The 143,725-nt window shown below is 40.0% G+C and overlaps 4 protein-coding genes across 9 annotated transcripts; 2 read left to right on the top strand and 2 right to left on the bottom strand.

Annotated features, from left to right (window-relative positions):
- The first annotated feature begins 43,763 nt into the window (after nt 1–43,763).
- PDC (phosducin) lies at nt 43,764–63,992 on the top strand. Its single transcript, XM_063344301.1, has 4 exons — nt 43,764–43,836; nt 60,758–60,841; nt 62,608–62,768; nt 63,465–63,992. Exons 2-4 carry the CDS (start codon nt 60,781–60,783, stop codon nt 63,990–63,992), a joined length of 750 nt encoding a protein of 249 aa, XP_063200371.1. The 5' UTR covers nt 43,764–43,836; nt 60,758–60,780.
- Nucleotides 63,993–67,954: 3,962 nt separating this feature from the next.
- ODR4 (odr-4 GPCR localization factor homolog) lies at nt 67,955–85,860 on the bottom strand. Of its 4 annotated transcripts, none has more exons than XM_063344300.1 (14): nt 85,816–85,860; nt 84,455–84,575; nt 83,891–84,019; nt 83,529–83,624; nt 82,286–82,392; nt 81,550–81,586; nt 81,288–81,428; nt 80,568–80,663; nt 80,000–80,065; nt 78,558–78,686; nt 77,852–77,942; nt 76,053–76,238; nt 70,827–70,919; nt 67,955–69,627 (listed from the first exon to the last, which is right to left on the bottom strand). In XM_063344300.1, the coding sequence occupies exons 2-14, from the start codon at nt 84,551–84,553 to the stop codon at nt 69,560–69,562; spliced, it is 1,338 nt and encodes a 445-aa protein (XP_063200370.1). In that variant the 5' UTR covers nt 84,554–84,575; nt 85,816–85,860; the 3' UTR covers nt 67,955–69,559. The 4 variants fall into 4 exon arrangements, with proteins under 4 accessions (XP_063200370.1, XP_063200368.1, XP_063200369.1 ...); XM_063344298.1 differs by lacking the exon at nt 85,816–85,860 and adding an exon at nt 85,460–85,803; XM_063344299.1 differs by lacking the exon at nt 85,816–85,860 and adding an exon at nt 85,165–85,282.
- A 129-nt stretch (nt 85,861–85,989) lies between these two features.
- On the top strand, nt 85,990–126,809 carry TPR (translocated promoter region, nuclear basket protein). Of its 2 annotated transcripts, none has more exons than XM_063342918.1 (51): nt 85,990–86,201; nt 88,110–88,214; nt 88,693–88,766; nt 90,113–90,209; nt 90,580–90,683; nt 91,357–91,521; nt 92,242–92,334; nt 92,460–92,540; nt 94,001–94,088; nt 94,602–94,742; nt 95,727–95,818; nt 96,657–96,854; nt 97,313–97,420; nt 97,963–98,189; nt 99,045–99,208; nt 99,544–99,683; nt 99,769–99,917; nt 100,223–100,385; nt 100,819–100,953; nt 101,706–101,846; nt 102,016–102,184; nt 102,678–102,844; nt 103,163–103,315; nt 104,015–104,131; nt 105,200–105,403; nt 105,491–105,675; nt 106,135–106,282; nt 106,676–106,813; nt 107,525–107,656; nt 107,915–108,045; nt 108,405–108,615; nt 108,987–109,133; nt 109,523–109,721; nt 110,390–110,595; nt 111,709–111,770; nt 112,690–112,898; nt 113,202–113,474; nt 114,289–114,437; nt 115,008–115,091; nt 116,355–116,555; nt 117,828–117,959; nt 118,498–118,588; nt 119,049–119,233; nt 120,068–120,136; nt 121,270–121,361; nt 121,983–122,089; nt 122,863–122,958; nt 123,161–123,317; nt 124,886–125,004; nt 125,530–125,628; nt 126,595–126,809. In XM_063342918.1, exons 1-51 carry the CDS (start codon nt 86,051–86,053, stop codon nt 126,648–126,650), a joined length of 7,104 nt encoding a protein of 2,367 aa, XP_063198988.1. In that variant the 5' UTR covers nt 85,990–86,050; the 3' UTR covers nt 126,651–126,809. The 2 variants fall into 2 exon arrangements, with proteins under 2 accessions (XP_063198988.1, XP_063198987.1); XM_063342917.1 differs by having other exon boundaries at nt 85,991–86,201; nt 121,267–121,361.
- A 5-nt stretch (nt 126,810–126,814) lies between these two features.
- Nucleotides 126,815–143,039, bottom strand: PRG4 (proteoglycan 4). 2 transcript variants are annotated; one of them, XM_063342920.1, is made up of 12 exons: nt 143,004–143,039; nt 142,318–142,416; nt 139,941–140,063; nt 138,837–138,956; nt 136,902–137,021; nt 131,699–135,334; nt 130,551–130,628; nt 130,270–130,409; nt 129,298–129,454; nt 128,324–128,503; nt 127,986–128,111; nt 126,815–126,952 (listed from the first exon to the last, which is right to left on the bottom strand). In XM_063342920.1, exons 2-12 carry the CDS (start codon nt 142,412–142,414, stop codon nt 126,849–126,851), a joined length of 4,881 nt encoding a protein of 1,626 aa, XP_063198990.1. In that variant the 5' UTR covers nt 142,415–142,416; nt 143,004–143,039; the 3' UTR covers nt 126,815–126,848. The 2 variants fall into 2 exon arrangements, with proteins under 2 accessions (XP_063198990.1, XP_063198991.1); XM_063342921.1 differs by lacking the exon at nt 139,941–140,063.
- Between the last annotated feature and the right edge of the window lie 686 nt (nt 143,040–143,725).

Here is a 143,725-nt window from a genome sequence, read left to right as displayed (position 1 = left end):
CCAAGACTGATAAAAAATACAATCACTATACAAATACAAGCTGTAACAACCGTAATATTCACATTTACAAAAGAGGGCTAACTAGATCACTTTATTTCTCAACTACCAGAAAACACGTGATTTGCAGATTCACTCAAGACACACCATGCATCACTGTTAGCTAGTGAGGTTCAAGATGGACCCTCCCACGACACCCTCATTCCCACAGCCCCACTAAAAATAATGTAGCTGAGACTTCATTTTTTTCCCTATAAAGACTCACCACATTTTTATTCCCAGCCCATGGCTGCAGACTCCATCTACAATGCAATCAGTGGGAGGTGGACACACCAGAGGAGGTGATGCCATGTGCCAAGCACACAGTGCCACAGGATGGGACGGAGCTGGTGGCACAAGCTGCATCTAGGACTTCCCAAGCTCCCTACAGAGCTCCACAGGAGCAGCATCCCAAACTGATGGAGGGCTACTCTCCACCAGCCACCGGGCTGCGTGTGGCAGGAGAGGGCAGAAAAGATGCTGTCAGAGCAGCAGGAGATAATTAGACGTGAGCTTCATCATACATCGAAGGTCTGACCGCTCACTGAGTCCGTGTCTCCAGTGTCAGCCTCAGGCCTCCTGGCCCTAAGTAGGAAGGGAAGGGATTTGGCTTTCGGCAAACGGTGTGGGGCCAGGCTGGAGGAGGAAGGTGGCTGAACAAGGACCCTTTGTCTTAGTTCTATAAAGATTTAGTTAAGCTATATTTACTGTGTCACTATACTCAGGTGCATGTGGTACGTCCCATTTAATGTGTACGACACAAAAGCAAGCTTTTTAAAGGTTAGCAGTATCTCTGATATTTTATCTGCACTAGAAACTAATATACACATAGCAACTTTGGTTTGTTCTTTGCCTCAAACGGTATTTTTTTTCTGAGAGAAAGTTCATTAAAAAAGCAATTTAAATGGTAGAGAATGAAGGCAGCTAATATAACACAGCACAAAGTCAGCATTCGACCCACAAAAGAGGAAGAGCTCCAACAGCCAGATGTTAAGCTTTACCATGCCTGACCCCAGTGTTTCAGCCCACATGTAAAATGAGAAAAGTTCATGTCTCGGTTTCCCAGAAGCGTGGTCAGCATCTCCCTGGATGACAGATATTCAGTGTGCACTTTTCCTACTGTCCCTCTCTCCTTTCTTCCCCAGTTTCAAACAGAAACATGGAATATAACCATAGAATCATAGAATGTTTCAGGCTGGAAGGGACCTTAAAGATCACCTAGTTCCAACCCCCCTGCCATGGGCAGGGACACCTCCCACTAGAATTCCTACTTCTCAAATCATCTGCTTTCCCAGATGTCTCCTGGCCAGAGAGGCAAAAAGCACACGCTTTCCACCAGTCTTGCCTTAAAAGCATCGAGCTTCTTGCCAGAAGGAGCCCCGCAGACAGCGAGACGGATTTCTGCATGGAAAAGGATGTGAAGTTCAAGCCCCTGGGGCAAAACAGACGTTTTTGTTCCAGTGAAACAAGTTTTAGTTATTACAGGCTCCCTTAAATTGTAAGAAAAGTGCAGCTGTGCAACCACAGTTTGAAGAGGGTCTCTTTGCAAAGAACTCAAAGCAGCTCTCTGGCAAGCAGAAGTGGCTGCAGCGCTCAGTGCGCACCAGAAGACACCCAAACCCATAGAAGAAATGCACTGTTAGTAAACACGTTGGGTGGGATTCAGATCACCTAACTTTATCAGGGCAAAAGTTAAACAGTTTGGTCATCCAGGCTCCATTTATGGTCAACAGATAAGAGATGGATATGTTCGGAGGATGAGTCAACTCACTCAGAGACAGATGTTCAAGATGTGTGGCACAAGCCTCGTTTAGACAAGACTTTCTTTCAGATGGCTAAATTTAGACTAAATTAATTCTCAACCATTATCTCACCCTAAACCTGTTAAGTCTTGCCCTTCTTACATTAAGACCGCAGATTTGCTCATATTCAGATGTTAGCATTTCATCATCACTGAATAATCTGTTCACAATCCAGTCTCAATTCCATTCATGCCACATGCTGTTTACCATTAGTGAATTAGTCATCCTGAAGATTTCTAAGGCAAATACCAAATTCCCCTTTTCTACACCAGCATGTACCAAACTGAACTTGATTTCCAGGAATATTGACTATTGTAATTTAGGAAGCATATAATTTGTTCAATTCTGCAATTAGCACAAATTCTAAAAAACACTAATAACCACTAGCTGGACCACCCAGGACCCACTGTCGCTTTCCTCTGATAAAAGAAACCGCTGGAGGTGCAGGCCATTTTCAAGACAGGGTGAATATTTTCCTGTAGGTTCCTGGCCCCGTCAACAGTGGTAAGCGTTCAGCATTCCCCTCACTATCTCAGTAAACAAAATATCCTGTATTGAACCCAACTGTTTGATGAAAATGGTTCATTTCAGTGAACTGCCCTCAAAGCAAGCCCAGCGCAGGGAGCCTCACAGCTTTGAAGCTCCATGACCCAGTACAGAGCTCACCCTCTTCCAAACAAAAAAGAAGAGGAACGACTTGGGGGGGAGGAAAAAGTTTTATTGTCTTTTAGTCTGTATTTAATTAATAATAAAATCTTTTTCAAAGGGCTCAAGGTTTCCATGGAAGAGAATGGCTGTGTTTTAACCCAAAGCTCATGGACACTTTGACGTGCGAGTGGACGAAGTGCTCCAGCCTAGCCAGACACTCCTCCTGCAGCGAGCTGCTGGAGGAGATGCGAGGTTTCTTTATAAAATGGAGTTTCTTCAGTGCAATCGATTTAATATAGCACTGAGAAAACACCAGAGCTTGTTATTTATTTTAACCACTGACTACTTTACAGGAGGCCTCCCAGGAGATGAAAGCAAGTTGTCAGTGAGAAGAAGCGGCAGAGGATTTCTCTCTCTTTGTTCCTTCGGGAGTCTCTGCCAAGTTGCATGATTACAGTAAGAAATAGCACTGAGAAGAGCGGGGGCTGTTGAGCAGAGGCTCCCTGCACACTGCCACAAAAGGAGGGAGGGTGTTTTTTCCCCATTAAAAGCTGATTCTCGGCAGCGGGGGTATGTACTGCAGTGACATGTGCAGAAAACCAGAATTAAAACTCTTCCTTCACCCCCCAAGATATCCAGCAGCATTTTTGGATTTGTGGACACCTGTGCCACTAGGAAACAGCTTTTTCCTACCCAGGTAAAAGTCAGATCCAGGTCATGACAGCAAGTATCCTGAGAACCAGAGCTGCGTCTCGACTCCGTGTTGGGTCACGCTGAGCACTGAAGAGAAAGAGCACGGCTGCTCCCGCTCATCCCCAAGGTGTGGTGAGGGCAAACGCATGATACCATGTGAAGATCAGGTCTGTTTCAGTAGGTTATCGCCCCTGGTTAATGTATCAGCCTTCACAAGGTCTGCTTACCCTGGCGCCCAGTACGCGCAAGCCAGAATCTGGCTGGTGGTGGTGACTGTGATTTCTCATCCGAGCACGCAGACGGATCTGTCTGGTAGCTGGGAAGCTGCTTCAGTGAGCAAACAGCAAAATCTTCTTTTAATTTTGCTCACAGCAATTAAGGAAATGGGTTAATTGTATAAATTTAATTACGAGTGCTTGAATCACTAAAATCGATGTTAGGAGCATCAATATGGCTATGAGATATATTTTATTTCACATCTTTTTATTGCTTCCCTCTCTGGGGGAAAAAAGAGGAAAATTAAGTACGACACAAACAGCCAAAAAAAAGAGAAACTACCTAGTGCCAGAAAAACTTAGTTCTGGAACTGTTTTTGAGGGAAATCATCTGAGGAAAACTCATCTCAGGTCAGATTTGACAATAAGAGTAAGCAGTAACTGGAGGGTGCTGTGCTGCTGAACCTCAGGGTTACAGCGACTTTCCCAGCTCTGCTCTTTGTTTGCTCCAATTACAACCCTGGCAAAACCAAAGCACACTCACACCTCTTCATTTTTTTTTCCTTCTCCTTTTCTCTCCACCTTTCCACAGCCCCAAGCTCCAAGCAACGTGCTGTTTATTCTGCCTTTCCCCCACCCCCTTTCCTTTTCATTTTTTTTCCCCCCCTTAAAAGAATGTGTGCAGGCTGAGAAACAGACTTTCTGGGATGAGTTTAGAGTTCAGCCTCCTGATGCTGCCAGTTGAAGAGGAATTTCCTCCTAGTCATTTCCCCATCAGCTGGTCTGTGAGTAACTTGATGACCGAAACACCCACTGCCAGAGGAATCAAGGGGAGAGCTCCTGTTTTATCATCTCGCTCGTTAAAATGAACAAACAAACAAACAAACCCATGCAGCGGTGAGCTGTGTGTTAGAGCTGCTTGGACACGGGTTGCTTCCCCCGTGAGGCCGATGCTGTCACACTCATAGGGTTTCTGCGCGGACAGCTGCGCACGTACGACATGCCCGGCTGCTCTGCCTCCCCACAGCTACGTCGTGCCCTCTCTCTGGGCGGGGGGGCTCTCACGTTGCCCGTACAAGCCATGAATCAAGGAAACCCCAAGCTTCCCATGTGGCACATGTTGCTGCACACTAAGGAGTGGGTGTTCCACAGCATCTGCCACATTCCTGGGATCAAATAAACATACCCCATACTCTCGAAATTCACGTGCCATGCCAGAGCTTCCCAGGGGTCTCTGGGCATCTTGCAGTTTAAGTGCTAAAAATTTACACTCAGGTGACCACAGCAATAAAAGATGGGGAAAAAAAGGCAAAGGGATGACAACTTTCTCTCAGGTCCCCTTAAGGAAACAGTTTTCTGCTAAGCTAAAAGTGCTCAGATGTATAAAGCTCACAGGACCATCTGAATATTTGCTAATTCCCCCAGCAGAGACACTGAGCCCGGGCTGGGGGCTCTGAAGTTCAGGCTGCTTCTGGTCTCACAAAGACTCCTTACACCAGACCTAAGGGGCAGGGAAGGGAGGTTTTTCTTCATGTCAAAGCACAATAGCTTATTTGTTTGTTTGATTGCCTTAGCGTGAATTTACTTGTACCACACACTTTGTGGGAAGGACAGGCTTCTTGGGGAAGTGGTGAACTGAGTAGGTGAATACTCATGGGTGACCACCCCTCGCAGTAAGGGCACTCGTCCTGTTCTCTTGCAGTGAATGTAAAAGCAAGCACCCATTTTTCAGCAGTTAACATAGAAACGCATCCAGCAGAAGCAGCCATTCATTTCACCGTAAGCAAAAAGCAGACTATGCATCAATATATGCTTAGTTTGAAGCCCCAAATGAGCAGGCTCAGCAGAACCTGCCTGATGAATTGGAGGCTGAAAAATACCTCTTTGGACACGTGAGAAATCTGGTGGATCTCATCCAGAGAGATTTAGGAAGAACTGGCGAATGGTAAGCTCTTCTCTTCTTCTGGATGTATCCCCCAAGTTACCAAAATTGCCAGCATCATCAGTCCCAAGTCTACAAATGGCTTAATTACTGTAGTAGTATTAATGCCTGCAGTTGATTATGGTCTACCAATTGGCGATAACTTCACACTGCAGCCTCTTACAGGCTTCAAACATATCAATTATGAATGCTCCTGGCAAAGAAACATACCCCCTCCTTTCGGACAAATGTGTAGACATGAAGAACTCCTGTGATTTGGTTCAAGTCTTAAAAATAGTCATTGTACATGTTGAAGTGAAAAAATGGGAACGACATTTAGAAGACAGGGTTTTTATTCTATTGCAACTATAATTGTAGGGAGATTTCCTATCATAGGTCCTGCGGTTGCTAATAAACTAGTTTCTGATGAGGAGCAAGCATAGATGAAATAAAAAAAAAGAGCACAGAACCCAAACCAGATAGACTCTGTGAAAATTTTATGCATGGAGGAGAGCAAGGAGCTGGCAAGTGCTGCCCTTGTTGGAAGTGAAGAACCAGATGCATAGGGAAAGGGAATGGTGCTTATTTCCAAAGAGGCGCTCAGGTCCAAGGCAGCTAGACACGGTCCCTCCCGCTGCCCCAAGCTATGATCAATTTGACCCAAATAATTTAACAGATGTTGGTCCAACCTATTCTTAAAAACCTCAGCAGTGGAGATACCACACCCCTAGACCCATGCTTTGCTTTCATCAGAGAAAGGCAGTGGTGTTTCCTACTGGAAATTAAACCCTCAACATCTTGCTCTGTTGCCTGTGGCCAGGAAGAAACAGCTCATTCCCTTAAGCCCTGCAGGAGACTTTTTCAGACTAGAGGACGTCCTTCTTTCCTCCAGACTCCAGAAACCTGTCCTCCATAGAACACAACTTAAAACTAAGTCTACAGAACAAAGCCCATAAAATATACCTTAGAAAAGCAGGACTATGGTTACAGGATGCAGGAACCTTCATATCCGTTGAAAAAATTCCTGGTTCAAAAAAACTTTCAAAGCAGGCTGTAAACTAATCCACTTTTCCATTTTTCTTTGTGATTGACGTTCTCCAGACATTGCTCGTCCTTGCTAACATCCTCTCCACTTTAACTGAGTCAGACCTTCTTAGGATCACTCAGCCAAAACATCCTGAGAACCCCAAACACAGAGGCCACCAGCCAACACCTAAGGCAGCACCAGCAGTCAGCCAAGAAGCCACTTTGGGAGACAACTCGGGAAATCGACCAGCAGTGCTATGGAAGGGGTCCGACAGTGCCACCAGAGCCAAGGACATACCCCTCCACAACAGGGCTTCATAATCTTTTTGTCTTCTCCAATCCTTACCCCCAGAAACACAGGAATTTCAGATCTCAACTAATTGGTACCCCTAGGATCACACTCAAACCAGGACTGAAGCTCCAGGGCTGAGCTTAAATGGAGGGGCCATAGACGGGGGTACAGGAGGCCTCCACCAAGGCCACCCAGCACCCTGACACACGTTACATGTGAACATATTTTTCAGGTGTCACATTCAGCTTTTACAGGTACTTCCACCCTTCTTGGTATCTGGGTTTTATTAACTTAAATATCCCATCTGTGTTACTTATTATAGCACCCTGTAAAATCTTTCTTTTCCTGAAAGCATTTCCTGCACCCACAAACATACTTTTAATTTCATTTGGCATGTCTATTAAAATTCAATGATGTTAACACTTAAATAATAAAATAACAGTCATACATGAAGAGCTGCTGCACTTAAGCTGAAACAAAGCTTTCAGGAAACAAAGTGCTTCCATTTAAGAAATGTTTAAAAAAAAGAGCACCTGGAACAGCAAACTTAATAATATGCTCTGCTGCATTATTATTTACTGTGCTTTAGTCTCACCGTCAGTTTTACTGGCTGACTTGTCTTCAAAGTCTGAGCTAGTCTGAAGTCACCCCACGCTTCTAGTGGGCTCATAAAACTTCAAGCCAGGAGGTTAATATTCCATAAAAACCAAACTGCCTTTGAAGAAGTGTAGGAGCGTGCCTTCTTTATCATTCACCTGCTTGTGTCCCAGGCTGGCAGCATCCATCCTGATCATCCTGTGTCAACGGGTACTTAAAAAACTCCTTTTGATAAATTGATGTCTGCAGGTCTAGCGAGAACCACAACAAATGACGTGCATGTGGTGGCTTTCCTTGGAGGAAATACTCCAAAGCAGTGGTGAGGGCCATTCTCCACAACTATTTAGACATTTAGTGACACCAATGGAAATGTCGAGGCTGGTGGTCTGGGGGAGACCCTTAAGGAGGTGGAGACCTTGGTGGGCCCCAGTGGGACGTTTCTGAACACAGCCTCAAAGCTAAGCCAGGTTGCTGTGAGCCTTCCCAGTCAAACTTTTAACATCTCCATGGGTGGAGGTTGCACAGTCTCCACTGATAAACTATTTTCTCTGGGACAAGCTTTTCCCTTATGCCCAGCTTTCCCCTGTTGCCTTTTGCCATCCCACTCTACAGCCCCAAGGACAGCGAGGAGTTTCTCCATACGCCCTCTTCGACATGGCCCTCTGCAGCCCCTGCGAGTGGCTGGCGAACCCAATCTGAGATGCCTTCTGCTCCCTGATGGATGAGGGCTCCAGCCACAGCAAAGATCTGGGAGTGACATGAATGGGACAAGAGGAATGTGCTGAGCTGTGCTGGAAAAGACACTGGCAGCTATTACCATGCCAAGACAAAGAAGGAATATTTTCCAAATTTTTTCTCTGTGTGTCCTATTTCTGTCCCAGACAGCCAGGACATTTTCCAACTCTTCTGCACCACCTGCGAGGTTGATGTCTCTAGTCGTGCTATGCCACATGGCTGACTCTGGCCATGTTCCCCTCTGCATTTTTTTGCCTTTCCTGGGCTATCTCTGGCCTTCACCCAGGAAATCTCTCTCGAGCATCAAGAACCTTCCTAAAAATTGCAGGTCCACAAATTTGGCATTGCTATAAGGCACAACCACACGAGGGAGGCTCCAGCCTTACCTAAGAAGTCTGTCTCCCATCCGAATACAGCTTTTGGCTTATACTGCTGTCAACAAGTTTTTAATGTACCTTATTTTATGTACCCTGCAGAGTGAACATGTCTGGGTAGACTGAATTTGAAGTAAAGGAAAGTCCAGACCAGTTATCTACATCCAACTGGACACCAGCAACAAGAATAGTATTGGTACAGAGTCTAGATACAGTCTTAAAACCTATATTTTTGTTAGAAATCACCTGGTGTTGTAAAGGCAGGTTTAAAGACTGCTTTAAAAGAAGTTTTACTGAAATATGAAATGGTCTTTAGCAGAAGGTGGCTGCCTCCTGTACATGAAAACAAGCAGTGGGTCAGCTAATACTTCCCATGAGTACTGGGACACCCTTGGTACAGCTCAAAATCCTCTTGCGACTATTTGTAACTCTTGACGTTGTCCATCCAATGTGTATGTTTTATTCAGATCTGTGTATATGAGGCTGAATGTGTGTGTCTGACTCTGAATCATTTGATTAATACTGCATTTATGGAGGTAGTCTTACACAAGCTAAACAGTGCCACAGGTGTGAGAGGGATTTTCTGGAAACTGATGATTCAGCTGCAGCTCACGTGTACCTATGGAAATGAAGCTTGTGGCCAGTTTCTCAACTTCTATTAACAAAGCTCAAACAGGCACAAGATAAAATGATGCTTCCAAAGACTCTGCTAAAAAATACGTTGCCCGTTGGCTGCTCAGTGCAGTACCTGCCCAACAGTCTTAGGGCTTCAATCTACTGAACGGCTATGCTTGTCTTCTTTAAAGATCCATTTCAAGCAAAAAAAGACATCAACAGGAAAATAAAATCTCTTTTGAGCACATAAAACAAATAAATATTTGGCCCATTCTTTCACTATTGCAGCAGCTATTATTTTCCTTCTCATTCTTAAAATCAAATGCAATAAACCTCTTGAAACTTGTGTTTTGTTTAGCTTAATAATGAAAATAAATTATTCATTAAAGCTGCAAGGCTTGCTTTCCTGGCCTTAGCCCTGCTCTGTGCTGTAAATCCCCCCAAATCACTTCCTCTTCATTCCTCAGCTTCCAAATTGTAATACGGAGTGACACTGGACTTCTTGTGAACCTATGGGGACCTACACACTGGTGGTACCCGAGTGCCACCACGTAAAGCTGGCTGGCTGGCTGGATAGGAATAGCTCTGGCATTTTCTGTAGCTCATGATGGCATTACACCATTCAGAAGATTTTAGTGTGGAGATAAAACTCAAAAGATCAGTTTTCCGCACAAAAACTCCTTTGGTGTTGTTTGCTGTTGTTTGCTTTGTGTTGTGGGCTGTTCAAAATGTCAGGGGCGGACAGGTTAAACGAAGGGGAACCCAACATGTGCTCCACAGTCAGCTGTTTGGGAAGAGCTTAATTCATTTTTATGCTTTTCCCTCAAAAACCTCCATCAGAAGCGCAGCTGATCTGTAACAGCTTTTTTCTGCTTTGTCAGTCCCTTCTCCCAGAGGGAACAGTGCAGGATATTGCTCTGATTAAATCCATTCCATTTGGTATGAGACTCTGGAAGTTATAACTGAAAATATAACTTCCAGTTGTACTTTCAGCCTTCTGGCTAGTTATTTAACAGATTTACTTAACTTAAATCTGTTTTTAACCATGGCTCTACCTGACCTTGCTGGCGATGTTTCCACATCACGGTGACACCAGGGGTTTGCACTGAGACACCCCCTTGATGTGAGAATTGTGAAAGCAACAGTCCGGAGGCCAAAGAGTGGTGTTTAATTTATATAATGCAAGGAATGCAAGCGCTGGAACCCTCCTGTATTGCTCGCACTTAGCAGAGATACTGGGACCAGCTCTGAGGCGAGGTAAATTTTTCGTGTTCCCAGGCGTCACCTCCAAGTTACGACGCTGCCCGAACTCTCCCTCGCTCTCCAGCACTACACCTTGCGCCGTTTGAGGAACACACCTTATACACAAGGGATTTTTCACTAGCCTAATTAAAACTCTGAAAGTCAAATTGCAGAGTTGCTGTCCATGCTGTTACTGCGATCCTAACAATTAGGGTGTCTCTCGTCCCACGCCGGCTCTCCTCTGTTGGGGTCACCAAATAACTCCTTGCTGTTACCAGCTGCCGGCTAAGAAATATGTCTGTGTGACACCAGACTGCATTGCGAAGCTGAGCAAACCGTACAACAAAGCAAACTACTCACCCGGCCTGTAGAAAACTGCGTTTGTAAGAGGGCAAGCTGAAAACAAGGCCTGGGCGGGCCACGGCAGGCCCAGCTGAGGCCGAGAGGTCAGTCGGTGCTCGGCACAAAGCCGGTTACGAGCGGAGGCGACCGCACGTTTAACTGGGCTACAAGAGCTCCCAGCAGCAGAAAGGCCCTTGCAGGAAATTTCCAATTAAAAATACTCTTGCTGACTCATTACTCAATGCCGTATTTAAAGGCCAGAGGGGAAAGGGTCTGGGGCTGCTCCTGTCAGGCTTCATCTGCACCCAACGGAGGCCCCAAGAATTTCTGCTTCAGAGAAAACACATTGTTTTGCTCTTTCCAATTCAGAATAACAGAGAGACCCATTAAATACGGGCATTATGTGGTTTGCTGTGTTTTAGTGTTTTATAATTATTTTCATCTTAATGATGCACGTTGAGTAGTATGTGATGTAACAGATCAGCCAGAGACGCAAAGAGAAACTCTTCAGATAGCAAAGATGCTCCAGTCTGCACTATTGGCTGCCTTCCTCTGTAAAACCCAAATAGACCAAAAAGGAGAGTATTAAAACACATGATCATAATAATGAGAAAAATGAAATGTCATTGCTGCCACCGACACACCATACGGAAAATAAAAAACATGAATGTGAAGAATGAATAAGTTGAACTCCACATTTTCAGTTGTACATGAGAGTTGCCTAAAAATTTTTTTTTTCTTCTGCAAATGTTTTCCCCAGAGGAAAAATGCAAAACATAAGAAATTTCATGGGGAAAAAAATTAAAAAATTAATCAAGACAGCTTTTAACAAACCAATTATTTCAGTACTAACTCCTTGGCTGGGTTTCAAGGTGGGACTGTCAGCAGCCCAAGTGTTGCCCTGCCAGCATGCGCACCCTGATGCTTTGCCATGGCTGCCTGTCCCCATAACGCTCCACCCCATGGACAGCACACGCCAGCCCCGGCTTGTCAGCCTCGCCGGGAGGAGGCAAGCTCCGGGCCACCCCCATCCCAGGCGTCTTCTTTCTTCCATGTCCTCTCTCCCCCCCCCGACCACGTCCCAGCCTGGGATGCAAGCCCTGCCAGAAAGCTGCGGGAGGGCAGGGTTCCCATCAGAGGCTGTAATTAAACTTCAGAGCTGCGTGACACCACTCTGTAAGCATGTCCGACAAGAATGCCGCTGTGGGCCCTCCAGCGCGGAGTGGCTGTAGACGGGTATTTCCCACAGCGCCTTGGAGCGGGACAAGGTTGCGTGGCAGAGACATATGTGGCCCTTCGGCAAACCCCTGTCATTATGGTCTGCCGAGACTCTGAAGTCAGTGCAATGCCGCAGGGGGGTTATTTTATTTATTTATCCTATTATTTTACCTTTTTTTTTTTTCCCTGCAAACGGAGAGTGTGAGTCTATCAGGGAACAAGGGATATGGTTTGCAAGCACGGAGCAAGGGAGGACAGGCAACCCAATTTAGCCCAGGACATGCCTCAAAATGTTTTGCAGAGATGTGTGAGGCCACTCACACTTGTAATTATGGTTTTTTTTGCACTTACGTTTAGATTCCTTGTTCCTCTCTGTTTTTTTTAAGTGTCTTGGACCAGCCGGGCAGGTGGATGCAGCTCTTTCTGTGCACAGCGCAAGGAAAATGCCAGACTTCGAGGGACATAAATAAACGTCAGAGATGGGTTTTGGTCTTTCTGATGCTCGCCTGAAATACTAGGAGGGGAAAAAAGGCATCTGTCATCCTGTTTCGTTCATAAATGGCTCTTTTCTGGAGAGGGATGGCAGAGGAGTGAAACAGGTTCGTGAAACACATGGATCAGTTTCTTCGTTTTCTTCCACATATCAAAGAAATTTTATGCATTGCCCTATTTTGACCCACTTCTAGTGCTTCTCCGAGCCTACACAGTTCTTCCTGGTCAACCTGAATCAACCAGGAAATCTGCTGAAAAATACCCATCTCTTGGTAGGTCTCAGAGTCTCCAGTGTTATGCTAGACAAATGCCATCCAACGCCAGCACTTCTCACTCCATCCGCCTTCACAGCCCCACCAACAAGAAGACTGTGAAAATGCAAATCGGGCCATCAGGAACAACAGTTTGTTTTCAGATCATGTTTTGGGTGAAGTTTGCAGTTTAAATCTATCCAATTTCTTCCTCTTGTACCTGCTGAAATTTGGAAATTATAGTGTGCAATCATTTTAAGGAAGAAAAAAATCATGTGTAAAGAAGGTAATTTTAGTAACGTAAGTGAAACAGAGGCAGGAAAGGGAGAGATGTCCACAAGAAAAAAATAATCCATCTCAGTAGTTACTTTCTAAATTGAGATGGTCTAAATACCAGCCTGAGTACCTGGTGGCCTCAGGGGGTAGAGGTAAGTGGGCAATTCAACACAAGAAATAAAGACTCCACTGCAAACGCTGTGCCTGTCCATACCGTGCAGTCTGCAACCACTTGTATACACACCCTGCAGTCAGCACATCACCATCCCACCATGAAGGTACTTTTCCCCGTATCCCTGTGGCCACACCACGCTATTTGGAAGGGCAGGGATCGGAGTAACAGCCGGGCACGCCTCCGCGTCTCTGGGCTGGAGGCACATGGGCTTCTCTGCAAGGGGTGATGGCACTTCCCTCAAACCACAGGCTGGAGTCCGAGGGGACGATTGTGAAAATGTTTTGTCATCTTCAGCTCTGCCCTAGGCTGGGAATAGCCCGCATTACAGAATTCAAAGTGGGTGATGAAAAAAAAATTATCAATAACATTCTATCATTCTTAGGAGGGAGACTATATTTTCAAAACAGCCTACTGCCCCCAGCCATTGAGGCTCAGACTGAATAATTCCCATGACGGTTTTTCTCATCCCACCCGTCTGGTTTTTGCCGGTCAGGTTGCCTGCAAGACACTGGCATCCTGGAGGACCAAGGCAAGTACTCAAACTAGCAGCTGCCATGCTCTAAACAGTCTAGAGACCAGCTGATAAAGGTTGATAATGAGGTGAGAAGTTTTCTACTTTTTTTTTTTTTTTTTTTGCTAACTTCTCTGGAGGACCATTCACACTCTACCAAGTAGCACAAGCTGATCAGAGAAGACAGAAACTTCAGGATGCCAAAAAACCAGCTTCCTAGAAATCAGGTGAATGAGTGTTTCCCTTTCTATATCATTGCCACAGTTGTCTGGACAACATTTTAGGGAAAGAAATGCCTCAGACTACGCAAGCCTCACAAGGTTTTGGATAGAGACTGTGTGACAGAGGCAGCACCACAGTCCTTGGGAAGATGTGTTTTTCTGCAGACAACAGCAACTCTGGCTGTGATGTTCCACCTGCCCCCTCTTCTCCCTTCTCTTCCTTACTTCAGCAACCATCGATTCTGCCTTCGTTGCTGCCCTTTCTCTCAGTTGGGATACACCAGCTCTTGCACCTCTCATCTCCTGATACCTTCCCCCAGCGTAGCCTGCATAGGCATCCATTAAATTAAGAAAACTAGCCCTGAAGCAGACGAGGAAGTTTCAGAAATCCCAGTTTCTAGATGATTAGTCAAGAATCTGTATCAAGAGAGTGAAATTATTGCTATTGTGACCAAATTCTGCGTTTACTCCTCCTGTGCCTATGTAACATGGTACGAATGGATTTCCAGGACCAGCTCCCGGTAGATGCTGGAGGGCTGCCTGGGTGAGGAACACGGTTTAAAGAAGATCCATGTGTCTCACAGACATATGTAGAAGGTATACATGTCTCAGATTCCAGCTTACTCCTCCCTCCACCACTGCTTATATTCCCAAATAAACAGGAAAGCCTATACGAGTGCTGCCTATTTGGAGACCCAGTAAGTTAGGGGAGTTGTTTCTCTGCTTTCCCTCCTTGCTCAAAAAAGGCTCTTCGCTTCTTTCCCACCTTTCTTCCCTATTTCTTTACACTTTATGTCGCTCTGGACAATGAGGGGGGTGAGAGCTCTTTGATTTCACTGTTCCTGAAAAACTAAGAATGGAGTATTCCTGCCCCCAACATGAGCAAGAGCCTGTTAAATCACATACATTTGAGTATTACGGTTGCAGAATCTGGTATCCATTTCCGAGGAACGCAGGAAGCCTTTTTCTTAAAGCCTTCCAACATTTTATCTGTTAAACACAAGAATGCCGCTCTCGAATCACGCTGGAGCTGAGGCAAAATAAACAATCTCTTACATAAAGTAAGAAAGTCCAGAGGGAAAGCTAGCGTGCTAGCGTAAGTAGAAAGTAAACTTCCTTGTTATGCAACTCATCTTGCCTAACTTTTTAAAGAAAACCTTAAGAACTGAAGCTAAAGTGGCAGATGCAGAATGATCTTATTTCCTGTTGAGGATTTACTCTCTCCAGCCACACAAGAGCTGTGTGTGGCTGATCCTGGACACAGGCTGCTCCAGCTTGCACAGCAGCTCTAAGGAATGGCTGTGGCTGGTTCCCATCATGAAGGGAAGTACTTTATGTGTGCAGAGCACTCGATAGCATACAGCCGTGTCAACACTGATTTAATTGTGTCACCATTTTAACACCCTTTTCTTCTCTCCCCCCAGAAAAAAATGAGTAATTTCTTTTTTTTTTTTTTTGTCCTTAAGTGGGGTACATTGCTTGCTCACATTCAAGCAAATCCGCTTACAAAGACAGCATCACTGCATCAAGCGTGAGGAGTGGAAGTCTCTTTTCGATGCTGTTCAGTACAGGTCTGTGCACTGGGTTTCCCGTGGGCACTGCTCACTGACTACCAGAGTGAAGCCAGCACTCCCAGTACAGACTGCCAAAACCAGACTGCAAGCCCATTTTGAGTGCCGCATGGCAGAGCTGGGTTAAAGTCAGGAGCAGCATGGTTTTCCTCTCAACACAGGGTCTGTGAGAAGCAGGAACGGGCTGCCCAGGGAAGTGGTTGAGTCACCATCTCTGGTTTGGTGATGGTTTTTGTCAGAGTTAGGTTGATGGTTGGACTCGATGATCTGAAAGATCCCATCCAACCTAGGCGTTTCTATGTTTCTATGATACTGTCCCAGTCCAAAGCAAGGTGCTGCCCATGAAGTGCCTGGAAGCATCTTACCTGTTCAGATGGAGCATCTCCCTGTCTCCGCTGAGTTTCCAGCAGCACACTTAGCCTCTAATTTGAGAAAGGAAAAATACGGACTGGCACGCCGCCCTTGAAATACAGCCCACCCATCTATTATGCCAAAGCTAGTATTTATAGTTTCCCTCAAAAAAGGTCACCGAGTACTCTGCAGCATTACACTGTGTATCCACATGGGATGTCAGAAAACTCACTAAAATGCGATCTTAGTTCTATGCATAAGAACCGTATTTCTGTAACTCACAAAACCTTCCTCAAAGCTATGGATTTCCTCATTCTCACATCAAGCGATGATATAAGAAGTACTCTAGATCTTCCCTGATGTCGTCTACAACCCAACCACCCTACTGAAGCCTGCAACTCATAACAAAGTCAAATGAAGTCCTTGTGATGTAATGACTTTAAAAAGCTACACGAAGAGCAAATTTTCTAACACCATGTGAAGAGGAAAACAGCCTTCCTTGGTATTTTAATACGTATACAACCGCAGCTAGAAAACACACGAACTGCAGGTTATGCGCATGGCCTCACAAGCTAGCTCAAAAAATTTGATGTTTAGTATTAAAAAGCTTTAAACTTTGAATTCAAAGGGGTGAAAATGGCAACAGTAATTTGCTAGAACGGTTCCAAATTTCAATTGGGAAAATGCAATTTGCCTTTGACTGTGACTAAAAAAATAAATTTGGATATACTTCTCCACAAGACTTTCATCACTGCGCAAAACGTTCATCATAATCATCTTCGCTTTTCTCCTGTAACAAGTTAAGACATGGAGTCCCCCTGGGTGGCTAGCCCAGAAAGTGCTTTCCCATTAAAAGCTCTGGTCCAAGCCATTAAAATGCATGAAAGTGAAGATCTACCTTAGACCGTGGTTTATTGTCCAGAAAACTGGCCTTGGCTAGACAACAGAAATGGTGATAAGACCCCACCACAATCCCTCTAACATCTGTGTCTTCTTGGGATCATAATGGAGTGCAGCCTCATCTTCCCAAGCTCTTCAGGGCACAGAAATGGCATGGTCTGTCTACATTGAGGTTTCCCAAATATTCCCCAAGCCCTGCAGACCTTTGCCCTGGGCCTTGCGGCCAGTCCCCAGGAAGAAATGTCATTTCCCATTTCGTCTTGCTTAGAGAGTCCCTTTCCAACTAAATGTCAGGGTTTTTTTCAGTCACGAGCATCGATCAGGCCCTTTTACTTGGAGAAATGAGGTCAGGAGAATAGAAGGGCTCCCAGCCACAACTCACCCTTTCAGACCATAGTTGACTGCTTTGTGGGTTCTTCGGTTCCTCTGGCAGAAAGTTACCGTAATTAAGTGTTAGGAGTTTGATGAGGAAACCTTTCCTTGCACCAGAGGCAGGAGTCTTCACTGGCCTCCTTCTCCCAATTTTTGACAATGCACCAAAGTCACAACATAAAAAGTGTTGGAATTTTCCAACATTCCTTTAAAGGCAAGAAAAAAACTTTTTAGAAAAAAAAATTACTTTAGTCCCCCGACATTCAAAATGCAGCTGGAGGAACAATTTTTACCAGTTTCCTTCTAGCAAGCAGCTTGTGTCAAGGGCGTTTCTAGAGGAAAAAGGAGCACATATGATTAAATAGATACTAACTGAGATTAAATAGGTATTAGCTGTGGGAAACCCAACCTTAACTTGCTGCCTCTTGTCTGGCTGACTTATCACAACTATTTAGGCAATTATACTGGAAAAAGTGGCTGAGGGAGGGGGCTTGCTTTCTGCTTTCTTTGGTGGGTTGTTGGTTTTTTTGTGGTTTGTTTTGTTGTTTTTTTTTTTCAAATGTTCTCGCTTTGGAGGCATTTCCAGAACTTTTTCTCAGCAACTGGGAATGAGTTCCCAAACCTTTGGAAGAGAAAAGGTGGGTGAGGGCCTGCCTAATTCATGGATGCCAGCAGTAACAGTTTTCCACACATGGTGGCATCTGTAGACCACTGTCCACCTGAAGAAACCCAACTTGTCATAACCCCCTTTTCATTTCACAGCACCCACAACAGAGCAGTGTGATGAGCTGGGCTGTCGCCAGCTCCTCAGCAACAACGAGAAGACCTCTTGTGAAATTTTTTAACAGCTCTTAGAATACATCCCCTCTCTGGTTTCTCTTCTGCCTTTTGACTTTCCTTTCCTCGGTCTGAAAATTCAAGTTCACGTCAACTTCACTTTTTATGTCAACATATTGACCTCAAGCCAGGAAGTGTGGCAGGGAGGATGGACAATGATATAGCACCACAACACTTTTAAATTTTCCAGATTTGGTTCAAAAGTGTAAAGAAGAGAAGCCTGCTTACAGTCTCTGACACCCTTGCTATCATACATAACTTAATCTTCAACAGTAATCTTCATTTAAATTTGAAAAAAAGGTCCAACAAAAATTCACAAGTATGAACACATAAATTATTGGAACATGTTTAAAATTTCACAGCAGTTCCAACAGAAAAGCAACTTATCAAAAGCAGTCCTTTCACCAAAATGTGTGAATCTTGGGGGGGAAAAAAAACAGTTTGAAGTTAGCATTTATGGTCAAAATAGCTTCCCTGCCAGGGTTGTTGCTCCTGGCAACAGCCAGCTCTGAGGTCTTCTCCTGTCAGTCTATCCCAAGCTTTCTGTAGGAGCTGTTCCAAAATGTTTCACTGATTAAGCACTCTATGAAGGAAGAATTTATACCTTTTATACCATGAAGTTATACTTTCAGTATTCCATGTGAGGACTGTAGCCAATGGACTGTGCACTCACTCAGCTTTTCTTTAATCCACCCACTTTACCACAGACAGAGCCACATTAGAAGTAGAAATGACCGAAAAGCTAGAGCACGTGGTTAGGATACAGAGATTTGACATTCAAGTCCATGCCTACATAACACAGGAAAATTCCAAAAATGCTAGTTGCATCCCTAGATGGAGGATGAAATTTTTCAAAAGCAAAAATTTGCAAGAGATGGGAAAATGGACGCCTCTCCGCTGAATCTTTATGACCAGACACAGACAACTATAAAGATTGAGTCGTATCCTCCATATGAAACACAACACACGCAAACGACAAGCCTGAGAGAACAAAAGCTTCTTGTTTCCACCCTCAGGTCATAGCTCAATTTGTTAACAACGTGTTTGCATCCAGGGACTCTCTCCCACACTGCAGCCTTTCCTGTCTGATTCATTATCCTATATGATTGACAGTTTCTTTATGGTCCTTATTTTACCATGAAATATCTTTTACTGTTAATCATGTATTGGCACAGAGCGTATGCTACTGATTAGAAATAGGCCTGTATTTAATAGGCATGCAAATATTTGGTTTTGGTGAAATGCAATGAGCTTCCAGCCCCATCTATTGGTGTAAGAGATGTTATTTAAGTGAAATTTAAGAGCCGTCATAAATGCCAAGAAGGGAAGAACTCATAGTGAAGGAATAGAAGATGATCTTTAAGGTCCCTTCCAACCCAAATCATTCTGTGATTCTATGACCTGAGGTATTTATAAGAAGCTGAACAGAACACTGAGTTAGCTTCAAGTGTTGCTTGTTTGCTTGGATTTTTTTTTCACAAACTTTAGTAAATCTATGAAAAATAAACTTTTGGGAAAGGTGCGCCCCAACACCTTTAACGACTGAAAATTCAAAGTTTCTCATTAGCCAATATTTTACTCCTATTTTATAAAGGTGGAAAACAGGAAACAGAAGCATAAGAGGTATTTTAAGATTTACCAAAAGTCCAAAAGTGACAAAACAAAATAGTTAAGACAACTAGGTAGAAATTGTAAAACTCCAGTGCTACCATACTGATGGCACATTCAATGGTCCGAGCACTTCAACAGTCCATTCTGTTCAGTGACCACAACGTACTTCTATTAAGCTTTGGAAAACTTCTGAGAAATAAACATCTTTATCCCTAAGATATTTTTCAAAGATATCAAGTGGTTCACCAAAGGATGGAGCAGCGGATGTGAACAAAACCAAGCTCTGCAGAAAACCAGCAGGTCATTTCCCTGGGCTTTCCTTGGAAAACAGCAGGACGATTGGTCTCAGGGTAGCAAGAGAGACATACAGACCAACATAGGCACAGACTAGTTACATCAGGCTGTTTTAAAAAGAACTATTCCACTAAGATTCCACTTCCATTGGAGAAAAGAAGGCTCCGGGGAGACCTCAGCCTTCCAGTACTTAGAGGGGGCCTACAAAAAAGCTGGGGAGGGACTCTTGACCAGGGTATGTAGCAATAGGACAAGGCGTAACGATTTTAAACTGAAAGAGGGGAGATTTAGATTAGATATCAGGAAGAAATTCTTTACTGTGAGGGTGGTGAAACACTGGAACAGGCTGCACAGAGAAGCTGTAGATGCCTCATCCCTGGCAACATTTCAGGCCAGGTTGGATGGGACTCTGAGCAACCTGGTCTAGTTGAAGATGTCTCTACTCATTGCAGGGGGGTTGGACTAGATAACCTTTAATGGTCCCTTCCAAACCAAGGCATTCTATGATTCTATGGATTTTTAAAATCTTTTTCTAGAATACGCATTTCCACACGTGACACTTGTATCTTGCTCCTGAGGTGTAGGAGAGCGCACCAGACTTTTGGCTGCTTTGTGGTCACAGTGACCTGTTATCCTGAAGGACAGCAGAGGCCGCACCACGGAGAGAATATCAAAGCTGACATGCATACATGTCCTGAGACAATTAACTAGCTCTTTCTCCCCGCAGAGACTTCAGGAGTACCAGCTCCTATTGCCATTCAAATAAATTTGTCCTCTGAAAGGTCTTGCGTTGTATTTATCCTCCAAATACCCACCTGGAAACAGTGCTCTGCTCTTGACTTACCAGCTTAATTTCATCACTATCAAACAACTTCTGTTTTGCATTTTCAAAGCAGAATTTCATTCCAATGGAACTTAAAAGTTCTTCAGGGGAAACTACTGAAAGTAACTTCTCCTTTGCAAAACGACCTGCCCAAGATCTAATCTTCCTCTATTGCAATTACTTCTGTTTCATGAGAAAAAAAACTCATAAAATTGTTACAATTGACGCTAGTTCAAACCACACATTAATTAAGAAATGAAGGAATATTTCTATTAATACTGCTTTTGTAATGCAAGGTCTGCCTCTTGAAATGAATTGCAAGCAACTAAAAATAGCAAAATAAAAAACCTTTGGGGCAAGTTTTGCCTCTGAAGTATAAACGTCTTCAGATTTTTATTCGGCACTTAAAATTCCTCTACTCTAACCCCCTTCTGTTTATAGGCAAGGAGCCAATAGGAAATAGATTTGTAATTAAAATCCTTGGAATTCATGCAGTCAAGCTATTTATTACTATCATCATTTTTAGATGTTGAGTTAGCACAAGGATACCACTGTTCAAACTTTATCACCGTATCTTTTAATTCTTCTGTTTGCATTTAACTCTTCCAACCATTTCCAAATTTATAAGATAATGAGAATTGTTTTATTAGTGGAGAATTAAGGTGCCCACACAAATATTTTGTCTTAAAAGTCTATTTTTTTCATATTTTGTCATACTTCTGAAGAGCTTCTTTTTTTCCTAATCCATTTCTTTTATGTGTGGGAATTACACAATTGCTTATTCAGCTTGTTATTTTATTTCTCTTGGAATTCTTCTAAAAATTACAGCCTTTTCCAATAAAGACTTTATTTTTCTTTTCCTTTTTATTAAGAGATTTCCAACCAATTTGGAATCAACATACTGATACATTGTTAACAAAGCAGAACCTGTTTCCAGCTGCAAATCCTAGCTAGAAATGCATAACAGAAATTCAACTCTGCACAACTGAGAAGAGAAAGTCATAAAATATAAAGCTCTTCACATCAGATAAAAATTATGCTGAAATGGAGTTAAGGCTGATATTCCAAAAGCATAACTTTGTGTGAAAGTTGCTACCCCAAAAGTAGGCAAAATAAAATAAGTAAACTTAAGCTAAATACATAAAATAAATACATAAATGAAATAAATTTCTTCATTATAAATAAATAACTTTCAAGTCCATTTTAACACAAAATTCACACATGGTAAAGTATAAAAAAAGAATCTGTCTCCTCAGCAATTTTACTTACGGCTGTGTTTGAGGCACAAAACCTCAGCCCAAATGTCATAGACATATACGAAGTATTTTCCACATTTTTCCCTCTCACAGCTTTGGGCTGTTTTGGTGTACAGACTTCACCCTTCCTGCGAACAAGACATGAAGAAGAAAACTTCTTGGAGAATTTTACAGACCACAGAAAAGTGATTTTGGTTTATGAAAAATTATGGCTAGAAAATTGTAATTTTAAAAATGTTTTAAAACTTAAATTAGGCAAAGGACTGCCATAAATTGAACAGGAAATTTGAACAGCATCTTCATGACACCACCAAAAAAAACCTGGCCTGATACCAGGGCTGAATTTCACAAAGGACTTTGTTTTTAATAAGTTTGAACAAGAAAAATGGGCTTTGTTATCAATATATGGAAAACTGAATTTCATCTGAAAGACAAAATGCTGTAATTTTGGTCACAATATACTATCTCACTGAAAGAAAAGGAGGTTTTCTCATCCCTGTTTCCCACAAAAAATTGCCTTAACTATGGAGCAGAACCAGTAAGACCACAGCACAGTGCTCCAGCAGCACTCGGTCAGGAATAACCTCCTCTGATGAGTATGGTCAGAGTGAGTCCGTACAAAATTGGTTAAGAAACAAAAAGCAAAATATAAAATCAAAATTGAGAGAAAATGTTTGTTTCTGCTGACTGTTGAGTATAATTCCTACTCAGTGCGTGAATTCACACGTACTCAGCCCAGTATTACCGTGGATAACTTGCCAGAAGGTTGATTCAAGAGAAAATATTTTAACTTAGGAGAGTTAAGAAAAAAAAAAATCATTCATATCAAGCAATGAAATGAAGGACTTATTTCAGCAGATTGTGTTAGGAAATGCCATATTGAATCATATCAATAGTCCTTTAGACAACTTTAGAATGATTATTGGTAAAGGAAGTTGATTCTTCATTTCTCCTGTTAAAGACTTCCAATCTCACCCTTAGCCGTGCAGTCACTACTAACTATCCAGCCTTCAAGGAAGTACTTCCAACAAATTTCCATCAGTTTCAATGAAGCAGATAAGAAAAGTGCTACCAAAGAAGAAAATTTGAAAATTTTACTTCATACATGCTCAAGATGTTATTGATACTCCATATAGACATTGTATAGCAATAGCAAAAACAGAACAATAGCAAAAATAAATTTACTGTTAAAAATGTTCTATAATTTAAGACAACCACAACTAGATTAGCAACAGGTGAATCAAAATTTTATCCCAGTTCTCTACGCTGTACAAATGTGAACGACATTTGGCATTGAAGAATTCACACTGAAACCAAAGGAGGAATAAAGGCAGCTGTAGTGAAACTTCTGCTCTCAGTGATGCCCAGGGAAAGCCCTGCGTCAGAGTTTTAGGAAGAAAATCATCTCCTCATTTCTCTCTAGACTTCCTTCAACATCTATTTCTGCGTGTCTGTAGGGAACACATTAATAATCTCCCTCTGAAATTTTATCAGGAAATTATCAAAACAAATAGGAACACTTTTCAGTGTTGTTTTCTCCATGGTGTTTCTAGACAAAGTAAACATGCTCGAGCTGGCCTCGTTAGCTGTTGCTTCCAAGCTGTGAGATCTTTACCATATATACACACGGGCCATAAGGAAGGGAGTCACGGAGCAATGCCTGATTAAATACAGAGCAGCGAGATTCATTTCAAGTTACATTCCCAGGAAACTGAGACAAGGTTAAATATATATGGGTTATGACAGGAGGAGGCTTCTGCTCAGGTGAGCTGGCATCTACACATTGCCACATCTTCAGGACATGGCAGATTTGCTGACTTGACACAGGCAACCCTCCAAGTGCAGGTGTCCCAGATACCTACAAATAAAATACCTACCGCAAACAGCAGCAGCCAGAGGAACTTTGATTGCGGGCAGCAGCTCTCTAACACCTGAAAAAGGATTCATGATTACGGTGTTAAATATCTATAGTAAGACAGACATCAAAATAAATATCTGGGGAAATAGGTTTACAGCCAGAGTAGCATAAATGCACTTTGCACCCTTTCCTCACTGCAAAATATAACTGGAGCCATTTGGTGTCATACTAAAGTGGTATTTGCTGTATTTCAGGGAAGGGATGAGAGTACAAATTCTTCTAATTTACACAGGAAGATGAGCATTGAATTCATCACACTGCTTTATTCATATCTTCTCCCACATTCACGCTCTTCCTAGTTCTTCTAATTTGAGTTTCAGGTTCACATAGCCGTGATTATGGAACAATTCATTCACAGGATGAGGAAAAGAAAAAGAAACCCCACTAGACTGCGGTTTGGCAGGACATGATCTGTCTTTAAACAAGGATTAAAATGAGAAGGATTGTTAAAAATCAAGTGAACTTATGCAAGCAATTAGTGCAAGCTCCTATAATTTTAGATTATTTCTCTTTGTTACTGTTCAACTGCAACTGGCTAGTCAGAGCAGGAAGTTTCCTTTTTATGGATGTTGTTCAAGGCATCCGTACAGACACCTAGAAAACTCACTCATCACAGTTACCAAAGCTGCATTACGATTTTAAGAACAATAAAACTAGATTTGTTAAACTAGCTGAAGTTTAGACTGAGAACCAATCTTAAAACCAGCAAAAAGGCTATTTTACTAGTTCTCTTGTGCAAAGTCAAGTGGAGATTAGAAGAATTTCAAGCAATGAAATCTGATGCAGACTGAAATTATTAGGAAGAAACAGATTTATCTTCATCTTATTTTCATAATAGCAAACAGCAATCTGGCTGACATTTCAGAACCTGTAGTCTCAAATTCCTTAGAACTTGAGACATACTTTGGGAAACAAAGAGTGATTAAGTGCAGGTTCCCTGGGTGAGTAGGATCCATTCACTCAGGACTGCAGTGCAGGGATTTCCAGGCATGGGCCACTGAGTTCAGAAATGCTGTCCACCGGCTTACTCGCCTTGGGTAAAATGTCAAGGGGCCAATATGATCTGGAAAGCTGATGCAGTGCTTTATACCTAAAGAAGACCCCTAAAGATGCCACCATGTTATCTGTTTCCCTTGCCCTGCAGGCAGGAAGAGGCAGCAGAACACCCACATGACGTTCACCGATGTACCGACACCAAGACAAATCGACAGTGTAATTTGGGGATCTTTCAGCCTCAGAACTGAGAGCTGGAAGCTAGAAGAGGGTTACAGCTACATCTGCGTAATGTTTTCTAAATCAGGTACAGACAGCCCAGCAGCAAGGAAGGATTACCATTTTGTTTGGTTTCAGACATATTATCATGGCCTTTGATAAAGGGTAATCAAAGGTTAGTCTTGGCAATTAATTATTTGTTTAGAAGTATTCTATTAAATCAGTGTGAATTGTTTCAAATAGGTTACACTCATAATGCCTAAAATACATTAATACAGAACAGGGAGTGAGTAATAAAAGGGAACCCGGCACCTTGAGCTGAAGATTTTGTTTGCTGGAGGTGTTACTGTGACTGAGGCCAGGTTTCAGATTAGGAACATGGGGTCGTAAAAAAGAACAGAAGCACCTGCATTATGTCTGTAATCCTCCTGACGATGGGGGATGGACCTTGTTGAGCCTGCCTTGACTACAAACAAACACCCACCCCCCAAAACAGGAGAGAGGTCTGAAATCAAAAGGAATAAATAACTTAAATTTTATTAATATCTTAAGTTTTGTTAAGGTGTAGCTCACCTAGCTATCCTTAAAGGTAAGGCAAAAGTTAGACCCGGAAATCCCACGGGACCTCTATTAGCCATTAAAGCTTACATTGCAAAAGCTGGGAAGTGACTGGGCCACAGGAGACACAACTAGGAAGCATCGGAGGTTGTCCAGTCACATCCCTGTGGGACTAACAAGACTAGGACTTGGAACTGTGAAACATCTCTCCTGCAGTCAGAAATCTCATCATGAAAATGTTAAGGCACACGTGGATTAATACTAGTTGCATCAAACATTTCATAAGAGATTTTCCCCTTCCTCTCCATCAGTTACCCTTCTGCTATCACATATTTAGAAATTATTTTATTTGGTAATAACACCACTTGGCAGGTAATTTATAAAGCAAAATGAGCAACAGTAAACCATTTACTAGAACTCTTGCTGAACAGGGAACAAATTATCTGCGGTGCCAGGGTAAGACAAACAAGTTGGAGTGAGTGGTCCGTACATAAACACTAACCATCACAATTAACTCAATTTTATTAATCATTACTACAGTAAAGTCCACAAGCTTGTTGTGTCCTTTTCTGCCTCTGGATATATTTTCCTCTGAAATTAATGAGTTCAAAGCTATCGTTTTAAAACCTGTTAATGGTCACCACCTGGCTTGTTCACACTAGACCCTTTTGAAAATTTGGAGAGATACTTTACATATCACCCCGTTAATTCCAAGAATTCAAGTAAGTCCCCGTTCTCTGAAAATGAGTCATCAGTTTTTGGTGCACCATCATTGTTTCCAGTCAAAACATTTGAGAAAGGAAATTACAGCAACCAAGATAATCAAGCATTGAGTTCTTTGGGGTGGATATTTTGCCACCTTAAATTTTACCATGGAAATTTGTTCTGCTTGAATGAATCAGTAACCTGGAAAAAACCCAAAATGAGTAAAAACAATACTACAATAAGTTGTGATTCATTTTTTCACCGTTAAGTGGCTACGCGCATTCATACCATACTAAAGGACACATTGTGAAGAAGAGCACCGCAGCTAGCAAGGAGAAGAAACCCAAACGAGCATCTAGATCAGCAAATGAGTGTGACACATCCACCAGGTTTCAGAGCTCCAGCACTGAAGAAATGCTTTAACACCATAATGATGAGTCTGGTAGGAAAATAAGGGGACAAAGGAAGAAATCACAGCTGAAGAAGTCATCTTTTCAAGGCAGGAATCTCCTCCTAGACATTAGGCAACATGGTTTACTCAGGATGATGTTAAATAGTAAACATAGTGAATAACAGGGTCAAGAGTTTTTTCAAGCCCCATTTGGCATTTAAAATGGTAAATCCTTTCATTTCAAGCCTGGAACAGAGTACAGGTACACATTGACTAATCACCATGCAAAAACTCTGTGCTGGCCAGCAAGATGCAGGGAAGTGAAGAGGCATCGTATTGGTAGGGACGGCATAGCTAACTAATGGCCCCTACATCTGAAGAGGAAGGATTTACCATTTTCTGTATTAATACCAATGGTTTTGTAGTAGGGAAAGAGAATTTAGAGAATTGCTTTTCTCAGAAACACGCGATCACTCCAAACGTGCTTTGCTTATACCATCTTGAACTCATGTATTTTAAAGTGCCAACTTGTACAACAGAGGCTGGTTGTTTTGTATCATGACACGAAAATACAGATCACACCTTTACCGCATGATGTAATAAAAGAACAGTTGGCAGCCAGCTCTTGCAAACATCCATCTTGCCAAAACATGCAAGGTAATCGCATCAATCACTGGCTCCATATAAAAAAGTTCATAATTGGTGGTAGCATGGTCTGATGACCACCGTGAATTAATTTACTTGTGAGACGGTGTCTCTTAGTCTACAAACTACAGTCATATCTCCTGCAAATCCACATAATTTCATTAATTCATTCATCCTCATCGAAATTCCATCTATTTTGGGCTGAATGGGACCTGCAAGTCAGGCTCCTGCAGCGCAGGGGGATGTGACTCTCTCAGTTCAACCACCAGCCATCCAGAAGTTCTGGGCACCCAACATGCACGTCTGCGCCTCCCTCCTGCCTCCCAGTGCCTCCTGGGGACAGCGGCCAGCAGCTCTCCTCAGAGATGGTCAGACCTCAAATGTCAGGCAGAATGAAAAGAAAGTCAATACAGAACAGGGTTGGGCCAAAAAAACATCCATAGAGTGCACGCACTGCAACGTGAATGCCACCCTCCTCAGCTTCCCCTGGAGAAACAAAATAGAAGATAACTTTGGGTTGAGGCGAGGATTTAAAAATGCCCAGAATTTTGGGTCTGTTGATTATTTTCACTTGGTGGGGTAAAGGAGTTAGAAAGTTCAGAGCCATTTGGGCATTTTTAATTGAAAAGTTTCACTTCAAACACAGAAAAATCTTTAAGAATTTTTAAAAAATTGGTTAAAATTAAAAGATTATCCAAAGGCATCTGTGATTTCAAAATTAAATAAGACATCTTCGTGTGGCACCGAGTTAAGCCAAAATCACTTTTTAATGTTTTCATTTCAACAAAAAGCATTGAAGATGTTATTTTGACTCAAAAAAGCGCTCTTTTTTCAAGGTTCAGTTGCCCTCCTGAGCTATGTCTCTCTTCTGCCCAACTCTATGCAAACAGGACCTGTAAAGTCCACACAGAATATAGATTGGAGCAACTAACATAGCAAGTGTAGATTGGATCAGGGGTTTTCCAGCAAGAAAAAAAAAGCAGCATTGCTTCAGCTTCGGAAGTTCACAAATAGAACAGGAGAAAAAAAGAGAATTATATGTCCTTGTTTTAAAAAATCGTACGTTCATAATGTTTCTTCAGGAATCCCTCTGGCATGCAAGACTGGATTCATAGCTAAGATGGTTGCATTGAATTTTCTGAAGATACTCCATTTTACATTCACACAGCTAATTTAGGAGATTAAAGTACTATTTCTTCCAAAAAAAACCAAAACAAAAGATGTTTTCCGAGCACAAGTGTTTTTTTTTTATTTCAGAGACTGAAGCCATAGCAGGTCAGTAGGCAGGGAAACAAAAATAGAAATCGCTTTTTTCCTTTGCACTGGATTCCTAAACCATGTGCCGAGGCTTCACAAGCAAGCAAAAGGCAAAGTTTCTTTCCTGGTGTACTCCTCGGCTGTAAGTATGAAATTACATCAACGCCCTTCATTGATCATTGGCAATATCTGCTCCAACATCGCTGCGCAAGAATTACGGGAGTAACTGTTTCTAATTTTCTATCTGGAAAATCTCTCTTCCCCACTGAGTTTTTAATAGTTTGGGTGATTTTCAATCCCTCAGCAGTCTCGACCGGGAGAGACGCCGTGGGGAGATGCTGCAGATGTCCCCTTCCTCGTCCCCACCCTCTGCAGCCTGATGCATGATGGCCGGGCAGACAAGCCACGCAGGCATGACTGTGCCGTGATGCGCTCTAAGGTACTCACACTTTCACACAGACGCATGCGTGTGGCACAGAAAGGCGAGGAAAAAACCATCCTGGCGTTTGACATTTTGAGGAGCGGGGAGGGAAGACTGCGGTTTTGTGGGTTTCCTCCCACCCCTTCTCCAACACCCCCCCCCCCCCACGGTCTGACACCAAGCCTGTTTTCCTACCGTCTGGATATCAGGACAGCAGACGCAAGTGCCAGACTGGTTTATGATTTTGCCTAGCAATTATCTTCTATCTTTCGATAACACGCTGTACCGTCCTCCTTCGCAGTCAAGAGCTTTCCTGACACAGATGTTCTCTGAAGCAGCTCTGAAAACTGCTATCCTCTCCAGTTTGGGGTTTCCATCCTTTTTCTTTAAATATTTATATTGGAACAACCTGTTGAAATATGTAAGCGTATACAGAAAATGCCTTGAAACTGGAGAAGACAGCCAGTTCTACTTCCTTCATCTACTTGTTTTCTTGCTGCAGTAGAGAGAAGCCAAAATACAGGGCTGGAATGAGTTCAGACCTAAACCACTGGAACATGGTAATGAGTTTTTTCCATTACTAGATAGAGTTTTATCTATCAGTTTGGAAAAGATCCTCAAACTCCACCAGTGAGGTTAGGAGAAGGTCAGTAAAAATGAGAGAAAGCCTACTTCCAGCAAGCCCCTGCTTCGACTATTTCATTGTATGAAACCCCACAACGAACTCCAAAGACAGAAAAAATACAGGAAAAGATAATGACCGCAATCTTCAGTAACAGCTGCGCGAGGTATTTAACTTGGAGAGAGGTAAGGTAGGAGAAGGTTTAAGCCATTTCCACGGTCCCCTAGGCCCAGGCCAGATAAGCCTGTTCAGTCGTGTAACATAACTCACAGCATCCCGCTATAATTTAAGCCCGTTACAGATGACCCCAGGGGCTGGAGATCATTGCAAGCAGCAGGTGTTCCCTTGCAGCGTCTCTCTCTCTCTCTACAGATTGCCAAGATGGAAAGAGAATGGAGGAAGAAGATGATGTCTTTTTAAAGCATTTAATCTATTTTGAATTGCTTGTAAAACTGTGATTCTTTATTACATCTGTAGAGTAAGATACGTTCATTTCACTTTAAGCCTTCATTTCCCTTTCATCCTCCTTTGAAGGACTTGCATCATCTGCACAGTATTTCCTCCTTAGCTCCTTTCACTTGTTGCTTAGAAGTCCCATCACTTGAAAGGACTACATTTCTGCAACATCATTTCATCGACACTTGTCTTGAGATAAAAATGATCACTGTTTCACATAAACCAAAAGTTTACACAGTTTTCTGTCTCCATGTAGTTCTTTCCGTAAATCATTTGCAGGCTACCAGCGCACCCAATCCAAGGTGATGACGATGCCTCCTGTTCAGCTGACATGCTCTCCAGAAGCCTGTTGATCATAACTGTGAATGGAGCTGAAATCTGACTTGACACTTTCCTCTTGCTCCTGGTAGAGGTGCGATAAGGGGACAGCGCGACAATAAAACCCCACCCCCCTGGATTTCTCCATTCACAGCATCCCAGCGTGGCTGTATGATGTTTTACATAGTCAGCTTCTTCTTCACAAACAAAAATACAGTGCATATCCTGGTGAGATTTCTCTGAATGCATTTAGTTTACTTGGGATACTCTGGAGGTCAGCTGTACCTCAGGAACCACTATTTATTATAAGAGATCGATGGCATGAGGCTTAATGCATGTTCCTCTCTCATCTAACAGTTGATGATGGTGAACTTTTAATTGATCCAATCAATTACACAGACTGGGATTTCTCAAAGGAGGCTAAGGGAGTTAGGTGGCAAGATCAGTGAATTTCCACGGGCACTCAGCACTGATATTACACACGCATCTTATATTCTGTGGTATCTCCTAACCAGACTGCCATCTTACAAGCGAATTCCTGTGGCTTATGTCATAGGCTTCAGGTTCTTGTCTTAAAAATAACACATGCAGCAACACAGATCATACGCAGCACAGAAATTTAAAAGGGCAACTCCTCTTAATATCTACATCTTGAGATGGGCAGGGGTCCAACTTTTCCTGAGCAAGCCAGTGTCAGGTGAAAGGTTGCCAAAATAGACATTGCCATCACACTTGGGGATCCTACTCCAAACTAAACGAGAGTCTTGACCATGTATGTCCTTCTATCCTGTCATTTTGTATTTTAAGTTCTTTGGGCAAAAGATACGGAGATCTGATCCAACCTGGCAAGTTCAAAGACACAAAAATATAAGAAAGAAGAATTCTTGCAGTTTACACCCTGGATTTTTCTCTCAGTTTTAAAAGCATTTTATTTTGCTGGAGGACCTTACTGGTGAATCAGGAAACTATTGTGCTAGGTACATATGAAGAGTAAAGCCCTCCAGACCCTTTCCCTCCTAATGGATGGTAAGTATCTTTTTTTTTTTGTGGAAGAGAAACTGAGATTGAAATACTCAGGGTGATTAGCCAAGCAATCATTATTGACAAAAAGATAATGACCGCAACAGTATTTCTCCACGTTTCCATGGATGCATTATAACGCAATTGATAACAGAAGAAGTAGTGCCAAGACTGATTCCAATATGCATTTCTAAAACCTCTTCAGGAAGTCATGTTAGAAGGACCCCTGTCAGATATTGACAGGTCCACTTATAAAACTCTATAAAACATTCTTGATGTGCATGACTTTAGATTTTTTTAAGGAAGTTAAGTAACCGAGGATATGTTTGGAAACTTACTCCAAATAGTTCTCTTTCTTTGGATCCAGCATTTAACTGTTAATGTAAATAAAATGTCTTGACATATTCTGCAGCTGAACACAGCCTGCCGCAATGGCACAGGGGAGGATTTCTGAGCAGAAAAACATGCCACTCCCACCGTTCCCACTATTCAGGAAATAAAACTTTGTGAGAGACATTCACAAACACTAATTCTCACATAGAAAAGCCACCGGCTGCAAGCGTCCTCCACAGACAGTGAAAATAAAGTAGCTGGTTTTGCATTATTTTACATCAACGTTTTTAGAACTGCAATATCGTAAGACATAATTTTGATTAGGCTACAGGGCTGGTAGAGCAAAGATCCAAACCAAACCCTTACGGGTTTATGGAAAAAGGAAAGAGCCTTCAGCACAGACATGTTAACATCACATAAATCAGGCAAGAATCAGAGCCAACACAAGTATGATTTAAGAAATGCATTAGTTCAAATAACAGAGAAAGTGAAAGCCCCAGGACACAGAGAAAGCAATGTCTTTCCCTTAAAATTTTGATTCTGCCAGATTATAGCGCTGTTGGGCTCAGTGCCATTTACACCATGCCAGACTGGGCAAGAATCCTCCTCCTCGGGCAATGATTGGCAGGTTCAACAAAGGAACTCTTTCAAAAGTCAAATGAGGTAACATAAACACCCAAAGAAATCAGAGAAGGCCAGGGGACTATTTATAGTCCGTTCATACCTGTTTGAGCTTATGAATCCGACATACCAGTGAATCAAAAGAAGACAATTAGACCATCACTTTAGCAGTACCTGAGCAAAGCCAAAGACTATGCTGAGATTTCTTGGACTGATCAAAATCTTTGTGCTACCTCTTGATGAATTATTGTGCTCTCTACAAGAACCACACACTTTGAATTCCCAAAGCAAAACTTAATTATATCTTGCTTCCTTTGCTCTTAGGTTAAAACCAATACATTTACCCAAGATAACATCCAGCACATCTGATTGTTGTGCCAACTTCTCATTCTAACTGAAATACCTTATTGTGCTCCAACACTTCATGAATAAATTCCCAAAATTGTCTTTAACACAAATTTTGCGCTATAGTTTTTGCTATTACACAAAAAGAAATGTTGCATGTCCATGGAAAGGGGTCAGTAAAAGAAACATTCAAGATCCTTGAAAAGTGATTTGTGAGTCCCACTCACAGTATGGCTGAAAGGTACAGGCAGATGCAAATTCCTTTCTTTCACTATATGATATACAGGATTTGAGCATAACCTTGTGCCCTCGTTAATCTGAGCAGGTCCAAACTTACCTGTTCTGAGCAAATTCAGAGACGTTACTGTCTGTGTAGGTACACCTTCATTTTCTTCTCTCCAGTTGGTAAGGACAGCATCCAACTGCTGCTTTTTAAAACCCTCTAAATAGAAAAATGAGCCCTAGAGGCCAAGAGGCAATAATAGATTTTGCGGATTAAAGTGTTGATTATAATCTAATGCCATTTCACAAAACGTCCAAGAAATGCTGTAAATCCACCAGACAGCCATCACTAGCCCAAAAGCACCATGAAATGTTACTATCGTTGCTAAGAAAGTTTAAGTGACACAATCAAATTCAAAAGCATTTTGAGGAAATCCCTGTCTATTCATGAGTGTTAAAAAACAAAAGTGTGTTAAAAAGACCTTTTTTTATTACCTTTCTTAAGTTGTTTTGCTTTTAAGTTCTCCTCTGATGACACAATGAAAAATTAATTTATAAACCAATGCACTTAGCTTGCATTTTCAAGGTCTTTATGCTCTAAGGCTCTGTTTTGACCATAATGTAGGGAAAAACCACTTCGAACTCTTGCTTCTGTTGAATGTAATAGATCAATTGATCAGTATTATCTTGAAACATCATTTGGAAAGTATGATTCAGGGCCAGTATTTATCTTTAACATTTACTCAATCTGCACTAATTTCATAATCCAGAAGCAGAGAACCTAAGCGCACAGAAAATTGCCTGGTATTTGCTGTTAACAGATTTAAAAATCCAGAACAGAAGAGGGATATGGTTATTTGAACCAAGAAAACCTATTCTGCCTGTCCTTCACAGCAGAGCCTCATGGAGCACATGCAGTTGGAAAGCCTTGTGTGTCTTTTTTCTGTTTCTTTGCATAGAAACAGAGCTGTACCAGCATCACGCTGCTGGGCACAGGTGATGCCGCACTACGCTGCCGGTTGCCAGAAGTTTGTTGGCATCAGCCAGTGAACGATGTGCCTTGTGCTGTGTCTCCCCAACAGGGAAGTTACATTCACCCAATCAAAGAAGAAACCAGATTTGCTTACTCAGTCACAAAAAAGAAATTTGAATCTCAAATACCCAAAGCAAACTGTGCACAAAGGACGTAAAAGCACGAAAAATCTTTGCAAAATTTTAGGATCGCACATGAGTAAGGCACAGTCTGTTCAGATAATTCACTGCACCAAAAGGGCAAATATTTACTGGAAAAGTAATTTTCAATGAATTACACATTTATTGTAATTTTTCAGTTCCTCTAAGGAATCAGAAACAACTCAAGAACTCACACTCTGCTATGTCTAATACATGTGTGAAACATGAACATACACAGGTGATATATATATATATACATGTGTAGATATATGACAACATAAACCAGCATATGCATCTGAGCCACATATTCTTTAGTAAAAAGCTAAGACAGAAAAAGCATACCCCAGCCATAATTCCAACTCCCAGAGGACATTTTCCAGGACTCCTGTTCAGGAAACAAAATTACAAGTTTACTTAGCCACTGAAAATACTTAGATGGAAGTTACTGAGAAGCAGTAACCACGGAGCCCAAATTATGCCATTTTTTACTGTCATTTTTTTTTTTCCAGAGTTTAACAACATTACACTGCAGTGCTTTTTTTTCTAAGACATGGACAGTGCAGTAAGCTGCCAAGAAACATCTTTGCTGGATATAATGACTAGTTGGCCTCTATGTGAGGAGGAGCGGCTCAGTGTAATTAAACTCTTCCATGACGCAGGGGACTGGACCTGGTGACCAACAAAGGGTTCCTTCCAAATGTTTTTCTGTGATTATATGCTGATTAAATACCTGTGTGTATCACCAGCTTATTTCCCCATTTTGCTCAAAATTCATCGGGCAGGCTTGGATCTGCATCACTTTATGATGTCCAGTATTGTATCAGGACCTATGAATAACTGCCTGCCTCCTTTCTGTGTCTGCCCCAGTCACTTCTGGTTTGTGGTTTTTTTTTTTTCCTTCCCCCTGGTTTTATAATAATTTATTTTTTCCATGTTGTAACCATAGCCCTTGCACACAGACCACCCACCCAGCCCCTGCATGCAGAGAGCCAGCACAAGCAGTGTGACATTCCCGTGGTGCATTCTCCGAAGATCTGCCAAAAAGATGCCCTTGATAAACTGCAAAAAACCCACAACATTATCACAGGCAATTAAAGTTTCACTGCTGCCTATGGCATTCAACTTTAAATAAACTTTGGAGGAGCAGCTGGCCACTGGAGAGAAATCTGAGAAGGAGCTTAAGGAGACCAGCAAGCACTGCACTTCTCTTGCTGTTAGAAACAGTTTGTTTGGGTTTTCTTCAAAACAGGTAAATAGGAGAGAGGTCCGAAAGACCTTTTCTGGGGTCTCAGTGACATTGCTCAGTGGGGGACTTACTGTACAGCCAGCGTGGCTCTCTACCACAAGACCTGTGCGTACTCTGGTTCTTGGCGACACCATCCAAAGCAAGGGGCAGCACATAGCCTTTCACCAGGAAACAGCTGTTTCAGTTGCAAACTCTTTGGACCAGGAACTGTGACATCCTGTATTCAAACATCTACTTACTTACTGCCTGCAGCTAGCTGTCATCTTAACTATTGTCTACACGGTAAATCAATAGCTACATGAGATTACCTGTGTTGCCTGGACTCTGTTAGGGGAAAACTTCCTATTTGCTTTTAAAGCTTTCACTGAACCATGCATGGAGCTCTGGTTAATCCCTGGGAAGGAAAACGAACACATGCAAGCTGTCTGCATTTGACTGCTGAAAGCTTTTGAATAATGGGGTGACCGACGGGTCAGTTTACTCGATTCAGTTTTGAATCTGACCCATTTCTCTGTCCAAATATTTTAATCGTGCTACACATGTTTGCAACAGATTTCTGGAATGCATCTGTTACACCTAGTCCATAGTGAATTAATTGGGACTACCAAGTTGCTAATGTCCTTGATGATACCATATTGATCAGGTTCAAGACCATTTGAGGAACCTGAACATACATCAGTTTATGGGACCTGATGAGATGCGTCCCAGGGTCCTGAGGAAACTGGCAGATGTAGTCCCTAAGTCGCTCTCCATCGTATTTAAAAAGTGATGGCAGTCAGACGAAGTCCCCAGTGACTAGAAAAAGAGACGCATCACACCCTCATGAAGTTCAACAGGCCAAGTGCAAGGTCCCCAATGTCAGGGCAGCTAGGGCAATCCCCAACATCAGTACAGACTGGGGGATGAATGAATTGAGAGCAGCCCTGCAGAGAAGGACTTGGGGATACTGGTGGGGTGGCAAATTGGACATCAGCTGGCAATGTGTCCTTGCAGCCTAGAAAGCCAACCATATCCTGGGCTGCATCAAAAGAAGCATGGCCAGCAGGTGTCGAGGGAGGGGATTCTGCCCCTCTGCTCTGCTTTCATGAGATCCCACCTGGAGTCTGCGTCCAGCTCTGGGGTCCCCAGCACAAGAAGGACTTGGACCTGTTACAGCCAGTCCAGAGGTGACCACGAAAACAATCAGAGGACTGGAACACCTCCCCCATAACGAAAGGCTGGGAGAGTTGAGGTTGTTTAGCCTGGAGAAGAAAAGGATCTGGAGAGACCTTATTGCAACACTTCAACAATTAAAGGGGGCTTCAAAGAAAGATGGAGAGAGATTTTTACCAAGGCCTTGTCCTTACAGGACAAGGGGTGATGATTTTAAGCTGAAAGAGGATAGATTTAGATTAGATATTAAAAAGAAATTCTTAACTGTGAGGGTAGTGAGACACTGGAACAGGTCGTCCAGAGAAGCTGTAGATGTCCGCTCCCTGGAAGCGTTCAAGGTCAGGTTGGACAGGGCTTTGAGCAGCCTGATCTAGTGAAAGATGTCTCTGCCCATATCAGGAAGGCTGGAACTAGATGATCTTTAAAGTCCTTTCCAACCCAAACCACTCTATGATCATATTGAGGAGTGGCAATGTGAGCGACATATATCACTGTTTTGGAAAAGCGTATGTGGCAAATCCCTACAAGAAGACAATAGGAGAATTGCTTTGTCTGATTCCGGATTGTCACTCAATTTTAGCAAGCAAAGGCTACCGCTGGTAATGGAAGAGAGACAAAAGTCTTATTACGTGGCAACAAATTAGTATAGAGACTGCAAGTGCGTCGTTGAACAGTTCCCAGCCTCACCCTTTACCCATTGTTCTGGTGAAAGAATTTGCTGCCTGCACGCACCCAGCCAGTGGAAACTAAGGGGTGAGGGGAACATTACCATGCCTTAGGTAAGAGTGCTCCCTTCTGGCTACAGGTCTGAAAGAAGAAAATCAGAAGTGATCTTCGTTTGTCCAGACATAAATTGAGAAAGTCATGTATCATATTGTCCTGTGCGCTTCATTTAAAAAAAAATAAAATGTTAGAACTCACACACTTGGGTGCGAACAGAGTATTTCAACACTATGAGAACCCCTCACCCCATTGCCAAGACACTTAAGGAGGGAAAACACTTTTTAAGGTGGGAAAAAGAATATCAGAACAAATGTATAATTTCCACTTTTCCACTAATACATTTCCAAAAGCACTAGTTGCACCACGCTTTCTGCAAACATTTCATTAATAATCTATCATTCATATAAACTTCACAATGAATGGAATACTATCAAATTGAATTGCTTTGATTTTTGTAGAAAAATGGTCACTCTTCAAAGATGGATTAGGCCAACCTAATTAATGGAACACACAGAACTATTAATGGTAGTTTTTTCTTTTATCAAACAGGTGTGAAATACAAGAATTCGGACTATTTTGCAGCAAGGCATACTGCTCAAAACCATTTCCAACCATCACACACGATGAAGCTAAAGAATGCTTATGGTATTAAACAAAGTTTCTGTGTCTTGATATGATAATCTAGGATCTTTATCCAGCCTGTAAATTCATTTAACAATTCTGCTTAAAATGCATTTAGATGGTTCAGTAAACTGCAATGCACACAACCTAGGGGTAGTTTACAAATACAGTTGAGGAGATAACTAAGGGTGGTGCAATCCACACGATTCTTACCTCAATTTCCATGTGAAAGCATATGGAAACTAATTCAAAGTGACATTTTTTAAAGTTGTTTAGGTAACACTAGCAACGGCTCGTTTAAAGAACATTTGAGAAGACAGTCTTTACAAAATACAGGCATGGTATTTTGGGTGACTGCTTTTATACTTTCCTCACCCAGCACTCACTCAAAACTACTCTACAGACTTTAGTTCCCAAAGTGTCTTCCATAATCTCAGGCAACTAGTTCGTGTAACTACTCTCATACAGCCGCAAATGTTGCTACCATTGACAAATAATAGTAGACAGGTCCCATGATAAAGAGGGAGGGTTTCGTTCTACAAGCCAGTAAATGACTGCATAAAATATATGTAAGATGCTAACTACAGATACGGTTCTCACTCTGAATGGCCCTCTGTATTCCTCTTTTCGATATGCAAATATTTTATGAATGTCAAGTTGTCGGGTTTTTTTGAAATACAATGTTTGATCTTCTAAAATACGTTAAAGATAGCAAAACCTAATGATGTACCAAAAAACATACTAACATTTTCCTTTTCAGTCACATCTTTAGAACCTCAAAAGGGATCAGTGTAACATTATTAACCCAGGGAAATGTGTAGAAGCAGATATGAAAGCCAGCTGCGTGTTAAGTGACAGGTATTACAGTGCTTCAGGAATACGGCTCTCCTTTCTGAAGGCAAACACCGACCTCTATGGGCAACACCTAATGGTGCAAAATAGATTTACTAAAGAAAGGCCAAACTGTTTGCAAAAATATTTCAAAAAGCTTTGTGCACCTTTCTGTAAGACAAAGTATTACACTGAAGAAGGATAAGGATAAGGATATCCTTTACTTATAAGGAAAGGATAAGAAAGGATATCCTTTCTCTGGATGCAATGATGAACTTCAGAAGCAGTTACATCCCTCATCAAAATAGCTTTCATCAGTTTTGTATCATCCTTCAGTGGAACAGATTTTTGCCTGTAAACATACTTAATTCAACATACAAAGCACTATTAATACCAAGGGAATGACTCACAAAAGACACCTCCCCCAATGCTTGAACCGCTCCAGATTGCAGGCATCTCATCTGCATACCAAGATTCGAGATCTTCCTTGCTAAGGCTGTGAGGGTGGTCCAGCCCCAGCCCCAGGGTCACACAAAAGATGTAAGGATGGGCAAACAGGATGAAGGAGAAGATGTCATGGTGCCAGAAGATGGACCACTGGGAATATGGCTTCTCCTTGTCCCTCTTCAAAGACAGGGCACTGCCAGCAGGTACAGAACCATCTCTCTCTGTGTGACAGAGACTTGGTCCGCACCAGGAGAAAAACCAAGACACAAACTATGACACAAAATGCAAAAATATGAAACGGCAGTGCATCGCAGCAGGAAGATGGGACGAGTCTTATCCCACCAGTGTGAGGACAGAGAGGTCTGGGCTGTCCCCCAGCACCTTCGTACTGATTGCAGGAGGCAATTGTTCTAAACTCTTCAATGAAAAAAATAATTAAATAGGCCAAAATTTTAAGGTTTGCTATGCCTCAGAGCTACAACAGGGCAAGACACTGCAGCTCCGTGATGAACAGGACACGGGAAACACATTGCCCCTCTTCCTGCTCTTTATTTTAATCTTCCTTAAGTTAATGACAGAGATGCAAACAAATGGAGTTTTCCTAATTGGTTTAGGATCAGTTTCCACGTCAAGATTTAATCCACGTTTTTGCAACAAAGGGCTTTTTAAGCCAATGATGAACAACTGCAATTTCATAAATATTCTCGCAAGTACAAATTCTTCACCATTAGATATAAAACTATCACAAAATAACACTAGCAATCAATTTTTTAAATAGATATTTTTCTGGAATCATGGCATATACACTACAGCATGGTAGCAGAAAAAAAAAAAGGTAATTTTAAATTAAAGATATTAAGGTCATGTTTTAACCTAAAACTGTAGAAGCGATATCTCATCAAAAGCGGGGGGGGGGGGGGGGGGGGGGCGAGGAGGGGAGAAGGAAAAAATAAAAATAAGAAACCTAAAAATGTATGAAAACTTACATGCTGCACAACACTGTAAATTGTTTCAAATGGCATTTTTAGGCCTCATGAAGCTTTTTGGACACACTAATTTAAGATGTTACCTGCACAAGGCATACTGCGAATTTTTAAATTTTTTTTTTTTCCTGTCACTTGCAGTAGGGAAAAGCTAGAGGGTGATGATGCAGTTAAGACATACGGAGGCCTAATGCTGTCACAGAGAAGGAAATTAATGCCCAGAGTCTGAAGTTATAAAAATAAATGAAACAGATAAACATAGAAGGTTAAACATTTACAAGCAATGACATTAACTATCATACTCAAATACAAAGCAGTCTCAAATCTAATGCGACCCTCTCTCTTCAAAGAGATGGACATTGACAAGTTTATATTTAAAATCCCCTGCTTGCCCTCTTTCCTATCCATATGTCCTCCTCTTGTTGCGCCTTGGAAAAGCCCCATCAGCTGCTAAATGGAATTCTGCCTGTGTGCCGCTAACTGAAAACAGTGATATTACCTGTTTCCATAGGGTATGAAATTTCTTGCTTTTGCCCTTTGGAACAGAGCTAAGTGAGCTTCCCAATTTAACGGGATCTTCCATTAAAATTAGCAATTATCTCATAAAAGACAGGTAAATATTGCATAAGGAAGTGAAATGAAGTACCTGAAATCTCTGACAGCTAGTGTGTGTCAGGTATGAAATAGCTGAGGACCGGCTTAACAAATAGAGACATAGTCAAGCAGGTAATAAAAACAGGCAACCAAAGAAAGAACAAATGTAAACAAACTCCTATATAAATGCTAGAAGTTGGGGGGAAACATCACTGAAGTGGATTGTCTAATTTTAAAAGGAAATTTTATCATTTCAGCTTCTCAAAATTGTGATTATTTTTTTTGAATTCGGACACAATGCTTGGAGAGCTGTGACCCTTACTCCTGGTGCTGCTGTTACCTCGATAATACTCCATCAAGCCTAGGCTAGGAGTCCCAGCATGAGGGCATTTCCTCCTGGGCAGCATTCCTGCATTCTCCACTTGGCAGCTACACCAAATACACAGCCACTGTTTCAGCTGTCTGCAACTTAAATTTTGAGTTACAGAAAAAAATACAATAATGCAGAGCTTTTTTCTTTCATTGCAATAATCTCAGTGAAGAATTTTGTCAGGTCCCCAACACATTTACAATGTTCTTTCTGAGGATAAACCAACCTTTAATATGAAATTGAGTTTATCGATACGGGGGAAAACTGATTTCTCTTATCGTTCTCTACAATCTTATTTCTAAGGAAACAGCCACCCCATTTTTCAATAATTTGCAACTGATCCTTAAATAACTCTTACAGTGTTAACAACTTAAAAATTTAAAGACTAGCCAAGGTCGGAGGCACCTCTGGAGATCGTCCAAGCAGGGTCAGCTAGAGCAGGGTACCCAGGACTGGTCAGATGAGTTCTGAGTATCTCCAAGGAGATACTCATAATCTGTCCCTTGCCAGTGTTCAACCACCTTCACGGTAAAAAAGCATTCTTTTATGTTCATAGGAATTTCCTGTGTTTCAGTTTGTGTCCGTTGCCTCTTCTCCTGTCACTGGGCACTACTGCCCAGAGTCAGTCACCCTTCTTTATAACCACCCATCAGATATTCATAAACATTGATGAGATCCCCCTGAGCCTCCTCCTCTCCAAGCTGAGCACTCCCAGCTCTTTTGGCCTCTCTTCATATGACAGATGTTCCAATGCCTTAATCATCTTTGTGGCCCTTCACTGGGCTCGCTCCAGTAAGCCCACATCTCTCCTGTACTGGGGAACCCATGACTGGACACAGCGTTCCAGATGTGCCTCTCCAGTGCTAAGCAGCAGTGGCCTCAAAATCGTGGGTACACCCCATGGCCCATCGACTTTATTACATCCAATTTGTTTAAATGTTCCTTAACCTGATCCTCCTCCACCGCAAGAAGGAGGAGTCTTCCTTGTGCCAGACTTTCTGCACTCAGGAGGATGAGGATTAATGAAGGCTGGTCTTAATGAGGACTCAGACCTCTGGTGAGCTGTCAGTTTTATCAAGGGTCAGTGCTGGGTGGATGAAAACAGGACTGGCAGTTGACTGAAAGCTGGTCATTACTTTATCGCTAACACTAGTCACAAATGACACACAAGCTCAGTTAACCTAAGCTACCAGACGGCCACTCCAGCAACTCCTTCAGAGCCAGGTTTCCAAAAGCTTTTGGTACCCTGCAAGTCTCGCTTACCATATGCACAGGGCAATAAACCTCACATTGCACCTACGTAGCGTGTTCTCCCCTCTATATATGTTTTTTTTAACTGGATAAAATTTCCTGATTTTGGTGCAACAATAAACTATCTCCATTACTGCTGCATAAGCACTTTGAATGAGCTGACAGCTAACAATGGACTAAAGCTGTGAGCCCATGCCAGGAAAGCAGTTGACGCTAATTTTTTGGATTAGCTTTATCCCAGCAGATGTTATGAAACTTGCAGTGGGATAAACCCACCAGCTAATTCAGTAGAGAGGAAGAACTCTAAAAGAAACGTGCCATGAGACAGAGCAAACCTCTTTGAGCACAGCAGTTCCCGGCACCCCACAGGGCATCAGCGGCAGCATTTCCCACTTTTCCTCGACCGCACAACCAAAATGAGAAACAAGTTCAAGGGGAGGAGGACTCTCGGTTCAGGTACCTCGCTGCACCCTGGTCATTTCCACACTGCCCCACCAGGACACGTATGGGCACGGACACCGAAGCCAGGGTCCCCTCCCTTCCCCACCTCTGTTCATTACTTGTTAGTGTTTCCACAGGGCCACTCTCCATAAGCTCATCTGAGCAACAGTGTGGGCGAGAGATGGGACCTTCGTGGTTGCAAAGCATCCAACTATGTGTGAGAGCCACAGCTGCAGGTGTTTAAATTCAAGTCTTCCATTTGAAGCTGCTCTGAATTTAATAGAATCAGAATCGCCTAGACTGGAAGGGACCTTTCAGATCACCTAGTCCTAACTGCAGATCATCAACCTAAGTCTGACAAAAACCATCACTAAACCATGTCCCTCAGCACCACGTCTACCCGCCTTTTAAATACGTCCAGGGATGTGGCCTCAACCACTTCCCTGGGCAGCCTGTTGCAATGCTTGATAACCCTTTCAGTGTAAAAATTTTTCCTAATATCCGTCCTAAACCTCCCCTGGCGCAACTTGAGTCCATTTCCTCTTGTCCCATCGCCTGTTACTTGAGAAGAGACCGACCCACCCTGGCTACACCCTCCTTTCAGGGAGTTGTAGACAGTGATGTTTGTTAATGCCACATACGATACTTATCATTTTCCATAGAATAAAATTTTCTCTCCCTCTTTTTTCATTTGCACTCTGTAAGTACTTAATTTTTTAAATTAATGACTAGCTAGGTATGACTGGGTGACTTATCTAAGTATTAGCATCATTTCCATGAATAGTTTTATCCTTTTTATAAACACACATTCACAATTCAGAAATATTTAAAAGGCCACCAGGGCTGTAAGGGTAGCTTTGCTGCGTACAGTAATGGGTTCTTATACCATGCTTATAATCCATCTGTGTATCTTTAGCATTTTTAATACACCTTGCTCTGCAATACTAAGGTGCCATCTGTATCTCTTCTTCAGGCTCGGTTGTTTTTCTCCCTTCCCAATTATATCTATGCACTAAATCCTTTAAACCTCTATCCAGTCTGCAACTTCATTGGCTCAAACTAATAAACAGAATTTTCTAATTCCCTTTTGGTAATCCTATTACCTGTCCCAAGCTATTTCTGCAAGGGTCATCACTACACAGAGATGTAAATCTGAGACCAGGTCTACCCGTGGTCAGTTGTAATCCAGCTCCTCTCCTGGAAACCACCAAGGACATTTGTCAGCACTCGGAAAAAGCAGAGCTGAGCAACTGCGCCTCGCAGGTAGTGATTTGTATGTTGATTGCCTTTCAACTTTTATTTTAGTACAGGAATAAAATACGGTGTTTCAAAGATGGCCACAGCTGCTAAAAATTATTAGTGCCATATTAAGCATTCTAATAGGTAAACTTAACTGATGCGGTCTCTCAGAAGAGCTTTACCTTTGGCCTCAGGCTGAAATGTAGGTGTTGAGATAAAAACTAATGCCAGATTTCCAGTTATTAATTTGGCAGGCTGTTTTGATTAAACTGAGAATAACAAGCTACAAGAGTTGTCGTTATGCATGCTTTAAATAAATACTTGCTCTAGCATGGACAGTAAGTGGTGCTTCACGCCAGATGGAGTAATTTTGGAGAAGAGGAAATATATTAGAAATCTGACCCCTGAGCACTGACGGTGCTGAATATTGGAAGCGACACCTATGTCTAATTTAACAGGACTTTTATATTCCTTGCATGGAATCCCATCTCTCTTTATTTGATCTTGTCACTGATTTAATTCAAAATGGGATTTCTGCTTTTTTGTAACCTGTCTTTGAGTAGTAACCTGTATATAAGAATCTGCAAGAGAATATAAACACGGCATTTCTTCTGCCTGTACTGCGATGAAGTTGTGTGCTCTGGGGAAGGGTGAGTGAAGGGTTCAAATGTCTGGGATAATCCCCAGAAAATTTTCATGCGTAGGTCCATCGTTTTCAGAGCCTCCAAGAAACTCTAAATCCTAACTTTAGAATAAATCCTTCTTACCTGGGTATCTAATTTCAGGCTCAGAATTGTTTTTTTGCAAAAGAATGTTTTGCTAAGTATAAATATTGGTGTGAAAGAATAATAAGCCAAATGTATTGGACAAGAAATTTCACTATGCAGCTGGTGTGACAGCGTTAATTTTAGGCAGGTTGCGAGTACGTAACTAAAGGTATAAATGATGTGTTACATGAAAAGATGAAGAAAATGTGCCTGTCTAGCTGGTGAGCCTACCTAATTTGAGGGCAATCTGCCATCAACAGCAATGGAAAAAATCATCGGGTCCACAGTTCAGTGGAGATGCACGGACTGCTTGACTTACCTCCCAGTATTTTGCTGTTCTCAGTGGCACTTCTTTGTCATTTGTACTCAGATTTGGATTTGTCAGTGGATATAAGAACAGCAATATTTATTTATAATTATATATATATATGTGTCAATCCTTAGAAAATAACCATAACATGAGCAAACAAAAAAACTTAGTATATATAACAGCCCACTAACCCCCCATTTTTGATACTGAGAGATTGCTTTCTACAGCTGAGATCCCCCAGATGATGAGCATGTTGTGAACTGTACAGGTCTAAGTAGTCTAGAAACCTTGGGGAAAAATTGCATTTTGGATTCTTGCTTCCACCCTGCTTACACGAACAATGTGATCTTCGCAATCAACAGCTTCACAAGTTTTTTGAAACTTCTTTGACAGGAGGGGACAGCTTGAACATGAAGTCACTCTTCTGCAGCTGATAAATACCAGATTGCTAGAATTATACGTGAATACTTTATCCTATTTCAGAATAGGATTTTAAGCTGATCTCTGTTATAAATATTAATGTCTAATCCTAGCAATTCTAATTACAGCACAGCTAAAATAACGGAGAAATGCATTAGGGAATGAAAGATAGTAATCAAAATAATACAACTTGGGAGCAAATTGCATAGCTGAAGATAAATGCTATATGCCAGTATATGCAACTACTCGTATCCGGTGATAAAGGGAACTTATCATGAGCAGCAGTGGATCTTGAGACCATCACAGGGCTCCCTTATTTCTAATTTACAAAATGCAAAAACCCTACAGGTATCCTACAACTTCAGAATGCTCATGATACCATCTGTCCGTATCCTCATCTCAACTGCAAAGTTTTTTCCTGAGTCAATTACATTATTAAAGGACATCCCTGCCCCCTTCCAGGCCTCCAAAACAAAAGAGCAAAGAGAGCACCAATTCAGAAAAAAGGGCCTGATACAATCAGTAGCTGTGCCTCAGTTAGGAAATAACTTTCAATAAATATTGAATATTCAATATTAATTCAATATGAATATTGAATAGACTGGATTACAGGGATTAGGCAGATCAGTTGTGCAACTAACTGCCGTTAGAGGCAGCTGAGATTCTCACTATATGCAGAGACTGTGCAATTTCAGAATAGTCTTAAATGCAGAAGACACAAGATTTACAAAAAAACTACATCACCCTTAAATTTCCACCCTTTCTCTCAGACCTATTGTATTTTTAGACCACTTTCAGATAGCTAGTGGCACAAAACCAGAATAACAAACCCGTATTCCACAAGCCAGCTCTGGACAGAAACCCCTCCACAGACCATACAGCACCCTGCTTAGACACCAGTAAGCAATGAGAGGAAAGAAAAATCGGATTGCCTCCATGATTTGGTACGTTTAACATGGCAAAAGCATGCAGCGAACTCAGCTGGAGAGTCTGGTAACTAGCTTTCAGTGCTATCCCATCTTAAACTACATAACAGGCTTCATTTTAAGTCATGTGGCTAAGCACAGTTAAACTGAATTATAACCTTAATTCTGAATTCATTGAATGAGCACAAAGATTTAGCCTGAGTCCCAATACAGTGAAATGTTACTCACTGATTTAAATGTAAGCTGGAACATGCTATAAATCAACACAGAGAACTGTTATATTGCGACAAGCACACACCAATTTTTGCCTCTGATGTTCAGTGCTACAGAGTTCAAATGAAACCTGTAGAGCAATTTTCGCAATCAGCATCCAAGTAGAGAGCAATTCTTATTCTGCTGCTTACTGGAAGGAAGATATCAAAGAACTCTGAGTAGAAGAACATAAAACAAATGAGAGAAATGGGGTCTACCCAATACCAGGTATGAGCAGAGTTGGCCAAAATTAGGGGAATAGCCCTTTCTGTGTAAAAGAACAAAAATCAAAACGAAACAAAAAAGTCCCTTTGAACTATTTCAAGTGAAAGACTTTTTGAATTAATGATGCGTCTTGTATTAATTCTTTTTTTAAAGTTGAAATTAAACATTTCCATTTTTATTAGCATTTTAATTTCAGACAAACATGCAAGATAAGGGCAACAACAAGTAGAGGAAGTATGATAAACCTGAAAAATAGCCCCGTATATTTGCCTGCCCAAACAAGAAAGTGGTTTTGATGACCCAGGACCCTTTCAACTCTTAACAGCCACAGAAAATAGAAGAGAAAGAAGGAACATGCATTAAATCATAGTGAGAAAATGCTGTATAGTTTTTCTTATCGCATTCAATCAGAGGAAGGGATGGCGATGTTGCGGGAACGGTGATTCCCGTGGAGAGAGCTAAGCTAAGCTTTAATGAGCCACCTCAGCTGCTTCGAGCAAAGTCCCTGCTGCCTCGCAAAAATCCACATGATCAAAAACCCCTCGAGAAATTTCCGAATTACCACTCTTGTTACCTAAACCAGCCATCTGAGTAAGGCTCTGTGAACTGGAACAGCAGCAGTAGCTTCAGCCTAAGCTCCTCCACGCCCGCCGGCAGGTTCAGTTCTTGGTCTTTCTCAGCCTCATAGAAAACTGATGGCTGACAGGTCTTGCAGAGAGCCAGGTGAAAGTGTGTTATCAAAGCTCTTCTTAACAAAAATCTATTTCACTGATTTATTTTTTTTAATTGTTTCAGTGTTGATAAGAACTTCCACAAAAGCAGCATCTTTGCTTTTCAAACATTAAAGTAATAAATCCAAATGTCAGCTTGAAATTAAATTTGTTTCTATTTGCATATCCTTGCTATTTCAGTAGTATAAGTCATTCATAATATGACATCATAATTAAAATATTCTTAAATTATTCCATTTATGCAATATCTTAAGGAAAGTTGCTTTGCATAGAATTAAATATTTCATCTTAATTGAGATGAAAGCATGTTATAATAAAGTCTTGTCATTTTCATACAAAGTATCAAATAAAACAATTGTGGTTCTGTGTTCCTTCATAATTGCTGGAACCCTGTTAAAATAGCTGCCTCCAGCAGTTCCCAAAGATAAGCGCACATTCCCATTCCTCCTTATAGCAGGGATGCTGTCTATGATTAAATCAGTAAAGACACTAGCTATTCCTTTTCTCAGAAATCCCTTCAGGAAGGTCTTCAAGTTTTTAAATAAATCAAACTGAGACTGTTTTGAAAGAAATTATGAGATAAAGCCTTGGATCTCGCCTCTTTGAAAGCTCACAATGATGAAATGCCGTCACTGAAAATTTTAAGTTAAATCCAAGCAAATCAATGCTGTTGACCATCAAGTTTAGTGAGTGGTGTTGTCCTTTGAACCTGTGACATGCAAAACTGGTCATGGGGAGACCTCGTTTCTTTCCTGAGAAGAGATCCCAGAAGGTAGCATTTGGGAGCTGCTCACCTTCGTTCTTCTGTACTAGGGATGCTCTCCAGGTTTATTTTGTTCCATATCACATTTGGTTGCAGGAAAGAGGCACATTTGAAAATACAGCCCCGCTAAAAATAAGCTTGCTAAGACTCAAGCCAAACAGGATAAAGTAAGCCCTCAGAAAGAGTTAGCAGGAGTCAGGCTATACCAGATGAGGAAACATGCCAGCCGCTGACCATCTGAGGTCTAAATGCAGTGCCTGTAGACCCTGGGGACTTCCTCAGTGCCCATGCTACAGCCACCTCCAGGCACTCCTTGCTTTTCAGTAGACTGCCTCTCGCAATGAATGCAAATTTTTCTTCCCATTACCCATGCCTCCCTCCTCTCAAGATTAGTTAAATCCTGTAGTCCATCCAAAAAGGGTTTCCGGCCACCGAACCAAGTTGTCAGTAAACCACAGCCTACGGTAAACAAAACAAGTAGAACGCACGTATCCAGATCTTTCTTAGATGACTTAATAAATCATTTTAGAAAGTGGCTATTTCTTTAAAATACAGTACCAGTCATTTTAGGACTTTATAATTTTATGATTCTCTTCTGTTTACTATGAATATCGATGCATCATCCAAGACTCTCCTAAAATATTTAAAATACAGGAATTGATATAGATTTGCTCTCATATAGACCAAACTAGTGTTTATCGACCGTTAAATAGTTAAATGAGTTATAATTTGATTTTCTTTAGGGAGCTTGTTAGAACACATCAATAAATGAGGCTCTTACAAACTGATTCACATTTGAACTGTTCTATTGGGACAGTTAATGCTGTAACAGTCATTTATCATGTAAATCAAATAACTGACATCATGCTAATCTGAAATAGCATGGTTTTTTCCTCTGATTTATGATGCTCTCTGGTTTTGTATCTGAGTCTAATTCTCCCAAGGGGAGAGCGAGCGCCCTCGCATGCATTAACATCTTAGTCTTTAACACCGGACAATCCACAAATACAGCCCCTTCAAGCGATGAAGCCACAGCAAAAATCTTTTAGACACCAAAATCATTTCAGAAAAAAAAAAATCATTTGAAAAAAACACAATCACAACACCTTCAGTATCTCTTGTTCTGACTTCTCTTAATCCTATGGCCAGCTGCTGCAAACAGAAGAGGTCAGGACCTGGCTTCTCTTATTGCGTCAGCCGTACAAATTCTGTGATTCTGTAATGATAGCAATGAGACGTGGCGACTGACACTTTGCAGAAAGTACCTAAATCCTGCAGTAACTTTCTACAATATAAGGAACACTGTGTTCAGCCACTTACCACTCATTTCCTATTTTATTCACTAGAAACCTGTGCTGTTGAGTATATTTTCCATTTACCCTTAAGACTAGCACTGAGGAACCAAAGGAATTGAGGTATCCTTGCCCATACCTAGGACCACAGTATCTGTCACACTGTTATTTCTTGGGTTTTGCATAAGCATGTTCACATCACGCAGGTGATAGTAATGCTTCACCTGGGCTTTGCTCCAAATTCTGTCCCTAGGAGGTAAACTGGCATTCAAGGGCTGGATTGGTGTGCAGGTCCTGTTCGTGTGCACATATGAAGCGGATGAAATGAATCAGAGGCATTTACAGTAAGATGTTCTCCGATAAGATCATTTTGTTCCCTTCATTTTCCTTTTTCCCTTTCCCTGCTTTTCCCACCACTCTCCCACAAGGAAACCAGGTTCCTGGTACCTCCTGCTGCTTGTAACGACAAGACCTTCTCTCCTGAGGCGCTCTTCTTGTGCTCAGATGAATGTCACAAGCCTTCTGGAAAAGATCACTGTTAGATGGCTGCAGCCAGGCTGGCTTCTTAGGAGGTGGTACAACTGTAGCCTGGCCATAGGGAAGGGTAAAATATATGGAATTGATTTGAGGATAGAGCCATGGTAGCCCCTGTGAAGGAGGCTTAGAAACAGCTAACTGTACTCAGAAAAACTGGCCCAGAATTTGTGCTCCAGTCACTACATAAATAAAAGCAAAGTAAAAGGATTTACTATGCTGTTTATCTGAGATGTGTTTTGGAGCGGGATAGGGAAAAGCATGTGTTTTAAGCCATTGGCTTTTTCTCCAAATTGTAACATTTATTTACACATCCAGAAAAACTTCTGTAAATGCCTTAGTTGCTGCATAACTGCACCCCCAGTTTACTTGGGTTTGGTCTGCAAAGGACGCAAAACCACAAATTCTAATTTTATGCAGTTTTACAAGCCACATGTAAAGCTGTTTACAATTTAGCTGGCGAAACTTCACCATTATAATACGGAGTCAATCGCAGGATACAAAGAAAAACATGAAGCCTCTGGAACAATGCCAATGGTTTAAAAGATCTGGGCAGGAAAGGGATAAACTGGGAAGCATGGAGCTGACGTACCCTCTGCAGGAGCTACGGCTCTCCAGGGCTCTCTGTGGCCACACGGTATTGTCTGCTTTGCCTTTCATCTTCTGAGTAATAAAGGTAGCATGAGGAATACATTCCTACTATTGCTTTTACTTCATGCAATTGTAGTTCCCACAGGGATGTCAGGATCCGTGGAGACAATGTTATTTCAGATATTGCAAGCGAGGCGGCCGGGTGAGCCTGCAGTACGCACTGAGGAGCTGCAGCTGGTTGGAACAGGACTTGGACTTCCATCATTTAATCAATTACTTCATAAACGTTTACTGCATTTTCTGGTAAATGGTCAAGTTAAAAAAAACAACAACATTCTGCTCTAACACACCCAGCTGGCAACAGCTTTACAGTTCAACAGAGGAAATTTTTTTTCCTTCTCTTTTGGATCTACTGACCTGACTCAAGATTGCCTGTGCCTCTTCACAGTGGCTTTGCTGCCTTTTGACAAATACAGATATAATCCATTTTTACATGTGCATCTTCCCATTTCAGATAAACATGGGAATTAACCCCCAAGCTAGCAAATTTCACTTTTTGCAACCAATTTTGCATCCAAGAGCTGCACATGCAGCTATTGTGTGAGTGTCAGGAGAGAGGAACAACTTTTTTTTATTCATATTTCTGCACGCTTAAGAAACATTAGTGTATGGCTGTGAGGAGAGATCACAGAACTGCAGAACCATCCCAGCTTTAGGTAGTGCCTCTTTCCATAATGATAAGAGTGGCTGAAAGCTGTTAATACAGAATGAATATCCACTTAACAGTGTAACAGCCAGCAGGATGGGAGATTCACACCAGCCTAACCCACTCACCTGCGTTACACAGAGAGTCTCTCCACCCGAAAAAGGCAATACAGACCCATTTTCTGCAAAGCCACTCCCACCCATTGACTAGATAAAGTTGAGAAAAACCAGCTTCCCATTGTCGGTGCCTTAAGCTTAACTGCCCACAACAAGATGATGTGAACAACTAACACTGTCAACTCTTCTAAAACATGGAGATGTCCTTGGTGGAGTCTCAGGACACTTTGCCAGAGGGTAAGAAAGGGAATGGAAGAACAACAACCTAGTGGGTCTAGTGGGAGGTGTCCCTGCCCAGGGCAGGGGGCTTGGAACTAGATGATCTTTAAGGTCCCTTCCAACCTGAACCACTCTATGATTCTATAACAGCAAGCACCCGTCAGCCCGTTCTGCTCGGCTCTGCCCGTCAAACAGGAACAGCTTCAAGGCAGTAGGCTGGAAGACACAAGAAATTCTTGAGAGCAAAGGCTGAAGGTCTCTCCTTCGTCAATGTCCCTTTCCTTACCGTAGCACAGTCTTACTTGGTCTGCGCTGGCTTTACTCTCGAATCATCACCATGAGACATATGTAAATCTAATTAAACTGCCAAGAAGTTAATAAATGCTCCCTTGTCAAGAACTACTGCCCTGGCTTGCCCAAAGAATTAGGTGCTGCACTCTGTCTAACCAGGGTGAGTCCAGCTGCAGAGAAATGTACTAATTCAGTATTACAGTGTCAGAATTGGAAGATAATATAACTTTTCAAATGATGGCAAAGTGGCAAACAAAATCTTCACACATCTCAGAGGATGCATGTGAATGCTCAGAGAAAGCCAGGAATGAAGAATACGTGGATTTGAAAGCTTTCCTGAACAACTATTTTTTTCAAATTGATTAATTCTCTCAAATTTGAAAGCAAGACTGTTTAAGTAGACCCTGCATCTACAGGGAGCCTGTTGCCTAGGTCAAGTGTGCCTTTTACAGGTAATGATAACAAAGTCTGGGTATAAAGAAAGCAAAAGCAAGAATTCCTACTGATTTACAGTTACAAATACACATTTGAAAAAACTTCAACCAAGCTAAGAAAAAAACAACCAATCCACACCAGAATTAAATATTATCATTTCTGAGACAAACCTATTTTACTAACTGTTTTCTGGGGGCATTTTTCTGCATATCCAGAGCCTTAGGAGGCTTTCTTGGTCAAGCCCTACCCCAGGACAGTGGATGTTCTCCTAACTTCGGAAGTTTTGATTCCTCCCAGCCCTCGCCTGCAGGGACCATTTTATTTATTTTGGTTTTTGATGGAAAGGAGCAGTAAGAGTTTCTAAAGTCCCTACAGGGTACGACCTCTTCTAGGTCTTTAATTAACCTCACAACAAATTTTAGTTTCGTCCCTTTTCCATAAAATGCCAGCCATCAACCTCTCTAAATGCCTGCCTCCAGTCACTTCTAGAGTTACAGCTCTGACATAAGTGATTTTTGACAAATTATAGGGATTATATGCACTGCCAAACATCTGTTGAGCTTGGAAAAAAATTATATAAAATCTCTCCCCTGGGCTTCTGTAATTAATCATGCTGCTGCTTATTACAGCAATAAACTCCAACCAAAGCTCTAAAGGACATGTTAATTCTAGCAGGTATACAGATGCTTACTTAGAGTTCAGAAATTAAATATGTACCTAAACATCAACTGGAAACTCTGTCCTGACTTTCAGAGTACCGGGGTGAAATGCTCAATCCATCTGATAAATTGGGCCAGGCACTGAGGTTAAACATGGACTGAGGTTCACGCCCTTAAATATCTGCATTTGAAAACGCTGGCTGTTCTGCTTTCGCTTCAAATAAACATTTTCTTAGGATCCAGCCATCCTCCTCTTCCACACCACCTGATACATCCAAGTTTATTTAAAAAGGACAGAAAGGAATAATAGGTTTCCTGACAGAATTAAAAAAAAAAAAAAGGATGAATTCCTCAAAATAGTAACAAACACTGTAACCGCTCCAACAAATATATAACACGCTCCAAAAATTCAAATCCTCAGTTTCAAGAGACATTCACCATTTAATATACAAAAATAAGCTTTTTCAAGTAAAATACTTTGATAATGATAATTGAGATTTGACATTATTAATGCCAACTAATGCTTTTTCTGAAATAATAAAACAAGTCCTGCTTTAAAATACCTGCATTCTCTCTTTCCATCCAAAACATAGTAGGTTCTGTGGTAGAAGTGAAGCGGATTGATGTGAAAGATGTTAAGCTGATTTCCCATTTCAGAGTGAAATCCAGAAATAAATGTGCAATCCATAAAAGATGAATAATTTTGGGTGCATAACTATAGGCCAAATTTTGAAAGACTTAAAAAAAAAAAAAGAGGAAGAGAAAGGGATAGTTTTTTTAATTCTATGATTTTTTTTTAACCTAACACAATGCTGAAGCCGGGGTGGTCACACAGGGAATTTCCTAATTGGCAAAGCCTTAAAGGTAAATGAAACACTGGACTGCATCTATTTAAAATGTTTCAATCTCACAAATAAAGAACGGCGTAACTCTCCTAAAGCGGATAGAAGCAATAATCCAATCCCATAACCCTCTCATCAGTCACACTGACTTGCAGCAAAGCTGACAGCTTTCTACGTCAACCCGTTCTGGTTTATATTTTCTTCCTGTCGTATGGTCTCTTCTTTAAGCAAATAAAGCCCCGTTCTGCTGTTTGGAAATTATGTTTTTTCCCCAAACACAGTGATCTAATCACTACATGATACACCATCCTCTTACTTTAGGTAAGCCTAGGAAATTTCCATTTATCCATATAATAAGCTTGTCTGTGCACATCTGAGTAACACAATGCTGGCGTGAGGGGTCAAAGCAGGAGACCGCGGCTCTGAAGGATGGCTCTTAAATCTGTATTTACCCACCCACCTCACTGTGAGGGACCCGATTGCCTCTGAAAGCAAAGGGAGCTGCAGGAACTATGTGTATCCGACCAGCAGCTACGCAGCTTGGTGCCTACGTCATGGGGAGCAGATCACCAGAAGTGCCTACAGCTTTCGGCTCCCTCCGCAATGCTCTGGCAATGGGTCTGGAATTCTGACCTCCAACCTTGACATGGATTTGGCTTACGTAATGATGCTAAAGCCTCTTGCAAATCTAAATGTATGCATGACCAAGGTTGGACAGTGCTCTAGCTTTCCGTCCCCCCCCCCCCCCCCCGCCCTGGCTCCCCCGCCTTTTTTTTTTTAAAGGAACCAGCTGAAAAGCACTTAGAATCATAGAATCATAAAATGACCTAGGTTGGAAGGGACCTTTCAATCATCTAGTCCAACCATCAACCTCAGTCTGACAAAAACCACCACTAAACCATGTCCCTCAGCACCACGTCTACCCGCCTTTTAAATACCTCCGGGGATGGTGACTCCACCACTTCCCTGGGCAGCCTGTTCCAATGCTTCACAGTCCTTTCAGTGTAAAATTTTTCCTAATATCCATCCTAAACCTCCCCTGGCGCAACTTGAGGCCATTTCCTCTTGTCCCATCACCTGTTCCTTGGGAGAAGAGCCCGACCTCCCCTGACCCCCTCCTTTCAGGGAGCTGTAGAGAGCGAGAAGGTCTCCCCTCAGCCTCCTTTTCTCCAGGCTGAACAGCCCCAGCTCCCTCAGCCGCTCCTCACAAGACTTGTGCTCCAGACCCCTCACCAGCTCTGTTGCCCTTCTCTGGGCCCACTCGAGCACCTCAATGTTTTTGTTTTATGGTGAGGGTCCCAAAACTGGACACAGCACTCGAGGTGGGGCCTCACCAGTGCCCAGTACAGGGGAACTGTCACTTCCCTAGTCCTAGTCACCCCACTGGTCCTGATACAGGCCAGGCTGCTGTTGGCCTTCTTGGCCACCTGGGCACACTGCTTGGTTCACACAATACTGGTGTGCTCCAACCCCCCACCCAGTCTCTTATTCAGAAAACATGCATTTTGACTAACAGTAAGAGCTACACAATATACAGAACACGGCATGAAAAATGACCAGTCTTGGAAACGTAGCCCTTTGTATAGTACCTACGAAAAAAGATCACAGCCGGGCCTGACGCACGCATGCCATAACCATGCAAATCCTGCAAATACACCATCAACCGCCTCCACTCAGCGCTGCAGAGCACACAAGTCACTGAAAAGGTTCTGGTGACACTGATGAGCTCTGGATTAGGGAAATGCCACCGTTGCTAGCACGGGAAGATGCCCACCCTCCCACGAGTAGGCGCAGAGTCTCACACACAGAGGACTCATTCCATTCTGCTATGCTGGGACATCTCCACTGCCTAGGCAGGGGTGAACGATGCCTTATTCCAGTTCCATGTTATTTTGCCCGATTCTCCCAAATTCCAGCAATCTGCACATTTAAATCCATAGCTGCTCCTTCTCTTGGCTCACTTGCTAAAGAAGCTGCCCATCCGCTGGGTAAGTTTGATGGCCATTTAACAAGAACAAACAGGGAAGGAATTCTGCAAATGGAAACCAGGAAAAATGGGCAGAGAAGGGAGATTCAAATTAACGCCTGGGTAGAGGGAAATGGTGTTAAAGTCCAGACACTTTTCCCAAGAGGCAAGAGCCAAGGGGATGCTCCGGGCACCCATACCGACTGACCAGCCGCCCACGCACAGCTCGAAACATGAATGTGCAATCACATCTCACTGACAAAGATCCTTTACTTTTCATCCTTCCATTTCCATGAGTCCCTCAAATTTCATACTTCCCAGTTCATAGGCAATGTCCCACCAATTACTGGGGATTAGCGGCATGCTGCTGATTTATAGCCTTACCTAAACCCAGACACAGAACAGCATTTTCAGCGGGATTTGCACACATGAAGAGCAGCAAGTTTTTGCCTAGGGCGTGTTGATATTTTCAGGAAAATGTTTCTCATGTTTACTTATTGGACTAGTAGCAAAAGCTCTTACTTTAGAAATCAAGTTTTATTTATTGGCTTTGTCCTTTACAGAATGCATCTTGCCTTTTACTGTTTGTTCAGAGGTTTATTTTTTTTATTTTCCCTCTCTCTGTAACTATAATTTACCACTAGAAGACACTATTTTTGTATTTACAGCTGCAATATATTACAGGGAATAAATAAGCCTTTGTTACAAATGCACAGGTACAGTGCTTTCTTCCTGAGCTACCTCAGAAATTCAATATGCATAAGACAAAATAGTTTAAAAAAAACTTTAAAAAATTCTAATTTGGGGTAAACAGAAAATTCTCTGTGAAGGTCAAAGGCACAAAATGTTTGTTACTAAGTAGAAAGCATTCTTTCACATTGGATAAAAAGCAACACTTTATTAAATGGTCATTTCTAGCCTGTAGTAAGGCTGGCCCATCTGGTCTAATAACAACAGAAGGACAAGCATCAGTGACAGGAATCGCTGTTCTTGGGCTACAACAGACCCAAAGCTCATAGAAATTAAATGGTAACTTCAGGCATGTACTTGGAGTTTGGCCTTTTTCCTTGCTGAAGAAGTGACTTTTGGGACACAGAAAGGTCTCAAATCTCCTCTATGAAGAAACTGTCATTTTTGCTTTCTTCACTCAGAAAGCCTGACATGAAGACAGGAAAGTAAACAAGTTATAGAATGATCAGTCTCTTAAAATATGTATGTGAAGTCACTATATGCGTTACAAAATACAGCCTAAGACATTGATGATCTGAAGACTTGATACGGAAAATTTTTTCTCCCCCTTAGTACTTTTCAAATAAAGATGTCAGGAGCCACTTTCATTTGTCAGAATCAATAACAAAAGCTAATGAAAATGCAATATATCTTTTAAATCAGCAATTTCTTCCCCCACAAAGATTGCTGTTCAACTGGCACATTGCGTGCTGTTAAAATGGTGCAAAGGGAGAACTTGAGATGAGTGGCAATGAAGCTGGTGTCCTGAAAGGTCTGTCGGTAATTCCTTAGAACTAACAGACACAAATATCTTTAGCTATGATGTTTATTATCGCCTTACCATCACTGCGCATCATCCTGTTTGACTTTACCACCCTCTCAGGATATTCTGCTCTGTGTCCTCTTACTCCGAGCAAGCATTTAGCAGGATTGTGAGACTGCACATTTATGTAAAATAAATAAATAAATCAGATTTAAAGCAGTAAGGATTCTCTAAGAGATGGTTGCAATGACCAGGGATGTACGTTCTCCAGCACACAAGTCCATCCCTATCTAATGCAGCCATCCCCACGCAGCCAAGTGCAGCCCCTGACTTCCACACTCCACGATGCTCCCAGGTGACGCAGGTTGTATTAACAGATGACCTTAACAAATTTCAAAAAAACACCACCATCTGTCAACTAATTAGCACCCACTGGCAGCTGGGAGCGCAAACATGGCCTGTCCGAGGGGTTGCAGAGTGCAGCGGCTCTTATAAGAGCTGCTGTCTGACACAGAGGATGGCTCTAGCTGTCCCAGCAGTGGGCACACCAGCTTCCAGTGCACCTGGAAAGCTGGGGAGGTGCCAACTTTAGATCTGAGACATCTTATGATGGGTCGTTACCAAGGGCTCTGTTACACTGTCTTTACTTTCTCAGCTTTGCTGTCTCAGCATTACGCACTGACATTTCCACACGGAGGCACTTGCACAACATGCTCCAGAGCTGGTAGCACCTACATTTCTCCAAATATCAGGAACTTCACGTTGGAAAATGCTGCATGCCCAGCACATAAAAGAACACCACCACCCTCCCCCCCAAAAAACAAACAAAACACTGAACTACCAGCCACAAAAAAACCCTTATCTAAATCCTTCCCAAGGATGTGGGAGAACTTCCTACCCTGGTGATTGCCCGTTTTTGCCCACGCAGAAAACACAACAGCTTACACCTTTTTCCACTGAGCTCTCTTCAAAGGAAGAGTATATGCTAGAGGAGAGGCAGCTCATCCAGCTATAACCCAGCTTCCCACAGATCTCCTTGCAGGTACATGTTCATATGCCTGTGTCCTCAGGTACCTAATTGGGAAACACCTGGCTTGGACAGCCTGATTCTCACAGTGCAAAGATAAGAATAATAAATATTTATAATTTGACTAAGCAGAAAGGAGAGCGGTTTGCGTGACTTGCTGCAGGCTCACAGCCTGACTCAGTGGCAGGGCCAGGATTAAGCTTAAGGAGTTCCCCACTTTCTGGTCCATGGTCAGCTTACCAGCCTCTGCACTGTCAGGGTTGTTGCCTCATGCCACACTGCAGAAGAATGGTGAAACACAGATTTCCACGCTGTTATGATTCACCTAATCTTTTCAGATTTATTAGGTACAGCAGATCAGTAACATAAATGTTCCAGAGAGTTTTCATTTGTTAAGCAATCGGTTCCCATCTCTTATGTTTCACCAGAAGCGTGGTCAGTTTTCTGGTTTGAGCCTGCAGCAGACTGCTTATGTTTCATATCCTCTATTTTTAGTGCCTTTCAGGGCTAAAAGCCACAAAACAGCAAAGCATACAGAGAATCAAACCCCCTCTTTTCTCATGGAACAAAGAAAATCCTCAGCACCAGCAGACAGAAAGAGCTTTTTGTAGATGTCCACATAAGTCACAGGTATGACTTCCCAGACTTTGACCCAGCATATCCACATAGCTGTGCATCCCTGACATGGCGAACATTTTTGTCTATTTGAGAAGGGATTAGTTTCATATTTCTATTTCAGAATTGACTGAATAGCAATTGATCCCATCATCTGGATCTATACGCTGACAATATATCTACAGAAAGAATTTATACTAATAAAGTATAATTCACTACTTGCTTTTCTTCCAAACGTATTTGCAATGCTTCCCACACGTTTTGATTAATTGCCACAAGTACATGTATGGAACAATTTTTTGCACGTTTACTAATCAGCTTTAGTCCCAATACACACAAGAATTGGATTCCTTGTGTCTTGCTCAGACATTATTCCACTTTATCCCTTGATGCTGGTATGTAAAAATGAAGGTGCATTTCCCCCTGTGCATCCATGCTACAACACTAATGTCACTCTAGTCTAACACGCCAGCGGCTTTTAAATATGGCATTCGTGGCATGACATTTTAGCGTTTGCTTCAAGATGGGATTAACTGTGAAATCAAATCACACTTACCTTAACATCTGAACCGCTAAAATTAGTCCAGACTAAATGGGAACCTTCATCTGTCTTACGACTCCCGTGGACAGTGACACTTTATCACATTAGAATTACAGGTTTTTTACTAAAAAGGAAACTTGTGACTGATGTGCAACATGAGAAAAAGACTCAGTGCTATGTGGTGGCAGAGTTCATGCAGAGGGCTATGTAAATGTCTATCAGCAGTGTAGTAAAAACGCATGTGAAGAATGGGTACTTTTCTCCCCCCGTATATCCTCCTGAAACAGATAACTAACCTTCTCATGAAAGCTGCAGGACTCCAAGAACATTTACTGTGATTTTTGGGAACCAGCAGAACACCGGCCTGACCTTGAGAGCTTGATGCTCTGGCCAAACCCTGCCACCCTGTCATGCTCTAGGACCACCCACAATTGGGCTCATCCCGTCGATGGGAACACACGAAGGGAAACCTCTTCCCTCAAAAAACTGCAGTTCTACTTCACCTCTCAAAAACTCCACCAGAAAAGATAAAAAGGGTGTTGCTTGAGTACTGCCATATCGCAGCGCCCTGTGATTGCTGTCTGGCTCCTTAGGTTGCCTTATTTATAGAAAGGGTGGAACAGGAAAGTGATTTTGATTTATAACCCCCATAATTCTTTCTGTTTTGTAACAAACATGGCCCAACCAGTACAAGCAGTCTAGCTCCGGGATGTTCAGAGGTCTCTTGCCCAACAGGTTCAAATACTTGGCTCCGTCTTCTGTATGAGAAGTGAGCAGTCCAGGTAACCCTTAAAAATAAATACTTAGAGCACTTGGAAAACTAATAGGTTCCCAATTCCAAGGGGGATTAAAAAAAAAAAAACCAACAACAAAAAAAAACCCAACAGAAAACTCACTACACATTCCCATTGCAGAAAGTTTTACAACCACTACTTCCTTCACACCATGTTCCCAATATTCTCTGATGGCTGAGAAGGAACAGTAAAATGAAGAAACCCTCGCCAAGGCACTTTCAGTAAAAATCTGGACAGGCATCCTTTTAAAGAGACTGACATATATCCTAATTGCTTTTTATGACATGATGAGAAACTCTACAATTATTATGTGTATTTTGATCTGCACTGATACATAACAGCTGCAGGAAATTACACACTGCACTGTACCTGCTGCCAACTTATCCCTTTTCTAGCTTGTTATTAACCGTTCTCCTTTTTTGAACTTGCAGCGTCTCCCACTCCAGCCACCAAAATGGAAGAAAACGCCAACACCAGCTTTGAAGAAGATTTTGAAGGGCAGGCAACACACACAGGCAAGGAAACTAACTGCATTTTTTTTTAAATAAGCTAAACTGTCCCTGTTCACTGGGGAAGCCCAGGATTCAAGTAGATCCAATTGGTTTGCCAAACCCCTTGGATGGAAACATAGGCTCCAAAGCCAAAGAGAATGTATTTTGGAGTAAGTGATGCCCCTCACAGAAGGGCAGGTGACACTGAACTGATCTTTTTGCCAATCTTCCTCATAACTGAAGCAAATGGCAAACGCAGGAGACAACTGAAGAAGCCACCAACAGCAATGGCCCAATGCAGCTCCTGTTGGTTTATTGCTTCAGTCATGAATAATGGCCTTTCTTCTTCGGGGGAAAAGAGAAGAAAACAGAAGAGCAACAAAAACTCTCACACACTAGAACTAGGTTGTAAGGTTTCACTATAAAGGCTGAATTATTTTTTCTTTCGTATAGAAGGAACATGCAGTGCTAAAAGCAAACCTATAAATCCTTTTGGCAAACACAGCATAGCATTTAAAAGCTTTGAAAGCATCCTTCCTCAGAATCACAATTCTTTTTAATCCAGCACTCAATCACCATGATTTTTATGAGTACTGACATTGTATTCAGCTCTAAAGACGGGTATCACTTCATCCCACCCCAACAACAGGTAACTATATGTCAATCATTCCCTCCTCTGCTCCGAGGGCTTCTTTTCCTTTGTGCTATAGTAAATGTAGCTCTTGTAATAACTCTTTCTGGGGTTCTTTCCAAGCCATTCTTGCTGCTGCTGGTTAAGATTATTATATACGTATATTTTTTTTAGGGACCCAAACGGGGGGCACTATATCCACACCTAGGCTTCAAAATAGTTTTGTAAATCAGGCTACTGGACTGTTATCACTATGCCAAGAGGTTCAGGCTAATTCCTGCTTTGGAATCTTGTTTGCAAAAGATGAGGTCACCCTCCCTTTCCACTAAGGTGTGTAGTGCCTTTCGCCACCACTTCAAGACGTTGAAATTTAATCCAAAACCGAGTCTTGGCAACTGGCAACACCACATCTCTCTTCTAAGAGGGAGAGCTGCTTACCTAGCCTTTTCTAAATTTTCCATAGAAATAAACTTCACTCTGAAAACACTAAAATATTCCTTGTTTTTGCTTTAGAATCTAAAAATGTAGATTAACATTTTTGTTTTGAAAAACACCACTGGAATTTTGAAATTTATTTTTTTTCCCCATTTCAAAATTTAACTGCTTTAATTAACCATCTCCGAAGACCAAGATTTGGTCTTTGGCATTACAAGATTTTAGCATTACAATCAGAATTATCATAGCATTTTCTTACAGGTTACTCTTCCAGTGGAACATGTATGAACTTAAAAACAACCCCAAAACCTCAAGTGTCCTGTATTCTTAGTTTTACTCTAAGTCCCTAAGCATGTTACATATTCAAATACACCGTCTATAAAGAAATGCAAATATGATTCTACGAAATACTAGTTTTGGCCAACATGTCAGTTTTAACAGGTTTCGACATTCTCATCCTTTTTAACTACTCGTGTAGTTCACCACAATCCTTTTACAGGATTCTGATAGGAACCAGACCACCAAAGCGGTCTGTCTGTCTTTCTTTTGCAAGCTAATGTAATGCTTTGGTCACAAAGCTCTGCTTTTCAGCAGTCCTGGAGAGTGCTCTGGAAGGAGGAGGGGCAGACGGATAAACTGCAGCACAGGACAAAGCATCAAAGAGCAGAAACTTAAGACGGCTTCTTGTGGCAACCAGTTTCTCATCTAACTTCATCTCTCTTAGGGCCCAAAGGTGTGATCAATGACTGGCGGAAGTTTAAATTAGAAAGTGAAGATAGAGACTCCTTATCCTCGAGCAAGAAAGAAATTCTTAGACAAATGTCTTCACCACACAGATCTTTCAGTAAAGATGATAAAGACACCAGAGACAGATTCTGCCGTAAGGTAAGTAAAGCAAAATAAATTAATTTTGATTCTATGTAAAACATATCAGTTATAAGCTAGAAAATCCTGAATTTGCCAGACTTGATTCCTTTGCAATTTAGCAGAGCTCACACCATAAAGACAGAAATAATGCACGTCCAACCATCTATCTACTACTCTCTCAAGCAAAGTCAAACTTGAGTAAGATAAGCAGCATATTTCACAACACCATATCACACAACACAGAATTTGACCTTTCTTCCTCCCCTCCCTGCCTCAATGCTCTATCCTTGGTTAAGGCAATGGAAAATTTTTAACATGCTTAAAACCCTACTAGTCAGGATAGAGCTCTGAGCCTGAATGTCACTCATTGCCATTTACCAGTTCTGAAAGGGGGGGACACAAAACACCCAAATCCACAGGAATTAAACTAAACACCACTACAGTCACTGGCAAAATTCCCACCAACTCTGGAAGATCCAGAAGTTTTTTTTCCAAATATGGCAACTATCTTCAATACCATCAAGTTGACATGCAAGTGTTGAGACAGGATCTTCACCCATCTCTTGAAGAGACCTTACAGAGTCACTGTAGGACATGACTGTACTTCTGGCTAAGCTTTCGATGTGATGCTCTTTAGACAACAACTTAGTCTCTTCCTGTTTCAGTGCCAACAGATGACCACTTACTAATATAACATTCTCTCAATATTCACAGATGAGCATGCAGGAGTATGAATTAATTCATGATGAGCAAGAAGATGAAAGTTGCCTACAAAAGTACCGCAAGCGCTGCATGCAGGATATGCATCAGAGGCTGAGTTTTGGGCCAAAATACGGTTATCTGTGCGAGCTGCAGAATGGGGAACAATTCCTGGAAGCCATTGAGAAAGAACGCAAAACTACCACCGTCATCGTCCACATTTACGAAGATGGTATCAAGGGCTGCGATGCTCTTAACAACAGCTTGACCTGCCTGGCGGCCGAGTACGCCACTGTGAAGTTCTGCAAGATCAAGGCCTCCGACACAGGGGCTGGAGACCGCTTCTCAAACGAAGTGCTTCCCACTCTACTTGTCTATAAGGGTGGGGAGCTTCTGAGCAATTTCATTAGCATCTCTGAACAATTCAATGAGGAGTTTTTTGCTGTGGATGTGGAGTCTTTCCTAAACGAGTATGGGCTGCTACCTGAACGGGAGCTTCCAGCACTGGGAAATGGCAACACGGATGAGCAAGATGTTGAATAATTAGAGAGCCATGGTCCTTACTGTCTCCCTTTCCTCTTCATTATGTTGTAAATCAATCTCAGTAACACCCATCTCATTTAGAGAAGGCTGTCTTCACTAATTTATTTGTAAGATACATATATATAAACATTGCCTAACTGTTAGTATGTGAATTTTACTTAAAACACATACAGTCGTGTAAATAATTACTTCCACATCAACTGCAAGTAATAGGAAGAACAGGAGATGATATTGGTGATCTCTAAGAAATTCAGGAAAAAAAATAATTAAACATTGAGAGCCCATGCGTGTCTCCAATAAGCACAAGAGCTTAATGTCAACAGGAATGGGACTGATCCATCCCTTTGTGTACACAAAAAACCCATATCCATGCTCTGGAATTATGGCGAGTCCTGGCTCCTCTGGTTCACTCCTACTGACTTCAGTAGGACCAAGATTTCATCCTGCAGTTTTAAGGAGAAATAGCCTGATGTTCTTGCACTCCTAAACAGCTTAGGTATCTAGGATATTATTTTACGCTTCTGCATTTAACTTGCAATATTCATGAAAATAAAGACGTTAGCTCAGCGCTTCTGTAAGTTTGTCATCCAAGCAGCTAACACAGCCACATTACCAGCTAATTTCAGTTCATTGTTGCTCCCTATTTTGAACAGTAATATTTAAAATGTCTGTGAGTTACTGAAAAAGTATATTGTGCTTATGTAATAACTCTGAATAAAGCTTAACAGCTCTCAAAACCTGCCATTGGAAGCGTGAAATACATTGGTAGTATGCAACTCTAACCTTAAAAACATGTGAAATATTAGCAAGCACTCACTAGACATTTACTAAACTTAAAGTTTTAAGGTTTGCCAAAGGGATGCTGCTGAGAACCACAACGTAACAATTTATCTGAGAAGACAACACAAGGTGAACTCACTATAAACCTTCCTCTCTCTCTCTGTAGATGTAAAAACATCCACATCCTCCAATTCTGATACAAAACAACAAAACATGTCCACATTTCAACGATTTCTTTTGCACACTGGCAAAGCCGAAGACTGAATTTTACCCTGAGGACAGAAATATCTGTATCTTACTCTGACGATAGAAATATCTGTATCTTAACCGCATACAATTTTGCTGATAACATTTGAGAGAATCAAAATGTTAAAGATTATTTTCAGTACTCATATGACTCACCAGTTTTTATTTGATCTGATAGTTTCATGTTTTGCTGACTTCGGAGTGCTTTGGGTCAAGATCCCACCATGGAAATGTCACCCTGTGAAATTCTGCAGATGGATCAGTAAGAATTGAGTATTAAGTGGCCAGCACCAAGGAACCATTGCTCCAGTGATATAACCCACACATTAAAAGCAGATTCTTATCACTCTTTTAAACACATTTTTTCCCTCCACTTTTCATTCACTTGCAAAATTCACAGGGGCAGCTGAAAGTTACCCTACTTTCCAACAGATCTGCACAAAGAAACAATTCCACTCAAAAAGATTTGGGAAATATAACCCTGCAAAACTACTGAAGGAGTCATGAGATACCCTTTCAAACAAAATGATTTAAACTCAACTTATGCCTTGTTTTAAATAATGGTTAAAAAAAAAAAGAAAGAAAGAATATATATCTTTTTTCATTTGTCCAATTTTAGGGATTCTCAAAATGCTCCTGAATTTCTACTTTTAACATTGTTTTGCCATGGATTAATATTTTAACAGAGCACTAGAAACCTCACCTCATTGTACACTAGGCAACACGAATGAAGTTCCTGATCATCTCTTAACAATGTACAATCTTCTTCAACCTGTAAAACAAATCATTTTTTTATTTGACGAAGAATTCAAATAGCATCTTCCCAAAATGTTATGATTTCTGTGTTGTAGATTTCTGCATGCAGGACTGTCATAAGTTTTTCTGACAGAACTCCAGGTGAAATAAAGCTTTTCCCTTAGAGCAGTCCTTTTTCCCCTTACGGAAGCATGATGTTTACTCCTCAGCTAAAATCACCTTCATCTTAACATTTCATTTGCATCAGTCGCTTGACTCTTCAGAAAGCCACCATTTGCAGATACACTTAACGCTATGAAAATCTCATGGCCTTAAAACAGGTTACGTAGTAAATAATGAATTATCTTCTATCACAAGAATAACCAGTTCCTAAGCAGCAGGACAATATTCGCCTTGTATTTTTTCATGACATGTTTTAAAGAAGAGGCATGAAAAACGTCTGTCCTCTACACACCAGAAAAACTCCAAGTCACTGGTGGGAACTTAACATTCTTGAGAACTTTCCTTCTTTGTCAAACTTGGTTCAAAAGTTATTAGACTGCACATCAGCAGCCCGCTCACGTAAGCTTCACTTCTTTGAGAAGCCAAGCTGTAAGCAAAAAAACCTAATAAACAACAACCACCACAGAAACTACATTTATAGGTAGTTGTAAGAAATAAGCTGACACTCCAATTTAAGAGACAGATTAAGCATGCTTAAGCAGGATTTCCTTCAACCTGTAATTTAAAAAAAAACAAAGAAAAAGAAAACACACGTGACGCCAAGCCTCAACCGAAGCTCATGACTAATGAAGTTGCAAATAAAGCTCTGATCACTGCAGTCATCCATATTTCTACAGAAAAAAAATAATTAAAAACAAAAAGCAAGACCTGACTCAAACATTGTGCTACTATTTGGAGATTCTTGAATAACAAAAAGTAAATGCTTTAATAAACACATGGGAGCAGCCTTCCTGCCACCCTTGGCTATGGTTACTCTCCCTTTTGACTCAAAAGTCAAGAGACCCCAAGTGTCCTCAAATACTCTGATGCAGACGAAAATGGAGGAGAGGAAGTACTTAGCAATGGTGTCCCTGCTGAACAAACTGCTAACAGAAGCTCTAGTATGTTATGCTGAATGCTACCCTCGATAAGCAAGGAATTATAAACGCCATTGTACAAGACCACTGAGGCTTTTTAAAACTACATAGCACAGAAAATAAGGTGTCTGTAAAATTATTCCGTAACATCAATTTTAGAAATACACCAAGAAGAGACAGATTTTCAGATGCGGAAGTCCCAACCATTCCTCTAGTTTCTTACATATTAAAATAAAGATCTATTTGCAGTCATGTATATGAGTTAACAAACCTCAATTTCAGCCACGATGGAGTTTTCACAAACTGAAAGACTCAGAAGACTACATGAGTAGTAGGAAAAGGATATATCTATATGAAACCTGAGCAAAAGTTAAGCAGCGTTCTAGAAATACTTATAAAAGGTTGCTTTCCCTTTTTTTTTTTTTCCTTAAAAAAATAATTTTCTTACATTATCAACGGCTAACAGTAGAAAAAGGATGGGAAGCAAGAGGACAACAAAATCCCCTCTTGATTAGTTCTGTAATTCTTAGACAAGTGAGAACCTGCTTTCTGCTACATCCACTACTTGTCATGGCTGGAACTCTCAATCTGTAGATACAAGTCAAATTACTCATTTTTTCTTTGACAGGGTTAAATTATTTTCTTATTGCATGGATGGGGGTTAAATGCAGTCTCCTGTATTAAAGCAGAAATCTCATCCCAAACAACTTCTTTCTTTGCTTTCTTCCAACCTCAAATTGGAAAATTAGACTTCCACAGATCCTTGATACCTAGTTAGTAATAAGCTGAAGGATTAATTTGACGGTCTGTAGTAACACCATAAAGAAGAGGATCTTTACTAAACAGTGAATAAGCTTGCACAGGGAGAAAAGAAACAGAGTTCTTTGCTAGGGAATCTATGGAATAATACCTCCAAACAACCTCTACTTTTTACACCACAGGTGCTAAACAAGAACTATTGGAAGTGTGTTTCATGACAATTTTCTTCTCTGGTGTAAGATATTTAGCATCTCAAATTTTGTACTTCATTTTGATGGTTGAGTTTCAAGTAACAGGCAGCTACAGAATAATCATTTTTTATTTCACCTCCAAAAGCATGCCCTCTTTCCCCCACCCCCAAAAGAGAGAGACACAAAAAGAGACAAAAGACAAACTTATTTCTCCTCATTACTCCCCTGCTTTTTCATCTAACAGCGACTTTAGCAGAGCAATTTTTAAACAAACCATATTTTGAAGCACGTGACAAAATTAATCTCATTTTCTAGATAGCACTCAACGTCATCCAGAATCATCTGCTTCTGCATAATGCCATTTTGCCTATTGATTTCACTCATTTGCACAGAATAAGATGCACCTAAAAAACATGCAGCAGCTGAAGGACTTACCCTGAAAACAGGGCTTCCATTACAACACTCACTTTCCTTTGAGAGGACCTACTTGAGCAATACTGAGCACAAAAGATCAACATTGCATTCCAAAATATACTTACAATACTAAAAGCAGATCTTTTTCCAAGCATGTAAAAACAGAATACACAGATGAGGCAATGGTATTTAAGACATCTTTCTCATAGTCACCTTTTATTAAAAGTATCCCAGTACATCCTTAATTATGCTTTAGAACTGTTTATATTTTTTCTTAGTGTTCCAGTGCATTTATACAAAAAAGAAATTTGCAGTGGTATTAAAATGCCCTAAAATCTGGAATTCTTTTCTGTTGTAGTTCAGATCCAAGTAAACATCATATTTCATATATGAACTATCTTTATTAACTGTACTAAATTCTTCCCTCCTTCTCCTCTCAGTAACTAAACAATAATGTTATTGCCTAGCATACCCAGGAAAATATCTCATAACGGAAAGCTATCTGTTTATAGTCTAAAAATCCTGAGTGGCAAACAATTTTGACAAATTTCATGTATCTACATGATAATCCCCCAGGGCTGCCTAGATGCAGCTGTTGCTGAAATAGTTAATATTCCAAGAGAATGATGATTGAATCATAGCTGGACAGAGAAATCCTCATCAGGAGTCACTGAGTAAAAGGCGGCATAAACACATCTCAAAAGTTCTATGCATTTTATTGATTTCTGAGTTCTCCAGGTCTTGAACTAAGGTATTTACAGGCTGAATTGGATTAGTCTTTAAACTGCTAGAAGGTATTTGTATATCTGTTATGCTAGTTAACCAGTATTACCCAAAACAATGCATATGGTGGAATGTTGGCTTCCTTAAATCTAATTTTTCCCGAATAAACTTTAATGAGATGAGATTTCTCTTAGCAAAGGAACCCTTAAGGCAAGAATCGTCATACCAGGTAACTATGCTAGTCTTACTAACAGCCTGAAAAACATCAGCAGTAGCATTTTGCGTTAAAACTGCAAGTAGGAAGAAAATGAAGGTTCTACATTTGTACATTTGTTTAAGGGATCTTTCCGGAAAATAATACTGTCATTCATTTACACAGAGAGACAGGGTTAGCTTCTTGTAAGCTTGATTCATCTTCTATTTGATATTGTAACTGCATGATTCTACTTGATATAGTAAGTGCATGCTGGAACAAGGTAACTGAACCTATCATTACAATTTATATTGCACATCTAACTGGTGATATTTAGGCAACCATTCTTAATTACTAGTATATTAAACCCAGATGTTTCCGTCTTGTAACTGGCCAATATTTCCATGAAGCTCTGCTTGCTTGAGTTTAATCACTGAAGTAGTTGAAAGAGAAGATCGATGCAAAGACTGCAACAGCAGCTGCTATTACCACACCTAAAATAACAAAGGAAATGCGTTCAGTGAGTGGCAATGGCAGCAGAGTCAGCAGCAGCTAGGGTGGGGAGGGCAGGGCCAAGGTGAATGACAAGCAGGAGGAGAAACAATAAGAGCCACCCCAAACACTACCTACCACTGCTAAGCCTAAATCTGAAGCTACAATGTCAAATAATTGAATTATAAAAGCTCCACGTGACATTTCTAATCAGAGTAGGATCCTTCCAGAAATCCAGTTGACTGCATACTTCTGTAGTACCTTAGCTGTGTCCCAGCCTATGAAATAATGCACCAACTTTGCACTACTGCTTAATTCTAAGAATCAGATTAGGAAAAACAAAATTTTAAGCTGTAAGAAACAAAAGCTAGTAAGTTTCTTTGATTCTGTGTGGCACTACAGCTACTCTGTAAGTCTCTTCGTAGCACAACAGTCACCTTCCTATTGATTAACATGCTTGTTACTGATGCACTTAAGAAGATGACACAAAAAAAAAAAACAAACAACCCCAAAACACCTGAATGATGATTCAAGGCAAAACATTTTTGCATCCAGAGCAAATACATATTTACTGCTACTCTTTAATCTTCCAGTTACCTTGTTCTACTTCTAAGAATTAATAGAAAACAGAAGTTACTGTTTTGTTGACTAAAATGTAACTGTATTTTAATATGAAAAGACAGTCAAAGCTCACAGCAAAGAGAACTGTACCAAGTGCAGACAGATGTATTAAAGCTGGACAAATTAGTATCATGGAGAAGTTGTATTTGGAAGAAGACTTCTGCGGCTCGTGTTCCGTGAATTATTGAGGCTGACAATTAGCACCCAAGCCCATATGTTTTTGTCAACTTGGGAAGAGAATTAGTGAGTCACTAGCCGATTTATTGATGCCTACTTGACAACACCCTTCAACCATGTTGTGTTTTTTTTTTTAAAGTACAGAATTATAGAAGTGGTGGCTCTCCAAAAAACAAATAAAGCTACATAAGCCTTTTGTATTGACTTGTAGACTGAATGAATGCAAACAGTGGTTTTGTTCCAGCAGCGGGCTGTGGTTCTTTCTTCCCCAGAAACACCCTGCACCTACAACACTATTGCACTAATCTCACCAGTTTACTAATAATGCTGTGGAATCTAAAAGTACTGAAAGGACTCATTACAGTTTCTGGATTGCCATAGCAAAATGTAGGAAGTAACATACCCATATTTTGTTGAAGTTTCAACAGCAATGTTGCTTTTGTCACTTGCTTCTGTTGTGTGTCATCCACATTGTCAGTAACTGGACAAATATCAACTGCATGGAAATCAAGTGAAGAAATAAATACTCGGTGAAAAGCTAACAGTTGTGTTTTACAGTTGAATAAATGCAAAAGACCAAGAACTTCATATCAACTTTATAAGAAGTATTTATGGTAGAAAAAAACCCCATAGTATTTCACAGAGAGAGAAGAAATACGTTTGGGAAGGAGCTCCGCTTCCAAAACTCGTTTTCCACACCCTGCTTCCAGAATAACATATCCAACCTCCTTTACGTAAGGGGAGAGAATTCTCCTGGGAAGAATTTGCCTGCTCTGAGAGGGAACCACCAAAATGAATGATTAACCACCGTCTAAGATCAAAGGCTTCACTTTAAAGGCATTTGTCCAGAGTTTGGGTTACATGCAAACCCCATTGCCACTAAAGAGCGAGCCCAGCATCATTCCCTACTCAACAGGCATAAATGGGTTTGGTTTTGGCTTTTTTTTTTTTTTTTTTTCCCCTCAAAGTAGTGAAATTCCTTTTCGAAGATTCCTTAAAAATACACTTTCAGAGTAGGCATAGAGGACAGATTCCCCTTTGGAACAATTACTAAATCCTTAGACTGCTCAGCCAGGATGTTGAAGAGCTTGACTCTATTCCCAGAATGATGGGATTCAAACCCGTATCTGTTTCCTTTCCGAAGATTTCCCTAAATCACTTGGCTATACCCAGCTTGTTGGAGAAGGGGAAGAGAGAAAGAAGGGGATTAATCTTGAGTTCTCTAGCTGAACTTGTTCGTTTGTCCCACACAGAGCAAGCATGCTTTGGACTACATGGTTCAGTGATAAGGCTACTTGATGGTGATGCACCAAAGGTCTAACTTGCTTCCTGTTCCCAGGATAGTTTGCTAAGGCATCACTTGTCAAAAGTTCCGATTGCAATTCAGTAGCTACTATTGCAGTTATCTTCTGGACAAGTAAACAGTAAGAGAAAGTGTTTGTGCTATTGCAGTGAGATCTGGATGTCTTCAGAAAGAACAGAATGGGGCATGCTAACAAAAAAAAAAAAAAAAAGACTAACAGATTGTTCTTGTTCAGAAGATGAAGAAAAACCCACAGCAGTACCAGATATAAAGTTTTAGCAGTCCATGGAATACTGATCTAAATAAAAACAGATCTCCCATTTCCAGACTGGGGTTGTCAATCACCTATAAATTACAAATTATATAGTTGAGTAATAAGGCACATCCCTTGCATGATTCATATGAAAATGATTCATGGAAAAGTACTTTCTCTATCATATCATTAGCTATGGGGGAAATGTATAATCTAGATGTGTGATCAGAACGGTTGCTTCTGTCTAAGATGAGTCATGGGCATGACTGTCTTCAAAATATCAAGTCAAACTTGCACAAGATCTGTTGTTACACAAAAGCAATCAAACTAGACATTTAGGACCTGTCTTTAGCCATTTTTATCCCTGAACCCACTAACTTTGTAGAGGATGAAATGCAGCAGAGCAATTAATAACTGTCCAATATAAAACCTAACAAGGATAGCAAGATATATAGGTATACACACACATATATGCATACACTAAGCATAAACATGGCTTTGAGATCTCTTGCAAGCTGAACATACATGTAAAATAAAAGTAAGGACAAAACATTTCAACGCAAAGGGTGCGTTTTTGAAGAGAAATTATTACATATCTCTGAAGCCCACTGGTACCCAATGAGGCCTTAGTTTCATCATTATTTTTTTTTTTTTTTGCAAAGGAAGACACACCCTCATCTGCTTAAAATATGAGCAAAAAATCTTTAACTAGAGTAAACATATTACTAATTGTTGCAAGACAGCTTTTTGAGTAAGTACCTTAGCTAGCACAGTAAGAGCACGACATTCTCTCCAAACTACTTAGTTTTCAATTCTCTAAAATAACATATCACTTTTAGAGAAGCCAACCACATTTCTTGGGTCATCTTTGAAGTCTCGATCCAGCAGGTTTCTTTCTTTAGGTTTTTCTTTTTTAGTTTCTTCTTTAGTTTTTATGAGCAAGTAGCATAGTTAGTGCACTCTAACTCTTACATTTCTTTGCACCTTCATATGAACTATTGCACTTTTGTGAAGGTAACTTTTGAAGCTGCACATCAAGGCAGCAATGCTTGATTGCTTGCTCAGAGGGGGAAAAAAAAAAAGAAAGAGGAAAAATGAAAAAAGAAACGCCCTTGAGCTATTTAGTTACCAAAGTCATTTACGCCATTAAGTTATGGAAAACTTGCATTTGAAGCAGCTGTAGTATAAATCACACAGAGTTTTCATAGTAACAATTATATGAATCCTTAATTCTTCATTAATTCTTCAATTTGCTAAGACGGGGAAGCAATTACCACTACTGAAGTCTTATGTTTATCCACTCAGGGTATTTAACACACCGCCCCCACCTCCTGCTCCAAGGAAGAGCAGGGATTTAGTAAAGCCAATCATGAATGCAAAGCTTCCAATTGCTTGTATTAAAGGACTAAATACCTTGAAACTACAGTGTTAAAGCTATTTATATCTTTCAATTATAAATAGGTTAGGTTTTACTTTCTATTTTCCATGTAACAATCTTAAAGCATGACCCAGTAGTGACCTCACTGCAGAGTTGTACAAGGAATCAAGAGAATAAAACTGTAGGAGACAGTAGCAGGGGCCGTACTAAGTAAGCACATAAAACTGACCTTCTCAAAATAACTTTATTTCATATGTTTTGACTATAAACTGCTCAAAAAATAAATCTTTTGGCTATACTGATTAGATCCTATTCTTCTCAAGTGCATATTTTAAAGAGCAACAAAAAGAGAAATTATTTTTAAAAGCCTGTTCATGTTCTTGAATTTTAAACAATTCTTTTTATCAGCAAACTTTCCCCAGAACTTCACTATGGACAATATTTCCAGTTAATTCAAGGCTAGCACCTAAGACCACAGGAATTTTGATACAAAGAAAAAAGCTAATGTCAAAACTGATTACAAACCTATTTTTATACCACTGCTGAATATTAATTATTATTAATAAAAATAGCACTAAGCTTTGAGAAACAACAAATGCTACCCAAATTCGAATGATGCATTGACTTTACACAGGGGAAACCCCAAACTCTCCATTATGTCACAAAAACATGTTTATAGCAATACTTAAGACACTTCATGCCCAAGTACCAATAAAAATCAAATTGCAAGATTCAGGCTTTTGTTTTACAAGGTAGAACACTTTTTTTTTTGCACAGTTAACAGGTATAATTTCTAAAACAGCCTTCCTGGCTTTAATAAAAGTGTATAAATAACTTGTGATTTTAATAAACCACAAGTTAATAATGCCATAGCAATAATTATCAGCATCAAACAGCATTGTGCTGATAGCATTATTACTATCATCACTATTAACAGAACCCATTCTATGGACAAACCTTATGGTGTTCACTGGGACAAGGCCAGTCTCAGTTTTTTAGTGAAATCTTCTTTGTATGTTTTCCCCTTTCTACTGCTATGCACTTACGTTAGATTTTTTTTTTAAAAAAAAAAGAAGAAAAGAAATCCCACACACTAAACTATAACCAGAAAGCTACAAGAACACAAAAATTCATTTTGTCAGCTACCTGGACATCATTTTACACATATTAATGGCATCAAATCTTTGTGATGCATTGCTGTTAGTCTAATTGTGCTTTCTCCCTACCTCCAGATCATACATCCTTCCATAATGCAATAAAGTTAAACTGAATCATCATCTCTCTCCCTCCCATGCCTATCTCCACTGCCACAACAATATTAATTTGCCTCCCTAAGTTATACTAATTCCTTAAAACTCAGTAATAATTAGCTTTAAGATTATTAAAGTTATTCGTACAATGCAAGGGAGATTTTTATTGTCTTTCCTGTTTTTCTTGAGGTTCTTGAGCTTTTAAAGATATCTTTTAAAGATAACCACTCCGTTTCACTGCTAACAGGTTCAGATAAAACCTGGGAAAACTGATTAATTCTGAAAGACGTGAGAATTTATGGTTATCTCTGAAATTAAGAGACAAAAACCCCTACAAGTAAACAAGTAGGTCAAGTAGAATATCAGTAGTCACAGTTCACTCTACACAGCAAGCTCATGGCTACGTTTTCCACTTTTTGCCCCCAAATACTACCATCAAAAAGTGTCCAAAGTTCTTATCTAAGATTTAGTGTTATTTTTCAAAAAAATTAAATTGTAAAACTGTAACCTGCAGCTCATATTCACATTCATGGGGGGGAAAAGGGAAGAAAAATCTTTTCGATAAGGTCACAGGAAGCATTATTAGATGCATTTCAACTACAGATTTGCCCCTACATTGACAACAACCACAGGAAATCATATAAACCAGAAATATTCAGAAAAAGAAAGTCACTAAATAAATTATAACAAAATATCTGTATACCTGCATTAAAAGGAATATAACATTCTCATAATCAGATCATAAACTTATAAGACATTCAGTAGAAAATGAAAAACTTTCAATTTTCTTTCCATTTTGGGTGAATCACAAAACTTCACATTTGGGCACTGGGCACTGCATTTGATACATAAATTAAAACACTCAGACAAACAAAGTTACTTTGTATTTCAGAGAGAGTCAGGTTCTAGCATGGGAACTTCCTGAAAGACACATTAGACTACATATTTTTTTTTAATATTTAGTGAAAAAACAGTAGATTTGAATGAAGCTCTCAACTTCTTATTCTAATTTATTCTAAATAGTAGCAGTACTCAGCTCTTAAACCAGCAAAGTTCAACTACCAAAAAGTAACCAGAATATAAAGCTTTACGGGTTTTTCTTACAGTGTATTTGCCAACGTAGGATCATCCCTAATTCATGTGCAGAGTAATGTATGCAAGCCTTGTTCAACTGAACTATAGTTTGTGAGCTACAGCCATGTTTGCACAGATCATGTGGTGAAAGAGCAAAACATTTGAGAGGAAAGAGAGACAGAGGTCTGTTGCAAGTCAAATAGAAAAACTGCAAGAACCTTTACCACTTCTCTCAAATATATTTAAACTGTAATTAGATTGATATAAGCCCTTAGAGCGTATCTGTATCTGGATAAAACTGGCCTATGCTATTAGTCAACATTTTCATAATCTGTGATGCAGCCGCTCCTGTTCTCAGATATCGTATTTACCTGTGTTAATTTCCTCTGCTATATAGATATCTTCAGCTTGCACAGACTGATCCAACATCTCAACAAAACGTTCCTGAATTTCAGCATCAGCCTCATCACCAAACTTATAATCACTGAGCATCACACTGGATCCAGCAACAGGGACAAACAGTCTTTGAGGCAAGACATGATATTCCCTCTCAAAATCTAAAAGAAAAGGGGGAAAAATACCATCCAAATAAAAGCCTTGCCAGTTATGATAAGATTCCTCATTAATCTCTGACCACAAGATAAAGCTATTGCAAGAGAACTGTGAAAGGTTTCCATGTAAAACGCCTAGTTTTGGGCATGGCTTGTTTAGTTGTTACTGCTTTATGAAAGTTTTGTCTGCTGTTACACTGATCTATGTTCTTAATCAGTCTCTCCAGAAATACCTGAGACACCTGCAAAACAGACCATAAAATGTTAAACAGACTTTTTTCATGTTTAGAATGACTAGCAAAAGTACTCTAGGAAAGACTGCAGATAAGAGTGTACACAGAACAGCACGTGATTTCAACACCACAAAGGATTGCAAACATTTGGCAGCTTTATACCATAAAGCCACAAAGTTCGGCTGCCACCTAAAGAGGAAACTGAAAATTGCATGCAATTGGAAACGTCAAGTTTAAATCATGCAGGTCAGATAAAGTTGGCCAACACCAAAACAAACCACATTATCCTAAAAGTAAATAGTAATTCTGAACATGAGTTGGTTTTCCCTACACAATCAAAATGTTTCCATTTCTTTTCTATTTTTTCTAAAATCACTACCAAAGATAGTATATCTTAAAAGGCTTTCCTTCATATAAGATCTTCAAATTGATATTTCAATCTACTAATAATATTTGGTTTTATAAAACCAAACCAACACAACAGTAAGAAGATAACTTGACACCATTGCACTGACTCAAAGTTTAAAGAATCACCTAGCATGAGCGAGGAGATCTGGTCTCACCAAATACCCCTGTAGTTTTTAATATCATCACAACAGGCAGTTTTAGTTTCATTAGATCAATTTGCATTGTGTTCTGGCCACTGCATGGTGCTCTGTTAAATTCAAGCTAATGCAATCCAGCAATTATTCATGGTGCTGAAATAAGATCTACTTCTTTAAAAAACACAAAGCTTGTCACAGTATTTGATGACGAGAAGTCCAGGGGGCAGAGACAACACAAATGATACATTTCTACAGTAGTTAAAAACAAAAAAAATCAGGATACTTCTTCACATCAAAATCACCACACACAATGCCATATTTAATTTAATGGAGATGAACTATTCAATTTCAGAGCTCACATCCACTAGCATTCACCACATAGGTGATAGAACATGGAAGTCTATGTCCAGCCGGTTCTTTTAATTCTACCAAGTTTTAGCATCCTTCAATACTAACAGGAATACCATGCAGTTATTTAAAAAACAATAATAAAAATTTAAAGTGTGCAAGTTACAGTTAGAACTTCAGTGACAGAAGTTTTAACTACAGCATTTTTCGCAATTACAAAATTTCTGATCAGTGAGAAAGAAGCTGAAATTGCATTTTGTGGTCATGAGAACTAAATACAAACTTGGTGCGAAAGCTGCGATGCCAAAGAACATATCTGAACTTGACAAAAATCCTCAGGATTTAAGAAAAGTCAAGGCTGCCAAACAGCATTTGTGCCACTTATTTTTAATTCTGCTCTAACCATACTGGAACATCAGTACAACAGCAAAACTTTCTAAGAATCAGAATTCACTGCAAATGTAAGCTGGCAGGGTTTTTTTTGAATGCCTACTTTTTTTGTGAGGTCCTTCATTTATAATCATATCTTCAAATAGTATTTCACACCGATCACTCAATGTGTTTATTATGTCTCTTTTCAAAGCCTGCAAGGACAAAGCAAAAATATTAGTAATATAAAAGCCATTTGCAAAGCTTTTGACTACCAGGAAATAACAAAAGTCCCTCATAGGTTTAACCCATGTTGAAAGAATAGTTTTTCACAGAAAATAAAAACTCTAAAAAGAATTTTGAAAGTCCAATAAAGAGAAGCTAATATGAAAAGAATTAAAATTAAAAACCAACAAAACAAAAATGAAGAGCTGAGGAAAATTTTAGTATTGTTAGAATTAGACCTGACAAATTCTAGCCATTACCGCTAAGAACAAGCAATAATAATCACAAGGCATTGACTCAAAAAGGGGGGAAAATTCACTAAACAAACAAATATGTATTTACCTCTACACATACAAAAATATGGTCTGAAATCTTTTCTCGATTTTAATAGAATTCTTCAAAGCCTAATCACTTCGACAATTTGCGCAAAGATTCACCAGAGAACAGCCTTAGCAACAGGAGACATACTGCTAGAACTGAAAAAAGGAACTGAATACGCACACAGCCCAGTTCAGTCCATGGCATTTTGGCAAAGAAATACCCATACGACAAATTTCATGTATTTCAGAAAAATGTTTCTGATGAACTAACAACCTTTTCACTACCTGAATAGCTTCTTTAACTTTTGGCTTGTTGTTATGTATGTAGGCTCTGCATTTCACAGCACCTTTGAGATTTATGGAACCACTGCAGACCTGGACTGTAGCCGTCGATCTGTGACTTGAACCCTGAGACTGAAAAATAAACGTGTTTCAGTTTTATCTTGTTACCAAGGCACTTGCAGCATGAGTAACAAAAAACAGCACTAGGAAATTAACAGCACACCTTAAGATGTTTACTTATAACCTGTTTTCCCTCATCATTTATAACTCTTATTTGTTTTGTTAGTTAAGATTGAAAATCTCTCTCCTTTTCCATTATGGGAAATGTATTTACTTTTCCAGACGTTCAATTTCTTGCGATTTAAATATTTGCATCTATAAGACTTGTAAAACTTTCCAAGCAAGTGACTTGTGGCTAATATTAGTATTGCAACCTAGAAATCTTTTTAAAATTTTTTTTTTTTTTAAACAGTGAAGTTTGTATGTTTACTATGTAGTCAGCATAACCTACAGTATCCTGAGAGTCATCCCATCACTTAGCACTAAATTATAAATGTGGTCACATTTAGAAGTGTATCAAACTGTTGCCTAGAAATATTCACCCTAATTACCAAAACCATGAGTGTGTTGTACGAAGCACTCTAGGACAACACCTGGAAATACGGGGATGCATAACTCCCACAAGAACTGCATAAACTACTTCTGCCAAAACAAAACATTTCCCTTTCTCTGAGGTGGTTAACCATTGGAACAATACATCAACAAAATTTAACATTTCTAAAAGTTTTGCTGAATGTAACCTTAGAGAAACCATGAACTACTTGACAAAACACGATAGCCTGAGCTGTGCAAGAAGCCTGGACGCATTTGGACTTTAGGACCTAGACTGGGGCACCTAATTCAGGGTTCAAGTCAGCAGAACCTCTGGTAGAGAGGAAACTCCTGACACAGACCCAACAGCTTGAGATTATGATTCAGCTCCCACGATCCATACCTTAATTCAAAACTAGTGACTCAGCTTCTGACAAAAGCATTCAAGAAATAGCCATAGCTAGCCATGGCAAGTTGAAGCATGGGGGTGATTGTGAACTTCAGAAGGATGCAAAGTCACCTTGCAATCAACATATGCAGGTACTAACAGGTAACCTACTATCAAATGAATTAGTTTGCGGGATTTCATTTCTATAACCAGTTTTTTCAAATTTTCCTTGCAGCTGTACTGTGCAATTCTTAGGCAATGCAGTTATCACAGCATGAGAATTTCCACAGACACAAAATATGCAGATCTGTCCACAGTTTCACAGCCAATATCTGCGGTGGAATAAAAAGCCTTATGACAAAATAAGCTGGATTTCTAGACAATAAGTCAGAATGTTCTTTTATCTTTTTATTCTATTTTACAAGATAACAAAGGGGTTATACTTTACAAACTACTAAATACTTACCAGCTGTGTCAGAACTTTGACATCAGAAAACTGAGTGCTGGATTGAGTACTTCCTCTTAACTTTTTCTGAGGGGAAAAAAATTCTGTGTGTCATGAAACAGGAAAAAAAAAAAACCCCTGAATCAAAATCTCCTCACTATGGTATCAAATGTGCCCTAGTTTATAGCTTTTAAGAGAGAAAAATGGCACATAGTAAACAGCCATGAGAATATAATTACAAAACTGAAAGGAGAGATGAATGCATCAGCCAAATGTCTAAACATTTAGACATACATAGGTCTTAGAAATCTCATCACCTTAGTCATGTTCTTTAATGAGGAGACAGCATATAGAAAAATTTTCAGTCAGACCTCACATATAATTATTGTGTTTGCGTTGCCAGAGGAAGAAAAGGCAATTTGCAGCAATGAAGATGGGAATGCAAGCAGTCCTGTGCATTAGTTACCTAAAACAGGCCAATTAGATCAACAAATATTGTACAAGAAGACATCTAAATCAATGCTTATCACATTGGAGGTTCTAACCATGCATCTATTAAGAGTTCAATTCCTTGTTGTTCACTACTCACATGCCCTTCCAGTAGTTCTGTATCATCATCTTTGATTTGTCCATTGATCAGAAATACACCGTCTTCTATTTGTTTTGACCATCGATTTAATCCATTCTTTAAAAAAGTGAAACCACAAAAGTCTCATAAGAAAGAGGAAAGAGAATTTCACTAAAAGAGTTGGACAGTATTATGCTGAAAATTATAGAAATACACGTTTCAACAGTTACTCCAAGAGAGTTTTAAAGTCTCTGAAAAAATTGTCTATATGCTTTTCCACAGACAAATCTCAAAACCAACATGTTCAGAATATATTCACTAACAAACAAGCATTTCAAAATATTTAAGTGCTACCCAGAGATTTGATTTTTGTAGAGACAGAAGCAACCAACTGAAAGTAAATTCTTATTAAAAGCACCCCATACCCCTGTTCTAATTGGATGTAACCTCTCACTAGGTGAAGCAGAGGAGACTTTAGTTGGCATACTCATGGGAATTGCTAAGTAAGTTTGAACAAAGGAAACTGCCAACACTAAGCATAGCAGAAGAAAAGCTATCCATGTTTTTTATACCATGAATGCTTCATAGTAACTTCAAACTACGTTTAAGAGAGGAATAACTGCCAAACATTCTCCGACGATTAGTCCTACTCCTCTACTCACGCTACACAAATCTTTCTCTCTCGTTTAATTTTCAATAGAAAAAGTAGCGTAGAGACCAACTACACAACTGGTTAGTTACCTTGGTATTCTTCTCCAAGTCATGGTTCGGTGAAGTAGCAAGAAGTGGAATATGAATGTTAACATTTACTGTGCAGTCCAAAGCTAACCAGGAAGCAGACAGAGCACTCTGATATTTCCAATCTGCTGGTTTAGCTGAACTCTGAGAGCAGAAATAAGCAAGAAAGCATTCTACAAAACACTGTATAACTCAAGAGATTTTTTTTTAAACATTATTGTCATGCATTAAAAGCTGTATATGACACAGAGGATGACGCACTTACCCTTGGATCTTGCACATCATAGGTTCGGCAAACTACTCTTTGCTACTTAAAGAAAAAGATCCAGTAAAAAGCAAAAAAAATCCAAACAAGAACAATTCACAATTAACTTTGTCCTTTACTTAATTTCTTTGTTGAGCTAATTTATGCTCTGATGAAAGTTCTCACCTTTTATTAATGTAAAAAAGTGGAAAAACATTTGACTGTAAACTCCAACTACCACAGTGATGCTGTCCCATCTCTCACAAATATATTAAGATCAACACGTATTCTCAGGGAGAATCACCAACGCGCCAATTCGCAATTTGTCCCTGTTTCTCTCACCTTTCTAAGGAAAAGCCTTGCTTTCTCTCCTTATATTATCTCATTGCCAACAGACCCAGCGTTCTTCTTCTGCACTAGTACAGATCCCACATGCCCACTACCTGCCTACTTCCACATTTTTTCTTCCTACTTCTTTTCAATTTATGCAAATCAAAACTGTCTGAGGAAGGCATAATTTGATGCCACTACACACACAAACCTAACAGTAAGAAATGATGGAGATTTTGCAAGGGTAAGAGAGTCAATAGTCTTACTCATGGCTAATGAGAAAACTTCATGATTTCAACTTACTGATCTATGCCTATCTTAACTCAAAACAACTTCCGCCTCCCAATTTATCATTTATTTAGAAATAACTACTGAACAGCGTTGGGGGTAGCAGTCTCAATCAATAAACCTTGCTCATAAAGGATACTTTTTTGTAGCAGAACAAATTTGAAGAGCTGCTCTGTCTGAGACCTCCTCTTCAGCAGGTTTCCAGAGCCTTCTTTTAGTCAAGGACTTTTCCACTGAGAAGATCAGCTAAAGATGAAAAAAGTATTACAGATTTTTCCACAAAAATAATGCATTATATTTCTGGAAAATAGTCTTGCACTGAAGTTCCAAGTCCAAGTGATATCATAATTATGCATAAATGCGAAATACAGCTTACATGCCACCAAAATGTCATGTTAAAAGAACATTCAGCAAAGAATCATAGGCAACTACTCCAAAGCGAAAGTTGCTTCTGAAATCTTAATTCAGCTTCCTTATAAACTGAACCAAGCAACACATATTCACATATTCAACTCACATGCTTTTCTCCCTACAAAAATATTAGAGCTTTATGCCTATTGGTTGAGGATCCGGAAAGACAGTTGTGCAAAATAGCTATCAATTAAAAAAAAAAAAAAAAAAAAAAAAAGAATTCAGGAATCACTGATGACTTTGACACAGCTCACTTTTTTTTTTTTTTTTGTGTTGGCTACTAGTTTCAGTAATCACAACTGAGATATGATGGCACTGCACAGCCAAAACTGAATCTTGGACCTTAGGCTTCGAAACCTACTCATGTTTAAATCACTTATTATGCTTACTTTTGAAAACAATAAAATGAACCCACATCTACAGAACAGAACTAAATGTGGCACTAGATACCCCAATACTGTAACAAAAACGCATTTTAAGTCTATCAGACAGTAGTAGGTTCTCCGTAGTTCCTAAATATAAACCCACACACCTAAGTCAAATACCACTAGTTCTATACAAGGTATTCCTTTCAAAGGAATCAGAACTATAGATGTTTCACTATTGTAAGTATCTCTAACCTCAACAATTCATTCAGACAAAAAAAGCTAATAATTGTGCCACAAGGATTTAGCTTACTATAAACCTTGAAAATGCCTTCTTCAACATCCACTTCCAATAAATACAGTAAGATTTGCTATTGCAGTAACAAACATCACAAGAAACAGAAAGTTAGCAAATACAAGCTGTGGTACAGTTCCAAAGGACAGTGATTTCTGAGGTTTCAGTCTCAAAACCATACAGCAAATCAGAACAGTTGGGCTTTTAGAAATGAAGCAACAAAACAACCATTATACTCAAGACAACGATAGAAAATTATTCTGCTACACACCCAAAAATATTCCTGTCTTTCCTCCAGGAAATCTCCTTACCTTGCGCAAAGCATTTGGACTATCTTTTGACAGTTCTGGAGTTGCAATAATAAATACACCAAGAACTACTAAGCCTCCAGGAAGCATTCTAGAAACCTTAAAAATAAAAATGAATACGTATTAATAGGAATCAGAGATCTAGCATCCATGTAACTTGATATAAACTTTGAAACCAATACAGATTATTTTGTTTTTTAAAAAAAATAATAAATATATATTTTAAAATATCTGTGCCTAGCGTGGTTAGAAAGATTCTTTTACTTTGAGAAAAAGGCTTGAGATTACAGAAGTGACGAGATCGTTTTTGTAAGACATTTCCTTTCTGTTCCTCCCACCCCCTTCATTAACTCATACTGTGCTACCTGACTGGCGTGTGTAGTTATCCATTCTTCATCAATGGATGCCAGTTTTGAAGGAATGCTTTCTTCCTTCTGTTCTTCCTTTGGAGGCGTTCGAACAGCCCGAATTACATAGTCTCTTTGAGGGGAACACTTTCAAAAACATCAATATAAGCAAATATACCATGAGGTTGATATCAAGTCTAAGAATATACCGTGTAGTATAGTAACTGTATAGAATAGTAGCTTTACAGTCGGTATTGTTAAACTCCATAGTAATCTGTTACAAAAATAATTCCTTCATGAATTTGCCTTTGCCTTAAAGCCTTGTTTAGTGATAAGTTTTACCTTTACAATTTCAATTTCTTTTCTGTGTGTCATATCTTTCACAAAACGATTTTAAAAGACTTGAGTAGTTGGTTGACACTGCAAACCCTTTACAGAAGTCCCTTCTGGCCATATTACCACCCTCCTGCATTATACAAGCTCAATGTGATGATAACAGACTTATCCCAGATGATTAAGGTCAAGGGAGTTTTCCCTATTAATATAAATGAATGGAACACACTTCAGATATTACACACTCACCTGCCCTATTAACAGGCCAGTGACATAAGGCTTTAATTTTGTGCTGAGGTCTGAAAGATACTGCCCAATTGCTTCCTCAACAAAGTACGTTCTACCCATTGCTGCAGGTTATAGTTTCAACCTATAAAACAAATAACACATAAAGTCAAAGTTACTACACCAGTTACACGAGTCTCACATAAAAGATCCTGAATATGTTAATACTCCGTCAATAAAGGTTAGTTAAGTAGCTTTACAATCAGCAAGTGGGGTTTTTTTATGAAAAATGTAACTGTCTATACTAGATGAAAAAGGATGTGATTGTTTTTTGCAAGAAAACTATTTTAAATACCTGCCACTGAAATAACATGGCAAAGTCATGCAAGCAAATACTAGGAAAAACATGTCTCCAAGCAACAATTTCTTACTGCATCATGTTTCATCAGAGGCCAGAACATAAAGTGTTAATTTTTTGCGTTCACACTCCTCTTTCTTTGAGGGATTTGCTAAATTCTACACATGTACTTTAACATGCTGTGCACAATTTTCTTTTACCAATTCCTAAGTCATTAAAAGCACAGAATCTGTAGACCATCCCAAAGGCCATCTGTACAGCTCCTATCAGTAGCTACACGAATACAGAACCCAGGACATGGGGACTGCCACAGACACTCCTCCCTTCCACACAGGCCTATTATGAAAACGACTTAATATATTGAGGGCTTTCTCACAAATTAACTATGAAAACGCTGAAGCCAAAGAGCACACGGTGAGGAAGCAAAGGGCATTCTGAGTCCCCTCAACGCTGCCTGCCAGAGAAAGCTGCACAGGGATGGCGTAGATGAAGCGCTGGCCCGGGGCGAGGATGGCTGTCACCCACCTCCCCTCGGCCCACACGGCCGGGCCAAGAGCACCTTGCACCCGTCTGCACCGGCACTGGAGCCCGGGCCGCGGCTCGGCAGTGGCTCCCGCACAGCTCTCCCAGCGCCTCGGGGCGCGGGCCACCCCAGCGCCCCCCGCACTAGCCTGACGGGCGCGGCCACCGCCGGGTCCCCAGGCTCGGCCACCGCCGCCTCAGAGCCGCTGTCGCCTGAGCCGCGAGCTGAGGTGGCCAATGCGCGCGTCACCGGCCGGCGCCGCACGCGCCCCGGCACAGGGGGATGACGCGCACCGACGCGCCCCCGCCTCGCGGCCTCCACAGCCGAGCGCGGGAAAAGGCCGCGCCGAGGGAGGGCGCCGCCATGCTCCGAGTGGCAGAAGCGGCGCCGCCTCCTCCGGCACCTCCCGGCGGCGCAGGACGCCTTAGAAAGCCAAAAAGCCTCGCGGCGAGCTTCAGGACGAAGCTCTAGGGGCTCCTGTGTAGATTTCAACCGCTTTCACACCTCAAACAGCAACTACAGCCTCACTTAACATGGCGCAAAGCGTTTTCCTACCGGAAACGGAAGTGCCCGCAGGCCCGCTGCGTACTCTCTGGGAAACTACATTTCCCGTGACCTCGCGGGGCGCACCCCTCCCCCCGCTCGCGCGTGCGGCGTGGTGGCGGCTGCGCCGTGGGGCGCGTGGCCGTCGGTGGCGGCCCGGCCGGAAGGCGCAGCGGTGCCCTGGCCTGCCTCCAAGATGGCGGCCGTGCTGCAGCAGCTCCTGGAGCGGGCCGAGCTCTCCAAGCTGCCCAAGCCGGTGCAGGGGAAGCTGGAGCGCTTCCTGGCCGACCAGCAGAGTGAGATCGACGGTCTCCGAGCCAGGCATGAGCGCTTCAAGGTGGACAGTGGTGAGTCTGGGGAGGGGGGAAGCCGGGAGGACGGGAACGGAGGCGAGGGGCAGCGGGGACGGGGCAGGCCCCGGGGTGCTCCGTGCGGAGGGGGCTGCGCTGCCCAAGGGTTGAGCGGTATCTGCTCGTCCCGGTGCCCGGGCAGGGGCGGCGGGCTGGCAGGGTTCGTGTAGGCTGGGGTCGGGTTGGGTCCCCCCCCCGCCTCCGATGCGCTTTTAGCGAGGAGCAGTGCCGCGGTCCCCTTCAGGAGCCAGGGAGGTGGGGCTGGGCCTGACGCGTCCGTGTTGTCTTCGAAACGCTTTCAGGGGGTGAGCTGGGGCCTGTGCGGGGGATATGTGCGCCCCCCGCCTGGGAAGGGGCCCTGAGGCGGGGCTGTGTCCGTTGGCTGGGAAGGGGCCCTTCGGGTGAGATGTGATAGGGTATTTTCTCTCACTTTCCCTTGGCAAGAGGAGTCTGGTTTTTTGTGGTTTTTTTGTTGTTTTTTTTTTTTTACTTTTTTTGTTCTTTTGCAAAGGACTATTCAGGGTTAAAACTGCATTCAAAATGGGCTTAAAAACCGGTTTTTAATCAGATTTTTAACAAGCCTTTCAGTCTGCTTTGATCCTTGCATGGAAGAGAAATAGTGTTTTGTTTACCCAGCTTTCAAATAGTCTTTCCACGTTGAAGACAATAATGTTTCCGTAAAGTGCCCCTGATAAAATCATAGAATGGTTTGGGTTGGAAGGGACCTTAAAGCCCACCCAGTGCCACCCTCTGCCCTGGGGGCAGGGACACCTCCCACCAGACCAGGCTGCTCAAAGCCCTGTCCAACCTGGCCTTGAACACCTCCAGGGATGGGGCAGCCACAGCTTCTCTGGGCAGCTTGGTGCAGGGGCTCCCCACCCTCACAGGAAAGAATTTCTTCCTAATATCTCATCTAAATCTACCTTTTTTTTCATATTGGTTTGGAGGTTACTTGATCATAGAAAAATAATACCAGTAGCGAACTGGAGTAAAAATGATAAAAGAGCGTAGATAAGTGTAAGCATTTGTCAGAGTTTTGAATATGAGTTGGTTTATGGGATAGGTAACATACTTTATTTCCACCTTTCCTTCAACCTTTCTTTCTCTTTCGTGATAAGAATCTTGCCAAGGTGAATTCATAAAGTGTAGTGTGAATTAGGGTAACCCCCAAATTTTAGCAGGTTAGTCTTTTTCAGGTCCCTTCTTCTCATGTGGGTGGAAGGGGCAGCGTTATTTGAAATTCTAAGATATGGTAGGAACCGTAAGATAAATAAAAATTCCTTAGTACTTCCTTAGGAGCTTGCTGTGCCTGAGAGTGAGATTAGTTCTGCTTTTACTAAGTATTTTACAGTTAAGCTCTGTGACACAGTTACTGTTTCAGATAACCAAAATGTAGATGTAATTATTTTTGTCAGTGCTGTGGGGTATGCAGGATAGAGCACAAGAGTTTTCATTTTAAGAAGAGTTCACTACAAATTTTCTAAATCAAATCTCTTTATACCTAGGGTTATATGGATTTTATTGCATGTGTATAGAAATGTGCTACAGGTAAAAGAAGCTTTAAGTTGATGTAGCTGAGACCACACTCTATAATTCTGCTGATAGAACATTCTCTACCTACATCAAAAATGTTAAAGATTAGGCTGTTATTTTATGGATCATTTCTGGAAACGTATCCCTTTCCATGCAATAAAATATTTTAAACAGTGTTAATTCAATGTGGAAATGCATCTTCAGAAAGACTTTTTTTCTTCAAGTTCTAGTGTAGTCTTAATATTTTTAGATATTTTCTTTATAAGTACCATTATTTAATGCAGGTGTCCATTAATAGAAGTCCTTGGTACAGGTGAGAAAGAAAAAGAAATGTTTATTAAGTGAAATTGAGATAACATTGTTATTTTGCAGAACAACAGTACTTTGAAGTAGAAAAGCGTCTGGCTCAAAGTCAGGAGAGACTTGTAAATGAGACACAAGAATGTCAAACTCTCCGTGAGGAGCTTAAAAGACTTCGTAAGTATAACTGCACGTTCTTAAGATTGGACAGGATATTCATTCTTCAGCACAATGTTATGCTCAAATACTTTAAGTTTTAAATAGAGTTTGAAAATCCATCCATCAACTACATCTGTTATTTCCAGAAGTAGAGAGATGTTTTGCTTTTGCATCCAAATCTGCTTTTTTTTAAATGGAATTTTTGTTCTAATGGAAAAGAAGAAGTTGCTTTCTGACTTTTTAAATAATAGTAATGTAGTGGGTTACCTATTGATCTTCACAATAAATGCCTCTGCTCTAAGGATTGCATTAGTTTGCCACAGTACTACCTAGTTCATCCATAGTGAAGTCTTGAATTCTTCTCTTTCTCTTTTTTTTTTTTTTCTTTTTTCTTCATGTTGTTAAGGGAAACTTAGGCTTAATTGCATTTGGAGAGTGAATTCTGTCATTATGTTACGATGGAGATACCTCACTGGGCTTTCTTTTTATCCAACAGATGAACAGTTGAAGTCACTGAATGAGAAAAATAAAGAACTCGAAGCTGCTCAGGATCGTAATGCAGCCATTCAGGTACTGGAAGAACTTGACTATGAGTTGAAAAACTTTGGTTCAGTTGTGTCATTGCAGCAATCAAGTTCCAAACTGGACTGCATCGATATCAGTACAAATATGTGCTGATGTACATATTTGCATGTCTGTATGGGTGTGCGTACAGGAAAATTGTGTGGGTTTTTTAAGGAAATGCTGGTCTTCTAGAAAACTGAATTACAGGTGAACGTATGTCAGAGCAGATGCTTTTATTTCAGTTTGGATAGGTTGTTTCATTTTAGCTGAAACCTTTTCTGAAGTGACTTTAAGGCGAACCTCAAAAATTGAACAAAGGTGTAAAGAGGAATCCTAGTTTTCCCCCATCTTTTCACATACAGAGGCACAGTTTTCCTTGCATTATACTCAAAAATTATGGGGTTGTGGGATGAGCCACTTCAGCTGACCAGTCGAGCAGAACACTAATTTTGGAGTGGGAAGCAAAAATATTATTATTAGACTGTTTTATCCACAGTGAGAAAATGGATGTGATTATTTCCCAGAGGGACTTACCTGGGCCTAAATGGTTTGATTTGACATCTTAAAAGACAGAGGCAGTACTGTAGCCTGTTGACTTTTATTTGATTTTGATTTTTTGCATGTGTTCATTCTTTGGTTACTCTCTTACGTCCTTTATTTAAGCAAGTAAAACTGTTTCAATGAAGTCTTAACTATCAAAGCTGTCTTCCAAAGGGTACTAAAATCAGATGCATTCTTGAACGGTTCCCATTCTTTGTTTTGGATTTCTTTTAGGTTGTTAGTTCATTTCGTCATGTCTAAGTTCAACAGTTTTCATTCTGATCTTCATTCAAATACAGGTAGAACCAGAGGGAGTCTTCTGTCAGTCTGTACCTCTCTCTGCCAATTGAAAAACAAAGGCATGAAAACTGCCCATTCAGTATGCCAGTCTTGAAAGCTGCATGATAATTCTCTCATCTTTGCTCTCTAATCTTATGTGATAATGGCGTTTCACATTTATGCACAAAGGGCCAGCTAGACATTAGTTACCAGAATGATTTATGGGGAAAAAAACCATTAGTTGAAGCGTGTTGGCTGTTAGGCATTGGAAGAAAGAGGTAGAATAACCTGCATTTATTTAAATTATATATCCTAACGTGATAGAAAAAGTGAAAGCAGCCATGCTTTCATACTATGTAGTTTAGACTGATTCGGCTGCCCACTCTAAAAGCATCTTATCCCAGTTTTCAGTCAGTATAGTTGACTGGGGTGACTTACTGTTGTTTAGCATGCTTCTCTGTGATAGTAAGTGTAAATAGTGACTATAGAAAGCTGATCACATTTCTTTATTGCTTTTTTGCAATTTTTTTCAGAGCCATTTAAGTAGAGAAAAAGAAGAACTGGAAGCTGAAAAGAGAGATTTGGTTCGAACAAGTGAAAGACGATCTCAAGAAGTTGAGCATTTAAATGGTATAGCCAAGAACATAATAACAAAATACTTCACATGATCTTGCTAAATAAAAGACCTGCTTGAACAATCGGACTGGCATGGGGGATCCAGTTTGTATAGGCAGCACCAAATAATGGATTAGCAGGAAACAGTATTTAGAGAAGAGGGAACAAGGCAGGAAATTACCTGCTAATTGCAGAAAAAACACAGCAGTTTGATGCTTGGTTTTGTAGATGTAAAATCATACATTATACAAGATCTTATTGCACAATATACAATTATATACTTTATATCTTTTCTGTTCTCATTCTTTACAATTTAATTAAGCTCAGTAATTAAAACTGTTGGTTCTACAATTAGCTTTTCTTAACACTGGTTTCCCTCTTCCAGAGGATGTTAAACGCTTAAATGAAAAGCTTACAGAAGCGAACACAGAAAAGGTGAAGCTTCAGTTAAAGTTGGATGAACTTCAAACATCAGATGTTTCCGTGAAGGTGAGTAGTGCTTTATGTGCATCGTATGTGTTAATGTTCTAATAAGTAGTTGTTAATGTGTGATGTAATCATAATTTTGTCATTTTTTACTTTGAAAGTAGGTCAAGTGTACTCCTGTTATTTATATCAAATTATATTATTATAAAATTGATGGCAGTGACCGGAAGGGAGACAGACTTTTTTAGAAGGCAAGGGGGCATCCAGTTGGGCAAGCATGTTGAAGCCTCCTTGGTGGTGGTGGTGGTGGCAGGGGTGGCTGCTTCTGCTTACTAGGAAGAAGGACTCCAGATCCATAAAGTCAGGTACAAAGGAGAAAAATAATTACTTGTGAGCCTGCACCATTTCTCTGTGGGCTGAAGAAAGTCCATAAAGAACTGAAAGACAGGAGGAAAGGAAAAAAGAGGGGGGAAAAATTTGATAACTTATTTCTTTTAAATAGATATGGCTAACATAAACTTTGAGAAGCTAACTCAAGTTTCAAGAAGTTCTCTGTAGTTTGAGAGTAGTAAGTTAGTTTTACCAATGTAATAAAGAACACTGCCACTCATTTGGTGCTACTTACCAAATCATGGTAAGTTTTTGTTACTCCTACTCTGATCATAGAACTTTGATTAGCTGGCTGCTTTAATTTCTGTGTAACCAGTACAATTACACTATGCAATTTTCTTTTTAGTACCGTGAGAAAAGGTTGGAGCAAGAAAAAGAACTGCTACAGAATCAAAACACGTGGCTGAACACTGAGTTGAAAGCCAAAACAGATGAACTTCTACATACTGCCAGGGAGAAGGGCAATGAAATCTTGGAGCTTAAGTGTAATCTAGAGAACAAGAAGGAGGAGGTAGTGTAATAGCTGAGTGCTTTTGCCATTTCTTATAAATCATATTTCCTGATTTACTGTATTGAACAAAGCCAAGTACTTTATTAACTGTTTTGGAGTAAAAATTTTTTTAAAAGTAGATTTTGCAGTTAATAGGGAGATGTTCTTTTAACTTCTGATATTTAAGGAATATGTATAGTTACCATTATCGAAAATAGAAAAGTCAAAGATTTTAGTTCTAAGCTAGAAATTTTGGAGTCGCTGGTAACAAAAGTGTATAATGGTATTAAAATGTATGGGAATACAATTCTTAATAAGGGGAGGGGGCAGAAGAATCTGGCTTAATATTGTTTGCAGAGTGGTGTGATGGTATTTTTGTTTTCTAGCAAAATACATGGCAGAATCAGCGGCAGTATTTTGAAAATATTCAGCTTCGGTCAGCTTCTGTTTGGGTACCTGAGCAGTTTCTTTAACTGCGGCAATCGGTCGGGTTTTCTGTGGCACTTAGCAGCACTGAGGCTCAGGGGTTTATGTGGTTATACGTAATTGGAGCAATCTGGGGACCCTCACTTTTTCATTTAGCTGAATGGGTGGGAGCAAAGACTGTTAGAAAATGTAACCATTTATGCTCTTTCTGGAACTTTTTTTTAAAGTGAAAAACATTGAGATGGGCATTTTCCAAAATCAAGTGGGTTGGAAAGACAAATTTATACATGATGTTCTCATTTATTCTTTGAACAGGTTTCCAGAATGGAGGAACAGGTAAACAGCTTAAAACAGTCAAATGAAAATCTCCAGAAGCATGTGGAAGACCTTTTGAATAAACTGAAGGAGGTAAGAGAACTTTGTACAAGTGTACATGTAACAGCATTACAGTTGCATTACAGTTAAAAAAACAAAATGTATGAACTAGAAATAGTGGAATGCTTCCCCACTCTGTCTCTTCTTTAATTTACTAGGCAAAAGAACAGCAAGCTGGCATGGAGGAGAGATTCCACAATGAACTGAATGCCCACATAAAATTATCCAACTTGTATAAGGTGAGTTTAGTGATTCTGTTATAAGCATATATTAGTATTCCTTGGGGCTGAATCTTAGCCTTAAATGTAATGCACATCAGGTTTTTTGGGTTTTTTTCCCCACAAAGTATGGGATGTGGGAAAGACTAACTTCATTGCTAAACATGGTGAAACATCCAGAACGTTGTTTTCTTTGTTGCTGTCTTGGGCAGCATTTGAAATCTTACATTGCTTGGATCGTTTTGTAGATTAAGCAAAACAGGAGTTAAAATAGTAATTTTATGCTTGCTGTTTTGAGGCTTCATATTGTATGAATGTGGTTATGTCTTACAACATATTGGGAGGTAAAAGTTCATATGTAAAATGGGACTATGCAAGAGATTTTTCTGCACTTGGTTAGTAGAATTCATTTCAAATAACACTGCAAGCATTTGTGATCTGATTAAGACACAGCTAAATATCATCTCTTGTGTCAAATAAGTACCATCTAAACAAATATTTTTGTTTGGTAAGCTCAAAGATGGAAAAATACCCTGTAGCGTATTGACTAAGACAAAGTCAGCTGAAGGGGACAACTGATTACTCTTTAGTTTATGTGTATTAGATTCACAGGTTAATGAGTTCTGCTTCCTGAGTTTTCTTGCATAGATACCGACATAGAATTACGTCGGGTAGAATGCTTGATTTCTACATTAATATTTTGTCTGATTAGATGTAAACTGATGTGCCTTCATTGAACCGCAAGTCAATAGGTAGCTTTTCAGGAGTGTAATGCATTACCATTAACCTTTTAATTTGCTTTTGTTTGTTTTTTTTTTTTTATTTCATTCATGCTTTTATTATAGAATCAGTGGTTTGAAGAGGTTTAAAGGTTTGTCTTCTGCTTAATGCAGGGTTTGCTATATACTTCTAACTGTTGACGTATTTGTCTTACTCAAGACTAAAAGCATAGAAATTGAGTGCCCTCCCACGGGAGCCTATTTTGAGGCTTCCCTGTTTAGCAAAAGTTGAATCAACTTTATTTCAGTTATCTCTAATTGCCTTGCAGAATTGCTGAAGTATTGTACAGTCTTGCGCTTGTGAGATCTCTAACTGGAAGCGAAGAAACATAAACCGTTTATAGCAGATTCCCTAAAAATATCAATTTTTTTAGAATTATTAGAATTGAGTACTCAAAATTTCTCCAAATTTTCTTTAGTGAAGAGAAGGAACAAAGCCAGCACCAGCTATAAAGCAGCTAAAGGGCATATGTTTTATTTGGATTTGTCATATGAGATCAGTGTCTGACGCTTCTTACTCTCAGATGTGCAGTTTGCATCAAAGTGAGACGTAATCCAAGTGGAAGGAGAATTGTCCAGTTTAGGTGTATCTTTTAGCGTTTTATTAAAAACCAGCATGTTCATGATTTTTGGTCAGTTTCCTACAAAAAAATAATTGCTATTATTACATAATGAAAGGTTATATAAAATGCTTTTATTTAGAGTGCTGCTGATGACTCGGAGGCGAAGAGCAATGAGCTGACAGGAGCGGTAGAAGAGCTGCACAAGCTCCTGAAGGAGGCAGGTGAAGGTAAGCGGTGAGCAAGAAACAGCAAATGCAACAGCACAGTTACGCTCCATTGTATGTTGACACATTGAAAAATAGGTATTGAGCGTTTATGAAAGGAACTTCATTAGGCTTTTGGGATGGTGGAGACATCAGTCACTTTGTAACAAAAGTTTTATGTGACTAGTTGAATTTACTTGTGGGGAGTGTGTGGGAGAACTTTCTTCAAATATACCTGGAAATTTTACTTTGCATCTTGATAAGAGGATCTAATTTTGCAAGTTACGTCTTCATTTTAGTTTCTCATTTTAGATTCCTCTTCACTGGTAAAAGGACACTTCATATTTTAGCCCTCTTCTAAGCAAAGGTGATAGGCAGCAGTTCATGCTTCCTTCATGCTACTGAGTTTTCTTATCAGTATGAACTTCTGCAGATCAGATAAAGTAAAATTTAAGGTACATATGCAAATTTTGGTCTTTTTAAAAAGAAAAAAAATCAAACCAACCACAACAAACTACTTGTCTGATTTAATTTTAGCTAATAAAGCAACCCAGGAGCATTTGGCTGAGGTGGAAAAGTCAAAAGCTGTAATGGAAAAAGAACTGAGAGAGAAGATCAGTAAGCTGGAAAAGGAGCTGGAGAATGCTAATGATTTACTGTCGGCTACAAAGCGTAAAGGTAGGGGTAACGCTGGGAACTAAAATACATAAAGCCTCAGGCTTTCTATCCTAAGTAGTCTTGCATGAAAATACTATGCTGAATTTCTATAGGAAGTAAGTACATTAATTGTAATTCTTAATTCATCTTTGGTCAGTTCTAGTCATGAATTTTAGAAGCTTTTTTGTGTACATATGTATGCAAATATACTTTATATATCTATGTATATATAAAGTATATTTTTTCCCCACTAGAAAATGCATTTCTATCAAAATGGTTTTCGAAGTTCTTTTGTTAATGTGACTTACCTCATGAAAGACAAGAGAGACAAAACATTTCCTTAAGGCTGAATCATGCTTTTAATGCTTTTCTGGAGAGGCGAGTGGGGTTGATAAACTATTCTTATTTTCCTCTTAAAAAAAAAAAAAAGCAATGGAAAACAAACCTCTGTCCTTAAATTTCTATTTAACATTAAATCTTGCTCAATATTCAGTGTTCTAGTTCTGTCATTTTTTTTGTTGAGAAGAAGAGTCTGTTTCCTACATACAGCTAATTTCTAAAGGGAAGAGAGAGCACATCGGGAAGGAACAGAGACATGAAGTGTATCTGCTGTCTCTATGTCTTAATTTAATGAAAGTAAACAAGTGCTTTGCCACTGTAAACCTCCTGCAGTTTGCCAAGAAATCTACTATTTCAATTCAGAAATGATCTAAATTTAAAGAGTCTAATAGCAAAAGCTTTTCAGCATTTCAAATTACACTAATCAGAGACTTGGTAATGTATGACGTGCAATATTGTATATAATACCGGTCACTTGCATGTGTATATGGATAACGTAAATTACAGAAAACTCTTAAACCGGTAACTTTAAGGACTTAAAATACTAATTTAAAATGCAGTCGTTATAAAGCACTAAAGTGTGTGAAGACACTATATTAATAAAGAATATTTATGATGGGAATTATTGCAGCTTTTTAATGGTAATTGGTGGGGTTATGTCTCCAGGAGCCATACTGTCTGAGGAGGAGCTGGCAGCTATGTCTCCCACTGCTGCAGCAGTAGCTAAAGTAGTCAAGCCTGGGATGAAATTAACCGAGGTAAGTGAGAAGAAACTCTGAAATTTCAAGGCCCTTGAAATGCCAACAGAAATACGTTGATAATATAAGGGTGAAGACTTGATTCACTGTTTGGATGGGGTGTAATGCTTGATTGAAGTTGATGAAATCTTCATGCATTTGAGATAGACTTTACCAGTGAAGTTACTAGGATTTTTTTTTTTTCAACATACCTTACCGTTTTTCTTTATTCAGTGAAAACATTTGTAGGGTCTTTTTGTTCTTTTTCTGAAATACATTTTTTTTTTTTGCGCACATAAACTTACTTTCTGTATGCATTTTTGGCGGGGGTGTTTCTTTTTTTTTTTTTTTGGCTTATTTACATAAATTTTTAATCTGTACTGCTGCGCATTTGTCTTGTACTTGCAGAAAAAAATTAACATAATGTTAGATCATACATCTTCTAGGTTTTGGGGTTTTTTTGCACTTCTATTTATGCAATTGTAATTTTCATGTTGTTTGTTGTTGGTCATTCTGTTCACCCATTAAATTACTTCCATGCTTGCCACTTTCTTTTGCAATACTAGTTTTATATTTCTGTTGTCTTAAACTTGCAGAAGATTTGTCCATTTTACGTAGACTTCTTTTATTACATACAGTGGCATTATAAACGTTTGACATTTTTAAACTAATAGGGATAACTGCTTTGCCATGGTCTGAGTACTAAAACCATTTTTTTTTATAAAAGCTCAACTGTTTCTCTGAATTAATTGGTTTAGAGTTTTATGAAATTGTACTGCCTTAAGGTATGAATTATGTGGTTCTTTGATACATCTTGACAGACGTATGAAAAAAAACAACAAAAAACCTTTTCTTGCAGCTGTACAATGCATATGTAGAAACTCAGGATCAGTTGCTTTTGGAAAAGCTGGAGAATAAGAGGATCAATAAATATTTGGATGAAATAGTGCAGGAAGTAGAAGCCAAAGCACCAATCCTAAAACGTCAGCGTGAAGAATTTGAACGTTCCCAAAAAGCTGTTGCTAGTCTGTCTGCAAAGCTTGAACAAGCTATGAAGGTCAGTATAAAATAAAAGAGCATGTAAAATTATGGGAAAAAAACAGATTTTTAATTCCTTAAGCCTAATGACTGTTAGTAAATGTATAAAATGGATCTTTTAGTCGACTTCTATTGTGGGAAAATATCTGTTGAACTTTCTAGCTTGTGCTTTATCGGACTGTGCACAGTATTTTACAGAAACAACATTTTTCAGAGTTTTTTATACAAATTGGACTTCAGTGCCTACTTCCCATTTTATTTTATTATGTATTATTTTAATACGTACACTAATATAGCATGAAAGAGTGTGTCTTTTGATTCATAAGTATGTGGAATTTAACCTTTGCAGTGTAACTTCAAAGAAGTAAAGCATAGTTGATTCACAAGGCATATCTCTCTAAATTATATTGTCTGTCTGGAAAGAAACGTGTCTTGAGTTTAATTGCTATGTGCTTCTTAATGCTTGTATGCTTGCAGGAAATCCAGCGATTGCAGGAGGATGCTGATAAAGCCAATAAGCATGCCTCTCTGCTTGAAAGAGAAAACCAGAGACTGGAAATACAAGTAAAAGACCTTTCACAGCAGGTAGAACAAATGTTGCTATGGTTAAATGTGCTATTTGCAATTTATTTATTAATATGGTGCTGTATTGCTGAAGTTTACTTGAACATTGTGTTCAGCCACAGTCGTGTAGACTTTGATTGTCATAAAAGCCTTAGTGATGTTAAAAGCTTCTTAGGACAATGTGATATTTACATTTCTGCTTACAAAATTAAAATAAGTTTAACTGGATAGGAGTGGTGCGCTGTAGTGTAGTATTGTTAAACATCTAACATGGAAAACTTGTATATATGTAACTTCTGTATTTATTTGATTGGAATGTCCTGAGATCTATTTGCAGAAGTGAACACAGAATATCTGTTTCCGATTTTTATGTGGTTTCCTTTTTTCAAACTGTTTTTTCTATAATGTAATTATCTTGCAAGGAGGATTTATTGATTGCAATGGTTTGTATGTTGTAGGAAAAATTTTACTTAATTTCCAAGTACTTTATTTCTAGTATATTGTTTTTCGGAACCAGCTTTTGAATCTGTTTGCAAGACTGACGGTAGAGTGTTGTCTTTCAGATTCGTGTGCTTTTAATGGAACTTGAAGAAGCTAGAGGCAATCATGTGATTCGCGATGAAGAAGTGAGCTCCGCTGACATCAGTAGCTCTTCTGAAGTGATCTCTCAACATCTAGTCTCTTACAGAAATATTGAAGAACTTCAGCAGCAGAATCAACGTCTCTTGGTGGCTCTTCGTGAGCTGGGAGAGGCTAGAGAAAAAGAGGAGCAAGAAACAACGTCATCTAAGTAAATTATCTGTTCCTTCTAGCAAACTGTTTATACTAACTAGTAACAGGGATTTATTCAGACTCTCTTCAGTTTTTTGGCTTCTGATTGTTAGCAATTGTGTGCATATGTACACGTAAGCACGGATATGCTCATGAGCAGCTGTGTAATTCATAAAGGCAAAATGTTATTAAAGAACATTGTCTTTAGCTTTTAGATTAAAATGGCTCTATAGCTATATATCTTTAATTTCTTTTCATCGTTTTTTATTCAGCCCATGTAAATAATGTCTTCAAAAATTCTTCCTAAACAAACTTTCTTAATCCAGAGGTGCAGAGAGGTATGAGAGCCCACACTGAAACCCTAGCCTTTTGTAATCAGAATAGATTTTTGGGAAAATCTTTCAAACTTATGACATTCAGTAAAAATAATTGTCAGTCTATTAGTGAATGTGATTTCACAGAACAGAGCTGTTTTTTGAAAAAGATTAAGTTTTCATTCCCCTTAGCTGAACATAAAATTGAATACATGCATATCTAATTCACTACCTGTAAAGCCCACAGAAAATGTAATTCTGTATTAAAAGTTCTTAGCTTGATTCTCTGTTCATGCTACTGCCTGTTTGAAGTTATTCACGTGAATAGAATTACCTCTGCTCTGCTTTTCATGGAAGAGGCCTGCTTTCTTTGTCATCTACAAAATGGCAAGCTCAAAGACCAATTTTCCTATAAGTTTGCTCAAAAAGTCTCAGCGATGCTTAACTTTCAAAGATGCAATAAATGCACACTAAAAGACTTGTGACAAAACGTAAGGGTTGTGTCATCATGGTGTGCCTTGCTCGGCGTGTTACTGAAAAAAAACTTTTGTTGGTTTCAGAATTTCTGAGCTTCAGAGTCAGCTTGAGGAAGCTCTCAATGAGCTGGAAAAACTGCGCGAATCACGTCATCATCAGTTGCAGCTTGTTGAGTCTATAGTTCGTCAGCGTGATATGTTCCGCATATTGTTGGCACAGACCACAGGAGCTATCATTCCTTTGCATGGTAAGCATCAAGTTTCTGTGCCATTGAAAAGAAAAATAACAACGTTGTAATTTGTTATAAGTTTTCAGTAATGGTGCTGTGATGGTACCAGTAACTTCTGTTAATCTGATATTCAACTTTTACCTTTACTCACTGAAAAACCCATTAATTTGGATTTAGACACACGATTCTGCTTTTACAGTGTAATAACTTGCTGCATAAAGACTGCCGTGTAGTGGTGACTGTATTGTTCTTTTAGCCATATTTCAATGCGGTTATATGATCTTCTGCTTTGGCAAGCATTCGTTCAGTTGTTGCCTTTTAAATCACCTTTATCTTCTTTTTTTTTTTTTTAGCTTCAGGTATATTACCAGAGGAAATTTCTCTTACATCTACTCCAAAGCGCCCAAGTTTGCCTCAAGCCATGTCCACTCCCGCTCCGGTGTCAATGACGGAGTCGGTGGAGACTGTAGAGGCTAAGGCTGCGCTTAAGCAGGTATATTTTTCAATAAACACTGTAGAAAGCTATCACTATTTCTTTTTACTTTTCTAAGCACTTTAATGTCTGTTCTTTGATGTAGTTGCAGGAAGTTTTTGAGAACTATAAAAAAGAAAAGGCAGAGAATGACAAGTTGCTGAACGAACAAAATGAAAAGCTTCAGGAGCAGGTCACAGACTTGAGGTCACAAAATGCAAAGATATCCACACAGCTGGAGTTTGCTTCCAAACGGTAAATCAGCTGTTTAATTTCATGGCCTTATGTGTTCTCTGTCAATAAAATCATGTTGACTGCTTGATATTGTTTGCTCAGGAAGATTTGCCGGTTAAACGTTAATATTGTCTATTCTGTTAAAGAGCACAAAGGAAATAGGGAAGGTGGGATCAAGAATATACCTTCGAGTTCAGCAAGCCACATAAAAGAAAATTTGTGCACAAGAACATGAAACATACAGTTGTGTACATATACCTCTTGGAATTAAACTCTAACAATTTAATGTGGCAAACGTATACTTTGCTTTGTTGTTCCACATGAAGTTATGAAATGCTGCAGGATAACGTTGAAGGCTATCGTCGAGAAATAACATCTTTGCATGAAAGAACCCAGAAACTCACAGCAACAACTCAGAAGCAAGAGCAGATAATTAACACTATGACTCAAGACCTCAGGGGAGCTAATGAAAAACTGGCAGTGGCAGAGGTTAGTAATACAGTGTATTATACTCAAGATACTCCAGGTTAACCCAAGAGTTTTTCTGTGATTGTCTGGAAGGCTGTCACAGCTTGAATATGTGGCTCTTTGAGTGCATCAGCCATTAAATTTGTAAAAGCCTGTGTGCATGTATATTTGGTGCGCACATTTGTAACATTCCACAAAATATCTCAAGTACTGAGTGAAGGTGGAACACCATTCTGAAGGTGTTTCAATTTACAGAGAAAACAGAATGTGATTAGTCAAACAGTTATGTACTTGCTGTTCTTGGTTTAATTTCAATGAATTTTTTACAATCTCTAATCTTAAAGGCTCTTATTAAAAAAATATTAACTGATCATAAAAATAGTATTGTCCAAATTAAAATTACTCGACAGATTTGGGATCAATAACAAAGTTCTTATTATTTGCTGTCTTAAAGGTGAGAGCAGAAAACTTAAAAAAAGAGAAGGATATATTGAAGATGTCAGATGTGCGTTTGACTCAGCAACGTGAGTCTTTACTAGTTGAACAAAGAGGACAGAACTTGCTGCTTACTAACTTGCGAACTATTCAGGTATGTGGTATTACTCTATGTCCAAGTCTGGTCTGTCTTTCAGAGTTTTCAATGCATACCCATCGAAATCAACTTCAACAGTCCTGGGGCTGGGTCTTAAAGTGGATTTTTTGTTACCAATTGACACTGAACGTAAAGTACTTGAGCACCTTGTTTAAGCAAGTTTGTTATTCCTGTCCTAAATTATGATAATAATATTTGCCTGGGCAAAGTCCTGAGAATTTTGAGTTGATGAGAAGGGTTTTCACAATAAAATGGAAACAAAACACATGAAACAAAGTGAAAGGGAAAAAAAAATGATAGCAAAATTTGCCAATGCCTGCCTGCCTTGGCAGTTTATTTTCCTGTTCTTTTAAAGTATATTTACTTTTATACTTTAAATGTTCTGTTATAAGGTATATTGACTCTTCAGAGTATAAATATTTAAGTTTGTGCATTTTTTCATGTGACTGAATTCTATTTCTGCAGTAGATCTTTTGGGTTTTTTCAATCCCTGGAATTAGACTGCATAGGTAATAGACTTTCCCCTATAATACTTATTGTATCAGTATTTTAAAAAAAATCTTTCAAAACTTAAGTCATACATCCTAAGTGCTACTCTTCATAATTTTCTCTATCTACCTATTATTGCTTACTCCCTGCAGTAATCTTGTGGATGGGGGAAGTGTTGTGATAACTTTGTGCATAATTATTAAAGCTGCCATAATTATTAAAGTATATTGTAAGCATAATGCATCGTGCTCTTTTATTAGGGAATACTGGAGAGGTCTGAGACAGAAACGAAACAAAGGCTCAATAATCAGATAGAAAAGCTAGAACGTGAGATATCTCAGCTGAAGAAGAAACTAGAAAGTGAGGTGGAACAAAGACATTCCCTTACCAAAAATCAAGAGGTAAATATAATTATAAATATGCTAAACTTGGTGTAGTGAAAATAAAGCCACAGTTGCATGTCTTCTGCCAGCTTGCAGTGCATTGGTTTTTATATGTGAAATTTATAAACATATTTGGTCTTTGTGCCATTTGTGAATAATTACAAGTTTAAGAACCTTGTTCTTTCAGGTTCATATCCTGGATCTTAAGAGGCAACTCGAGACTGAGACAAACCGTCACATTAACACAAAGGAACTTTTGAAGAATGCCCAAAAAGAAACTGCGATGTTGAAACAGCAGCTTAACAATACGGAGGCTCAGCTAGCATCTCAGTCATCACAGAGGGCTCCAGGGAAAGGCAAGAGATTTTTCTACGTTGAATTTCTCTTTATGTTAAGCATTGCTGTCTGAAGAATGGTAAAATTCATAATTCATAATAATTTAGAATTAGGATGATAGTGCACTAAATAATAAACCTCTTCATTATTACAGTCACATATTCAAATGAATGATAACCAGGATGATTTGATAAAATAAAATTAATGCCCAAGCAGTCTGTGACAAAGGGGAGAAATAAAGCCAAATTTATTAAAGGATCCCTTTCATTTTTATTTGAAAGAACCTAAGTCTTTTACTTATTTTTAAATAGCCTTTTTTTTTTTGTTTGGATAAACAATGTTTATCGTAAGCCCCTATTGATTAAGGCTGACAATTTTTTTTAGGGAAGCTTTGTGAGGGTGATTGTTTTTTCCATGTTATTATGCTAAAAAGACTTCAGATTTTCAACAGAATAATGGTGTAAAAAATTGAATTAAATGTGATTGGTTAATTACTGTGTTTTAATATTATAGGTCAGCCTAGTACAAGTGAAGATATGGATGATCTTGTAAGTCGATTAAGACAAGCTGACGAACAAGTTAATGACCTGAGAGAAAGACTCAAGACTAGTTCTAGTAATGTGGAACAGTACAGGGCCATGGTTCTTAGTCTAGAGGAATCCCTTAATAAGGAAAAACAGGTAAGGAGTTACCATTGTTTATTAGAGCAAAAACAGAAACAAAATGAAGATGGTTTGGTTGTGGGTTTTTTTGTACTGTAGTCTGTAGGATTATGGGAGGAATTTAAAAAAAAAATCAACTAAAGTTAGTTTAGAAGGCATTAGAATATAATGTAGTAAGACAATTTGTAATTTTCAACATTTTCAGTGTTGTTCTAAATGAGATGCTGAGAATACCTATTCTGGCTTTAAAATGTTAATAAAATACTGGTTTCACATCAGAATACCATATTTAAATGCAAAAAAAAAGTTGATCTCTTATGATGGATTTTAATGAAGGTGACAGAGGAGGTTCGTGCAACAGTTGAAGCTCGTTTGAAGGAATCCTCAGAGTATCAAGCACAGCTGGAAAAGAAGCTGATGGAGTCAGAGAAAGAAAAGCAAGAACTGCAAGAGGAGAAGCGTAAAGCTGTGGAGAATATGGAACAACAAGTAATGCGCTGAATGCCCCCTCCCTTAAGCTCCCCTGTAGAAAGTCCATGAGAATACGCTTTTACATAATTCCCTAAACTTCAGTTTGTGTCCAAAACGAAATCTTTTAGGATGTACTAAAGGCTAACTAGATTTGAGAGGTTTCCAAACTTGAGTAGTACATTAACCTTATCACTTTATTAGGGGGATTGTGTGTTTTAAAGCCGTATCTTCCTGAACTTTGAGCACTGTTTGCAGAAAAACATCAGTAAAAGCCTTTGAGAAGGGTTTCAGTAAACTTTTTTTTGGAACGCGAGCCAAACCCAAATTTGTAGCATGCATGTATTTTAGAACCAGAGCGGTCTATGCCCTTGTTTGTCTGATTTATATTTGGGCTGTTACTGGGGTTGAAAGAAACAAGATTGCTGTAAGTAGAATTACTGCAGGCCTGACTCTGAAGAACAGTAATACATTTTTACCAGGAAAGAGCTCTGTATATTAATAAGTCAAAATCTTGAAAGTATTTCTCTTTAGATTAAAATTAGTATGGAAAAACAAATAAACAGGCAAATCACCCTTTGGTTCTACGTTATTTACAACTGTGTCCATTCAAAGCCTTGCTGTGTTCAATACTCTCTAAAATACTTTGCCGTTTAGTCTTGGTTTTGTTTTATTTTTGTTGTTGTTGTCCCCCCCACCCCTCCTACCCTACCACTGTAGCTGTCGGAACTAAAGAAGAGTCTGTCAGCCGTGCAATCAGAAGTTCAGGAAGCTCTTCAGAGAGCCAGCACAGCTCTCAATAACGAACAACAAGCCAGACGTGACTGCCAGGAACAAGTATGTTTATAGTATTTGTCTATTTTAGCCAGAGGTAGTAAACTCAATGTTAGTTTTTCATTGTTTTTGAGTTGAACGTAAAGCATTTTCTTAAAGGTCATGCTGCTAATCAGACTTGTGGAGTCAAGAGAAGCACTAGACGAGCAATTTCTCTGTTTTGTGAACAGCTGCTAATTTAGCGCGTCACTCCTCCACCTGATCAAACATTGTGGTAATATCAACTGAACTGACTTTGAATATTAAGTTGTGCTGCAAGCACAGTTTGTGTCACGTTTAAAAAACAACAGAAGATGAAAGGGATTACCATTTCTAAGGTCTTTAAAAAAAATTGATTGGGGAATGTAAGTAACTGTTTTTAATGAATTGCCACCTCACTGTCCTGAGTGGGGAGTGAAAAAGAAAACTGAGCTCTCACAACAAGACAATGAGGCAAATATCTTTCTAACCCGAAACATAGTTGTCATCTTTTAAAAATGGGGCCATGCGTTATTTAGCCGTACCTGATAGGATTGTCTTGTTACTGTTTTTTAAAGAGAATCTACTTTTCTGCAGGTGAGAATTCCAGCAAAGCTGGTTAGTGTAAAAAATGCAGAAAAAATTTTTTGCTGTTGCTTAATCAAATACAAAATTTAATAGAGAACCATTTCCTTCTTTTTTTTTTTTAGCTAATACTGTGACCGTAGCCTGTCCTTACCTTTTTAACCTCATGCAGTAAATATCTTTGCTCTTTATCTTTCTGTCATTCACATGGATGTTTTTAGATGAATGGATGCCTCTTATCCATGCAGAATCTACAAGAAGAGGTTTGATTGTAGAATAACTATAGAGAGTGTGTCCTCCTCCTAGCCACTCAAAAAAAGTTATTTCAGATTCTGTCTTGAAAATAGTAATTTCTCTATATCCTCCTTTTTTTTTTTTCTTCGTATTTGAATCACCAGGGTTTTGGCCAGTGGTTTTCTTTTTGATTAGTGGTTACTGATTTTGTCTAGAACTTGAGAATCTCTTTGTACCTGTCAAACATATAACATTAAAGGTAATAGAATGTATTTTTTATGTTCTTTTCTGCAGGCAAAGATGGCTTCTGAAGCTCAAAATAAATACGAAAGGGAATTAATGCTCCATGCTGCTGACGTTGAAGCATTACAGGCTATTAAAGAGCAAGTTGCCAAGAATACAGCGGTACGGCAGCAGCTGGAGGAAGCTGCTCAGAAAGCTGAGTCTGAATTGTTAGAGTGCAAAGCATCCTGGGAAGAGAGAGAGAGAATGATCAAGGTATGATTATTTTTATGGTTTCGGTGTTGGGTTTTTTTTCAGTTAACAGCCTTTATGGAATTCAGTCATTGAACAATTTTGTTGTAGGATGAAGCTTCAAAACTTGCATCCCGCTGTGAAGACCTGGAAAAACAAAATCGATTGTTACATGAACAGCTGGAAAGCCTGAGTGATAAGATGGTGACCTCTATGAAAGAAGCCATGCCAAGTGCAGTGAATGTTTCTCTGAATGAAGAAGGCAAATCCCAGGAACAAATCTTAGAAATTCTTAGGTAAATTTAGCTCAGGGCTCCTTCTCTTGGTGGTTATAAATTCAGTTGCCAAATTAAATAGTTATGTATTACTTTATATTTGAAGGATAATGTATAGAATTTGAGATACTTAAGTGCTCTTTTGCTAGGTAGGAGGTGGTTGTTCTGCATCAGTAACTAATTGAGGGGATTTCTTTCTACTCCTAGGAAAAAACTGAGAGTCAGTTGTGACAGGAAGCTGAATCAGATTTTAGCAAATGTGATTAGCAAGAAAGTTTTAGAGGTGATTTTTTTCCCATTGTGGTTCTTAGGGGGTTTATGTAGATTTTCAAGGACTTTTATCTAGGACTTTCTTTTTTATCTTTCTGAACCAATTTCTATACCCAGTAGGCCATCAGATATAAGATGCTTCAACTTAAAGTGCTTTATTTTGCATTTTCATTGACGTGACGTGACGTGTTGTTCATTTTCTTACTGCAGATTTATACGTCGGGAAAAGGAGATTGCAGAAACTAAATTTGAGGTGGCCCAGGTGGAGAGTTTGCGTTACCGTCAGAGAGTGGAGCACCTGGAAAGGGAACTCCAGGAGCTGCAGGACAGTCTCAATGCTGAGAGAGAGAAGGTGCAGGTATGGTGGGATATTGCTGCTTATGATTTCAGTGGGGAGAGAGGGCTGTTTTCTGTGTTCTACTCTTTGCTGCCTGTGCCCAAAAATGAAGTTTTGGAACAATCAGGAGCTTTTAAACTGAGGTTGCTACATAGCCAAATGGAGGATCTTGTTTTGAGTCCTGTTAAGCAGTGTGGCAATTCCAAAAATAAAATAAATAGGGGAAATAAAGCTAACTTCTCTCTTCTCCAGCCCCCCTGCCCCTCATTTTTTAAGTGTTAATTACTTGTTTTGAATGTACATGTGAGATAACGAATGCCATGATATCTTGCTAAGATAATGTTATGCCAGATTCAGGTACATATATATGCATGTGCAAGCAGAGCAAATGACTGACTTAAATCTTTTCCAAAGGTAACAGCAAAAACCATTGCACAGCATGAAGAATTAATGAAAAAAACTGAGACCATGAACGTACTGATAGAAACCAACAAGATGCTAAGAGAAGAGAAGGAGAGGCTAGAACAAGAGCTTCAACAAATTCAAGCCAAGGTTAGTACTGAGGTTCATGTAAATCTTTCAGATATTCAAGCTGATGAGTTAGTGTCTGGATATACCATTGCTCATTACAATAAATACGTTATTTAGATTGTGATTATTCGGTTACATCATACACAGATGGATAAGGAAACTTTCCACTTAGAATTTTAGAAGATGTTGGTCCACCTACAACGTTGGAAAGTTTAAAATTCAGTTTCATTTTTATGAAACTGGCAATCAGCATTTATCCAGCAGCAAAGACTTTATCAGCAGATAAATGAAAAATGGCACAGGAATACATATAAAACAGACCACGGCTTTATTAAGAGCTTAAGAGGGAGATACATGCCTCTCTCCATTTCTACATGCCAGTTATTTTAATGGCATCCAGTGCAGTGTTGCTTGGCTTCTAACATGTAATTAATAATATGTTTCCTGTTCCAAAGTACAAAAAGTACCAATCTAAGATTGTGAAGTCATGCCTGGATTTTTTTTTTTTTTCCTCTCTGTAGGATCATCCCCTGCTCTTGGTCCCCATCCCTTTCCCTGCCCCCAGCTGGCCCCTGGGAGGCAGAGAGTTGAAAAGAAGCTCTATCATGACTTTTTTAGGGTGTTGGTTTTGCTCTCTCTGTCCGTCTTACCATCATTGTTCAAGCCGTACCATATTCCGTTTCCTTCAGTCTTGTGAGATCCAGAGATTAATCCCCAGTTGTGTTTTTTCAGGTACGCAAGCTTGAGGCAGACATTCTGCCTCTACAAGAGTCTAATGCTGAACTGAGTGAGAAAAGTGGAATGTTGCAGGCGGAGAAAAAGCTTTTGGAAGAAGATGTTAAACGCTGGAAAGCCCGGACTCAGGTGGGGAATGCATGTTTTCAAATATGTTGGGGGGGGAAGAACTGAAAAAAAAGTTCTAAATGTTCTTAACAACAACAAACTAAGAAATGTATATTTGAATTATAAAGCATTGCTTATGCAGCTTCAAAATAGGCTATTCTAATTCATAGGCATTCTAAATCAAAATGCAACAGTAGTAGCTCTAATTCAAAGAGATTTTTCTGGATATAACTGTATAATCATCTTACGAAAATGCAAATTATTTTCTCAACCTTTCAGCATTTATTGAGTCAACAGAAGGACACCGATCTGGAAGAGTATCGTAAGCTGCTTTCAGAGAAGGAGGCAAACACCAAGCGTATACAACAAATGAGTGAAGAAACAGGCAGGCTTAAAGCAGAAATAGCCAGGTGTGGTATAAGTCAATTAGTAAAAAGTTTTGTGCAAAGTATTTTAAATAAAGCTGTATCTGGAAGTGTAATTTCTTAGCTGTCTCTACATAACTATGAACCTTTGGTATTCCTACTGCAGCTTGATAAGGTAAAATGAAGTGAGAATTGGTTTGGAAGTTGTCTTTTAGCTGAACTTATTCTAAATTAATTTTGTAGAATAATTTGTATTCTACAAATACCCATATGTATTGCACAATTCTAGAAAACATAATTCACTACAGGTAGTACCTGTGTTATTACGTAAATGATCAACATTGAAATGTATTAATTATTTCAAACATCTCATTTGCATCTTCCTCCAATCTCTTGTTATTTAGAACTAATGCATCCTTGACTACAAGCCAGAATGTTGTTCAGAGCCTGAAGGATGAAGTAACTAAAATAAGAACAGAAAAGGATACTTTGCAGAAAGAACTAGATGCTAAAGTGGCTGACATACAAGAAAAAGTGAAAACTATAACACAGGTCAAGAAAATTGGGCGCAGGTACAAGACTCAGTATGAGGAGCTGAAAGCACAGCATGATAAGGTAGATACACTTTTTCTTTGTTTGCAAAGAAATTCTGTTTAAAAAGTATGTTTTCATCTAGAGTCGCGTATAATCTAGCCAATGATCTTCATGTTCCCTTTGTATAATATTGTGTGAATATTTACCCGTGAAGAGAAAAGCAGAAAATTACATTGTTTATTCTGCCGTTAGCTCAAACTGCCACAAAGCGTGAGCTGCATGTCACTTAATACTCTGCAGCACTCTTAACAGAGCTTCAGAGTTCATTAGAGTTCCTGGGTTTTGCCTGGAACTTTTTAAATGATCAGTTTGCATGCAGAAGCAACTTCTGAAAGTAGTGACGTACTAATCAGATAGTACCCTTTAGCCTCATACCGTTTTACGTGTTTCAGATGGTTGCTGAGGCATCAACTCAGCCTTTAGTAGAACAACAAGAAGAACAAGTTTCTGTCCAGGAAGTACAAGAGCTGAAGGACACCCTCAGTCAAGCTGAAGTAAAGACAAAGGCTTTGGAGGCTCAGGTTGAAAGTTTACAAAAGGTAAGAAGAGTGAACTATTTCAGAGTATCGTACTCTACTGCAGTCTTAAATGCCTAACTGTGAAAAATGTGAGGGTGTTTTTGTGTGTGCAGGTATGCACAGAAATATGTGAAGTGACCCATTTGTGCTTTTACCTTGTTGAGAAAGAGGGAACTTAAACCTGTCTCACGCTGTTTCTTGGAATAAATAAGTGGGAAAGAGAATGCTGTTCTGTCAACTGTTGCATTCAGAGAGGACTGTACTCCTCTACTGTTGATTAGAAGCTCTTTAACATTGATACAGTGGCCAGAATAATATTAGGTCCTTGGAATTTTTTAGGCTATATATTATGCCAAAGTAGCTGGTTATGGACAAATAGCTGCAATCTCTCTTTCTCTCTCTCTCTCTAGACTGTAGCAGAAAAGGAAACTGAAGTTAGAAATCTTCAGGAGCAGATAACGCAGCTACAGTCAGAACTTGCTCGTTTGCATCAAGATCTGCAAGAGAAGACTACACAGGAAGAACAGCTCAGGCAACAGATCACTGAGAAGGAAGAGAAAACCAGGAAGACCTTGCTTGCGGCCAAGCAGAAAATTGCACAGTTAGCTGGTATTATTACATTTTTTTTCTGTCCTTAAGGTGTCATCTTCTGTTTGCTTTTTGGGAAAGCATTTAGAGAGGATGCTTGGGAAAATATGGCCTACTTCATATTTTACTTAAAAGATTTTTTTCTGGATTAGATGATTAGATGTTACAGGAATTGTTCTAAAACTTAAATTATAGTCCTTCAGGAGATGATAGAAGTACATAATTATCTGTACACTGCAAGGCGGGCGCGGGGGGGAAGTTTTGCTTAGTTTTGGCCAAGTTGATCACAAAAGGTGATCCTTTTGTTCATTAGAGCAGATTGACCCTGCCAACAGCTTGGGTAATTCTCCCCTTCCTTCTTCCCTAAGTGTACAGGTGCAAAACATATTACTTCCTCTGTTTTTAATTGATGTTGAGAGGAATGATGGTGCAAGGGCTTGCTGAAAACGTCGTGTTCTTTTGTGACTACTTTTTAATTTAAATTTTTATTTATATATATTTATTAGACATTTTTAATCAGAAAAATGGCATGTGAAAGTTAAAATTACCTCTGAGAGCTCCATCAATAGCTCAACATTTTTAAGATTTCAAAATCTTTCAGTAACCCGTTAAGACAGAGAGGTGTTCAGCATACAGACTTAGTAGGCAGCTTTACAGTGGTGAGGCTGGATTCTTTCCTATTCAATTAGGTACAAAAGAACAGCTAACAAAAGAAAATGAAGAGTGGAAGCAAAAGAGCAGTTCATTAGAAGAGCAGAAGACTGAACTGGAGGTGCGGATGAGTGCACTCAAATCACAGTATGAAGGTCGAATCTGCCGTCTGGAAAGAGAGCTTAGAGAGCAGCAAGAGCGACACCATGAACAGCGAGATGAGCCACCAGAATCTACAAATAAGGTACAAAACCCTTTTAGCTAGCTGTGGGAGAGGAAACAAACAGCTTGCACGTCTCGTGACTTCATGACTGAACGAGAACGACAGCTCTCAGTGTGAGCACTATTGTCCAACTTGGTTTGGTTTTGTGTATACGGTAGTTATACTCAGGACTACTTTATGTGAAGATGGTTTTTCTAAGCATCCTAAATAGCACATGGAAATTCTTGTCATAGGATTCCTACACTTTAAAAAATAAAATAAAAAAACCCGAATGAGCCCAACAAACTGAGCTTTCCTATGAAGACAGGCCCAGAGAGTTGGGGTTCTTCAACCTGGAGAAGAGAAGGCTCCAGGGAGACCTTAGAGACCCCTCCAATACCTAAAGGGGGCCTACAGGAAAGATGGGGAAGGGACTCTTTATCAGGGAGTGTAGTGGTAGGATAAAGGGTAAAGGTTTTAAACTGTAATAGGGTAGATTTAGATGAGCTATTAGGAGGAAATTCTTTGCTGTGAGGGTGGTGAGCCCCTGGCCCAGGTTGCGCAGAGAAGCTGTGGGTGCCCCATCCCTGGAGGTGTTCAAGGCCAGGCTGGATGGGGCTTTGAGCAGCCTGGTCTGGTGGGAGGTGTCCCCAGACAGGGAGATTTGGAAGGGTCCCTTCCAACTCTAACCATTCTGTGAGTCTATGATTCTGTGAAACTGTGCTATTGTCCCACTGTTCCCTGGTTTTAGAAATACACAAGTTGGCTTTAGTAAGGATTCAAAACTTAATTTAAAACTTATTTCTTGCCATAGTCAGGGTTCCCAGTGCTAACAAGCATACAGTTACATCATTCACTGTGAATCGGGCAATGAATTGTTTGCACTCTGCTCTCTATTTTTGTCTTTTTATCCATCTGTTCAGTATAATGCGTTCTAGCTTGTATTGTTTCAATAGCTTCAGAAGATACCTGAGAAATTACTAAACTGGTTTACATACTTTGCATGACTGGTATGATTTGTTTTGGAGAATTTGCAATAATCACAGAGTCTTAACTAGATATGCTATCAAGTCTGTTAGAGAAACGATTATTATTAAAGAGATCTGTCTGCTGAAGTGTTTTACCAAATTACTCGCTCTGTTTTTTACTTAATAGGTCCCAGAACAGCAGAGGCAAATCTCACTCAAGTCTGCCCCAGCCTCAGGTGAAAGAGGAATGTGAGTTGAAGGGTTTAGGGGTTTTGCAGAGTTTCTGTGGTTTGTGTTCCCTGGTTTTGTCTTTTATCTAGTTGCTCTTCTTTTTAGTAAACCACTGGCTTTTCACAATTTTTCTTAAGCGACTTTGAAGATACTGATTGATATGAAGTGTTCCTCCTGTTTTCTCAGCTACATTTAATCAGTAAAGCTTTTAGGCTGTTAAATTGTCATATTAACTACCAGAAACAAGATATCTGGGAAACATAAAAGATTTCTTAAATGTTGTCAGAGTTCTTGAAGTTGTACAGTTTTGATTGATTGTTACCTTTAACCTTTTTGGTTTTGTGGAGGGATCTTCTTTGTGCAAGAATCTCAAACGTGAGAAACGGACAAAATAGATGGTAACTCTAACAACAGATAAAATAATCAAATGACTAAGCTCTAAAATGGGAAAGATTACTGTATTACTGAGTTTAGGTAACAAACTCCCTTTCGGTTTTTATGACAGCATCCTTTTGAAAGCAAGGCTTTCATAAATGCCTCTTAAAATTTGTCTGATCCTTGTCTCAACAAAGAGATGATACAGCTCTTTAGTGAGTGAATCAGTTAGTTTTAATGTAATAAAGACCCAGCACAGCTAATAGTACAAGCTACGGACTGCTCCTTTAGATCTGCTTACACATCTCTAATTGATTACCTTTGAAAAAACCTGTCAAACCTCTAAGCTGGACAAAATACTGCTGATGGCATAGTGGGTCTGTTTTGGTTTGTTGGGTTTTTTTAATGAATTTTGGAAGACAATTCATTATTCCTTTGTCAGGCTTTTAAATTTTAAACCTTTAAAAATTAGTATTTCTGGATATGATAATATATTTACATTTGGTATTTTTAAAATCTGCTTTCTGCGCTACTGTGATGATACCAATATCCTCTTTTTCAGTGCTAGCACTTCAGATCCACCAACAGCAAACATTAAACCAACTCCTGTTGTGTCAACTCCAAGTAAAGTGACTGCTGCTGCAATAGCTGGGAATAAGTCTACACCAAGAGCTAGTATCCGTCCAATGGTTACGCCTGCTACAGTCACTAATCCTACCACTACTCCAACAGCCACAGTCATGCCTACAACACAGGTGGAGACTCAGGAAGGTAGGCATTTTAGTACGGTATAGGATCTAGTGTAATCATAAGTGCTACCTGTGCCTTGAAATCCCGGTAATTATTAATTTGAAAGTACCTCAAATAGTTTTATTGTCACTGCATCTTTTTCAATATTGCACGTTTATGACCACTTCTGTTGCAACAAAGTTCATGATTCCTCAACTGAAGACGGGTATAAGCAATGTTAACTCAATCTGCAAAACATTGAATCTGCTTATTAGAGCATTCTGAAATGGAGAACTTTATTAGATAATATGAAGACAGTTGAATGTGCTACTGTTTGCCTTTCAGCTATGCAATCAGAAGGACCTGTGGAGCACGTTCCAGTCTTTGGAAGCACTAGTGGGTCTGTGCGTTCCACCAGTCCTAATGTTCAGACATCTCTCTCTCAGCCCATCTTGACTGTTCAGCAGCAGACGCAAGCAACTGCTTTTGTGCAGCCCACTCAGCAAAGTCATCCTCAGATTGAGCCCGCTAATCAGGAGCCATCCCCTACCATTGTAGAAGTTGTACAGAGCTCTCAGATAGAGAGGCCCTCCACATCTACAGCAGTGTTTGGCACAGGTTGGTTTTATTTATAAGCCTACCTTTTTCAATAGTTCCTTTTAAGTAGCTCCATTTGGACCCTTGTCAAACCAGGTCTAACTTCAGCAAAAGAATTGGCTGGGTTTTATTTGTTTTTTTTCACCCTGCCTTAGTTTATGGCACGTTTTGCAGACTTCTGAGGTTAGGCTGCTTTCTTGAGCCTTCAGAAACGGTATCTCTGAAATGCTGTTGTCACTCGTTCCTTAAAATAAAAAATAAAAACTCATGTTTGTTTATCTATTCAGAGCAGCGTAGGGATTTAATACATCAAACTTTGCTGCCTCTGTTTCCATGGTACTGTTGGAGCGACGTTAATTTTAGGAGTCATGAGTAAGCTGCTTAAGCTGGAATATAAAATACAGAGAACTCTAAAGCTACTCAGTGTGATATGCTGTTGCACATCTGTTCGCCCTGCATAGTGTTGATTTTGGTGATGAGCATTTTCCCCAAAATACGCTTTTGTAAACTGCTTTTTTTTTTTTTTTTTGTTTCTCAGCTGTTAAACTTTTAGGTGTGCTTGTTAAAGACGTTAGAAGAAATATTTCAGTTATACCCTGAAGCTTACATTAGGTGTCAATTAGGTTGTGAATATAGGACCAAGAACATAAGACTTGTAACAAAAGGGGCTGGTGTTTTCATGTCCTAGGAAATGGCACAAGGTGATTCTATCTGATTCTATTTGTTATCATTCAGTGCAGAAAAAGAGGCAATCTTCCAGAGAAAAACAGAAAACCTTTTGATTTTCTCGTTTGTACTTTTGGTGTTCTGGAAGTAAGTGAGAGGCTCTTTTAAGTTTCAGCTACCCCAAGTTCTTCACTGTCCAAACGTCCACGAGAGGAAGAGGAGGATAACACTGTGGAAAACTCAGACCAGATCTCAGAGGAAACAGTGGATGTACCGCTTCCGAAGAAACTGAGGAGCATACAGAGAGTTGGACCTGAGGTTTGGCAAGAACATAAAATGCTACTATTTAATCTGTCTCTTTGGAAGATTTTAATGGAAAGAGCAAGTATATTACTTCAAAGCCAGTCAGTTAATTCTTAACGTGACTTTTTAATCTGTCAGGGAGGAAGCAATTATGTTTGGGTATCATAAAAAGCAGAGGTGATACCAGTTGCAACGAATGATGTAAATCTTAGTGAACTGTAGGATGGAAAAGAAAGAGCTATATCCTAGCATTGAAGAGGAACAAGTTAAAATATTTTTCAGTGTGGTCTGGAAGGTCATTATCTGCAGTTATTCTGGAATAAAATACAGTGTACTTGAGGAGGTGCCAGGGAAGCAAGAGATGAGTTCCATGGAAAAGCTTACAGGAGCTGCATGTGAAGTATTGGTGTGAGAGAATTGTATTTCTCCAGAGCAGAGAAATGGGGTGCAGATAAAAGCAGATCTAAGGAATAAAGGGGAACAAAATGTTGCCCATTATCTTTGTGGGAAAAGATAATGTCTTTGAAGAACCCAACTTTAGAGCGAACTATGTGTTTTAAACAAGAAAAATATATGTTCTTTCAGGAGGAAGTGACAGCAGAAGAGAGCACTGATGGTGAGGTAGAAACTCAAACATACAATCAAGACTCACAAGACTCAATTGGAGAAGTAAGCATATTTGAAAAGAAAAAAATCTTACTTTCAGCTTCAAAATCGCTATCTTCTTTGTTTTTTTTTTTCCCTGAACACTCAATATTTTTAGAAGTGAAACCTCAAATCAGGTTTCCACTGCAGGTTTCCAGTGGAAACCATTTATAACCTTTTAAAGTTTAGACTTGCAGTGTTCAAGGACAGACACTCAATTTTTATTGCACTCTACACAGACCTCTAAAAGTAACATTTCAGAATGTTAATGAAGCTTATGTTATTATGTTAATGAAGTCATGATGTGATAAACAGGGAAAAAAAAAATGTTGGTTTTGTTCTAGTTCTGTAAATTTCCCATTGTAGCTGTATTAGGAAAGCCAAATATAAGTGAAAACCATGAATTTAATCTCCTTTTTACCTGAGAAACAAGCAAAAGTTGTGGTAGTTCTCTAACTTGGCAAAACCTCATGTTGTGTTGTGATATATATTTTCTCCAACCATTGGTAGGCGCTGAGTCTTTAGTCATTCATTTAGTGCTGAATGGAAGGAGGACTGTTTGCTAGCTCTGTGTCTGGCTATCGCGTGAATTGCATTACTGTTCCTCCAGACCAAAAAACTCTAAACCAGCAGCTCAGAGTTCACACTTAGAAGACAGAGATGGTTGTTCCTTCATCCTGGAGAGACACTTAGTTGTCTGCAGTTGCTTGGTGACAATATCTGTAGCATTCTCTTTTGTCCTCTCCTATCTTGATTAATTATTATCAAACAACAATAACCAGCGTTTCTCTTGTAAGCATCAGAGTCTGTTTCTTTTTCTCATTGCCCCATCACCAGCCCTGTGCACTGACAGTAACTGTGGTGGTGTGGAGTGCTCAGAGAGCACCTCTCTGAGTAACCAGGCAATTGTTCTGGCTGGATGTGAAGTAAGGTGTCAGCAATGCTCTGTGTATCTCTGTTTGCTTATTGTGCAGGTCTCGGTGACAGCTCCTTGCTTGTCTGAAATAGGTAAACATTTAGACAGCAGCTTTTTATTGATATACATTCAAATGCATCATATACAAATAAAGTATCCCTAATGATGGCACCCATCCCAGATCACATTTGGAAGTGAAAGACAAAATACTTGTGTTGCAGAGCAGGCCCCTTGTAGAGCAAGGTTGAGAGCTGAGTGGAAACAGGAAACCCTTATAAATACAACGGACCCTTTCTGAAGAGCATTTTTGAGAATTGCATATGCTGCGTTTCATTTTGTTTCTTCTGGTAATTTACTTCTATCGTTTACAGGGTGTTACACAGGGAGAGTACACTCCCATGGAGGATAGTGAAGAAACTTCACAGTCTATCCCAATAGATCTTGGACCTCTTCAGTCAGATCAGCAAAACACTTCTTCATCTCAGGATGGTCAGTCCAAGAGAGATGATGTCATTGTAATTGATAGTGATGATGAAGATGATGATGATGAAGAAAACGAAGGCGAGCAGGAAGTATGTATATCATGGCATTACTTTATTTATGATTTTGTCTTTGATCAGATACAAAGCTCACCTGACAGGACTAATTAATCAAAAATATTTTTTTTACTGTATTTATGTAGCCGGAACGTCTAGTGTTTTAAAGGTACTCAATAATTCAGCTTGATTTTTTTTTTTTAAAGCCATAAAATTCCACAGTGCCTCTAGATTATCTAAGACTATTCAACATAGAAGGGCAGCCTCTGTGAGGAGAGGCTGGGGGCTTCCCTGTGTTGGGAACAGCCTGCTCCAAGCTGGCTCTGCAGTCACCCCACTGCAGGACACAGCTCAGCCCATCATATATAAAAAAGGGCAAAACGCAGCATGGTGGTGTTAGTGTGAGGAGGAGAAAAAAAAATGTGAGAAACAATCCTGTGAACTCCAAAGTCAAAGAAGAATAAGGAAGAAGAGGTGCTCCAGGCATCAGAGCAGATATTCTTTGTAGCCCATGGAAGAGACCACAATGGACCGGGTATTTCCCTGCAGCCTGTGGAGAGGAGGATATTCCCTGGAGGAAACTGCAGCCCACAGGGGAATAGGCCAAGAACCTTGGCCCATGAAGAGGAGCCAACGCAGGAGCAGGTTTATCCTGATGGATGGCAGCCCTTCAATGGGAAGGACCCAGCGGAGCAGTTCCTGAAGGACTGCAGTGTGTGGAGGGGACCCATATGGGGGAAAAAGCGTGAGGAGGAAGGAGCAGCGGAAAGAAACTGCTATGGACTGACCGCAATCTCCCATTCCTCCTCCCCTCTGCCCTACTTGGGATGGGGGAGGAGGAAGAGGAGTTGGGAATGAGGGAGTGAAGTTGAGCCTGGGAAGAAGTGGGGGTGGCTGGAAGGTGTTCTAGTTTTTGTCTTTCTCACCATCCAACTCTGTTTTTAATTGTTAACGAACTAAATTAATTTTGCCCCAGTTAAGTCTGTTTTGCATGTCATGGTAGTTGGTGAGTGATCTGCCTGGCTTTGTCTTGACCCTCAAGCTTTTCCATCTTATTTTCTCCCCTTGTCCTGTTGAAGAGGGAGTGGCTGGGTGGGTGTTGAGCAGCCAGTAAAGGTAAGCTACCACAGCAGGCAAAAAATACATACGTTTCCTCTGTGGATAACAAATGCTGAACATCTTCTGGAAGAGATCCACAGACAGAGGTGGTCTGTGTACCACAAAGTGAAATGTACCACTTCGGGATTTGAAGTTATTCCACTGTGCTTTCTGCGCTTCCTTCAAGGCTTTTTTATGGTCTTGTTATAGGACTATGAGGATGAGGAAGAGGAAGATGAGGATGATGATGAAGACACAGGGATGGGAGATGAAGGTGATGACAGTAATGAAGGAACTGGTAGTGCTGATGGTAACGATGGGTATGAAGCAGATGATGCTGAGGTGAGATTTGTACCTTTCTTATAGCCTGTTAAATTTCTTGAAATAAATTGGTGGTGTAAGGCATCTGCACAGATTTGAATACTTGAGAGAGAAAATCTTGGGATGAATTCATCCCAGAAAATGGAGGCTGCTAGTAGGTGATAGTAATTTCTGTTATAACCGGTGTTTTCACAAGAAAAGGCAACGTTGAATGTTTATGAGGGCTGAATGAAAATGCAAAGTACAAGAGCCAGCAACAAATACTGTAGTTGCAGAACTAGTAAGGCAGCTTCGTCAAAAGCTGTATATTTCATTGTCTATTATTATTAAACGATGATGGCTACATCGTTCACAATTGTTTATGTACAGATAGGCAGAACTTCTGAAATTTCACACAGTTGTATACGTTTACCTGACTTTGTAGATATTTACAGAAATATTTTAAGATATGCATATTACTTTGTTTACTTTCTGAATGCTTTTGTACTGCTTTTATATTCTTTTTGCAGCCTATAAGTTGCTTAGTGCTAAGGCATATTACGTTTATGTGGTTTTTTAGGGTGCTGACGGTACAGATCCTGGTACAGAAACTGAGGAAAGCATGGGAGGAGGCGAAAGCAACCAGAGGGCAGCAGATTCTCAAAACAGTGGTATGTTATTCCATGTTGCTCCAAAGTGTATGTCTCTAACATGAAGAAGCTGTTCTGCATGTGTTAAAATATGCACTTAAAATACGCACTGAAGACCTGAAATGTAAACTTGAAGTGTAGATTCTTTTCAAGTGTTCTTTTCTGGATATATTCTACATTCCTTTGAAAACCCGACAAGCTCTGGTTGATATGGAAACTGCTGTTGATGGCTCAGTAGATTAATCTCCTTTGTCTAATTCAGCACTTGAGTAATCAATAGTTTGTCTCGGTGCTGGTCTTGATGTAGCTTGCACAAGTCTTATTTTAAGTAATTTTAAATAACAGTACTGACCTATCCCCACTCTTGCAAGGGTAAAAATATCTCTGTTAATCAGGTAGCAGAATTTGAAGACTTGCCTTCGTGTTTTCAACTCAGTTTGGAGGGCATGGGTTTACTCCTGTATACTTCTGTATGTTTTAGGAGAAGGGAGTACAAGTGCTGCCGAGTCCACTTTTCCTCATGAAAGTTCAAGAGAACAGCAGCCATCGTCGGCCTCGGAGAGACAGACCCCTCGGCCCCCACAGTCACCACGCAGACCACCACATCCATTGCCCCCACGACTAACTATTCACGCTCCTCCTCAAGAGCTGGGTCCCCCAGTACAGGTGTGAACTATCTCTAGCGCTTCAGAAGACTTTAAAAAAAAATTATTGTATGATTTCTTCTAAATAAAACCTAAGTACTCTGCCTGTTGTAAAAACAGATGACATTTATTTAGCATCCTAAAAATGGTAGCTGAGCAAACTGACTTAACATGTCTCATCCTGCAGATTATGGCTGGACAGGGGTCATTAAAAGCAGTAAGGCACTTATGATGGATTTGTATCTTGAAATTTTTAATACCGGCATTCTTTCAGTCAGTGACTGCTGATATTTCCACTACAAAAGCTGTTCTTGGACAGGCTGTAACTCAGACAGATTGTCAGGGGTTTTTATTAGTCTCTGCCCCAATGAAAAGGGATGTTGCCATTCATTTTCTAAGCTAAACCTTTCGTAGTCAGTGATTACAATCCACTGATTCACAACCCATGATTACGCTTTGACGTAGACCTATAGATGTTGTAAATTAAAACAGCACAAACTGAATTTTGCAAAAATATCCTGACTGAAATTATCCTTTACCGTTAACTTGTTCTGAGGCTTGGAGCTGCAATATTTCTGTGTTCAAGTTTTCTGTCCTCAGTAGAAAGTTGAATAAGATAGTGATGTCACTTCCCCAGAATTTAAACCTGCATGATTCTCCTTCACGGTTAGAGCAGGCAGCAGATACGAGATGTGGCATAGCTGCTGCTATGGTCTGTTCTTTAAGAAGGCGTGATGCTGTACCTAGTAGTATTGTACACTTAGTCATTTAGCCACTATCCTTGGCTCTGATTGAATAATTGTATGTTGTTAGAATTCCAGGAAAGCATTCATGCTATTTTTTCTTTACTCTAAAGAGAATCCAGATGACTCGAAGACAGTCGGTGGGGCGTGGACTTCAGCTGACCCCTGGTATAGGTGGGATGGTAAGTATGTGAGAGTCTGCTACTAAAAACCTGCATTGAGGGAACCTTCACAACTCTTGGGCTTTATTTTGTTTTTTAAAGAAGTCTAGCTACTGACTTCAGGGATGAGATGGTCTCTGTAGCCTTGCAGGTAATATCTTGGTCCTGTTAATTTCTGTATTAATGGAAGGCAGGAAGAAATTGAGTTGGTTTTGTCCAAGGCAGTTTAAATTACTTGTTTTTTAGAGTCAGTCTTTTAAAGTGGATATGTTACTGAAAAAAATAATACAGATGTTTTCAGCCTCATCCTGAAGGAATTTCAGCTAATTCTTCAGCTAATTTTGAGCCTTTAATTCAACTTCAGCTGTATTTGACAGAACAAATGCCAAGTTCAGTGAGGAAGGGGAGAGAGACGGACTAACTGACTAAAAACATATCTTTTCTGAGATCAAAGGCATCAGCTCAGATTTTTTTATTTTGCTTGGCTTGCGTGTACCTGCCATTCCATTTCTCATTGGGACCAGCCTCGGTACCTACTGCGTTTTGCCTGCACAGTAACTGAGCACATGGGAGGGACCTTACAGGTACTTTGGAGGGAAAGGTTTGAAAGATAAGAGAGGAAGACAGGGAGATGAAGAGCATGCCTTGTGTAGGGCAAGGGAAGAGGGAGCTGAGGTTTCTGGCTTTGGAGGCAATGCAGGAGCAAAGGACGCAAGTCTATAGGGAACAGATTATTTGATTCACATTTTGAAAAATCCCATATGCTGGGTACGTTACAACAATCCAGATTAAGACAGATGATTCCTGTCTTATTTATGAATGTGTCACCCTAAGATTCCTTTGTAGTCAACAGGGAGGCGTGGCACTTTGGTAGAATGATTTCATAGAGTTGATGTCTAAAAATCCTTTGAAAGATGAGGGCCCTGCAAATGTATAGTTTTTAGTTTGGTTTGGCGTTTTTTTTATTGCCTTTAAGGTTGATCTATCTAATGAGCTGAGATTTAGATGTCTGAAATTAGACAAGAATTTTATTAGAGCTAAATGTGTCTTTGTTTTGCTGGACAATGTGGAAAAAGCAAACCAGCCTTTAACTCGGCTTGGTAGAAACTGGAAGGACATTGTGGGCTCTCATATCAGTCTCTTTTTTCCAGCAGCAACACTTCTTTGATGATGAGGACAGAACAGTTCCAAGCACACCAACTCTTGTCGTTCCACATCGTACAGATGGATTTGCAGAAGCCATACAGTAAGTAGATAGAAAAAAAGAAAAAAAAGGCATCTATTTCTTTCTATTTTTCATTGTAATGAAGATAAATTCAAATGAAATGAACTTGTGATTGGAGTAACGTGCTCAAAGGTGCTCAGTAGTATGATACATGACTGCATCTACAAATAAGTAATTGTTTCAACGGTGTATCATGAAACTTGCCAGCAAATTAGGAGGCTGATGATCTCCAGTGTTTTGTAACACACTTGACTTAAGGGGAAAAAAAAAAAGGTTTCTTCTGTTTCAATTCCTTCCCCATCCCTCCTCCCCGCTTCCCCACAAATATTACCAATAAAAGTAGGGAAACTTCTCTCCATTTTTGGATGTGTGACGGTTCTGGACATGTTCATCAATCCACTTAAAATTGTAAGAATTCATAAGATGAATAAGTCAAGACTATTCTCTTCACTGTTTTACTGATTTCAGATGCAGTCCAAAGAAGTTTGTGAAAGTATTTGCTATTTAATTAGCAGTATTTTAACTTACGGTCAGTTCATTTTGTCTCGTGCATAATGTCTTCTCTTGTTTTGGTCCGTCGTCTTTTTTTCTTTCCTGAGCATTGGAAAAATTGCAGAATTCCTTAAATCTTTATTTTGATAGTTCCCCCCAGGTAGCTGGAGTTCCTAGATTCAGATTTGGACCCCCTGAAGACATGCCACAAACTAGCTCAAGTCACTCTGACCTTGGTCAGCTTGCATCCCAAGGAGGTAAAACCATTTCTGTTCTTTCTTTTCCATGGTGGTGGGAGTGAAAAACAAATAATGCAGCCAATAAAATGCAGTTCTACTTCGTGTACTTGTTGAAGTGTGGAAACCTGCGACTCTTAAATAATTGCCAGCAGAGACAGACTAATGGAAAGGAAAAAGGTGTTTCCTTCAAGCTGCTGCACTTCTGTTTGTAATACAGTTTAAAAAGTAGAATGCTTCTGTGGGTGGGAACAACAGACTTGTGAACCAGAGAAGCTGAAATTTAATGTGGGACAAATTGCCTGCTGGGCACAAGAAACTTCATTTAAGGAGAAATGAAATATTGAAGGAATGGCTTTTAGCTTTATTTTCACTGTTGATTGTAGCTTTCCTGTAGTAAAATAATAGGGGGAAGCAGCAAACGCAAAGAAACCTTTGGGATATCTCCTTACCTGCTAAGAGATGGCTGGGCAATTTGTCTGGTGTCGTCTTTGCTGTTGTCCCTTTCCCCTGCATCCCTGCCAGCATGGAACAGTATGCTGTTTGAAGAAAGCTCACAGCAACATAATGGCATAAGAAAAGGATGAAAGTAAAACAAGTAGTAATATTTTCATCAAGGTTTTTACCTTCCGATAAATTGTAATTAGCTCTGGCAGTAAGTCAAAACAACTTAAAACACAAAAATCTCCATATTGTACAAATCACTGGATTTCATCAAGTGTACAGAGAGAAGACAGCAGTTAATCTGTTTTTTAGCTGGCTATTTTAATTGTGACTAAAACTTTGTGTTGCAGGTTTAGGAATGTATGAAACCCCACTATTCCTTGCTCATGAGGAAGAATCAGGTGGTCGCAGCGTTCCAACAACACCATTACAAGTAGCAGCACCAGGTAAGTGGCAAGAAATTTGCAAGCTGAAGTAAAAGCTGGAAACCTTCACTTTCTGGAAAAGAATTCGATTATTGTTGTTATAGTGCTTATTGCTGCATCAGTATTCCAGTAACCCTTTCCCCAACGTGCCGAAGATTTCCGTAAATTTTCTGTAGGAAATTCAAATTAACTCTATGTTTATTAAACTACCTTTCTTGTACAGTGACAGTTTTTACGGAAAGTGCATCAGCTGACGCCTCGGAGCATGCTTCCCAGTCTGTCCCCATGGTAACGACATCCACTGGCAATCTCTCCACCACTACGGAGCCTGGAGCCGGTGATGATGGGGATGAAGTTTTTGCAGAGGCAGAATCTGAAGGGTAAACTGTGACTTGTTTGGTTCACTAAGACTTGATGTCATGTTATTTTTAATGATTTATTTTCATCCGAGTGTGCCTGTGATTAATTTTCAGTTTAGCCTGTGCTGGTAGGAGGGACAGCTCAAACAGGATTTTGGTAGATTTGTGAAGTAGCTAAATCTGACCTTTTTGTCTAAAACCAAAGATTTTCTTCTGATTTTCTCCCTTCTGATTTACTATAGCTAATATTAAAGTCACACAACAAAAAAAAATATTTCTGTATTTTTTCAGAACGCAAAGGGCTCTGGACTAGTCAAACACTGATGGTAAAGGCCCCGGTGCGGTCTGTGGAATAAAGGCTAAAGCATTTTGTTCATAGAGAAAATCACTCCTTGTTACAAAACAAGCATACACAATGAAGTCATCCAGTAAAGGCAATGCCAAAGTATGAAAAGATGTAGCACAAGAGAGGGGGATAACCACTTCTTAAGAATTTGATGGACAAATGATTTTGTCTTACACTTTGCAAGTGCAACTTTTAATATTTATAATAATTGCTTTTATTACGACTAAATACATTAGAAATCCAAAAGGGGATATGTTATCATCTTATGCTGTCTTTTACTTTTGATTTTTATTGGTTGCATAATAATAAAAGATGTTTAGTTCACAATTTACCTAAACTTTTATCTACTGATTGCAGGAGGTAGGAGGTTTGCTCATAAAAAATTTAAATGTTATTGCTGCGAGTTAAATAAGCCACACAGTTTTCTTGATGCAGCACCAACTTGGATTGCAGTAGCCTGCCTACGAGTAGATAGAGCAGAGGATGGGTTTTCTAATGTTAAGGTCTCAAATTTGTTTCTTACAAAATCATCTGATCTCTAGTGATTAGAAGTATCTCCGTAGAGGAACTAAATGGTTCACAGAACAATCTGTAGTTCAGAATAGACTTTTAGCTTGATAGGAGAGTGAGTCGATCTGTTGCTAGTAGAAAACAGATGGTTTGCCTAATTTATGAGTTTTAGTTATCATCTTCTAACAGTTTTTATGTACTAATCAAAGTAAATAAAATGTATATCAAAAAGTGAGCTGCATTTAAACTACATCCAATGTTTAAATTTTTTTTTCCAGCCCTGTAATGCTTTTTGTATTTTTTCTTCTGAAGATAGAGTCCAAATAACTTAGGTATTGCACCAAGCAATCTTTAGGCATAACTGGTCAGTGGTGATCTCTCCCCTTCATTCTTCTCCTGCCTAAACAGACACACCACTGTCACATTAGGTTTTTTTAGTTATCATTATCAAATAGCTTCTATGACCACTTCTGAAAGACAATTAATATGTCAGCTATGCATCTACAGTTGGGCTGCATATCAAGGAAATTACATTGTTATTTTTCTAAAAGCCAGATAAATCTCTCATGATTGGGGCAGGTGGGAAACAACAAAACAGAATAAAACCTGTGAAAATTTCCAGGGAAATTTTGCATAGGAATCTTTCTGCTCCAAGATGATGCTTTTTTTCCTGAGCTTTTTGACACTATGTGAAAATACATATATGTCTTTCCTCCCCCTCCTCCTTTTCTAGAATTACTTCAGAAGCAGGCCTAGAAATTGATAGCCAACAAGAAGAAGAATCTGTTCAAGCATCTGATGAGTCAGATCTTCCTTCGACTAGTCAAGATCCTCCTTCTAGTTCATCTGCAGGTACGGGTTAATTGCTGGAAACGGTTGTTTTGTACTGTTTCATTACATGTGGGAACATTTTGGACCAGCATCATGCACTGCTGATAGCCAAGATACGCAAAATAGGACAGAACTCTTAGAGCAAGGTCACATTTTGTTTTTAAGACTATAGGCATCAATTTTTTCTTGGACCACAAGAATAATGCTTCAAGGAGCAGAAGTTACTGATACTCAGGTGATTTTGTCCACTGTTATGTGTGATGTCAGATTTAAAAATACTTTTTCATTCAATTAAATCATCAGAGAACAGTAAGTAAATCACTGTTGAGTTACCAGTTTACCACTTAGCATAGGTAATGAAAAAAGTCCCAAACTTACTTGTTTTGAGGCTTTTATTTATATCAGAGATGTCAGTGAAATAAGGGTGCACCTTCATAATTTTAAAGTAAATTCAAGAGCATAACACGTATCAAATCGTGTAAATGTTAACACTGAGAAACTGTACTAGACACAGACGTTCTTTCCTGCATTTCGACTTATTCACAGACACAAGCAGTAATCAGCCTAAGCCATTTCGACGTGTCAGGCTTCAGCCGCCGACATTAAGAACTGGTGTTCGTGGTCGTCAGTTCAACAGACAAAGGGGTAAGTGTTCATGGGTGCCCAAAGTCAGACTCTTTAAAACATGTTTTTAGTACTTTCTTCCTGTGGGGACCATGTATGAATTACTACTTTATAAGCCTGTCTTTGCTTGGGAGACATTAAATAATACAGCATCCCTGACCTATCTTTCAGTATATTACCCTAAGAGCTCTGTAGTTTTGTTTTAGTATGTTAGTTTGAGCCGCTTTTTAGTTAGGCAAACTTTCTTATGTGGCACTTCGTTCTTAGCAGTGGAGAGAGTGTAAAGTACAGTAGATCCTAAACTAAGCAAAGTTTTAAGAAGATCTAAAAAAATAATGTTAGCACATAAGTTCAGAAATCTTTGGTTTTAACATTTCATATCAGTTTCCTGTATGGCACATAGGGATTCCAGTTGTTATCTCACTATGTCTTACACTGATTTAAAAAAAAAAAAAAAACACCAACAAAAAAGGTTTATGGAAGTATTACAGATATTTGTAATGCAATATAGAGTTAAACCATGACAATAAATTATTGTTTGCAACTTCTATATTAAGAAGAATCCTTAGATGAATTGTATTCAGTTTGGCATTATTTTAACATTGTAGAAGATTTGATACTAGCATTGAAATACAGGCATCTGGCATTTTAAAGGAAAAAAAAGAAGCGAGGAGGTAGACCTAGGATAGATTTTCTTTCGAGTCTATCACCATTTCTTTAATAACCAAAGGGAGGGACTAGCTGATTTCAAATATGGTAAGAATGCTTTTGGCACAAGTCAACAACATTCTTTTAAATGACAAAAGCGTAGTGTATCCGTATCACCAGGCTGTAGGGGAGGGAGGGGAAGCTTGGATTTTATCAGAATGCAGTTTATCACTGCAGTAGCGATTCCTTACAGAAGGATGAAGTATCACATGTACCAATGGTTGACTAAAAGGGTGAAAAGGATTTCTATTAATGCATTTGTTTTCTCTCCCAACACAGGTGTAACTCATGCAATGGGAGGCAGAGGAGGCCTGAACAGAGGAAACATTAGTTAAATGATCTGTAAAGTAATTACAGCTGTGTATACAAAAGTGCCAGTTTGCCTGTGGTTGCTTTAGTGTAATGAAGCCAGAGCTTAAAGCAGCATTTTATACTTAGATTTGTGTGCACACATTTCAATGTCCTTATTAATAAAATTAGACAAAATGTCAACATTCAAATGGCATCTTTTTTTTAAAATCCTCTGCTGTGCATCACTTGCTAGGACAGTTGTACCAGTCTTTGGATACAGTCTTTCCTGTGAGAGCAGTAACAGGTCTTGCTATTCTTTTGCCAACATCCAAACTGTAGTACCGATCTGAAATGAAGATATGTCAGAATTAAATTCCAGAAACTACATTTAGTACGTGGAAAGAATCTTGAAGTTAAAGACTTCCTTTTAATTTCATTTAAGCATAAATAACAGATTTTTTCATTCTGCACCGAATGCATACATATGCAGTTGAGGGGCTATAACAACGAAGTTTTGTCCCCAGCTTTATCTTTTAGATGTCCCCTTCTTTATGTTTAGCTAAGTTTTATAGTACTGCTAATAATTAAAACTGCCCCAAGAACAGGGAGTAGGGAAGAATACTCTTCTACTGCTAGAACACAGAAATAGTTTTAAGAATTTGGAAATGAAACAAACTAGAAACAAACCAATCCTGCATTGACTACAAAAGTGGGAACTCTCCAGTCCCCGAGTGTGAATTAGCCTATGTTAAGGTTAGGAATTAGATCATACTGGCAGAGACTGACTTTAGCTGTAACCCAATACAGGATACTAGTTCTTAGAGCTTTTTCTTCTGAATACTCCAGAAAATTCTGAGGAGTGCTTTTTTGCATGATCCTGGCTAGAGGGAAAGGATCTACCTAATCTGCCATCATAAGTAATTTTTTCCTGTGAACCAAAATGATTCTTGTTCCTCCCTTTTTTTGTATTGTTTTGTCAGAAACATAGTTCTATGGAAGCTGGTGAAAAAACGATCAATGGGCAGTGGTCCAAAGACTTCAGTCTGTCATTAATGTAATTCTGCGTTTAAGCGTCAGGTTTTTTGTCACTTTACAAGCCTGAACTCTTAACGGCAATGTATTCCACAGCTGGCTAGCTTGAATCATTGTACCTAATTGCTGCTAGTTGTCCTGTAACTTGATTTCTTTTTAATAGAAACATCTCTCGATTGCAGGCAACATTTTAATTCTCAGGACTTTTTGGTAGTGCTTAAAATTAGTCTTGCAGAATCAGAAGTGGTAACCTCACGCTTTGGAAAACTCTGAGTACACGGGCTTCTTTCTTTCTCCATCCCTTAGTCTGTTGAGCTATACAGTAACTTGCATTAGCTTGAACTTACTGTAAGAGAAGGCATAATAATCGTAGCCGTCGGGCTTATTGTGGTTGGGTAGTGATATAGTTGAATGAATTACTTTGGGGAGCCCTCTCCAGTAGGTAGTCATTTTGATTTCCTTACGCAAAACTCCTGCAAGCGAAAGAAAGCTGAAGTTAGGAGGTGTCATGGTGTGTTTGCTGTAAGCTATCGTTTGCTTGTGTAATCTACAGCAAGCCAGATCTATTGGATTAAAATTTTTTAAAAGTACTATATTTAAAAAGAAAATGGAACAGAATGTTGTGTTTCAGAAACTACTAAGGTTAAAATGGTTGTATAAAAGAAACTTAATAAACATAAGTTACCAGATGGATATGGGTTGATTCTGACACTCTGAATAACGGTTGGCATTCTTGCTGCTCGTTGGAAGCGTCTCCTTATTACAAGTCTTGGGACAAAAGCTGGGTATTTTATGGTAACATGGGTTCTTCTCTGACACTTCTTGGCTGGTTCTTGTCTGTACACATACTGTTGCATGTTGCCATCTAAAACAGGCATTTGTTTCATTTGGTTAAAAAAAATATATCCATATTACACACAGGAAGTCTTTAATACATCTACAACTCTGGCAGCCTTCAGCTTTTCATATCCGATCCTATGTTTTGAGATTAAAAAAAAAAAAAGCCTTGCTCTCTAAATCCAACGTGTGCTTCTAGATGTAGTGAGCAGACCTCCTGCAGTCTCATCACAGTTATTGTAGTAAGTGCAATTCCAGGGGAACCGCTTTTGCTCCCACTATTCCTGTTTATCAAGCAGAGGGTGAGACCATCATTTTAGGCTGCATGAGAAAGAGAGCCAGAGTCCAGAAAAGGATTTGCATTTTGTTAACCTCTGCTTTTTAAATTCAGATAGCAATTCTTATGTTGGCAGCACATCATTCATATAAGATAAGGAAATTAATTTAAAATACAAAATAAGAAATATGGAGAGAGGTTTCCATACATAGTTATGAACTAATAAGATTAAAGCCTTCATTTCTCTAATTAACTTGAGACTAAAATAGTTTTACCACCAGATAAAACTTACTTTAATACGCTACAATGCTGGATTCTGTCCCTTACAGCCCTATTTTAAAAATGCACTTAAAGACCTGTAAGTACTAATACAAATTTTTTTAAGCTTCAGGCTATTTTTTGAGCACCTAGCACACTGACATCATATATGTTTCTGGTTTTGAAAGAAGTATGTCTTCCAGTCAAGAGAAACTGTGTTTTATTCCCGAGTGAGGCAATTCAAGCACCTTTTGATCACCTGTCAACTTTTGAAATATGAGACATACCTTTTTTGATAAAATAAACAGATTCTGGTCTGCTGTTGTATCTTGCCACAGGGAGGGTTGCGACTATTTTCCCACTTAGGCCTGCAAATCCATTCGCAAGAGGTTTGGGATAGCCTTTATCCATAACACCGTTAGTGAAGCGCCAGTAGAGGGGACCCTAATGATTTACGGAAGATAAGCTTTAGAGAAAATTCATTCTTGGTAATTCAGCTGCAACGCAGACCCGAAAAATACTTGTAACACTAGCATTTTGATAAATAAATGGCAAAACTGACTGGAAGCACTCCTCCTACGTCCAGTAAAACCAAGAAAAAAACCCTACAACTTCATAAAATACCTTCTGCAGTCTTTTAACACTGCTTTTGAATACAGATCGATTATCTTAGAAATGAACTGTGAGAGTGGTTACTGAACAAGGCCTTGCGAAATCTTGATGTTTTCACGGGTAGGAAAAACTGCTTGAATTCCAGGACTGAATGACCAATTGGTAAATAACTGTATAATGTCTTTAATGAGGTGTTCATGCTTCACTATCATTGTCTTTCAGGAATGGACATGTATTAGGAACAAACGTAGGCCATGCTTGGGCAAGGGAGAGATGTGCTAAAATAGCTGTATTTTAAAGAGCTGGGGTTTTTTGCAGTGTGGCTGATCTGTAAATAACTCCATCAATGTTCTGTCTCCCAGCTAATCACGGGAGTTGGGGGGGGGAAACATTGAATTGAGGTTTTTCCTGAGAAATCTCATCTCAAGGGCCGGGGGGGGGGAGGGGGGGAAGGGGAGGCGGTGCTGGGGAAGAGACAAAGCTTCAAACCCACTGCGCTGTTTAAAAATACCATTTCTTCTATAAAATGAGCAACGCGGCCCCAGAGCAACACAAGGCCCCCCTTCTGTAAGCGACGCTGAAGGGCTGCGTTTCGAAACCTGTCCCTTTCTTTAAGCTGACCCGCCCCACAGGGCGGGCTCCCCCACCTTGATGAAGAAGGTCTTGCCGTCGCAGTTGCACCTGGAGAAGACGGAGTCGATGGGGGATGGGATGCCCCAGCCGTCGCTGATCCGGCGGGGGTTGGTGGTCGGCGGGCTCCTGCCGTTCAGCAGCCAGTAGTAGTGACCTGTGGGGCGGAGGAGAGGCGGTGGGACACGCGCGGACCCACAGACGGACCGACGGACACACAGGGGCAGGGAGAACGGCCCTAGAAACGGCCGGGCAGGTGAGGGCGGTGGGGGAAGCGGGGGGGCTGGGGCCGGCCTACCTCGGAAGACGGCCAGGGTGCCGTTCTGCAGGGCCACCATGCCGTCCGCCGGCTTGCCGCTGCACAGGTCCTTGTCGGCTGCAAAACAGCAGTGATTCGGGTTTAACATTCCCCAGAAAGTGCGTTATCTCCCCTGCCCACCGCCGCGGCCGTTCAACGGCATCGCTTGTGTTGGGCCGTGCTCGGGGCTCGCGCTCCCTCAGGCCTCGCCTCTCCCTCAGGCCTCTCTGCCTGACACTTGTCGTGCAAAGGGTTTAATTACTCATTTGAGAGAGGTTTTTGGAAAGTTTGTCTCTCATGTTCTGGTCCCGGGACTGTCAGACTAGCAGTCTACCAGACTAGGTATGGATATTACAACTGACTGCTTACTTGAGTACCTGTTATTCAGAAAAAGGCCTATAAATGTATCGTATGCTATGTTCCTCATTTAATTCCTTCATGCTCCAGGATGTTTACTTGATGTTTCTCCAAGTTGCTCTAGTGGGTTCCCCTCCTGTGTTTACTTTCAGTTAAATATAAAGGAAGGATAAATCTGTTTTGGACCAAAACTGACTTATTTTTTATCAAAAAAAAAATTTTTTTTTTTCAAAATATGTGTCAATATATGATTGAAAAATTGCCCAAGAACCTAGGGGCTATATACCTGATTAAAATAAACTGTGAGGACGTGAAAAATGATGTGGCAAAAAGCACAGAGGAAAAAGAATACGAGGAAAAGACTTCTTGCCTGTCTTATGTGACAGGCAAGGCATCTTTTTTGTATGTGACTACAAAATGACAGGTTAGATACTATGAGTAATGGTGAATATTCAGCCTGACCCCCTAGCAATGGTTTCATGGGACTTAGGAATGTATCTTCTTTGTCCTTGATTTTTTGTGTTTGCATCTTTCACTGTACTTACAGCAAACATTTTTCATCTGAAACAATTACTGAAATGGGATCACACTCTAAACTACATGGAGAATTTCCATAACAGCATAACTGAAAACTGAGGTACCAGTATTCAGGTCATAGCTGACCACCAGGACAGGAGTGCCACGTTTTTCTGGCACCAGGTAGAAAGGTCTTGCATGTCCTTTACTCACGTGTTTTGTTGTGCTCTCTGGCGGAGTTACTGGTGCTTTTGTACCTACTGGAATGCAATTACCTTGTGTTTCTCCAGTTAAAATTGGCAGGTCCGCAGTGTGTATTAAAGGCTTGTTGATTATCTCAGGCTCTTCTTTTGCTGGCAGAGTTTCAGGCTCGGATGGATGAGGCTCATCTCTCGTGTCAGTAACTTCCTGGAAATGTACAGTTGGCTTGTCTGTCCCTTTAGTAACAATAAACATCTCTTCTATTGTGTCTTTTTTCTCTCTTGTAGCAGTTTCTTTGGTAACTGTAGTTTCCTCTCCCTTGTCAATATTAGGGACCTTCTCAGTAGCATCTTCCATTTCTTTTTCAGGTGTGAGGCTAGTTTCTTTGATGGTCGTTACCTCTGTTTTACCACCTGTTACTGTCTCTACAACACCACAAGTAGGAACTGAGGTCTCTTTAGCTGCAGCTGTTACAGGCTGCTTACTTTCTGTAGTTGTGTCTTTTTTAGTTGTTGTCACAATCTCCTTGGGTTTAGGAGTTGAATCTGTTTTGGCAGTTGCTGTCAACACAGTAGGCTTGGGCATGGGAGTTGTAGCTGCTGTTGTTACAGTTGCTGTTCCCACAGGGCTTTCTTCTTTTTTAGCTGTTAAAGTCTCTTTTGGTATGGGAGTCTTGTCTTGTTTAGCTGAGGTTGCTTGGTTTTCTGCAGCTGTGGTTGCAGTAGTTTTGTCCACAGACATTGTTTCTGATTCAGCTGCTGTAGTGACAGCTGGCTTGGCAGTAGGAGTTGTATTTGGAGTATCATCCTTACCTTTAGGAGAGTCATCTGGTTTGGCTGTTATCACTGTAGTTACAGTAATTGTGTCTTTCCAACTTGTTAAAATGTCTTTAAGCACAGTAGTTTTGTCTTTCTTGGGTTTTGTTATCTCTTTGTTCACCGTGGTTGTCTCTATTTTAGTGGTCGGCTCTTCGGTTATAGGAGTAGTAACAGTTTTAGCTGTTGTTTTGTCATTTTTGTCAGTTACTGTTACAATCTCAGTAGCACTAGCTGCAGTGACTACTGTCCTTTGTGCTGCTGTAGCTGTGTCTTTTGCAGTTGTGCTGGTTGCTACTTTGGCTGTAGGAGTTGTAATTTTCTTTTCTGCTGTTGTTTGTGAAACAGCTGTGTCTGCTTCAGTTGTGACTGCCCCACTGCTTTGAGTGGTTGTGTCTTCTTTAGCAGTTGTTACTAATCCAGCGATGGTAGTGAGTACAATGGGTGTTGTTTTCTGTGTGGCAATGGTGTCAGCCTCAGTGGCTACAGCGGTAGTCTCCTTGACTTCAGGGGTGGCGGGAGAGTCTGCGTCTGCCTCCTCTGCTTTAAGGGTGGTGGGAGAGTCCGCCTTGGTTGTTGGTGCCTCTGGGGTTGTCTCTTCAGCTTTGGGGGTGGTGGGAGAATCAGCTTTGGTTGTTGGTGCCTCTGGGGTTGTCTCTTCAGCTTTGGGGGTGGTGGGAGAATCAGCTTTGGTTGTTGGTGCCTCTGGGGTTGTCTCTTCAGCTTTGGGGGTGGTGGGGGAGTCAGCCTTGGTTGTTGGTGCCTCTGGGGTTGTCTCTTCAGCTTTGGCGGTGGTGGGAGAATCAGCTTTGGTTGTTGGTGCCTCTGGGGTTGTCTCTTCAGCTTTGGGGATGGTGGGAGAATCAGCCTTGGTCGTTGGTGCCTCTGTGGCCTCAGGGGTTGTGTCTTCAGGTTTGGGGGTGGTGAGAGATTCTGCTTCAGTCGTTGGTGCCTCTGGGGTTGTCTCTTCAGCTTTGGGGGTAGTAGGAGAATCTGCTTCAGTTGTTGGTGCCTCTGGGGTTGTGTCTTCAGCTTTGGGGGTGGTGGGGGAGTCAGCCTTGGTCGTTGGTGCCTCTGGGGTTGCGTCTTCAGGTTTGGGGGTGGTGGGGGAGTCAGCCTTGGTCGTTGGTGCCTCTGGGGTTGTGTCCTCAGGTTTGGGGGTGGCGGGAGAGTCTGCTTTGGTCGTTGGTGCCTCTGTGGCCTCAGGGGTTGTGTCTTCAGGTTTGGGGGTGGTGGGAGAGTTGGCCTTGGTCGTTAGTGCCTCTGGAGTTGTCTCTTCAGGTTTGGGGGTGGTGGGAGATTCTGCTTCAGTCGTTGGTGCCTCTGGGGTTGTCTCTTCAGGTTTTGGTGTGGTAGGAGAATCTGCTGCAGTCGTTGGTGCCTCTGGGGTTGTCTCTTCAGGTTTTGGGGTGGTGGGGGAGTTGGCCTTGGTCGTTGGTGCCTCTGTGGCCTCGGGTGTTGTGTCTTCAGCTTTTGTGGTGGTGGGAGAGTCTGCTTCAGTTGTTGGTGCCTCTGGGGTTGTCTCTTCAGCTTTGGGGGTGGTGGGAGAATCTGCTTCAGTCGTTGGTGCCTCTGTGGTCTCTGGCGTTGTATCTTCAGCTTTTGTGGTGGTGGGAGAGTCTGCTTCAGTTGTTGGTGCCTCTGGGGTTGTCTCTTCAGCTTTGGGGGTGATGGGGGAGTCAGCCTTGGTCGTTGGTGCCTCTGGGGTTGTCTCTTCAGCTTTGGGGGTGGTGGGAGAGTCTGCTTCAGTCATTGGTGCCTCTGTGGCCTCTGGCGTTGTATCTTCAGCTTTTGTGGTGGGAGAGTCTGCTTCAGTTGTTGGTGCCTCTGGGGTTGTCTCTTCAGCTTTGGGGGTGGTGGGAGAGTCTGCTTCAGTCGTTGGTGCCTCTGTGGCCTCAGGGGTTGTGTCTTCAGGTTTGGGGGTGGTAGGGGAGTCTGCCTTGGTTGTTGGTTCCTCTGTGGCCTCAGGGGTTGTGTCTTCAGCTTTTGGTGTCGTGGGAGAGTCTGCCTCGGTTGTTGGTGCCTCTGTGGCCTCGGGGGGTGTGTCTTCAGGTTTTGTGGTGGTGGGAGATTCTGCTTCAGTCATTGGTACCTCTGGGGTTGTCTCTTCAGCTTTGGGAGTGGTGGGAGAATCTGCTTCAGTCGTTGGTGCCTCTGTGGCCTCAGGGGTTGTGTCTTCAGGTTTGGGGGTGGTGGGAGAGTCTGCTTTGGTTGTTGGTGCCTCTGTGGCCTCTGGGGTTGTCTCTTCAGGTTTGGGGGTGGTGGGAGAGTCAGCCATGGTCGTTGGTGCCTCTGTGGGCACTGCAGTTTTCTCTTCTTCTGTGGGGTTGGTGGGAGAATCTGCCTCAGTCATCGGTTCCTCTGTGGCCTCAGGGGTTGTATCTTCAGCTTTTGGGGTCGTAGGAGAGTCTGGCTTGATTGTTGGTGCCTCTGTGGCCTCAGGGGTTGTGTCTTCAGGTTTGGGGGTGGTGGGAGAGTCTGCTTTGGTTGTTGGTGCCTCTGTGGCCTCTGGGGTTGTCTCTTCAGGTTTGGGGGTGGTGGGAGAGTCAGCCATGGTCGTTGGTGCCTCTGTGGGCACTGCAGTTTCCTCTTCTTCTTCTGGGGGGTTGGTGGGAGAATCTGCCTCAGTCATCGGTTCCTCTGTGGCCTCAGGGGTTGTGTCTTCAGCTTTTGGGGTTGTGGGAGAGTCTGGCTTGGTTGTTGGTGCCTCTGTGGCCTCAGGGGTTGGCTCTTCTGCTTCGGCGGTTGTGGGATAGTCTGTTTCTGTCACTGGTTCCTCTGTGACCTCAGGGGTTGTTTCTTCAACCTTAGCGATAGTGGGAGAATCTGTCCTGGTCGTTGGTGCCTCTGTGGCAGCAGGGGTTGTGCCTTCAGGTTTGGGGGTGGTGGGAGAATCTGTGTAAAATTGCACTTAATTAGCATTATAGTGGTTGAAACATTTATGTAAACTGGCCAAAAAAAGAAGATGTGGAAACCTAAAAATTGATAAGTTGCCAGTTTATGTACTCATGTAACTGTCAAAACATAAATAATTTAGAAGAGCCAAAGTAACCTGGACTTAATTATAACATTGCCTGCCCTTATGACCTGGACTTGAATGAGAGAGGTAGGGAAACAGGAGGAAAATAAATTTTCTGAATACAGACACCTGACTGCATCTCCTACTGTATCTTTTTATATCTTGGATGTTTTTTCTCTTTGTGGTTTACAGCTTTAAGACTCTCTGTACTTGTATGTATAGTTACATTGACTTGAGTCAGATTGTTAATATAGCTATAGTCAGCAGAAAGTAACAGTAAATGCTTCTGCATTTAAATCTCTCTCTAAGTGTTCTCTCTCTGAAGTTTTGCCATTTAGTTCTGTTTTCACATAGGTTTTGTGTTTTGGATTTATGTTTTTTTTTCCCTATGATTTCTGCTGTGTTGCTGTCTACCATTACAGCTGAATCGGCATTTGTTTGTTGAAGACCTGAAAAACCAAGTGCAGTATCGTGTGGTTTGGGACCATGTTGGTCAGCTTTTGAACAAATCTGAAAATATAAAAAGATCTGAGCTATTGTTGATGGTCACAGCCTGATGACTGTTATCAGCACCAATGCAGTGTCTCTCCCAGCAGGCTGGAAGAACTTACAATACTGCAGTGCGAGAAATAATTCCTGTGTAAATGTATTCTAGAAAAAGTGCAGTATTAGCAGAGCGTTACAGAATAGGTTTTCCTCCCACCCAATGTGTCTGAAATACCGTAAGCCAAGTGGGATCCTGTTAATGGTTATCTGAATTTCCTTAATTTTGTTTCATTCAACCTGCTATATTGATTTTTGAAATAGGAAATTGCCACAGCAGCAAGGTAAATACTCCACATTTAAAATAAAATATGTAAGGATTAAAATATTGGCCAAAATTGATTTCTAGTCTCATTTCATGCCTTGTCACTTGAGGTTTCAAGTTGAAACTGATCTCCCAAGTTATCACTTAAAATGCTGGAACAGAATATCAAAAGAACACAGGAAAGCAACATATTTTCCATTCAGAAAAAATAAACTATATGTGTTGCCTGAAGCTGCATGAGGCCTGGCTTGATTAAAGCTACAGAAGCCTGCTAGGAGACTTTCCCATCCTGGTCCTGCCAATTCATCACTGTCCCAAAATATAACACCGTTCCTGTTCCAGCCGTGGACTTGGTCCAAAACTGACAATGGCATGTAACATATTTTTGGAAGATATGTGTGAAAATCCAATAGAGACGCAGGAGACATCACTGCACTCCAAAATCTGTTAAATGAACTCTCCAAAGTCAGTATCCTGAGGTCTAGGTGAGGTAATTAGTTTATAAACTGAGCGGTTCCAAGCTTGGTAACTGTCTGGTAATGTCTCGCATCGGCTTTCTATTTCCAGAGCAGGAACATGGTCTTTAATGTTCCTTCAGGTAACACCCATCCTGTTTCATTCATATGCTTTCCTACCTTCCATAACTTCATGGGGCTGTGTTACTTCCTCTGTCTGCTTCTCCTCATTTGTGGATGACCTTTTAGATGTTGATTTGTTTGGTGGAGGAGTCTTAGGTGTTGTCTTTTCTGCGTGTGCTGAAAGAAATAAAAGAATCCGTTAATGGGAGTGTTTTTCTTTATAGGTGCTTGGTGTTAACTGTATAAAAAGAAAGTGATTACAAAATTTCAGTGACAATCTTCCATACGAATCTAAGTTTCTTTCTCTATATAGGATTCTTTCCAGTGTTATTCAGGGGAAAGAGGAAAAATACACTTTGGATCCCAAAGTGTTTCATCACAGATGGGATAAATGGTTTTCCTGGGAGTTTGAGGTGCGGCATTGTTTGCTAACATGAATTTTGAGGTGGGAAAAAGATGAATGCTGAGTGGAACTCTATGTTTTGAAAATTTGTCTATTTTTTTTTCCCAGCTTATTTTTTGGCTACAAGATGTGTTGGGGCTAACTCAGTATAGTCTGCCTCTGAGAGCTACCATATTAGCCAAGCATTTCCTTTGATAATCCCCTGATGACTTAGCTGTATTGTAGTTCTTCAGATGGGGTAATTCTGCACATAAGTGATTGTTTCAGAGAGATATCTTAAAAGCGATTGTTTCCTTGAGAGAGACAGAAGCTACAAAATAGATACGGACCAAAGATACAATGCAAGGTTGTTTCTGAGAGTACCTGCAGGATGTTTTTGATCCAACGAAAAGGAGTTGGTACCTGCCATAGGTATATGTAACAAGCCTTTGACAAAAGGAGTGGTATTTTTGTCTAATAAGGTGATGACCATGGTATCAAAGGATTTACTTTCATAGCAAGCTAGTACTCAAAGCAAATAAGGTTGGGTGGTAGACCATATACTGAAGCATTTATTGAGAAAGAGAGAGAAATTGTAATTGTTGAATAAAACCACTTTTGGAGCAGAATCAGCTTTCAGAGGAGTCAGTAGTGGTGGGAGGGAAATGTTTAACCAGCCCTTAACTCTGTGTGTGTGTGTGTTCTGGGGATATAGGGCTACTGGAGGATAGGAAAGATAAAAATGATCTCTAGATATACATTGTAAACTTACTTTACTGTACAGAACAAAGTGTTCAGAAGATGCAGAAACAGCAAAATCAAAATTCACTGCATGGCGTTAAGTTACTGCATTCTTTCAAAAGGTTTAACACATTTCTCAGTTATTCACACATAGCGAAAACACCAAAATACTGAGTATGGTTGTAGGCTGTGTTTTGGGGATTTTTTTGGTGAGGTTTTGTTGGGTTTTTTTCCACAAAAATTAATAGCAAAGCTAAGTAACTAAAATACTAGCAGAAGCTCTCTAAGATAGGAGTGGTTAACTTTTCATTATATTTGAACTGAATACAAGTGAAAGCTAACTATCTTTTGTGAGCGTTCATGCATGTTAAGCTCCAGCAGAAAGAGGGAGGAGTTAAATAACCTCCAAGGCAGCAAATTAATCTCAAGACACTTCGAAGACATTTATCCTCTTCTAGACATCCAGTCAAAAATGCTGAATACAGAGTCTATTTCAGTATAAATTACTATGCAACAGAGTAGCAAAACCAAGCCACTATACCAGCACTTGGGGACTGGGAGTGGTTAGTGATGTGAACCAAATGATAATCCATAACTCAACCTGTTTGTTAAACTGCATGCTTTGAAAATCGGCTGCCTTGGAGGTTGTCTGGTCTGTGAATGCAGCAACCCGCTGCCAAGCCATATGTGCGAAGTGTGTTCACAGAAATAAATTTAGGTCCGCGAGTGGCAGAAAGTTTAAGGACATGATGAAATTAAACATATTCTGTTGGTGTTTTCTACACTTGAAATTAATAGCTGATGTCATTAAAGCTACATGAAGGTGAAACTGCTCCTCCAGATCTGATAGCAATAAGGAAATTTCTTACCCTCTTTACAGTGTGTCGCGTAGTCTGGGCAACATTTGCCATATCTTTCACAGTCTGCATCACAGTCACACTCTCTTCCTCTTTCAAAGGATTCGAAGCAACGTCCTTTGCAGGAGAGTGCTGCATAAGGCAGAATAAGAGAGTTAGTATTTTTGACCAGCTCACATTTAACTCTGAGACCTTTCTATGGTAAAGTCGTTTGCTTAAGCTGATGCAAAGAACAGCTTCATAAAAACAGGTGGTTATTCTTGTCTGATCCAGAACTTGTTTGTGTAGTTGTGGGGTTTGGATCAGGCTGTACAGCCAGGACTGCACTTTGCCATTGCAGTATACTGAGGCCATTTAGAATTTGTAGTAAGATAAAATGTGACCTCAGAGTGTTGCTGAGTCATCTCTGTTGCTGGATCTAAGAAGTCTTATCTTACACCTGTAATTTTAATAGCACTACAGTGCAGTGTAACAAACTGCAGTTATCTAAATCACTGGCATTTTAGACATTGGTGATTCGTAAGAATTTTTTTTTTAACTCACAGTAAAAGTTTGAAACACCTGTATTCATTTACACTATACAGTTTTGTGTATAAGTAAAGCATATAAAATAATACTCAACCAACCATCTTCCCCATCAAACTCTGGATGTGGCTGTGATCCAGAGCCAATTTCTATCCATGGAAGGACACCTTCTGACTTTGGATTAGACCCTACAACCTCCACACTTCTTAAATTTGAGTTGGAATGTCCCAGAATTTCTTCCTGTAAAATCCTGAATTTGCTTTTAACAATTTTTTATGTGACAGACAAACAGATGTAGTACAAATGCACTAAGGAGAAGAAAGCAAGCAGTAGGTTGCTCTGCTCTTCTGAAAAGCAAAATCCTGTTCTCGGTGATAACCTGTGGATACACAATTTTCTCTGAGTGGGTTGCAAGAGGTTATCACTGAGTTTTTGAGGGGGAGAAAATACACGTATGAGAAGAGAACAAGGACGCAGTGAACTACAGGAGACATTTAAGCATTCAGAGGAGAGACACTGGTGTGGTAGGTAGTTAGAACAAACGGGAGGGGAAGTCTTGCCAATAGGAACTGGCTGTGTTTGGGAACTTACCCACTGTGCAGACTTTGTTGAAGTCAGGGCAGCACTCCATGTAGTGTTGACAGCTAAAATCACAGTGGCAGTCATGCTCTCTAGAATACCCTTCCCCACATCTCCCTGTACAGCTTGATAAATCTAAAAATCACACAACACTGGTGTAAACATTGCCAAGCCAACATGATACATAAGGAAACGCTGAACGGCAAAGTGGTAAGATTTTTTTTTTTTTTTTCTACAGAATGCCATTTCTTTACTTGGTATTGCAGAAACCGTGGGCCCAGTGTGAGCCCTCCTGAAGGCATGTGGGTCAGAGGATTGCTCTCAGCCAGCCTGAGGACCGGCAGCAGTGCGCTCAGGTTAGAGGCTAACTTATCCTGTTTCTCCTGAAGATTAATGAATCCCTGAGGGACTGGTTTAGTAATATGGCCACACCAGTTCTGGCATAAAACTAGCCCATGCAGATTATCTTAATGAGAATATCAGCCAGGCACTCTATTGTTTTGCAGACTTATTCTCCATCTTAATTCACCCTTTGTGTGGTTATAGATGTGTGCCTGCACTGCCACACCTGAAAGACTCATTCAATTTTTTGTAATGTTCTACATAATGACCAAATAAAACCAGTTTAGCTTGCAAACTGGTGAGCACTGTCATAATAAACGCAGGGTCCTGGAGGCATTTTTATTTGCAGTTTTCAAAATCTGTCTGCCCTCTACATTATCTTTTTCGCTGAGGTCAGAGAGGAATTCAGTATCAACTTTGAGGTTAGGAACAGTTGGGATCTAGTGCTGCAGTCTTCTGTAATGTACTTCCTGATTGTTAATTAGGAGATTACTTATTAGCCAAGTAACATAAAAGCTCATCCCACAATGGCTTTACTGCTAGGCTGCTGTAGTGTTGGAAAATGCTAATAATAATAAATGGTGCAGGTTACAGGTGATAAGCAAGACATCGGGAGGTCTGCTTTCAAACTGCACGCATTCAAGCTTGGCAGCCATTTGGTTCCTTCTACTGCCAGATCAGATATTCACCCTGAACTCCCCTTCCTACGTGAAATCTTTAATAACGTAAAACACTAACAGCTTCTTCTGGAAATGAAACATGCAGGACCACAAGTGAAGCGCCCCTAAATACAAACAAAGAAGCTGAACAATCAGCAAGCTAAAACAGAGTTAAGATAATCAGCTGAAACACTGAGGAACAAGAAGAAAATAACAAGAAATAACGTATAACACAAGACAACAAAGACAATTTCTAACAGCACACGCTCCACGTTTGTATATATGAAGGAAGACTATGGGATAACAAATAATTACATGTATTGTGATTTTTCAGCAGTTAGGTATAATGTTTGTTACCACTTCTTTACAAATAACGAAGTGGGACTAGGGAATAAATGGAATAGGGGAATTGAAAAGAGAAGGTAGGCATCTCTGTTATGAATATGTGGCCAATATATTGCACCCTTCTTCCCTTCTGGGAAGAAAATACAGGTAAGTCCAAAAAGTAACACCTTTTCATTAATTTATTTGTTTTAAGTTTATGACTTGTAAGTTATGAGGTAACTTCTAAGAAAAATGCCTAAATGATTCTAGTTGCTGTTGGCAGGAGTCTTGATTTTAGCTGAAAATTGCGAGAAGACTCCCATCAACTGCAGAGGGTGCAGTGTCAGACTGCTCTGCCCTGCAGGTAAAATCTGACTTCTGCTGTGCCCTGGTGAACTGCTCAGATATACAAATGTTATATCTTCTACTATCAAGTAGTAATAAATTATTTTCTACCAGCAAGTAACACACAATGTTATCACTATAACAACTTGATAGCTACTTGAGAACTATGACAGCACAGGACTTGGCAGGCTGCAAGTTCTGTTTCTTCATAACTTTAGTTAGAAATCAATTACAGAGGTTTGAGAGTAAATAAAAATCTGTAGTATTAGACAAATAATTGCCAAAATTGGCCTAGGTGGTGGTCATAACAGTGCATTTAATGGCAAAGCACTTAGCACGGTATAGACATTCCTTTCCCTGAGCCTATTGTATTTAAATATTTCTAACCAAATTACGTGGATATTGTAATTTTAGATTCTTCCTTGAATCATACTGCAAATCACTTGGGCTAAATATGTCAGTCCAAGGGCAAAAGGATCTGTAGATATGTCTACAGAAAAAGAAGCAGGTTTGTATGCATTTTGCATGATATTTATGTTATTCCTCCAAAAAAGAGGACCACACTGTAACAAAATATATTTATAAAAATATTCAATAATGATAAAAATTAATCATAACGCCTGTCTGAATAAATATAAAGTTCTAGAACTTAGAATTTTTCTGGAGATGCATTTGAGGTATTCTTAGTATGAAGTATCCCTTCAGCTTTGTTACAGTACCTTCAGAAGCCACTTCTTGAATCAAGGACAGTGAAAGGATCACCAGGGATATGCAAAGTATGTTCCATATGATCATTACTTTCAGGTACGACATCATCCCTAAAGAGAAATAATCTCACATCACTACGTGTGATTCAATTTATCAGTTCATAATTTTAACAACATTGCAGTGCATATCTTTAATACTAGTTTAATAACAACATAAAATTAATACTAAAATTATTCAAGGACAAATTGCTAATTTAGAATTACGACATACATTCTCTCTTGGTTATTAGTCGATTAGCTATTAAATTTTGAAATAGGACTAGGAAAATTCATTATTAGCAAATAATGGAAGTAATTTTTTTCAGAATTCTGTTACATGAAAACTACAGTCATAGTCTTCGCCTTTTAACATGGGTGCACTTCAGTACAACAGTTTCTAAGGTTATAATACTGATAAATATAAATGTAAAGTAAAAAAAATACTGTCAAAATATTAGCCATTAAGCAACGTAATTTTATAAACCATAATCTATCATTGAAATATTAATGTTTAAACACATCAAATGGAAATGTGGATAAAAGTAAATCATCTTTCAAAAGGAAAATTGTCTGGTTTTTCTGTTCCAGTTCATCATCTTCCTTTTGAAGAGGTGCACTGTGATCAAAATGCTCAGAGTAGAGATAGATATTACACTTACCTAACAAAGAATACGTCTGCTCCCAGTGATGTTTCAGATGCCTTATATATTGCTTTGTAACTATGCTGGGGTTAACTAATTAGCTTGTTAAACAAAACCGCCAATGACAGCTTATGACAGCAAACTTTCCACATGAGTTGGAAGCGGTCCCAGATGACTAGACTAGCACAACATCTGGAAAATACTCCCATTAAGAAAAACGATTACAGAAAAAACTAAACACAGACTTACTAGTCAAAACACATTTTGATTACTGAGTGCAACGAACAAATTGTCCTGAGTGCATCTGGAAGGCATTAGATATTATTGCATAGCAATAAAAAATCATTATCGGCAAATAGTAAGTAGATTTTCTTCCTTGTCAAATGTAGCTTAGGTGACAGTAGCCTAAAATTATGCAGTAGCATCTGCTACTGATGCTGGTGTATCTTCTCCAAAAAGTTTTAAGATATAATTCATGAAGTCATAAGTAATTTGCCAGTTCTGCACTGAATAATATATAGTACTTTTCCCTGAACTGAATGGAAATTTTGCCAACATATTGGCTAGAAATGAAAGAATGTAGTCAAATCTCAAATGTATTAAATATATGATATGTAAAACATGAAAAATGAATGAAAGAGACTTAAATTGTTTCAATGTTCGTTGTGTTTATTGGTTCCAGATTCAGGGTGCTAGAAATGGTTATTTGCAACTCTCTGTCAGAGCTAAAGGAGGTTTCC

Source organism: Chroicocephalus ridibundus, chromosome 8, assembly GCF_963924245.1.
Source record: "Chroicocephalus ridibundus chromosome 8, bChrRid1.1, whole genome shotgun sequence".
NCBI lineage: Eukaryota > Metazoa > Chordata > Aves > Charadriiformes > Laridae > Chroicocephalus > Chroicocephalus ridibundus.
The sequence above is the reverse complement of the archived record's forward strand: the minus strand, read 5'-3'. Positions and strand labels throughout refer to the sequence as shown.

What these genes read in the sequence shown, in the direction of transcription:
- PDC (XM_063344301.1), top strand. Translation starts at nt 60,781, where the DNA reads ATGGAAGAAAACGCCAACACCAGCTTTGAAGAAGATTTTGAAGGGCAG. An exon ending in AGGGCAGGCAACACACACAG is followed by an intron (nt 60,842 to 62,607) that starts GCAAGGAAACTA and finishes CATCTCTCTTAG; the next exon opens with GGCCCAAAGGTGTGATCAAT. An exon ending in GAGACAGATTCTGCCGTAAG is followed by an intron (nt 62,769 to 63,464) that starts GTAAGTAAAGCA and finishes CAATATTCACAG; the next exon opens with ATGAGCATGCAGGAGTATGA.
- ODR4 (XM_063344300.1), bottom strand. Translation starts at nt 84,553, where the DNA reads ATGGGTAGAACGTACTTTGTTGAGGAAGCAATTGGGCAGTATCTTTCA. An exon ending in CTGGCCTGTTAATAGGGCAG is followed by an intron (nt 84,020 to 84,454) that starts GTGAGTGTGTAA and finishes TGTTTTTGAAAG; the next exon opens with TGTTCCCCTCAAAGAGACTA. An exon ending in AAGTTAAAGAAGCTATTCAG is followed by an intron (nt 77,943 to 78,557) that starts GTAGTGAAAAGG and finishes TTGTCCTTGCAG; the next exon opens with GCTTTGAAAAGAGACATAAT.
- TPR (XM_063342917.1), top strand. Translation starts at nt 86,051, where the DNA reads ATGGCGGCCGTGCTGCAGCAGCTCCTGGAGCGGGCCGAGCTCTCCAAG. An exon ending in TAGAGAACAAGAAGGAGGAG is followed by an intron (nt 91,522 to 92,241) that starts GTAGTGTAATAG and finishes TTCTTTGAACAG; the next exon opens with GTTTCCAGAATGGAGGAACA. An exon ending in GGATTTGCAGAAGCCATACA is followed by an intron (nt 121,362 to 121,982) that starts GTAAGTAGATAG and finishes TTATTTTGATAG; the next exon opens with TTCCCCCCAGGTAGCTGGAG.
- PRG4 (XM_063342920.1), bottom strand. Translation starts at nt 142,414, where the DNA reads ATGATGTCGTACCTGAAAGTAATGATCATATGGAACATACTTTGCATA. An exon ending in TGTTTATTTTATCAAAAAAG is followed by an intron (nt 128,504 to 129,297) that starts GTATGTCTCATA and finishes TGCCTGTTTTAG; the next exon opens with ATGGCAACATGCAACAGTAT. An exon ending in AATCAACCCATATCCATCTG is followed by an intron (nt 128,112 to 128,323) that starts GTAACTTATGTT and finishes TTTCGCTTGCAG; the next exon opens with GAGTTTTGCGTAAGGAAATC.